At 60.1% G+C, this 138445-nt stretch overlaps 1 protein-coding gene across 1 annotated transcript; it reads right to left on the reverse strand.

Moving 5' to 3' along the window:
• Nucleotides 1-29318: 29318 nt before the first annotated feature.
• On the reverse strand, nucleotides 29319-117485 carry RTN4R (reticulon 4 receptor). Its single transcript, XM_064168634.1, has 2 exons — nucleotides 117042-117485; nucleotides 29319-31389 (listed from the first exon to the last, which is right to left on the reverse strand). Exons 1-2 carry the CDS (start codon nucleotides 117061-117063, stop codon nucleotides 29960-29962), a joined length of 1452 nt encoding a protein of 483 aa, XP_064024704.1. The 5' UTR covers nucleotides 117064-117485; the 3' UTR covers nucleotides 29319-29959.
• Between the last annotated feature and the right edge of the window lie 20960 nt (nucleotides 117486-138445).

The raw sequence follows: 138445 nt of genomic DNA on the forward strand, positions 1-138445 counted from the left end.
GAGAGAGTCCAAGGAGTTGTATGGGACCTTTGGAGATCATGGAGTCTAAGGCCTCTGCCAGAGCAGGGTCACCTGGGGTAGCTCAGACAGGAACACATCCAGGTTAGGAAGCAAACATAGCAGAAGCTTGGCACAGCAGAAGGAAACCACTTCCCAGAGCTGTTAGCTGCAGGTTCACAACTGCCTCTTTCCATCAAAGCTCTGAGCAAGAGGGTTCAGGGTGAAGGTTTGCTGGAAAGAAGCAGCAGCGAAGCTGCAGCTAAGAGCTGGGGGTCCCCAGCTGCAGGTAGCACAGAGGATGCATCATGTGTGGCCAAACCACCTGCCAGACACTGATGGGTGTGGAGGTGCCAGGCAGGAAGCCTGGGCAGTGCCTTTTCTTGCTCACTGCTCATCCTTGGGATGCCTTCTGTGGGGGCTTCCCCCAGGACCCTTCTCTTTGTTGCAGTTTCCTTCCCCATGGGAAGGGTCTGTCTGTGGAAGCAAATGGCCCCCGGGGACGATGGGGCTGACAGCAGCACTCCTGAGCCTCTCTTGCTCCTGGTTTCTCTCTCCAGGCTGAGGAACCAGTTCCGCACGGCTTGGGAGCTGCTGTAGAGCAGGGAAGATGTAGGACTCACACACAGACCTCCCACACGGCCTGGCCTTGCTATTTCTGCCTCAAATGTGAACTCTCAGCTTGGCATTTCCTCCTGCTTGCAGCATCCATCGAGGCAACACCCCAGGAAATGTGGGTGTTGGACATACCTCTGGGTGTGATGTAGCACAGGAGCATGCAGCATGAATTTCACTCCTAAAATGCTATCTCAGGCTGCTGCCCAAAAAATCTGCAGCCACAGGGCTCTGGATATAGAGAATCCCAGAATCCCAGCCTGGTGGAGTTGGGAAGGGCCCTCTGGGATCATCCAGTCCAATCCCCTTGCTTCAGCAGGCACACACAGAACAGTGCCCAGGATGGAATCCGGGTGGGTTTGGAATCTGATGATTGGACTTGATGATCTTGAGGGTATTTTCCAACCTGACTGATTCTGTGATCCCTCCAGAGGAGACCTCACAACCTCTCTGGGCAGCCTGCTCCAGGTCTCCAGCACCTTCAAGGGAAAAAAGAGCATCTCTGGAACCACAGAATGAGTTAGACTGGAAGGGACCCCCCAGAGCTCACCAAGCCCAAGCCCTGCACTCAGCAGGGACATCCTCCACCAGAGCAGCCTGCCCACAGCCCTACCCAGCCTCACCTGCAGCATCTCCAATGCTGGGCCTCAGCCACCTCCCTGCAATCTGCTGCAGTGCTCCAGCAGCCTCCTGCTGCAGAACTTGTTCCCCACAGCCAATCTCCATCTGCTCTGCTCTCATTCCAAGCCATTGCTCTCAGCCTGTCCCTGCAGCCTTTGGGCACAGTCCCTCTACAGCCTTCCTGTAGTCTCTTCAGGTACTGGCAGGATGCTCTAAGGTCTGCCTGGAGCCTTCTCTTCTCCAGGCTGAACACCCTCAACTCTGCCAGGCTGTCCCCAGAGCAGAGCTTCTCCAGCCCTCTGAGCATCTTGGTGGCCTCCTCTGAACCTGCCCCATCAGGTCCAAGTCCTTCTTGTGCAGAGGGCTCCGGAGTTGGAGGCAGCACTGCAGGTGAGTTCTGGCTCCCAAAGCACTCAGCTCCAATGAGCCTGGTTTTTAGGGGTCCAGACAAGAAGCTCAGCCCCTGCTGAGCAGGCAGGGCATGGAGCACTGCAGCCTGTGCCTCGCTGGGGGATGCAGCCTCTCCTGCCTGCAATTTCCTTCCTCTGCTCCATCCTTATCTGCAGAGTTAGACACTGCTTTGCTATCAGCGATCTGCACCCTGCGGGGGGGGGGGGTTGTGCCATGGCCATTGTTCAGAAGGCTCACTTTAATCAGCTGGAAGATGGAGCTGCTGCTTTGTCACACTCAGACAGGTTTGCCAAGCCCAGACTCATCCCCGCTGGCCTTTGTCTGCCTTTTCCGGCCGAGTGAGGCTCTGACAATGAGCTCTCAGCTCTGGAGCAGCTTATCTGGCTCCACTCACACCCTGGGCAGGGATCAAACCTCCTCCTCTGCCTGCCTGTCACTGCCCTGGCAGGGAGGCTGTGCCTCCTGTTCACCAAGGGTGGTAGGACTCTGGAAGAGGTTGCCCAGGGAAGGAAGCCTCCTTCCTGGGTGTGTTCAAGGCCAGGCTGCTTTGAGCAGCTGAGTCTAGCTGAGAGGTGTCCCTGCTCAGGGCAGGGAGGTTGGAGAGATAAGCTCTGAGGTCCTTTCCAACCTAAGCCATTCTAGGGCCTGAAGCATCTCTTCTGAGGAAAATCTGCCACCTGCACAAAGGCAACAACCCCGGAGCAAGGCTTCTGCAGAAGCTGCTGCTCTGGGGAAGGAAAAGCAGCCAGCCGCAGCAGCAGGGCAACAGCAAGAGGGCAGCAGCAGAGCAGCAGCAAAAGGGCAACAGCAGCAGGGCAACAGCAGTATGGCAGCAGCAGGGTGGCAGCAATACAGAAGTAGAGCAGCAGCAGGGCAGCGGCAGGGCAGTAGCAGGACAGTGGCAGGGCAGCAGTAGGGCAGCAGCAGCAGGGCAGCGGCAGCAGGGCAGCAGCAGTAGGGCAGCAGCAGCAGGGCAGCGGCAGCAGGGCAGCAGCAGTAGGGTAGCGGCAGTAGGGCAGCAGCAGCAGGGCAGCGGCAGCAGGGCAGCAGCAGTAGGGCAGCAGCAGCAGGGCAGCAGCAGCAGGGCAGTGGCAGCAGGGCAGCAGCAGCAGGGCAGTGGCAGCAGGGCAGCAGCAGTAGGGCAGCAGCAGCAGGGCAGCAGCAGTAGGGTAGCGGCAGCAGGGCAGCGGCAGCAAGGCAGTGGCAGCAGCAAGGCAGCAGTGGCAGCAGGGCAGCGGCAGCAGGGCAGCAGCAACCCTTCTGCTGGTTGGGATCATAGAGCCAGGGAATGGTGGATGTCAGAAGTGACCTCTGGAGCTCACCCAGCCCAAGCTGGGCACCCACAGTACAATGCCCAGGGCGGGTTGGAAGCTCTTCAGACAAAGATGCTCCACAGCCTCTCTGGGCAGCCTGCTCCAGGCCTCCAGCACCCTCACAACAAACAACTTTCTCCTCCTCTTCCCAGGGAACCTCCTGGGTGCCAGTTTGTGCTCTCTGCCCCTTGTGCTGTCCCTGGGCACCACTGAGCAGAGTCTGGCCCCAGCTTCTTGCCCCCCCCCAGCTCCTTTAGCTGTTGCTGACCATTGCTCAGCTGCCCCTCTGGGGCTGCTCTTGTGCAGGCTCTCAGCTTCAGGGCTCTCAGCCTCTGCTCTTCACAGAGCTGCTCCAGGCCCCTCAGCAGCTCTGCAGCCTGCCCTGGAGTCTCCCCATCAGTTCCCTGTCCCTCTGGAAATGAAGAGCCCAGACCTGAACTCAGGGCTCCAGATGTGGTCTCATGAGAGCAGGGCAGAGGGACCTCGACCTGCTGCTGGCCACACCCCTCTGGATGTACCTCAGGACCCCACTGGCCCTCTTGGCCATGAGGGCACACTGCTGGTTCCTGTCCCCCAGCGCTCCCAGGGCCTTCTCCACAGAACTGTTTTCCAGCAGGTCCTCCCCCACCTGTCCTGCTGCAGGGAGGTTTTCTCTCCCCAGGGGCAGGACTTGCAGGTGGTGCACAGCGGCAGCAGCAGAGCTGAAGCCATCTTCCCCCAGCAGAACCACACAGGGACAGCCTTTGGATCGAGGTTCAGTCACACTGAGAAGAGATTGCAGGGGGAAAGCGAAGCTGAGTGGCTTGCAGATGACACCACAGCAAGGCCAGGAACCCAGGAGATGCCTCTGATGGGTCAAGCAGCAGTTGCATGCACAAGCCCAGCAGCTGGTTAGCATATGGGCCCCTCCTGCCTGGCATCTGCCAGAGGAGGCACTGAGTGCAGCAGTGGCACTTCCTGTTACAAATCCCAAAGCAGAGGGCACTGCCACCCTGCTCTGCTGTCCTGCTGATCACAGAGCCACACCCAGCCCAGCCCTGTCCCTGCCTAAAGCAGAACAGCTGCTCCAGAAGGATGCCAAAGCTTCACCTGGGCACTGCCTGCACAGCATCGTGCACTTGCAGAGGCTGTGGGGTCAGCACTGCTAGGGCAGAGCTTCTCCATGCTACGCTTTGCTGCTTTGAGGGTCCCTCTTGTGCCTCCTGGGAGCCCCACGGAGCTCCACCAGTGCTGACAGTGCAGCTCTGCAAAGGGTTCAGAGGAGTCAAAGGAAGGTGCCCAGCAGCTTGGGCTTGGTGCTGCAACACATCACAGCTTCACAGAGTGCTTTGGGCTGGAAGGGACCCTCCAGGGGCATCCTGCCCACCCCTGCAGGCAGCAGGGACAGCTCCAGCCAGGGCAGGCTGCACAGGGACACAGCAAGGCTCAGCTTGGATGGCTGCAGGGATGGGGCCTCAAGCACAGCCCTGGGCAGTCTCTGCCAGGCTCTCCACACCCTCCCTGGACACAACTCCCTCCTGGTGCCCAACCTACCTCTGCCCTGCTCCACTGCCAAACCATTGCCCTGGGCCTGTGCCCACAGCCCCTTCTGAGCAGTCCCTCCCCAGCCTGCCTGCAGCTCCCCTGCAGCTCCTGCAGTGCAGCTCTGAGCTCTGCCTGCAGCCTTCTCTGCAGGCTGCACAGCCCCAGCTCTGCCAGCTTGTGCCCACAGCAGAGCTGCTCCAGCCTCTGAGAGCCTTCCCAAGATCCCCTGGGTGTGTTCCTTTGTGCCCTGCCCTCAGTGTCCCTGCTCTGGCAGAGGTCTGGTCCGGATGCTCTCTGGAGGTCCCTTCCATGCCTTACCAGGCTGTGATTGTGTGAGCACCGTGGAGGCTCTCTGCTGCCTGTCCCTCCACACAGCCACCCTGAGCCTCCTTCAGCGTGCCTAAGGCCCATGAATAATTTATGCAAAGTAATCTGTTCTGGTAGCAATGAAGAGAATAAATACAGCTCCCGGAGCCCACATTACCGACTGGAATGCTCCTCCACGCAGATACGGAGCTGTTATGGGCAAGTGAGGGGAGAAACAATCCCCATCCATAACAGCTGCTTACTGCTGGGCTGTGCTCTTGGCAGGCTGCAGAGCTGTGCCCAGCCTGGGGCCCAGGGCAGGCTGGGGAGGCCATTCCTGCAGGATCTCCTCTCGCCAGCAGACAGTGCCGGAGCCCTGCCGCCCTGCCTGGCCTCCTTGCAGCTCTTCTAGCCACAGGCACAGCAGCCTCGAAGCATCTTTTGCCCTGTGGATACACAGACACTGCCTTCTTTGAGAAGCAAATACTGCCACTCTTGATTCCAGGCTGGCACCCCCTGCAGAAGGCATAAAGTGCCAGTGCTGGACACCAGCAGCAGGCCTGGCCTCAGGAGTTGGAGCTCTCTGAGCACTCTCCAGGTCACTGCAGCTTTCATCTCCTTTGGGCAGATTTGCTTTTCCCACTCAGGCCCACACCACTTTTTTCCCATTATTTCCCAGCTTCTCCATTTTATCATTCATGCACTACAGGATTAGAGAGCTCAGCAGAGCCATTCTGAGCACCATCCACTGCTCCCTGCTCTGCTGTGCCCAGCCCTGACACCTCCCCTGCCACACAGCAACACTTTCCTTCAGGGGCATGGGGAAAGGAAACCCTTTGCTGGGTAGCTATTTGCTAAGGGTCAGGGCTGGGCTGGGCACCTGCCCAAAGGGAAGAGGAAGGGAAGAAGGGAGAGAGACTGATGGGGTGGGAAAGAAACTAAGCCAGCTGGGCTGGAGAGAAGAACAATGGCATGGGACAGAGACACAGAGACACAAAGCAGTGTGGAACCCCACCCCTGGTGGCACCATTGGCACCACTGCTGCTGGGGGCAGGCACTGGGCAAGTCCCAGACTGGGCTCAGCAGCAGATGGGAGCCAGATTCAGGAGCTGGATTCTGGAAGGGGATGCAGGAGCAGAGGGATGGGGCTGGAAGGCAGCAGGGACAGAGTCCTGCTGGGACATTGGCCAGGGAAGAAGAGGCTTGGCCCTGGGGATCCCTCAGCTTGCTCCTGAAGAGGCCCTCTCTGGGCTGCAATGCCTTGGTGGGCAGCTGAGGCTCCCCTGTGCTGTCTACTCCTCCCTGCAGCTGTCCCCTCTGCCTTCCTGCCCCCAGGGTGAGTCAGTAGCTGTGGCAGTGCCCTTGGTGTGCCCAGGAGCAAGTGTCAGGCAGAGGCTTTGTGCAGCCCAGCCCTTGGCAGGAGCTGTGCCCATCAGCTTCCCCTGCCAGCAGCAGCCCCTGGCTGTGCCAAGCTGCCCTGAGCTGCAGAAGTGCCTCAGTGAGCAGAGGCTGAGCTGGGCAGGGAGAGCAGTGAGCAGGACCAGCTCTGCCCTGGCTCCCAGCAGGACCCAGCTGCTTTTCACCATTGCTTGCCTGTTTTCTAGAGTGCTCAGCACCTCTGCAGAGCACAGCAATCTCCTGCAGCCCATGAACCTCCAGGCTAGGCAGGAGCCTGGCACTGTCGGTCACCAGGTAAAAGCTTCACACCTCTCAGGCTCCTCTGGCCAGCCGGCAGGGAGGACAACCCTCGGCAGCACTGCCTGGGCAGCAGCAATTCGCTCCCTCGGTGGGGATCTCTCCTGCTCCGCCCGGCGGGCAGCAGGAGCCGCCGCTGGGCACGCACCGACCGCGGCAGCTCTGGCCGCGGCTGTTCGCTGTGGCGCTGCCAGCCAGCGGCGGCTGGAGGTGAGGAAGAGAGGGTGGAAAAGAGAACAAAGGCAGCAGCCAGGTGCAAAGCCTGAGTGCTGCAGGGGGGCAAAGCCACGGGCGTGGGCAGCCCAGGGACACAGCAGGCCCCTGGCACACAGGCCAGCCCCAGCAGAATCTGGAAACCCAGCAGCTGGTGTGTGGAGGAGTGGAGACAGGGCAGAGTCTGCTGCAGAGGAGCTTCAGAGCCACAGAAGCACAGGGGCTGGAGGGAGCTCAGAGAGCAGCCCAGGCCCTGCCAGGGCAGGGCACCCAGGGCAGGGCACACACAGCACAGCCAGGGGGGCTTGGCAAGGCTCCAGAGCAGGAGACTCCACAGCCTCTCTGGGCAGCCTGCTCCAGGCTCCAGCACCCTCCCAGGGACAAAGCTTCCCCTCCTCTTGCCCTGGCACCTCCTCTGCTCCAGCTGCCACCCAGTGCCCCTTCTGCTGCCCTTGGCCACCCCTGGGCACAGCCTGCCTGCAGCCTGCCCACACTGCCCTGCACATCTGTGGCACAGCACTGAGGGCAGCCCTCAGGCTGCTCTGCTGCCAGCTGCCAGCCTCAGCTGCCTCAGCCTGGCCCCACAGGAGCTGTTCAGTGCCTGCAGTAGCTTGGGGGCTCTGGGCTGGGCTCTCTGCAGCACCTCCTGAGCTCCTTCTGCAGCTGAGGGGCCCAGAGCTGGGCACCAGATTGCAGCTGTGGCCTGAGCAGGGCTCCCCACAGCCCTTCTGCTCCAGCCCAGGATGCCCTTGGCCTTTCTGGCTGCCAGAGCACATCTGCAAGGCTGTGCTCCTTGGTGGCCCGGGTGCATCCATGCTTTTCTCTCTTCTCACACCCTCAAGCTGCCATCCAGCTCTGGGATCAGTTGCACACAATGGTGTGGTGGGGAGGTGAGGAAGGAGCAGTTTGTGGTCTAGCCCAGCTGGCTGCAGACCTGGGAGGAATAGGCCAGGGTGTGCACAGAGCTGCAGCTGCTGTTGCCCAGGTGCAGGTGGGATCTGCTGCATGGCTTCATGGAATCTCAGACTGCTTTGCCTTGGAAGAGACCTGTAAAGCTCTTACAGTCCACCCCCCCTGCACTCAGCAGGGACATCTGCAACTAGAGCCCCAAACAACCTGACCTGAAGTGGTGCCTGCCATGGGGCAGCTGCCACCTCTGTGGGCAGTCTGGGCCAGGCTCTCACTTCAGTGTCAAACATTTCTCCCTTCACTCCACTCTGAATCTCCCTCTTTTAGTTCCAAACCATCATCCCTTGTCCTGCCACATCAGGCCCTGCTCACACCTCTGTCCCCAGTTTTCTGATCCATGCCTTTGAGCACAGAAAAGGGTCCAGAGAGGCCATGAAAATGATTCAGGGAGTTGCAGGAGCTCTGCTCTGGGACAGGCTGAGGGAGCTGGTGGTGTTCAGCCTGGAGAAGAGAAGGCTCCAGGCAGACCTTAGAGCATTCTGTCAGTACCCGAAGGGACTACAGGAAGGCTGCAGAGGGACTGTGCCCACAGGCTGCAGGGACAGCAACAGGGCAGTGGTTTGGAATGAGAGCAGAGCAGATGGAGATTGGCTGTGAGGAAGAAGCTCTGCAGCAGGAGGCTGCTGGAGCACTGCAGCAGGTTGCAGGGAGGTGGCTGAGGCCCAGCCCTGGAGATGCTGCAGATGAGGCTGGGCAGGGCTGTGGGCAGCCTGCTCTGGTGGAGGATGTCCCTGCTGAGTGCAGGCTTGGGCTGGGTGAGCTCTGGAGGTCTCTTCCAGTCCAGGCTGTCCCTGGAGCCTTCTCTTCTCCAGGCTGAACAGTTGCAAACCAAAGCCTTGAGTGAGTCTCATTCTTCCACTCTTCCAAGGGGTTAATGCCTGGGGAGAGAAATTGTTGTCAAGCTGAAGGGTGCCAGGGCAGGCTCAGTGAGCAAAAGGATGCCATGGCAATTATCTCAGATGCCTATCAGGCACCTCCTGCTCTTTGCCTGCTGGTGCAGGGGTTGGCAAAAATCGAACTTGGTTTGTCTGCCTCTGAGCAAACTCCTCCACAATAGCTCAGAGAAATAACAGCTCAAACTGGTCAGAAAGGGAAGGAGCTCCTGGGTTGCTGTTTCAGTTGCTGTGTTTTCAGGGAGGAAAGAAACCTCTTCACAATTCCTTTCACACAAAGATGCAGTCTTCACAGAACCAGACAACTGTCAGGGCTGGAAGGGGCCCCAAGGAGCATCCAGCTCCAACCATGCCCAGGGACACCTCACATTGGATCAGGTTGCCCACAGCCACATCCAGCCTGGCCTTAAACACCTCCAGGGATGAGGCTTCCACCACCTCCATGGGCAGCCCCTGCCAGGCTCTCACCACTCTCATGCTCAACAACTTCTTTCTAACCTCCAATCTCAATCTCACCTCCTCTCTCTTGGGTCCATTCCCCCCAGACCCAGCTCTACCTGACACCCTAAAAAGTCCATCCCCAGCTTTCTTGTAGCCCACTTCAGACACTGGAAGGCCACAAGGAGGTCTCCCTGGAGCCTTCTCCTCACCAGACTGCACAGCCCCAACTCCCCTAGCCTGTGCCCACGGCAGAGCTGCTGCAGCCTTCTGCTCACCCTTGTGGCCCCTTAGCCTGTGGAGTTCCTTCTCCCTTGATCTTTGCCCAGCTTAAATCCATGAGCAAGGGGAGGAGGCCTTCTCGTTTTCAAAAGGCAGAGCTTTGGCTTTAGCTATTCCTGCCCTCCAGAGGGAGTTATCCTGGGAAGAGCTCTGATGCAATCAGGTGGCAGGAGCTGGGAAGGTAATTCCCACCTGGGAGAGGCTCAGAGGTTTCCCTGTGGCTAGCAAGAAGAAGAAGAGAGCTCCGAATGCTCCACTAAATGCACTCCCAAACTGCAGAGGTTTTGTTTCTCAAACATTTTTGCTTAAAAATAGAAGCAGGGAATGAAAAATGTAATTTAAAATTAGTGTCAGTCCTTCAGAAGCAATTTCCTCCAGAGAAAGGCTGCTTCCTGCCTGAGAGGAGGAGAAAAGGGCTTATTCTGGGAAGTTCCTCCTGCTGCTCCAATTAACAAAGACAGACAGACAGACAGACAGACAGACACTCTGCTCCTGACTGCGGGGCAAGCCCTGCCAGAGCCACCCAGACTGCTGTGGTCACCTTCCTGGGGCACTGGACATGGACCTGCTCTGGCCTCCAGCAGCTCTGCTGTCACTGTTTAGAGATCCCAAAGGTGACTGTCCCAGGGGGGATGGATCCTGACCCAGCGCAGCACAGGAGGTGCAGTCAGACTCACAGCTGCACAGCTGGCACTGGGCTGGCAGGGACCCTCCAGGGGCATCCTGTCCACCCCTGCAGGCAGCAGGGACAGCTGCAGCCAGGGCAGGCTGCACAGGGACACAGCAAGGCTGAGCTTGGATGGCTGCAGGGATGGGGCCTCAAGCACAGCCCTGGGCAGCCTGGGCCAGGCTCTCCACACCCTCCCTGGACACAACTGCCTCCTGGTGCCCAACCTACCTCTGCCCTGCTCCACTGCCAAACCATTGCCCTGGGCCTGTGCCCACAGCCCCTTCTGAGCAGTCCCTCCCCAGCCTGCCTGCAGCTCCCCTGCAGCTCCTGCAGTGCAGCTCTGAGCTCTGCCTGCAGCCTTCTCCTGTGCAGGCTGCACAGCCCCAACTCTGCCAGCCTGTGCCCACAGCAGAGCTGCTTCAGCCTCTGAGCATCTCTGTGGCCTCCTCTGGAGCCTCTCCAGCAGGTTCAGGTCTCTCCTGTGTTGGGCTCCCACAGCTGCCCCCAGCCCTGCAGCTGAGCTCTCCCCAGAGCAGAGCAGAGGGGCAGGAGCTCCTCTCTGCAGCTCTGCCCACACTGCTCTGGGTGCAGCCCAGGTTGCCCTTGGCCTGCTGTGCTGCCAGTGCCCACTGCTGGCTCCTGCCCAGCTTCTCCCCCACCAGCACCCCCAAGTCCTTCTCCTCAGGGCTGCTTTCCACCTCCTCAGCCCCAGCCTGTGTTCTTAGACATCTGTTCTTTTTCATGGCATGCTCAGGAGGAATACAGCTGACAGCTCCTGCTACAAACCATCCCCTATGCACCTGATATTTCCTCACCACACCACACTGAGGACCTTTATCTACCCAGTGGCTTTACCTTTCGACCCCAGAAGCACAGGTGGAGAAATCACAGAATCAGGGAACATTCCACAGCTTCCCAGGCTGCCCAGGGGGGATGTGGCTGCCCCTTCCTGGAGGTGTTCAGGGCCAGGCTGGATGAGGGCCTGAGCAGCCTCTGCTGGTGGGAGGTGTCCCTGCCCATGGCACGGGGGTTGGAGCTGGATGAGCTTTGAGGTCTCTTCCAACCCAGCCCTTTCCATGAGTCTCTGATGGAATCATGGAATCAGGCTGGGCCAGAGCTGTGAGATCAGAGCCCAACCATCAACCCTCTGCTAAGCATGGCCCTCAGAGGCACAGGAGCTCTACACCCTGCCAGGGATGGAGACTGCATCTCTGCCCTGGGCTGTCTGCTCCAGGCCTGGACAACCGTTTCAGGGAAGAAATTGTTCCTCATGGTCCTTACAACACCAGATGATATCTGCAGTCTGACCTTGGGTTCCTCCGTCCCCAGCTTGGCTTCTGGACATTTCCATCTGAAGCAGGTCCCTGTGAGTTGGCATCTGGGCACCCCTGGTGCTCTGCTTCCCCTGCAAGGAGCAGCTCAGGGCTGGGCAGCTCCCCTTGGCTGCAGCTCTGGGAGGCTCTCAGTGCTCCACTGCCCACATGGATCTGTCTAGAGGGCAGGACGTGAAGAGGGGCTGGGCACTGGCCCTGGGCATGCCCACATCAGACCCAGTGTGAACAGCAGCAGGCAGCCCCTCCTGGGAGCTGGTTTGTGCCAGAATTCAAAGCAGCTTCTCTTGCTCCACGAAGGCATGATCAAAGCCTCCTCCCCTGGGCTGATCCCAGCCATTTCTCATCAAAAAGCAGGGGGGGGGGAATTCATCTGCCTGTGGTTCTCTTCTAAACAAATCCCCTGTCCCAGAAGGCTTGGGGCTGCTCTCACTCCCAGCTGCTCCAGTGCTGCTGGTGAGGTTCTTGTCTCTTCAGCACCCTCAGAGCAAATCCCAGCACTGCAGGAGTGGGAGCTGCTCCCTCTGCTTCTCCTCCTCCCCTCAGGACCCAGCTGACATTTCTGCTCCCTCTCTGGCTGCATAGAATCACAGAACGGGCTGGGTTGGGACCTCCAGAGCTCAGCCAGCCCAGGGACAGCACTCAGCAGGGACATCCTCCACTGGAGCAGGCTGCCCACAGCCCTGTCCAGCCTCACCTGCAGTATCTCCAGGGATGGGCCTCAGCCATCTCCCAGGGCAGCCTGTGGCAGTGCTCCAGCAGCCTCCTGCTGCAGAGCTCTGCACAGATCACTGACAAGAGCCTTCTGGCAGAGCTTTGGCTCCAGAGCCAGCCCAGCAGTGGTGACCAGGGAGGAGATTTAGACCTTCCCTTTCTCTGGCCTCAGCTGCCTTTGCTCACCCTGGTAGCTTACCCTTGCAGAACACCTCACATATGTCAGTGGCTGCAGCCAGAGCCTGTTCCCTGTGGTCTGTGTGGACACTTCCTGGAAAAGAAGAGGTTCTCACCCAGGTTTCTCTTCTGGAAGCACCTGCACTATTTTCTGTCCACTCAGCCACCCAGCACCTGCCTGTGATGAAGACCTACATACCTGGCTGTGACTGGCAGCTTCTTCCATTCATGTGGGCATCAGGTACAGTGGAGACACAGCTCCAACTTCAAACCAAGCAAGCTGTGCCTGATGGCACCTGAACCCCCTCAGGGGACACTTCTAACCTCCCCTGGGGCAGCAGCAGGTTTAAAACACACCTGTGGAGCTGCAGGGGACCTGAGTGCCCTGGACACAGCTTCAGGCAGCTGCTCATAGAGGCACAGAATCAGTCAGCGCTGGAAGGGACCTCAAGGATCATCCAGTTCCAACCTCCCTGTCATGAGCAGGGACACCCTACCCTAGATCAGGCTGGCCAGAGACTCATCCACCCTGACCTTAAACACCTCCAGGGATGAGGCTTCCACCTCCTCCCTGGGCAACCTGTGCCAGGCTGTCACCACCCTCTTGCTGAAGAACTTCTTCCTAACATCCAGTCTGACTCTACCCACCTCCAGCTTTGCCCCATTCCCCCCAGTCCTATCACTACCTGACAGCCTAAAAAGTCCCTCCCCAGCTTTCTTGTGGCCCCTTCAAGATACTGAAAGGTCACAATAAGGTCACCTCATAGTCTCCTCTCCAGACTGAACAGTCCCTGCTCAGGGCTGTGAACCTCCTTCTTGGCTGTGAACCTTGGCTGTGAAGCAAACAGGACATGTGAGAGCCTCCTGCCTTGGAGGCTCTTCTCTAGCTGCTGGGACCCAAGCTCTGACTCCTGTGACTGTTGTAATCTTTGACCCCAGTCCAAAGCAAGCAAACAGGAGCTGGCTTGTGCTGACTGCTGCCCTCCTGAGTCAGCATCTTGGCACTCCCCACCCCAGCAAACAGACAGCCAGAGACCTGCAGACAAAGTCAAAGCTTCATTGTCCCCTCCCAGGCTGTCTCCTTGTGTACCTGCAAGACCACACCATGGGGCCTGATCCTTCTGTTCACTCAGCCTGTTTAGCATTGGGTCAGGCAAGGTGGGTGGGGGAGAACTGCAGGGCAGGCGCTGACATTGCAGCTCACCAGGATCCTTGGTGGCACATGAAGGACACTCCCAGAGCTGTCTGCACCTCTACCATCCTGCTGGACCATTCCCAGCTCCTGCTTGTCCTCTGTGCCTCCGTGCTGATGTCCTACCCTCACACACATGGCTTGGAGGATCCCTGCAGTGCATCTGGGAAGCTTGTGTGAGTTGCACTTGTGGCTCTCCAGCAGGGGCCTGCAGCAGGGGCCCAGAGTCAGGACCACTGCTTGAGCTCGGTGTCCAGGAGACCCTGTCCTGCTGCATCCAGGACTGCTGGAAGGACTCCACAGGCATCCAGTGTAAGGCAGGTCCATGTGGGGTGCCCTGGGCACTGCCTCCTGCCTTGTTCCACTGCCTGTAGCCAAGCCAAACCTTCTCTAAAGCCATCAGACAAAACAATTGGGGGTGGAAGTCACCCTGAGACTTACTCCTGTGCAGAGCAGGTGGCTATGCCCCACCTTGGGGGGCAGGAAGGCAAAGGGAACAGCTGCAGGGAGGAGCAGACAGCACAGGGGAGCCTCAGCTGCCCACCAAGGCATTGCAGCCCAGAGAGGGCCTCTTCAGGAGCAAGCTGAGGGATCCCCAGGGCCAAGCCTCTTCTTCCCTGGCCAATGTCCCAGCAGGACTCTGTCCCTGCTGCCTTCCAGCCCCATCCCTCTGCTCCTGCATCCCCTTCCAGAATCCAGCTCCTGAATCTGGCTCCCATCTGCTGCTGAGCCCAGTCTGGGACTTGCCCAGTGCCTGCCCCCAGCAGCAGTGGTGCCAGTGGTGCCACCAGGGGTTGGGTTCCACACTGCTTTGTGTCTCTGTGTCTCTGTCCCATGCCATTGTTCTTCTCTCCAGCCCAGCTGGCTTAGTTTCTTTCCCACCCCATCAGTCCCTCTCCCTTCTTCCCTTCCTCTTCCCTTTGGGCAGCAGAGAGGCTCCTGGGGAGCCTCTGGCACCTGCCTGGTGCCCAGCCCAGCCCTGACCCTTAGCAAATAGCTACCCAGCAAAGGGTTTCCTTTCCCCATGCCCCTGAAGGAAAGTGTTGCTGTGTGGCAGGGGAGGTGTCAGGGCTGGGCACAGCCACAGGAGCAGCTCTTGCCTGCCCCATAGCAGAGCAGCCCTCAGCTGCCCCCACACAGACACCTGCCCGGGGCCCTGCTCGCTGTGGTGTGGCTGTGCCCTTCTGCCACCCTCGCTCTGATCCTCAGGTCTGCTTTTAGGTAAGTGAGAGCAGCAGAATGGCCTCAGCGCTCCCCCAGAGCCGCCAGCAGGGTCCCCATTGGCTGACAGCTTTGTGTTGCTCCCCTGTGTTTGGGAGCCTGTTGTCACTTCCCACCCCATTTAGCATGGCTTAGGTAATGCTCTCTACTAATGCTTAAAAACAGAAGCTGATGTCAGAGCCCCTGCAAAAGCCTTTTATGGGTTAGATCTGTCAGCTCCATGCTGAGGGAGCCTTCAGTGCCATGCAGCTCAGCTCTTCTATCAACCTGCTCCAGTCACACCATGCACAGTGGTCCTCAGCATCATGATGGAACCTGCAACCTCTCCTGACCTTCTCTGGAGAGCTTCCAACCCTTCCTGGCCATTGTGATCCTGGGCAAGCTGCTGTGGCTGCCCTGCTTTAGCAGGAGGGTTGGGTTGGGCTGGATGAGGCTGCTGGAACACTGCAACAAGTTGCTCAGGTAGGTGGTTGAGATCCCATCCTTGGAGATATTCAAGGTCAGACATTACAAGGCTCTGAGCAACCTGCTCTAGCTCCTGCTGACTGCATAGGGGTTGGACTGGATGACCTTTGGAGATCTCTTCCAAACCATTCCATGATTCTATCATTCCAGAGATCTTTTTTTCCTCTGAAGGTGCTGGAGGCCTGGAGCAGGCTGCCCAGAGAGGTTGTGAGGTCTCCTCTGGAGAGATTCCAAACCCATCTGGGCTCCATCCTAGGCCAACTGTTCCGGGTTCCCCTGCTTCAGCAGTGGGGTTGGACTGGATGAGCTCCAGAGGTCCTTTCCCATCCCCACCATGTTGGGATTCTGGGATGTTGTGATCCTGGCCCCAGTGGTGCCGCAACGCCAAGCGGTGCTGGCGCATCCCTGCCTGCCCCCTCTGGCAGCCCTGCCTGGGCCCCTGCAATTGCCCCTGGCAGGCTGAGCTCTGGCAGCTCTGCAGGAGCACCTCCTGTGCCAGGGTGCAGGAGGCTCTTGCAGTGGGGATTTGGGTTTGGTTTTCCTTTTTTATCATCGAGCTCAGCCACAAACAAGCCTTTAATTCCTCCACCACGTTCTGCTGAGCTCATGGCCTGCAGCTCCCCTGGGAGGCCAATTAACCTGACCCCCTGCCCCCATGCTCCCCCCTCAGGACTGTCAGCTTTCACTTGTGGCATCTCGGTGCTGCTCCCGGGCCGAAGAAGCTGCTCCTGCTCAGCCGCCGCCGCTCGGTCCCAGCGCACAGCCCCTGGGGCTGCTCTGCCTGCCTGAGCTGCAGCTGCTCGGGGAGGGACTCCCTGCAGACTCCCTCGCACCACTCAGGAACTGCACTTTGCCACTTCTCAAAAACCTTTCCTTCTGCTCTTGGGATTTTGTCTTTCTTTCCTCCCAGGAAAGCTGCCTGGGGAAGAGTGGAGCTGCTCCTGTGTCAGTGCCTGGTGGTAGGGGTGGATGGAACAGAAACCAAACTGGCTGGAGAGGGGGGGCCCAGCCAGCCTCGGGAGGTCCAGAAAGGCCAAGTGCAGTGTTCCCCTCCCTGGGTAACCTGTAGCAGAGTTCCAGCACTGTCATGGTGCAGAACTTGTTCCTAACATAAAGTTCCTAACCTCATGGAGCCCAATCAGGACAGGGGCAAGGTCCTGCAGCTGGGGCAGGGCAATCCTCAGCACAGCTCCAGGCTGGCTGAGCAGTGGCTGAGAGCAGCCTGCAGGAGAAGGCTGGGTGGAAGAGACCTTTAGAAGCCATCCAGCCCAACCCCCCTGCAGGCAGCAGGGACATCTGCAGCTGCAGCAGGTTGCTCAGTGCCATGGTCAATCTGACCATGCTTCCAGGTATGGGACTTCTATCACCTCCTGGGCAGCCTGGGCCAGGCTCTCACCACCTTCAGTGCCAAACATTTCTCCCTTATCTCCAGCCTGAATCACAGGAAACATCCAGTTGGAAGAGCTCTCCCAGCTCATCCAGTAAACCTTCAACCCAGTTTAGAGTCAATCCTAAACCCTGCCCCTCAGCACCAGGGCCACAGCTGCTGCATCCCCTCCAGGGCTGGGCACTGCAGCACTGCCCTGGGCAGCCTGGGCCAAGCTTTGAGAGCCCTTCCAGGCCACAGAGAGCTCCTGAGCTGCAGCCTGAGCCTGCCCTGGGGCACCTTGCAACCATTGCCTCTGCTGCTGTGCCTTGGCACCAAGGAGCAGAGGCTACCCCCTGCTCCCTGCCCCCTCCCTGCAGGCAGCTGCAGAGAGCAAGGAGCTCTGCCCTCAGCCTCCTCTGCTGCAGGCTGCACACCCCCAGCTCCCTCAGCCCCTCCTCAGCCCCAGCTGCTCCAGGCCCTTCTCCAGCCTCGGCCCTGCTCCAGCCCCTCCATATCCTCCTCCCTCTTTGAATCCAAACCAGGCCCTGCAGGCCCTGCTCAAAACTCTGTCCCCACCTTTCCTCTCTTTCCCTTTCAGTACTGAAATGCCACCAAGTCCCCTGGAGCCTTTTCTTCTCCAAGCTGAACAACCCCAACCCACAAAACAGTGCCTGTGGGAGGAGAGCAGAGCAGCCACTGCAGCCTGAGTGCTCTCCAGCCTGAGGGAGGTGAGGCCATGTGGCAAAGCTGAGACCATGCAGCATCACCTGGAGCACTTTTGCAAGGAGCCTGCAGCAATCCTGCCTGGAGAGGCAGCTTTGGCCATAGCAGCTGGTTGAGCACTGTCCTGCTACAGGGCTGCTCTTAGAGCCAGGTTTCCACCTTGTGTGGGGGAAATGAGCCTTTCCCAGGAAGAGCCAGGCCAAAGCTGCAGTGCTAGGGAAAGGGGAGACTAAGTTCAAGGAAGAAACCATGCCCAAGTGGGCTTCAGCACTCAGCCTTGCCCAGGGAAGAACAGCTCAGGGGTCAAACCCTTCACCTGGTACTTAACTGCATGAAAACTCAGCAGTTTGCCTCCAGATGCCACTGCTGCTGCCAGCTGCAAGGCTACCTGGGGCATTCTGTCTGCACAGAGCCTCCACTGCTCCCATGAAGGGTGACAAGATTAAGACTGAGCCCTTCCTGGACACACTGAGGGATGGAAGAGGAGCACTAAGGCCAGGCCCTGCACTGGGATCATGACAACCCTGTGGACACTCCAGACTAGCCAGAGTGTGCCCAGAGGGACAAGAAGGGCACCAACAGCCTGGCCTGGATCAGCAGTGGTGTGGGCAGCAGGAGCAGGGCAGGGATTGTGCCTCTGCACTCAGCTCTGGTGAGGCCACACCTCAAATGCTGAATTCAGTTTTTTGCCTCTGACTCCAATGAGGACATTGAGTGGCTGGAGGAGGTCCAAGGGCACCAAAGCTGGGGAAAGGGAGCCTTCAGCCCCCCAGCAATGGGAGATGGATCAGCTGACGCTGGCACCCAGCTCTCAAGTGGGCTAAGACAAGACCAAACAGACCTGGAGGAGTGAAGAGGAGGAGGAGAGCCTTAAAATAAAGTTGTTGGGGAAAGTATAAAAAGAAACCAGCCCCAGCAGGCAGCTCTCAGAGTGGCTGCTTTGGAGATGGAGGAGCCCTGAGGCTACCCAGCTTACCAAAGAGATCCCTTGGGGGGAGCTGGAGAGGGGTCCCCAGGTGGGCAAGCAGGCCAATGCACGCTGGGTGGTGTTAGCAACAGGGTGGGCAGCAGGGACAGGAGGTGCCCATCGCCTTGTGCCCAGCACTGCTGAGGCCACCCCTGGAGTGCTGTGCTCAGCTCTGGGCCCCTGACTGCAGGAAGGACACTGAGGGGCTGCAGCCTGTGCAGAGCAGGGCAGCCAGGCTGGAGAAGGGCCTGGAGCAGCTGGGGCTGAGGAGGGGCTGAGGGAGCTGGGGGTGTGCAGCCTGCAGCAGAGGAGGCTGAGGGCAGAGCTCCTTGCTCTCTGCAGCTGCCTGCAGGGAGGGGGCAGGGAGCAGGGGGCAGCCTCTGCTCCTTGGTGCCAAGGCACAGCAGCAGAGGCAATGGTTGCAAGGTGCCCCAGGGCAGGCTCAGGCTGCAGCTCAGGAGCTCTCTGTGGCCTGGAAGGGCTCTCAAAGCTTGGCCCAGGCTGCCCAGGGCAGTGCTGCAGTGCCCATCCCTGGAGGGGTTGCAGCAGCTGTGGCCCTGGTGCTGAGGGGCAGGGTTGAGTGGTGCCCAGGGGGCAGAGCTGGGCTGGTTGAGCTGGCAGGGCCCTGATGTGTTCTGTTGCACTGAAATGAGCAAGCCCCAGAGCAGAGCTGGGCTGGGCTGAGCGGGGCTGGAGAAGGCTGCCAGGTATCCCAGCACAGCTCTGTGCTGTGTCCTCCTCCTCCTGTTGCTAGAGCCATTAAAAGCTGCCTCTAAATAGCTGGGGCTGGTGCTGTGCTAATTGAGTTAAGTTGGCTGCAGCAGCTGCAGAGCTGCAGGCTGTGGTCTGTGATTAGATCAGGGCACTGCCCCTCTCCCGAGGAACAGCACATTAAGAGGTTTTTCTAGGTCAGGCTAGGACTGCTCAGTGCCTTGCCAAGCCGGTGGCCCCCACCCTGGCAGTCACCACAGCTGATGCAGGTCTCTGCCTGCCTGCCCCAGTGAGCCATGGAGCCTGAGAATAAACCAGGAGCATCCTCAAGCTGGAACCAGTCTCCTGAAAGCCCAGGGAAGAGCAGCTCAGGCTTCCAGGTGCTTCCAGAGGTCAGTGGGTATTGGGTCCCTGTGCTCCCAGCAGAGGTTCTTAGGTGTCCCCAGGAGGTGACCCCCTGCCTGCAGGGCTCATTGCGGTGCCACAGGGACCTGGTGGCCTTCCAGGCTGGAAGAGTCCTGGCCCTACCCTCTGCTTTTCTTGCTGCTTCTCCCCGAGTTCTGCCAGGATCTTGCTGTCCCTGGGTCTGCTTCCTGCTCACTGGCACACACCTTAGATGTGTGTCCCAGATGGTTGAGAGGGACCCACAGCAGGGAGGACCTGGCAGCTCCTGGGCCGCCCACAGGAGAGCTGTCAGAGCTGATGCCTGTGGTGTTAGGAGGGCTGGCTCTGGAGATGAGGCTGGGACCCACAGCGGCAGTGGTGAGCAGTGAGCTCAGCATCGTTGAGCCTCGCTTGGCAGCAGGACACGAGGCTGCCTGGGGCTCGAGCACAGCAGCACAGCCCAAGAGCAGGCTGTGTGGGGCTGAGGTGCCACAAACCTCAGGGGATGCTCCACGTGGTGGAAAGCAGAGAGTAGTGTGCAGGGATGCTCTCAGACCTTTGTGTGCTGCAGCTGCCGCCGACAGAGAGCTTGAGGCCAGTCTTGCACTGCTAACACCACAGAACTCAGCACAAAGGGACTCTGCTCCCCTCCACAGCACTGAGCCTCAGCCCTGTGCCTGCAGCACCCAAAGCAGGGACCGAGGGCACCAGGCACGAGGGAAAGCGAAGGAGGAAGAGGGCTGGGGACAAAGTAAGAGGGCTGCAGGCAGGCTCTTGGAGCCATCATTCCAGCAGGGTGTGCTCAGCTGTGCAGGTGCATTCAAGACGACCTCCCACGTGTGAGCAATTCATATGCCACACCTGCCTGTGTCTGCACTGCCCCAGAGTACTGCTGGTGGCTGAATCTGCCCAGCTGAAGGCAGGGAGGAGAGCTGCAGCACACCAGGGAATCAGTGCCACAGACAACAGCCAGTGGGCAGAGCCCTGCCAGCTCAGCCAGCCCAGCCCTGCCCCAGCATTGCAGGGGCACCTCTGACCCCTGCCCCTCAGCACCAGGGCCACAGCTGCTGCAACCCCTCCAGGGCTGGGCACTGCAGCACTGCCCTGGGCAGCCTGGGCCAAGCTTTGAGAGCCCTTCCAGGCCACAGAGAGCTCCTGAGCTGCAGCCTGAGCCTGCCCTGGGGCACCTTGCAACCATTGCCTCTGCTGCTGTGCCTTGGCACCAAGGAGCAGAGGCTACCCCCTGCTCCCTGCCCCCTCCCTGCAGGCAGCTGCAGAGAGCAAGGAGCTCTGCCCTCAGCCTCCTCTGCTGCAGGCTGCACACCCCCAGCTCCCTCAGCCCCTCCTCAGCCCCAGCTGCTCCAGGCCCTTCTCCAGCCTGGCTGCCCTGCTCTGCACAGGCTGCAGCCCCTCAGTGTCCTTCCTGCAGTCAGGGGCCCAGAGCTGAGCACAGCACTCCAGGGGTGGCCTCAGCAGTGCTGGGCACAAGGCGATGGGCACCTCCTGTCCCTGCTGCCCACCCTGTTGCTAACACCACCAGCCAGGCTGCCATTGGCCTGTTTGCCCACCTGGGCACTGCCACCCAACACCTCCAGGTCCCTCTCCAGGCTGCAACTTCCCAACCAGACATCCTCAAGGGTCCCTGTGCAGCCCTAGCCATCAAACTCAGGCTCCTATGTAGTAAGAGCCTCGATGCTTCCAAGGAGTGAAACCACCTCGGGTTGAGGCTGGTTCCCCCTGCCAGAAGAGAGCTTCCCTTGGCAGTCAGATGAGCACCTGTCAGGGCTGGGCTGGAGTCATTAGCGAGATCAGAGCCCTGCCGGAGCAGCAGGAGGCTGGATGAGGTGACCTAATTTGTGTCCCTCCCAGCTCCCCACAGCCTGTGATGTATTTTTAATGAAGCACACACAATAAACTGCTCACACAATATCAGAGGCTCACTTCAAAGCTCCAACAGGCAGGCAAATCAAGCTGAAAGTCTGGGGATTCATCATTACTGCTTCTCACTCATCTTCTCTCTGACAACCTCATGGCACAATGGTCCTGGGGATGGTTTGGACCTCACTGCTGCAAACTAGAAAGGACCTGCACAGTACAGACAGCCCTGGCACAGGCACACCTTGTTCCAGCCCCACAAAGGCCTTTGCCAGCAACAAAATTCAGGGGCTGGAGAAGGCTGAGGTCATACTTTAGACAAGCTCCTGGCCACCTTGGGATGCTTTGTGTTCTGCTGGCCCCTTCTCATCACCTGGATGGTGGATATGAGCCAGGATTTCATGTCAGGGAGCAGCAAGAGCAGGGCTCAGCCCTCAGGGCAGCAAGCCAGGAGCTGAGCAGGATGCTATGACTGGAACAAGCCCCAGCAGCCACAGCCTGTCCCACAGGATGCAGCTGAGGATGTAAGACCAAGAGATGGTGGCCAAGGCCAGAGAAAAGGACACACCATAAGGCAGTGTCACAGCAATGAGGCCACCAAGCCCATGCACAGGTCAGGAACAGTCCCAGTGATCACCAGGCAGGTCCACAGTGAGGTGACAAGTCCAAGTTGGAGCCCACAGCTTGGGTTCAGAGCAGCAGGGCTCCATAGCCTGGCAGGGGCAAGGCTGTGGCCCAGCTGTAGATGAGTGCTCAACCAACATGGCTGCAGCAGGGACTGAGGGCAGCAGGCTGGGCATAAAGAGAGTTCTTGTGCCCATGTGTTGGGTGGAAGCCCCACAGATGGCTGATCAGGGCCACTAGGACTTGCTGTTTAATTCGAGGGCCTGGGCAGGCTGCGTGAGCCACAAGGGAACTGTCCATTGGTCACAGTTTCCTCCTTCCAGAGCTCTTTCAGACCACTCTGGCAGAAGAAAACAGAGGATTTCCACCCCCCCCAACCACCTATTCCTTCTGGGATGGCCTCTGCTTCACCTGGGCCTTGCTGGTGGTTTAAAGGGCACAGCTCTGGGGGGAGTAAGTAGTGGAGACAAACTGGAAGCCAAATGCTCCTCTGACTACACCTGAATACTCCTGACCCCTCCAGGCCATGAAAGTTGGCCAGGAACAAACTAGTCAAGGACCAAAGCACCTCCTGGGCCAACCAGAGCAACAATGCCACAAGAACTTGCTCATGTGGGCTCTGGAGGACCTTGGTATTGAACTCTTCCAGTGAGCTGCTGTCGTTGGAGGCACTGCTCAAAGTGACAGATGGCCTCAAAACAGCCACTGGAAGGCTAAATCTCCTGTGGTGCTCCCCACCCCCACCCCAGTCCACAGAAATGGGCTGTGTCTGTTAGCTCGTGGAGTGGGGTGGGTTGGAAGGGACCTTTGAGATCATCCAGTTCCAACCCCTGTTGCCATGGGCAGGGACACCTCCCACCAGCATAGGGCGGCCACGGTCTCATCCAGCCTGGCCTGGAACACACCCAGGAAGGTTGTGGAGCACTTCTGTGCAACCTGTGCCAGTGCCTCCCCACCCTCCCTCTCAAGAATTTCCTCCTCATCTCCACTCAGTGGCTTCCCAGACCTCCTCATCTGGGAGACCTCACCCTGCTGTCCTCCAACACCCTTGGTCCCCATGCCCACAGTCAAGGTCAGCCTGGCAGGGGCAGTGAAGGGCAGAAAAAAAAGCCTTTAGTAAACACGGAGTGGAACAGGCTGGCTGGGAAGCCTCATTCCAATTCCAGCTCTGACTGCCCCCATGTCAACAGGAGCACTCAGCTCCCACGTCTGAAGGCAGCTGGGAAGGCACATCGCTGCCTGCCACGGTGGGCAAGGAGCCTGCTGCCCCCCAGCCCTGCTCCTGCTGCAGCTCCCTGCCTGATTGCCATGCAGGAAGGGGCAGAGCCTTGCAGGTGACCTGGAGCTCACTTTGCTGGGTGGAGCATAGCTAATGAAGGAGCAGCAGGGGTTGGTTCCCCTCTCGGTGTCAGGATGTGGTTGGTGCTTGTGGAGAAGCAAGGAGATGTCCTCAGGGTCTACAGGGCCTTGTGGCTGCTGCATAAAGCACTTGGACTGGGGACCACATCAGGCACCTTCCTGAGATGTCCCAGCCCAACCACAGGCCCTGCCTGACATTTCTGCAAGCATCTTATGAGTATTCCATGGAGCAGCTGCTGCTGCTGCATCCTGAGTGGAAACACTGAGGAGGAAAGAGCAGCTCTGCCCTCCTGCAGCCAGCCTGAGCCAACCTGCAGCTTCCTGGGGCCACTCAGCTTGCAGGTCCCTGGGGCCACTCAGCCTGCTGGTCCCTGGGGCCATTCAGCCTGCAGCTCCCTGGGGCAGCTCAGCCTGCAGCTCCCTGGGGCAGCTCAGCCTGAGGCAGCTCAGTCTGCAGCTCCCTGGGGCACCTTAGCCTGCAGCTCCCTGGGGCACCTTAGCCTGCAGCTCCTTGGGGCCGCTCAGCCTGCAGCTCCCTGAGGCAGCTCAGCCTGGGGCCGCTCAGCTGGCAGGTCCCTGGGGCAGTTCAGCCTGGGGCAGCTCAGCCTGCAGCTCCGCAGGGCTGCTCCCCAGCTAATGCAGGGCTGTGCTCCACTGAGGACACAGAGCAGCCAAGCACTCTGCCCTTCTGCTGCTCAGGAAGCCTGGGTGCCCATGGAGACCCAACACAGTCCCCTACATCAGCCCCTCCACACCCAGGTGGGCACTGGGAAGGAGGTTAAACAGCTCAGCAGAGGTCTCATCCTGTGCCTGTGACCCTGCTGGGAACTGCTGCTCCCCACAGCTGTCTCCATTGCTTTACCACAAGGCTCAGAGGCTGATTGGAGCTGCTCAAGCAGGGTGTCTGGGGGCCTAGGGGAGGCAGTTCTGTGTGTTTGGGGACTGTCTGTGGGAGCTGCTGTGGCACTCCTCTCAGGCATGGACACATCCTCCTCACGGCAGCACGGAGGGTCCCCAGCATGCTGGAGGGATGGGAAGGAGCAGGCAGCAGACCTGATGGGAGATGCTGCTGTACTCCTGGCAGCCTGCACCAGGGAGAGCCAGAACCATGCCAGCTGCCCATGCCAGGAAGCTGCTGGCTCACCTCTAGAGGTGCTGGCTCACACTGCCCTAGGAGGCTGGAACAGAAAACAGAGCAGGATCTTAGAGCTCCAGCAGCAGCAGCCACACATGCAGGGGGTTGCAGCAGTGCTGCTTTAAACCCCACTGAGCAGGAGCAGCCAGGGGGTGCAGCTTCACTGTTAGGAGATGTCGGTGACCCACGCCCATGGGAAGTCCAGCAGCCCTCTCACTCCGCACTGGGCAGCTGCTCCCTTTCTGCTCTGAATCCAAGGGATCAAACCAGGCACACAAGAGTGGGGGCCAGCCACAGCCACAGCCACAAAGGATCTGAGCTGCGAGCAGACCAAGAGACCTGACCCACAAACACAGCCCTGCAGGTGGCCTCTGCTAGGAGCAAAGCCCTGCAGATGGAGCTGCCCACCTCCCGAACGCCCAGCCCGTGACTCATCCCAGGCTCTGCCGGTGCCATGCAGCGTGTGGCAGCCTCTCAAAAGGTATGATTTCATCCCAAAAGATGTTACTGTTTTTATGCTTGATGACAACTGGGCCTTTTTGGTACCTGCTGGCCTAGAAGAAGGCTCTCAGAGCTGTGCTGAAGGTGGGTCACTTGCAGCTCTGAAGTGCCTTGGTGTTCTGTGAGTGGGCAGCTCCTGCCTCTATTTCCGTCATGCCAAGTCTCCATGCTCCTATTTATAGCTGCCCTGGGAAGCAAGTCCATTAAGTCTCACCTGCCTCAGCATTTCCCCACGTGGTGACCTAGTTCTGGCACAAATCAGGGGGTCTCTAATTAGTGTTCCTGTCCTGAGCCTGATTTGGCTGTTTGGGCTCAGCTTTACAGGGCAGGGCTCTACATAATCACACAGGCTCCTTGCCCTCACCGTGCCTGTCCCCAGAGTTTGTGCTGTCTCTGGAGCACATCAGCAGCCCTGACACTGTGGGCCAGTCAGCCTTGAGAAACCTTTGCCTCTCTTGCCTGCTGTCTGTTCTCCAGCTCACCTCCATCTTCCGGTGGTTGTGGGGTTCTTTTCCCCTCTCCTGAGTCTGAGGAGGCTCTGCTCTGTCACTGCCTGCTGCCAGCAACTAATCCAGGAACACCTCCTGCACTTGGAAACCCTCCCAGCCTTCATTGCTTCTGCTCAGCACAGAAGCACAGCATGGTTTGGGTTGGATGACCTCTAAAGGTTATCTTGTCCAACCCCCATCATGTTTGTGTAGACCAAAATTCAGCAACTCAGACGACCTCTGTGCCAGAGCGGAGATGCTCGTGGGGCCTGGGAGCAGACATCTCAGCCCTGTGGAGTCACCAGCAGCTGGGCATCTGCCTCATGATCTCCTAAGAGCTACTGGGGAAGGATGAGGCAGAGGTGGCATCTGCCTGTAGTTCAGAGCCAGGGTTCCAGGCAGGTTCTTGTCCTGACAGACATCTGAGGCACTGCTGCCAGAAGCAGGTTGCATTTCCCAGCTCTGAGATCTGGTACTTCTCTGATGGTTCCTCAGCCCAGAGGAGGTGTGGGGAGACTGCAGCCTCAGGTGAGAAAAGCTTGGAAACGAGCATGCAGCTGAGCAGCACCCAGGTGAGCACCACCAAGAAGCCCCAGGTGCTGGAGCTGGCTTCAGCTTGAGCACCTGCGTGGTTCAGCAGCTACAGAGTCACTGTGCTGCTACTGCTGCCAGGAGTCCTCTGCCTGAGAGCAAGGCCAGGACAGGCAAGGCAGCTCCCATGTCCTCTTGTATCCAGTGAGAGGCAGGAAGGGGAGGAAAGCAGCTGCCACAAACACACTTGGGACTGCTGCAGACTCCTAAAGTCCAAAACCAAGAACAACCAGGAGCTCTGCCTGAGCCTGTGTCCCTCAGGGTGTTGCAGCTCTCCTAGATCTCAGTGTGCTGTGGGCAGAGAATAAAGCTGCCAAGGCCCAGTGCCTGGCCATGGGCAGCTCTGGCTGGGTTTGTCCTGCTCCCAACATCTCCTGCTGGTGTGATGATGTCTTTCCAGCAAGGCTGATTCAATAGCTCCAGGGAGGTTCAGACCCAGCCCTGTAAGGGAGTTGAAATGCACAGACTCAGAGAAGTTAATCTTCTGAGGGCTTGGAGGGGCTCCAGACAGGGAAAACAAGGAATCCTCAGGAGCCCCCAGCTTGTGCTAGCACTGCTTGATCTCCTGTGTCAGAACACCTCTGCTCTTCCCAGTCACCAGGCAGGGTCCCTGCTGAAGCAGAGCCCTGTGGGGGCGTCTGTCACACTGCATTGCCCCTCTCTTCTTCCATGGCTTCTGAGCAGGAAGACCTCACCCATGGGAACCGAGGCAAAGGCACAGTGAAGGTTTGATCTGCACCAACCACAGTGACCCCTTGGAAGGGCAAAGCTCTGGGAGCCAGCTTCATCCAGCCACCTCTGCAGGAAGTGGCAGCACCTCGTGGCATCATGGCAGAGCTCTGGGGTGAGGCTCCCCATGCCTGTGTCAGACACCTCACTGAGGATGGCACAAACCACCCTCTGGCGACACAGGCTTCTGGGCTCCACTTTTCCAGCCCTAGGCAGAGGCAGACTCTGATGATAGAATCACAGAATCACCAAGATCCAACCATTAACCCAGCATGGCCAGGCACAGGCCTACCTCCCTGCCCTCTGCATCAGCATGGCAAGACAGAGGCAGTGGGCAGAGGAAAAAACTACTTCACTTTCCCACAAGGTGTGGGCACAAACATCTCCTTGGCTCCCTTGGAGCTTGGCAGTGTGTCAGATGGACCTGAAAACCTGGCAGAAATGTTTCTTTCCTGCTTTTTGCAAGGACAAGTGAGGAGCTGGCACAAAGGCTAAGTGTGGGGATAAGCAATGCCAGTGAAGCCAGGAGGGACACAGGTCCCTCCCTGTTTTAGCTGCATCCCCACTGTCAAGGGTCTGTTAGTTGACAATGCAGAGAGGACAGCAAGAGCTGGGTGCTGTGGAGCTCACTGCCCCCAGACAGCCTGGGTTGCAGCCCTCACCCACCCACAGCTTCTCTGACTCCTCCCTGTTGACTTTGTTCTTTTGATTTTACTCCTGGCACCAAGGACTCGAGTGCAAAATTAACTGTGCCTTGCACAGCGAGAAAGGAGAGTGGAAGTGCCATGGGATGGGGAATAGTCAGCAAGGTCCTGTGCCCTGCTGGGTAAGGCCCACTCAACTCAGTGACATTTGGGTGCAAAACAGGGCTAGGAGTGTCTGCAAGATGTGTGGCAACCGGAGCAGAGCGCAGGAGGAAAGCTGCCATGCTTTGAAGTGCTGAAAGCCTCACCAGGACCAAAGCTCACCCTTTGCCTCTTCCAGCCTCCTGCAGCAGCTTCTGCCCCCCGCTGCATCCCCTTTGTCAACAATCCATCACTCAAACAGCCTCCTAATGCCTGGAAACACAGGAATTGGCAGCTGGACAGCAGGCAATCGAGGAAATGAGCACAGGGGACTCCTCTGGGCTCCTGGCCAATTTTGCACTCCTAGGAGCCACTGAAGGCACAGCAGAGGCAAGCTCTAGAAAGCAGGATGAGTGTCACTGGGTTGACACAAAGCTACTTCTGGTCCCTTCAGAGTAAGTGGCAGTAATGCACCAGTCTGGGTGTCTTAACCAGAGTGAGTATCAAAACCATGCTCCCTGGGGCACAAATCTGAGCCCAGATAAGCCCAGACCTCAGCTCTGTGCAGGGCATATCCAGTTGCTGTGGAGACACCCCACAACATGCAGCTCTGCTCTTCATCCTGGCCTTTGCTGCCCTGCCTAGGTGGCATGGGGCCAAGCATTTTGACCACAGGACTCACTAACTACTGTACAAGGGAGACACAGGCTGCACCCTGGCACTGTGATTTGACAGGGTTTGCCCAACAGCCCATCACAACCCAGCAGCTCTGCTGGCTTGGCCATGGGCTCTGGAGCAGCGCTGACCCCACGGCTCTCTGCTGCTCGCTCCAGCTGCAGGTGTAGCACTGAATCCCTCAGGAGTCTGAGTGGCACTTTTGGATGAGCAGGAGAAGTCAGGGCTTGCTTTGAGCACGAGGAACCTCCAGCACTGACATGGAGGAGACCAATGGCAGCCAGTCGGGCAGAGAGCAGCTGGTGCTGCACTGCTCCCTCACCTCTGTACCAGGTACCCATGCACTCAGCTGGACAGGCATGCAGGCAGCAGCACTGCCAGGGCCATGCCTGCTTTACCAAGGCACAGGACACTGAATTCTTGCTTCACCCATGAGCGGGACAATGCTCCTGCATCTCAGCATGCTGCCCCTCTGCAGAGACAGCCCAACTGGTGTTGCCTCTTTCTGTCCTGCAAACCCAGCCTGAGGGCAGAAGAGAGGGCATGATGCCACGTGAATGGGTGGGACGGATGGACAGGGAAGGGGAGCAGCAGCAGAGCACATTTTGTGTGAGGAAACCCTTTGGTGGCACCAGCTGGGACCTACACACAGCCCCCACTGCACATCTGCTCCGTTGGTATTGTGTTAGAGAATGCAGTGCAGGTGGCACAGGAACACATCCAGGCAGGGCTGGGAAGGCTCCAGAGAAGGAGACTCCACAACCTCTCTGGGCAGCCTGTGCCAGGCCTCTGGGAGCCTTCCAGCCCAGAAGCTCTTCCTCACCTTGAGCTGCAGCTTCCTGGGCTGCACTTTGCACCCAGTGCCCTTGTCCTGTGCCAGGGCACAAGTGAGCAGAGGCTGTCCCTGTGCCTGCCTCCCTGCCCCCAGCCCTCAGCTAGTGCCACACATTGCTCAGGTCCCCTCTCAGCCTTCTCCTCTGCAGGCTAAGCAGCCCCAGGGCTCTCAGCTCTGCTCCTCAGGCAGTGCTTAGGCCCTGCAGTATCCTTGCAGCCCTGCCCTGGCCTCTCTCCAGCAGATCCCTGTCCCTCCTGGCCTGGGGAGCCCAGCCCTGGCTGCACCATTGCAGCTGTGTGCTGAGCAGGGCAGAGCAGAGGGGCAGGAGAAGCTGCCTGCATCTGCTGCCCACCCTCTCCTGAGTGCCCCCCAGGAGCCCATTGGGCTTCCTGGCCAGCAGGGCACATTGGTGCCCATGCAGCACTTGTTGTGCCCCAGGGCCTGCTTTCCAGGACTGCTCTGCAGAGCTTTTCACCCCTTGCAGAGGACAACCACTTAGGAACAGTAAAAAAAAAAAAAAACCAAAACAAAAAAGAACTCTTTATTGTCTCTGTTCTGTTGGTTGTACACCAGGAAAATAAAATGCATCTCTCTGGGCACTGCTGGGGGAGGGCTGCATTCTTCAACAAATGCTGCCCAGGAACATGGCGCTGGGGTGTGGGTGGGGACAGGGACAGAGAAACTGCCAGAGTCAGAAACGGGGGAGGGGGAGGTTAAAACAGCATCAAACTGATCACCCCTGCAGAGGGGAAGCACCTGCAGCAGTGCCGGGCGGGGTGGCCGGGGACAGAGAGGCTTTGGCCGTGCCTGGCAGAGGGTCTCTGTCTGTAAACCAACCGCAGTGCCCCCCCAGCTGCTGGGCCAAAGCTGCTCCGTGGGCCAAGTGCAGTTCTGAAGACCAAAAGGGATAATCCACAGGGCTCAAGACAAATAAATTCTGTACATCTCGGGGCAGGGGGGGAGGAGTTGTCTCTTTTTGTTGGTTTTGTGTTGTTGTGTTTGTTTTGCTTATATCTGTATAAAGGCAACCAGTTAGGGTTTGTGTAACAAAGCTTCCCAGGCCTGCTTGCGGTGGTGACGTGTCTGGAGGTCAGCAAAAGTCCTGTACCAAAGTGTCCCCAACCCAGGAAAACAACAGAAAGAAAACCAAGAGAGTTAATTTCAGCAGAACAAGAGCAAGCTCCACACCAAGGGGGGGATCAAAAGGCTGAGGCTGAGCTGTGGCGTGGAGCTGTGCCCGGGCTGGGTGAGGCGGCACTGGGCCTTGGACCTGTTCTTTTTGGAGCAGCCCTGCCGCTTCCTGCTGGGCACTGTGGAGGGTTCAATGGGCTCTAGGAACTCTGGTCTCAGCTTGGTCAGTGGAGGGTCCACAATGCTGGGGAAGGTCCCAAAGGGGGAGTCGTTTATCTGCTTGTTGCTGCCGTTTTTGAAGGGGTCTGTCTCAACGTGCTTGGGCCTGGACATGTTCTCCTTGTCCTTCAGAGCATTGTTGGAGGAGGGCCGGTGGCTGTGAGAGGAAGGCCCTGACTTGCCCTTGGCTTCATAAATAAAGGACTTGTCCATCTCTGGCTGGCAGCACTTGGAGGAGCCATCGCGGGAGCCCAGCGGGGGCATCCCCGTGGCCAGTTTGCCAGACCGAGTCTTGGTGCTGAAGACGCTGGTGCGGATCTGGTTGAAGGACTCCACGCAGCCCTCCAGGTCAGTGCTCTGCAGCTTCTTGAGGTCTCTCCCTGCCAGGTGGGGGGGCAGGTGGCACTCCAGCTCTGACGAGGATCCCTTGAACTGCTTGAACCAGTTCCAGAGGGAGCGAGCCTGGCAGTCACAGATCCACTGGTTGCCGTTCAGGCGCAGGTACTGGAGGGACACCAGGGGGGCCATGGTCTCCCCGGTGAGCACAGTCAGGTTGTTGTTGAACAGGTACAAGGTCATCACTTTGCCAAGGTCATGGAAGGCCCTGCGGTGCACCAGGCTGACTCTGTTCTGGTGCAGCAGCAGGCGGTCGAGGTTGATCAGCCCACGGAAGACATTCTCTGACAAGCTCTTGATTTTGTTACCATGCAAAAACAGGTAGGTGAGGTTGGCAAGATCTATGAAGGTGTCATCCAGGAGCACCTGGAGGTTATTATCCTGAAGGTAGAGATACTGCAAGGAGAACAACCCTCGGAAAAGCCCTGTGGAGAGCTCCAGGAGCCCGCAGCGATCCAGGTGTAAGGTGTGGAGGTGAACAAGCCCCCGGAAGGTGACAGGGTTGATGGATTTCAGGTTGGTGTTGTCACTGAGATCCAGCTCCTCCAGCTTGCTGAGCCCATAGAAGGCTCCGGGCTCGATGAGGCTGATGTTGTTGGAGTGGATCCAGAGGATGGTCATGTTGTGGCAGGAGGTGAAGCTGGTGGCCCTGACCAGGGTGATCCTGTTGTTGTGAAGGAAGATTCGCTGGCTCTGGATGGGGATCTCCGTGGGGATTGCTGTCAGGCCCTGCTGCTGACAGCTTATGGTGATCTTGGGTTCACTGTAGCATACGCACGCCCCGGGGCAAGACTCCACTTCCGGCTGGATGTTCAAGCAAAGCACCAAAATCAGCAGTTTGCTTCCTGAGGATAACAAAAACAGAATGGAAATTAGGCAGGGGACGGCAGAGAGCTTTCCTCTGCAGCTCAGAGAGGAGCCTGAGCACCACCCTCCGCTGCAACTGCCACCAGCCACAAACAACAGACACCCGGGGAGGACAACGACGAGAGCTCAGCATCCCAATTGCTGCACCACCTACCCTGCAGCTACAGCACCCAGAGCACAGCCAGTGGGCAGAGCCCTGCCAGCTCAGCCAACCCAGCCCTCCCCCAGCACTGCAGGAGCACCACTCAACCCTGCCTCTCAGCACCAGGGCCACAGCTGCTGCAACCCCTCCAGGGATGGGCACTGCAGCACTGCCCTGGGCAGTCTGGGCCAAGCTTTGAGAACCCTTCCAGGCCACAGAGAGTTCCTGAGCTGCAGCCTGAGCCTGCCCTGGGGCACCTTGCAACCATTGCCTCTGCTGCTGTGCCTTGGCACCAAGGAGCAGAGGCTGCCCCCTGCTCCCTGCCCCCTCCCTGCAGGCAGCTGCAGAGAGCAAGGAGCTCTGCCCTCAGCCTCCTCTGCTGCAGCCTGCACACCCCCAGCTCCCTCAGCCCCTCCTCAGCCCCAGCTGCTCCAGGCCCCTGCTCTGCACAGGCTGCAGCCCCTCAATGTCCTTCCTGCAGTCAGGGGCCCAGCGCTGAGCACAGCACTTGAGGGGTGGCCTCAGCAGTGCTGGGCACAGGGGGATGGGCACCTCCTGTACCTGCTGTCCACTCTGTTGCTAGCACCAGCCAGGATGCCACTGGCCTGCTTGCCCACTTGGGCACTGCTGCCTCAGTTGTCAGCTTCCCCTGCTAGGAGCATATCCTGAGTCCTCCCTCATACATGCAGGAGGCCTCCGGCTTTGGTGGCAGAGAGTGACCATCCTCACTGATTTGCACACTGGCTCCTGAAGAAACACCTAAGTCCTGTTCCAAAGAATTTAGCTCTGAGCAAAGGGACTGTGTCTGGAGGGGACATTGGTCTCTGCTGCAGGCACCTCAGCACAGCTCAGAATCATGGCTGATGCCTGCTGGTGCCTAGGCAGCTCTGTGTGCCAAGACAGCAGAGCCACCAGCTCTCTGCTCTTAGGGATTATTCAGAAGTCCAAAACTCTTTGTACAGCCTGGAGCAGACGGAGAAGACACCTTCTCATCCCTGATCAATATCTGATGGACTGGGGGCAAGAGGGTGTGGTGACTTGTCAGTGGTGCCCAGAGACAGGACAAGGGGCAAGGGCACAAACTGGCACCCAGGAGGTTCCATCTGAAGAGAACAAGACACTTGCTTGGTGTGAGGATGCTGGCGGCCTGGAGCAGGCTGCCCAGAGAGGTTGTGGAGTCTCCTTGTGTGGAGTATCCAACCCGCCATGGGCACTGTGCTGCTGGGCAAGCTGCTGTGGGTGCCCTGCTGGAGCAGGGCTTGGGCTGGGTGAGCTCCAATAGGTCCCTCTCAACCCCACCCTGCTGGGATCCTGGAACTGTGTGCAGCAGCATGGCTGGGGTGGCAGAGGGCAGGGTGATGGTCAGATGCGTGGCTTGGTCTGTGCCTGCTGCTCCAGGTTGTCCCTCTCATCCCTTGTGAAAGATCTTTTGCTGCACTTCCCTTCCATGGCTGAAACTGGCATGGGAGCCTCATCCTTATGATTCCTCTCCCATGGGAATGGCTCTTTGCATTCTCCCATATTTATGAGGTGTGTGGGATGCACTGAGGCTGTGGTTGGAGTCCCCTGAGAGGTTTGCATCCCCTGTGGGGTTGCCAAGGCAGGGAGGAGCAGCTGGGCAGTGCTGGGATCTGCCCTGGGCTCTGCCATCTGGGTACCACTCTGATGGAGCCAGGGAATGTTGCATCACGAGGTCAATGCCATTGCTCCAGTGCCACCCCATCCCCCAGCATCTAAATTGTGACACCGAAGGAAGAAGCTCCATGGAGTCCTGTTTCTCCAGCTAGAGCTTTTCATTCGCAGCTGGGGAGGAGCTGTGCTGGCCGCGGAGGTGCCAGCATTGCTTTGATTGCCCAGGAGGCCCCTCCTGGTGTGCCACGACCGCGGTGGGGCACCACAACCGTCTCCTGTCGCTGTGCTCCATACAAGGGCACGTGAGGTGTGAAAGCAGGACGGGGCAGCCAGGATGTGACAGCACTGCGCTGCCTGCTGGGGACGCTCGGCTGCCATTACCCCTGCATGCTGAGCCGTGAGCCCTGCTCCCAGGAGCTCTGTGCTGCAGAGCAGCCTCCTGCCTGTCCTGCGCTCATCAGCTGCCCAGGGGAGTTCTGACTAGGCTGAACCTCAGGCCCTGGCTCCCAGCCTGCTGCTGCCCCAAAGCACCTCCCTGCCATAGCTTCTCTGGTGCCTTTGTCACTGCTTCAGCCCGCCCTGGACTCTGCTCCTGCAGCTGGTTCTGCAGCTGGCTCTGCAGCTGGCTGCACAATGAGCTGCTGCTGATCAGCAAGGGGAACTCCTCAGGCTTTGCTGCACATTGCAGCCACTGCCTCCAGCCCTCGGCCCCACGGGAGCAGGGTGCTGCACCCCTGGCTGGATGCAGCCAGGCTCTCTCCAGTGCCCCCCAGTTTACCCCATTCCACAGTGTTCAGAGATCATAGGACATTAGGGGTTGGAAGGGACCCCTGGAGATCTTCATGTCCAAGCACCCTGCCAGAGCTGGACCAATGTTGCCCTTCTCTGCTCTTGTGCCTGCAGGTGTAAGGAGGCATCAATGTGCCTGTATGAATTCTCAGTCTTCCAAGGAAGAAAGACCCTCCCTCAGCAGCAACAAGGAAAAGCTGGGCTGGAGGTCCCAGCGGTGGGTAGGAACCTGTCCCCTAGCCAGAGGTGCTGTGAGAAGCTAGGAAGGAGACACATGTCCTGCCCACGTGTGCCCTGCCCACATGTGGCATCTCCCACTGCTATGGTTGCTGCACATTCCGTCTAGCTCCTGTATGTGCTTCAGAGGAAGCAAGCTAATTAATTGCTGCTAATTGCTGCTAGGGCCCTGCCGAAGCTGCCTCTCCTCCACCCTCCCCCAGCATGGGCAGGACACAGCAGGGCTGTCTGCGGGTGTCTCAGCTGGATGTTCATGCTGAGCCTCCTTCCCAGGTCCCCTTTCAGAAGGCGATGCAGGCTGCACAGCCTCTGCCCATCCTGCAGGCCCTTCCCTGGGGCTGGTGAATTGGGTGGCTCAGAGTGGCCGCTTGTGACGCCTTTGTAGCCCAGCTGCTGGGGATGTGGGAGGCCATCACCACGAAGAAACTGTTCCTCTCAGCAGCTCTTCAAGCCCTCTGGGCTGCCTGCACACTTGGGACACACAAAACCTGCTTCTGCATTTCAAGCTTTGAGGAAACTCCAAATCAACAGCCCTCAGTGATGGGTTCTCCTCTTCCTCAGGGGAGGGGAAAAGTGGAGGAAGGGAAGCCACAACATGTGGCACTAAGGTTTGACCATGGGAAGGGAAGGGTGCTCTTGGCCTCAGGACTTCTGGAGGCAGGGATGATCTGTGAGCTATTCTGGGAACCCCTCAGAGTCATTGCTCACAGGGAAACCAGATCAGTCTGGAAGCATTCATGAAGACTCAGAGAAGCTCCATCCTTGACATTCTGAGAGCACTTTGGGGATGTTTGGTGTCTTCACAGAATGGCAGAGGTTAGAAGGGACCTCTGGAGCTCACCCAGCTCCAGCAGGGCACCCAGCAGCACAGTGCCCGGGGGCGCTGGAAGCTCTCCACACAAGGACATTCCACAGCCTCTCTGGGCAGGCTGCTCCAGGCCTCCAGCACCCTCACACCAAACAGCTTTCTCCTCCTCTTCACATGGAACCTCCTGGGTGCCAGTTCATATCCTCTGCCCCCTTGTCCTGTCCCTGGGCACCACTGAGCAGAGTCTGTTCCCAGCCTCTTGCACCCCACAGCTCTTTTAACTGTTGCTGAGCACTGCCCAGCTGCCCTCTGGGGCTGCTCTTGTGCAAGCTCTCAGCCTTTGCTCCTCACAGAGCTGCTCCAGGCAGCTCCACACCCTCTGGATCACCAGATCTGCAGATCACCAGATCCCCTGAGCATGCACCACCTGCCCCTTTCCTGCTGGAGCTGGAGGTATGTTCCAGCTTTGGCCCAGCACAGAGGAGCAGAAGGGAAGGAACAAATCCTGCTCCATTCTGCTCCACAGCTTCTCTCCTTCCGCTGCCTTTGCCCCGCGGCTGCCAGGAGCTGTGAGCGGCTGACACAGGGAAATTAATTACAGGCAGGGCTCTCCTCCTGCTTTAATTAGGGACCTGGTGGTGGTGAGCTGCCGGATTAGCTCCTTCCACCAGAGACAGCTGCTGTCAATCATCCCCCACAGCTTTTCTCCACTTAGCTTCCTGCCATGCAACTCAACCCTGTCCTGCCTGAGCCAGCACCCAGCAGCTGTCAGAAGGTACTCAGCCAGCACAGGGCCTGAAGCAAGTGCAGGAGTGGCTGCAGTCCACAGACAGCTCTGGGAAGCCAAGGGAGCCCTTTTGAGCTAGAACAAAACCAGTGCTCCACCTCCTGCTCTCCTTTCCACTTCCTCTTCTTCCCCCTTACTGGTGACCTCCTTTGCAGCCTGCTCCCCCCTTTCACAACCACCATGTCCCAGGGCTTGTCCAGTTGGGCACCCAGACAGCACCCAGGCAAACCAGCCCATGCTCAGAGGCTGAGACAGTGCCCAGAGCCAGTGCCCTGTCCTGCCCATCACGCTGCATCTTCCCCCGGCACAAATCAGAAGGATGAAGACCTTCAGAAGGTGGCCAGGCAAAGCTCACACAGACCCAGGGGCAGTGTGAGTGTCCTGGAGATCCACAATGCTGAGGGGTGCCACGGGGTGCTGCCCTGAGCAGAAAGCTCGAAGCCCTGGCTGAGAGCAGAAGAGAACCACTCATAAGAGCTGGGCAGAATGAGCAAAGCCTCCTGGCACAGGCAAGTACCACTGCTGGTTGTTCTCAGCTCTGGCTATGGGCTTCCTGCTTTCCCTGGCCTAGGCTCAGCAGTAGAGGTGACACTCACTGGTGTCCTGGGCAGGTGGCAAGCCAGCAGGTCCACAGTGTGCCCACTCCCAGAAATGGATGTCAAGCCCAGCTGCCCACAAGGCACCCCAGAGTCCTTCCCTTGACCTGCCAGATCAGTGCCTCTGGAGCTCTGTAGGCACAGTGTGCGCCACCACTGCTGCTAACCCCCACACACCTGATGGACTCTTCCACCACCTTCTGAACTCTTCCACCTGCAAGACTCAGCCTCAGTGCCCATCCCTGAGAAAAAGGGTCCTGGCATGCCATGCAGTCCCTTGCCTCCTCGATGAGAAGCCATTCCTACCCCTTCCAGAACATGATTAAAGCTGAACTGGACAGATGTCCCTGGAGATGTTCAAGACAAGCCTGGATGGGGTACTTAATGCCACCATCTGGTTGATTGGACAGGGCTGGGAGATAGGTTGAACTGAATGAGCTTGGAGGTCTCTTCCAACTTGCTTGATTCTATGAAAGAAAATCTAGCACCTGGCCCCTTCAGCCCTCCAGAGCTTTGGCTTTCAGCAGAGTGTTTGTTCCTCCGGAGCTCTCCTGAAAGCCAGAAGCCTCCTTCAGTCAAACTGCTGCTCTCCCTCCGGCACCTCCGAGGTGCTGTGACTCATGGAGCTGGGAAGCAATTACAGCAGCTCCATTAGCTCCTTCCCTGGCCGTCCCTGGTGCCACCCTGTTGTCAAACGTGGCAATTAGAAGGAAGGGGCTCCGGGGAGCTCTAATTGATGCTTTGCAAACTTTGTAAGAGGCCAAAGCAAAAGGCAATTGCCTGCATCCGCAGAGCTGTGGCCTGTCTCCAGTGCCCTGCGCTGGTCTCGATTGATCTGGAGCTGTTCTAATGTGGCCTCCCTGCAGGGCAGGGTCAATAACCATTTGAGTCCTCCCTTGGCTGGACAGAAAGGGAGCACTTCACAACACAAAGCCTTCTGCTGAGGCTCACAGCATTCTACCTTTGTTTATAGACACACCACAGCTGCCCAGTTGCCTGATCTGAACCTACACAGGCTGCAGGAGTGAGCTAGCAAGAACTTTATGAGGTCCAACAAGGACAAGAGCAGGGTCTTGCAGCTGGGAATACAGAACCCAGGAGTGCAGCTCAGGCTGGGATCCACCTGGCTGGAGAGCAGCCCTGTGGAGAGGGACTGGGAGTCTTGTGGACAACAAACTCAGCTTGAGCCAGCAGTGAGCTGCAGGGGCAAAGAAAGCCTACAGGGTGCTGGGTGGCATCATCAGGGGGCATCACCAGCAAAGATAAAGGATTCATTGTCCCACTCTGCTCAGCACTGCTCAGCCCATACCTGGAGCTCTGCCTGCAGCTTTGGTCCCTGCAGTACAAAACAGCTGTGGCCAGGCTGGGAAGTGCCTAGAGAAGGGCCAGGAGAATGAGCAGGAGCCTGGCAGCTCTGCCATCAGAGGAGAGGCTGAGAGCTGGGCTTGGTACATGGGAATCATCTCCCAAGGCAGGCAGTGGGGTGCCCTGCACTGGGCAGATTGGCACTCAGCTTGCCAGGCTGCTGGGGCAGCTCAGTTCAGCTCCACCGGCTCCTGGCAGGGTTGGAACAGATGAGCCTTGAGGTCCCTTCCAAGCTGCCATTCTGGGGTCCTGTGACCCTGTGAAGTTCAGCAAACTGCTTTGAAAGACACTGCAAAGCAGCTCTAGAGGTGCCATCAGCTCTGTCCCATCGCCAGAGGTGGCTCTGGGTGTGCAGGTGTGAGCCTGCCACAAGGGAGAGGGCAGCACCTCTCTGCATTCCAAGGCGGAGGGAGAGGAGCTCTGCCATCACACAAGCGGCTGAGAGAAGCCAGCAGCATGGCAGCTCTGGGGAGCTGAGGAGCTGGAGCAAGTGTGAACAGGACAGGTCCCCAGTGCTGTGCAAGCATCCTCATCAGCCCCTGGCAGCCAGCTGCAGCAGGAATTTGGGGGCTGCTGCAGGCCCTGTGGCATATGTGCAGCTCCAGAGGGATGTTGGGGTGACAGGCACCCCTCTCCAGGGGAACAGCCAATGGGGAGGTCACTGGAGCAAGTGACTGCAGCTCCACCTCTGCCCCGGGGCACTGTGTTCTCTCCAGGCTCAGCTGCCTGAGCCAGCTCCATCTACATGGGCCAGTGCTGGAGGGCAGAGTCCCTCCCAGGTGACACCAAAGCACCAATGTCTTGGTGCTGCATCCCAGGATGCCTAAAAACTAGGCAGCTAAATCCCTGTTAGGCAGCCTTGTGGGCCTGGGGCACCAAGCAGGATGCTGGCAGAGCTGCCCCAGGGGGCCTCCAGCTGCTGGGGCTGGGGCTGCTGTGGGTGGCAGCAAGCAGCAATGTTTGGTCACCTGCACCTCACCCCTGAGTCCTGCAGGCACAGCCTCTAATCCCACGTGCCCTGGGACTGCATCCAGCCCCATTACCCTTTGGGCTGTGGTGCTCTGCATTCCCGCGGCAGCACAGCCCCAGCCCAGCCTTTACCAGACAGGATCTGAGCAGCAAAAATGCCATTTGCAGTCAGAGCTGAAAGGTCATCTCTGTAATGCACCCAGGCAGGCACGGAGGCAGTGCAGCAGCCATTTACCAACTTGGAGGTGTTCATCTTTTCCACCTAAATCATACTCCCTTAATGTGACTTGGGGAGTTAATACTGCAGGGATATTTTGGAGGGAAGGAGGTAAAAGTGAGTTAAATCAGCAGCAATTCTCAGAATCCATCCTCACAAATCTCCAGAGGGTTTGGATGCTGATTCCTCAGCGGAGCTCAGGGCTGAGCTTACGTGAGCTGAGTGCAGCACAAATCTTACTCAGGGCAGCTCCATCCAGCCCTAGGCACGAGCCAGGGCAGCTCCTGGTGCCCCCCACCACTGCCAGGGGCTCTCCAGAGCTCCCAGCACTTCGGCAGCATCCCCAGCCCCCTGTCGGTGGCTTGCCAGCACGTCCCCCGGCAGCAGCAGGGAGAGGAGAGGGCTCACAGTTTGTGTCCCAGCAAATGCGAATGCAAATTCTCCAGCCAGAGGGGCTCCAGGCTGCTGAACTTCAAAGGCTTGCTGCGAGCCATGGAGGTGTGAAAGAGCCTCACAGAAAAGGACAGGAGAAGCCTTCCTAAGGGAAAATCCCAAGGGATCTAAGGGCAGGAGTCATTAGGTGCCTGTGCCACACCAGCACAGCTCCTGCAACCCAGCCATGAGGGAAAGCCCTCAGGATGATCCAAGAGCATGAGAAGAGCTGCACGGAGCCAGTCCAGGACCCACCTGTGCTGGTCAGACGCAGTGGTCAGGAGCAGGTGTGGGTGGCAAGGTCATACTGAATGGGACCAGCGTGGCCCTGACACCTTCTCCAAGCTCTGGGCAGAGTGGCCCAGAGGCTGCCTAAGGCAGAATTTCTGTCTCCTTAACAGACCTCAAACCATTCCTTCCTCTCTCAGCTTTTCTCCAAGCCCTGGGTCATGAATGTGGCTGCAGGCAGTTCTGCTGTGCTCTGCTCTGTCCCCTCTGCTGCAGGCATGGGAGGAGGCCATGGAAGCTGCCTGAGATGCAGCTGCAGCAGGGACTGACAGAAGCACAGATTCACATAGGCTGCAAAAGACCTTTAAGGTTATTGAGCCCAAACTCTCACCCAATGCTGCCAGGTCACTGTGGAAGTGCATCCCTCAGCACCGCAGCTCTGAGAGCCCTCCAGGCATGATGAGTCTGCCCTGGGCAGCCTCCCCTGCTGGGACTCCACCTCCACCACCTCTCCTGCTGGCATTCCACCCCTACCATCTCCCTTGCTGGGATTCCACCCCTACCATCTCTCCTGGTAGGACTCCACCTCTGCCACCTCCCCTGGCAGGACTCAGTCTCTGCCAGTTCAAGAGCAGAGGCAGATATTCATCTCTTCTCCTGTCAGACGTAACCAATCTGCCTGTTTGCATGCCCCATCTGCAGCTTCTCTGGAAGGGAAAAGCTGATGACCTGAAGGTGAAAACATGGAGGGATCCTGGAGAAATGTGCTCTTGGGTGGGTTTGCACCACTCAGTCGCAGGCCTGGCTCCCTGCTTGTTCAGCTCTGCTCCCTTCCATGCAGACAGTGCAGGTCCTAGATGCCACTGCCCACTCAGCTTCTCCCAGTATGCCCTTTCCCTTCCTCAGAGGTGAGCTGGTTTCCAAGCGGCTGTGTCCCCTCCCCAGGGGTGACCTCAGCATTGGTGTGGCCATGGCCATGCTCAGCTCTCCTAAAGACATTAAGCCAAGTCTGGGCATTGCTTTGCTCCTGGCCCTCTCTAGTGCCCCCTCCATCAGAGCGGCACCACGAAGGTCCCTGCACCATCAGCTTTCCCCAGGCCAATCTCAGCATCAGGCTCTGCAGTCAGGAGAGCACAGGAGGCTTGCAGGGGCCTGGCCACGACACCACTCTGGGCACCAAACACCAGGGCAGGAGCTGGAGCAGACACAAACACCTCATGCAGATGCCCAGTGCTGGGCACAGGCTGTGACAGAGGCATAGCCCGAGGCAAATTTCCAATGTGGAAGCCAGATGAGAGGCAAGAGGTGTGGGCAGAAAGTGCCCAGCACCCAGTGCCCAGTGCCCAGCAGGGAGGCGAAAGCCAAAGGCCTGGAAGGAGCTGCAAAAATGGGCATAAGGGATGAGAATGGGCACAGGGCTGTGGTGAGGCACTGGCACAGGCTGCCCAGAGAAGCTGTGAAGGCTCCAACCCTGGGAATCAGTGCCAGGTTGGATGAAGCCTTGAGCACCCTGGGCTGGTGGGAGGTGCCCATGGCAGGGGATTGGAGCTGGAGGAGCTTTCAGGTCCCTTCCAACCCAACCCATTCCAGGGGTCTGTGATCCTAAAGGAGCCAGCAGGATGAGGGTAGACAGACACCCATGAAATCCTTCTAGGATGAGTCCAACTCTCTGAACCTCCCTGCCAGGATCTCATCCTGAAGGACCTCTCTCAGTAACTTGTGATCCTCCCCCGCCCTGAGCCACAGCAGTGCCCTCGCTCCGGAGCAGAGCAGGGAGCCAAAGGGCAGGAGAGGTCTCTGCTCAGCTGCAGGCAAAGGTCACATCTGCATTGTTTTCCCAACGGCTATGGGACTGTCACAGCTCTCCTTGTCTCACTGCCCCTGGCAAAGTGTCAGATGATTAAAATCCATAGCCAGCCCAATCCATCGCAGCAGCTGCCAGCCCAGAGTGAAGGGCACTGTGACCGCTGCCTAGCGCAGAGCAGGAGGGCATCACAAGTGGTCACAATCCCCTCTGCCAGTTTACAGAATCAGTCACAGGATGGGTTGGGTTGGCAAAGCCTCCAAGCTCATCCAGATCAGCCATTAATCCAACCCCACCAGGGGCGCCAAACCGTGGCCCCAGGTGCCATGGCCACATGGTTCTGGAATGTCTCCAGGCATGGGGACTCCACCACCTGCCTGGGCAGCCTGTGCCAGTCCCTGACCACTCTTGCAACAAAGAAGGTTTTCCTCATCTCCAATCTAACCCTGCCCTGGCACAATTTCAGGACACTTCCTATCCTTCTATCTCCTGAGACTAGGGAACAGAGCCCAACCTCCACCTGCCTCCAGCCTCCTCTCAGGGAGCTGCAGAGAGCAAGGAGGTCTCCCTCAGCCTACTTTCCTGCAGGCTGCACACCCCCAGCTCCCTCAGCTGCTCCTCCCCAGCCCTGTTCTTCAGACCCTTCCCCACCTTTGCTGCCCTTCTCTGGACCTGTTCCAGCTCCTCAATGTCCTCCTTGGAGTGAATGGCACAGAACTGAACCCAGCAATTGTGATCTCCCCAGTGCCCAGTCTAAGGGCACCATCCCTGCCCTGCTCCTGCTGCCCACAGCATTGCTGACCCAAGCCAGGCTGCTGGTGCCCTTCTTGCCCACCTGGGCACTGCTGGCTCATCTCCAGCATCTACAGGCCCTTTTCTGTTGGACAGTTTCAGCCACTCTGCCCCCAGCCTGGAACCTCCCTGGGGTTGTTGAGCCCCAAAGGCAGGGCCCAGCTCTTGGCTTTGTTAAACTTCACACAGCTGACCTCATCCCATGGATCCAGCCTGGCCAGAGCCCTCTGCAGAGCCTCCTACCTCCAGCAGACCAACCCTGCTACCCAATGTAGTGCCATCTGCAGAGTGACTGATTACTCTCATCCAGCTGGGGTGCACCCAGCACATCCCATGCCCAGGACCATCTATGATCTTGCCACCATACTGTCAGGAACCAAGTAACAGAATCTGCTGTGAACCAGAGGCAGCTCCTGCAGAATCTGGTTTGGTCTGTGCCACATTTCTAAATCATGGTGGGCAAACAGGTGCCCAGAGGAAGCAAACTCTGCTTCCTGAGACGGCTGAGATTGCCCACGGAGCCCACGGCACCTCCGGAGTGCTTCAAAACACCCCTGCCAAGCAGCAGAGCTGCCTGCACAGCCAACCTGGCAGCGCCGAGCGCGCCGTGTGCCAGTGACTCACGGCGAGGGAAAGCAGCGCTCCAGATGGAATCCACACCTGCTCTCCCCCGGCCATCTGGGACTGCACCCCACCTGGCAGCTGCACCCCACGCCTCCAGCCCTGGCACTGTCCCGCTGCGCCAGGCAGAGCTCTGCTCGGCTCTCCTCTCACTAACACTTAGCTCAGCTTTTGCTTGCAGGCCCAGCCGCTGCGGCTGATGTGCAGTGGAGGAGTGAAGCTTACACAGGAGCCTGGAAGGGAAAGGAGCTGCAGAAATTTTCCATGCCCTGAGTTTGGCTGCCTGCAAGGACACAGAGAAGGTCTGCAGCCGAAGCACCCATGGGGAGCTGATGCCCTGCCCTGGGCAGCACACGCAGGGTGGGCACAGGGGAGGCTTTGCAATGTCAGTGTTAGCGCAGGCAGGTGTTAGACGCAGGAACAGCTCCAAACGAAGGCAGGGGAGCAGGCAGGTGCCTGAGGGTCCTGTTCCTCTGCCCTGCTCACAACCTGATGCTCTCCTGCCTAAGGCAACCAGAGCTGCCCACCCTGCCCCATCAGCTGCCACCCTGAGCGGTGCAGTGAAATGTGAAGTCTGTGCCATGGCACTGCCTTCCAGCAGCTCTGCGGTGCACAGGCAGTGCACATCTCAGCATCCTGCTGGCCACCTGCCCCTCCACCTGCCACGGGAGCCCAGGCCACCATGCTCCTGCACTGCCTCCCTTCCTGTGTCCATCCTGGCACCCCTGCCAGCTCCCTGGCACACAGCCCTGCCACATGCCCAGGCCTCACTCCTTCCTTCCCAGGCCAAAGCTGGGGCTGTTTCCTCAGCAGCATGCAAGCAGAGGTACTGCTGCCAGTACCTCTGTGGGCACCATGTATGCCTTATGCAGGCCTCATCTTGGCCCCATGTGGACCTCACGTTGGCCTCATGTGGGCCTCATGTAGGTCTTGTATGGGCCTTATCCCCACAGTGACTCCAGTACTGGCTGTCTTTGCTGCCCACCTGCCCTGCAGCCAAGGAAGAGCTGTGGCACCCACAACCCCAGCAACACACTCCTATGGCATGGGCAGACTCTGCCAAGCTAGAGAAGAACACAAGGGGACACCAACAATGCAATGAGGTCTCCCTCAGCCTCCTCTTCCCCAGGCTGCACACCCCCAGCTCCCTCAGTTGCCCCTCCCCAGCCCTGTTCTCCAGACCCTTTGTTGTCCTTCTCTGGACCTGCTCTGGCTTCTCAGTGTCCTTCGTGGAGTGAGTGGCACAGAACTGACCCCAGCACTCCAGCTGTGGCCTCACCAATGTGCAATGCATCGTCCAATCCCTGCCCTGCTCCTGCTGCCCACAGCATTGCTGATCCAGGCCTGGCTGCTGATGCCCTTCTTGCCCACCTGGACATGCTCTGACTCACATTCAGCTACTGTCACCCAGCACCCCCAGGGCCTTTTTCTTCTGTGCAGTTTCCAGCCTCCCTGCTCCAAGCCTGAAGTGTTCGTGGGGTTGTTGTGCCCCAGGTGCAGGACCCAGACCTTGGCCTTGTTGAACCTCATCCCACTGACCACAGCCCATGGACCCAGCCTGCAATCTGCTCTAGATTTCCAAAAGCTCTATGTCCAAATGCCAGCCTTTGGGGCCCATTACAGCTGTGGCAGATCACTGAACCTTCCTGCTTTAGAATCAAGGTGGAGAAATCTCCTTGTTCAGCTTCCAGGTTCTGTTCTGGAGACCACATCCATCCATTTCACCTCTGCAGAACACGAAAGCTCCCTGATCTCCTCTTCCCCAGCACAGCCCCTGCATGGTTGCAGTGAGCAGGCAAACAGCTGCAGGCAGCCTCAAGCTGCTTTACCCTGCCCAGCCACTGAGCATCTGCAGCTACTCAGAGACTGCTCCTCAGCAGCACTTATCTTGGCAAAGCTGGAGGCAGCGGCAAACTTTACAGGCAACTATGTCCATGCTATGTCCAGCTGTGGGACCCCAACACAAGAGAGACCTGGAGCTGCTGGAGAGGGGCCAGAGGAAGTCTCCAAGATGCTCAGAGGCTGGAGCAGCTCTGCTGTGGGCACAGGCTGGCAGAGTTGGGGCTGTGCAGCCTGCAGAGGAGAAGGCTGCAGGCAGAGCTCAGAGCTGCACTGCAGGAGCTGCAGGGGAGCTGCAGGCAGGCTGGGGAGGGACTGCTCAGAAGGGGCTGTGGGCACAGGCCCAGGGCAGTGGTTTGGCAGTGGAGCAGGGCAGAGGTAGGTTGGGCACCAGGAGGCAGTTGTGTCCAGGGAGGGTGTGGAGAGCCTGACCCAGGCTGCCCAGGGCTGTGCTTGAGGCCCCATCCCTGCAGCCATCCAAGCTCAGCCTTGCTGTGTCCCTGTGCAGCCTGCCCTGGCTGCAGCTGTCCCTGCTGCCTGCAGGGGTGGGCAGGATGCCCCTGGAGGGTCCCTTGCAGCCTCAAGCACTCTGTGAAGCTGTGCACTCATTTCTGTGCACTTGCCAGGCCGTTCATGACCAGGGCAACTCAGCAGGGTGAGAGCTGAACCCTGCAAAGCCACCATTGCAAGCAGCTTTCTCAGCAGTGATCTTCCAACAACAATCACATTTGAGAGCTTTCAGCTGCCTGCTCCCTAATCCCTTTAATAAGTGTCCATGGATTCCATGGAGAGAGGATTTTCGACCCAGGAGCTCAAGTGCCTGCGTTACGCCAATCCTGCTGCACCAGCAGGGACTGGCCTGGGCTTTTGTCTGCCTCTCCTGCAGCAGGACACTAGTCCACGCCTGGGGCTCCCTGGCATGGTGCCAATAGGATCAGTGAATAACAGTAGCAGCAATGTGCTCAAAACCAACAGCAGCACAGTGGGCAGCTGGGATGGCCAGGAGCACTGGCTGGGAGATCTACCAGCTGAAAGGAATGGAGCTCTGACACCTTTCATCTTCAGCTGTGTTAAGGTTGCCACTTTCTCCCGCAGCACTCAGGTGGAGCCAGCCAGCTGCTGCCCACCCTCTGGCCTTCCCACCTGCTGCTCCCAGTCACTTCCCTGCCTCCAAATCTCACCTGGGTTTCTGACAGGTATGAGGAATGGTGCCAGTGAAGTGAGGCTTAAGTGAGTGGGTGGCAGGGTGGGAGTGAGCGCTGGGGATGGTGAACAGTGGCACAGAGCCTGCTTGGAGGCCTGCAGCTCCCAGTGCTCCCCAGGGCCCAGGCTGTGCTCAGCATCTTCATCAGCAACCTGCATGGAGCAACAGAGCAGACCCTCAGCAAGTCTGCTGGTGACAGCATGGGGGGAGGGGTGGCTGAGAGCCCTCAGGCTGTGCTGCATCCCGAGAGCTGGGCAGGCTGCAGGGCTGGGTGGAAAGGAACCTCGGGAAGTACAAGGACAAGGGCAGGTCCTGCCCCTGGTGAGGAACAACCTCCCACAGCAGCACAGCTGAGGGGGACCTGATGGCAAGCATCTCTGTGAAGAAGGCCCTGGGGGTGCTGGGAGACAACAAGTTCTGTGTGAGCCAGCAGTGTGCCCTCATGGCCAAGGAGACCAACGGTGTGCTGGGGGGCACCAAGAGGAGTGTGGCCAGTGGGGCAAGGGAGGTTGTCCACCGACTCTAGACTGCCTCAATGAGGCCATATCTGGGATGCTGTGTCCAGTTCTGGGCTATCCTGTTCAAGAAAGGCCACAGAAGGACTACAAAGCTGCTGAGGGGACCTGGAGCAGCTCTGGGAGGAGCTAAAGCTGAGAGGCCTGGGCCTGAGAGCCTGCACAAGAGCAGCCCCAGAGGGGAGTGAGCAATGCTCAGCAACAGCTAAAGCAGCTGTGGGCGGCAAGAGGATTAGGACAGACTCTGCTCAGAGGTGCCCAGGGACAGCACAAGGGGGCAGAGGGCACAAACTGGCACCCAGGAGGTTCCCTGGGAAGAGGAGGAGAAAGTTGTTTGATGTGAGGGTGCTGGAGGCCTTGAGCAGGCTGCCCAGAGAGGCTGTGGAGTGTCCTTGTGTGCAGAGCTTCCAACCTGCCCCAGACATTGTGCTGCTGGGCAAGCTGCTGTGGGTGCCCTGCTGGAGCAGGGCTTGGGCTGGGTGAGCTCCAGAGCTCCCTCCCAACCCCACCCTGCTGTGACTCTGTCACTGTGATCTGCAGTGCTCCCATGCACACTGCTCAGCAAGAGCCCTGCACACCCATGGCAGGGTCACGGTGGCTCTCTGTAAGCCACACCTCATGGGCAGTGCTCAGCTCAGCTCCCCTCTATGGCCAGGTCACTCCACAGCCTTAACAAGAGAGGTGCTTAAGCACTTGAGAGCACTTCAGAGAACAGAGAAGTGTCCTTCACCCTGGCTGCAGGACCAGGCCTCATGTCTCCCTTCCCAGCCCTCTCAAATCAGCAGCCCCTCCTTGCTCCTGCTCACTGGGCAGGCATTTTCTGAGCCAGGGCTGTTGGAGCAGCACATTTTGCACTTTACTTAAAGTATTAAGTGGGCTCCTGGGGGGCACTCAGGAGAGGGTGGGCAGCAGATGCAGGCAGCTTCTCCTGCCCCTCTGCTCTGCCCTGCTCAGCACACAGCTGCAATGGTGCCCCCAGGGCTGGGCTGCCCAGGCCAGGAGGGACAGGGATCTGCTGGGGAGAGGCCAGGGCAGGGCTGCAAGGATGCTGCAGGGCCTGAGCCTGCCTGAGGAGCAGAGCTGAGAGCCCTGGGGCTGCTTAGCCTGCAGAGGAGAAGGCTGAGACCTGAGCAATGTCTGGCACTAGCTGAGGGCTGGGGGCAGGGAGGCAGGCACAGGGACAGCCTCTGCTCACTTGTGCCCTGGCACAGGACAAGGGCACTGGGTGCAAAGTGCAGCCCAGGAAGCTGCAGCTCAAGGTGAGGAAGAGCTTCTGGGCTGGAAGGCTCCCAGAGGCCTGGCACAGGCTGCCCAGAGAGGTTGTGGAGTCTCCTGCTCTGGAGCCTTCCCAGCCCTGCCTGGATGTGTTCCTGTGCCACCTGTGCTGGGTTCTCTGCTCCTGCTCTGGCAGGGGGCACTGGAAGCTCTTTGGAGGACCCTTCTCACCTCTAAGGCCCTCTGACCCTGTAGAAGAGCCCAAGCAGGCAGCTCTTGAAGGCCACCTTCATGCCACAGGCAGCAGCCACAGCCCTCAGCCCCTGCACACCGCAGCGTCCAAGCAGCGAGGCTCAGTCCCTGCCGTGCTAAGTGGTTATTCATATTTGATGCCTCTCAGGCAGCTTCTCTTTTTCCATCTCATTTGCCATTTGTGTTTAATTCACCTCCTTCAGTACTAAAAAGGGAGCCAAGGACCAACTGCTGATTTGGGGGAAATCTCACTCTTGCCATCAAAAGAATTAACTCAAGTGAAGAAGAGGAAGCAATTGGTTAACTGATGAATGGAAACGACATCCGAATCCCAAACTGCACCAGCCAAGCTCAGCCCTGAAGCAGAAGAGCAATAGCAGCAGCTAGGAAGGGTCTGCAGTAAGCAGCAGGAGATCCCAGCTGGGACAGCCTGGCCAGAGCCCAGCACAGCACAGCCACGCTGCTGCCCTGGGACTTCTCACAGGTGACACAAGCCAAGGGACAACAAATCTGCTGGACTTGGGGATAGAAAGAAATGAGTCTCTGTGTTCCCCTGCTCTCCTTTCTCTGGGAAAATGGCTTCTGGGACTTCTGAAGGTAGCAGGGAGCTGGAATTCAAGGCTGCCAGTTCAGGTGGGCACTCCCCAGACAACCTTTTCAACAAGAGTGCTTTCTGCCAGCCTGGGCAAACCTCTCCAGCAGTCTCCCAAACACAAAGCTCCCCCAAACCTGGCCAGCAAACTGTCCTAGCCCAGCAAAGCCCTTCCAGCCTCGTGTGGGATGGGGGACAGGGAAAACACAAGGCCTGGTTCAGAGCAGAGCCAGGGAGCTCAGGCTGTGCCTGTATGGAATCAGAGGATGGCTCAGGGTGGAAGTGACCTCAGATATCTTCTGCTCCAACAGCCCTGCCATACCCAAGGATACCTCTCAAGTAGACCTGTGTGTTCCAGGCCTCACCCAGCCTGGCCCTGAGCACCCCCAGGCAGGAGGCAGCCACAGCCTCCCTGGGCAGCCCAGGCCAGAGGCTCAGCAGCCTCACACTGCACAGCTTCTGCCTCAGCTCCACTCTTCCCCTGCTCTGCCTCAGCTCCAAACCATTGCCCTGGGCCTGCCTCACACCCCCTCAGCACAAGTCCCTCTGCAGCCTTCCTGCAGGAGCCCTTCAGCTCTTGGCAGCAGCTCTGAGCTGCCCCTGGAGCCTTCTGCCCTGCAGGCTGCACCCCCCCAGCTCCCTCAGCCTGTGCTCCCAGCATGGACAGCAGTGAGCAGAACCAGCTCTGCTCTGGCTCACAGCTCTGCAGGGCCCAGGCTGTGCTGTCTGCAGTGCAGGAGGATCAACTCTTCACACCACTTTTGTCTTGGTCTCTGCTGATGCATGCCCACAGCATCCCCTGTCTGCACCACCACAGGACAGCCTTTCTTCTTCACACTGCCACAGACCTGAGTCCTCCTCTGCCCTGAGCAAGGCCTTGCACTGCCCTTTCTTTCCCACTTTGTACTTCTGCAGGCTTTGGCTGGTGGAGAGGCTTTGTCCTCCCCGGAGCCACTCACACCCTCTTGTGTCTGCAGCCACTGCTGGCTTCAGAGGATGACTTCACACAGGTCTGGCACTGACAGGAAACCTGCACCACAGACCCACAGAAGGTTAGGGGCTGGAAGAGACCTCCAGGATCATCCAGCCCAAGCCCTGCCAGGGCAGGGGCACCCAGGGCAGGGCACACACAGCACAGCCAGGGGGGCTTGGCAAGGCTCCAGAGCAGGAGACTCCACAGCCTCTCTGGGCAGCCTGCTCCAGGCTCCAGCACCCTCCCAGAGACAAAGCTTCCCCTCCTCTTGCCCTGGCACCTCCTCTGCTCCAGCTGCCACCCAGTGCCCCTTCTGCTGCCCTTGGCCACCCCTGGGCACAGCCTGCCTGCAGCCTGCCCACGCTGCCCTGCACATCTGTGGCACAGCACTGAGGGCAGCCCTCAGGCTGCTCTGCTGCCAGCTGCCAGCCCCAGCTGCCTCAGCCTGGCCCCACAGGAGCTGTTCAGTGCCTGCAGCAGCTTGGGGGCTCTGGGCTGGGCTCTCTGCAGCACTTCCTGAGCTCCTTCTGCAGCTGAGGGGCCCAGAGCTGGGCACCAGATTGCAGCTGTGGCCTGAGCAGGGCAGAGCAGATCCTTACACCCTTTGCTGAAGCCACTCTGTGCCCCTCATCCTGCAGACAATGTTTTCTGAACCCCTTCGACTACTGAACTGTTCCAGCCCTTTCCCTAGAAGCCCAGAGGTGACCTTAGGTGCTACCCACTGCCAGAGGCAGGCTCTGACATCTGCTGATGTTGAGCCCAGCAGCTATTTCTTGCTCCTCTCTGACGTCTTCGAACCCTGCTGGAGGTGACACAGCCTCAACCCTCCTCTGGCTGCTGCTGCCCAGAGGCTATTAGCAGGGACCTGCTAATCCTAGATTGGGAAGGTCCCTCAGGGCTTCCTAGTGAGGGGCACGGGTGGGGGCTGAGGCTGGGCCTGCTCCAAATCACGTCTTGAGCAGCAACCACAGGAGCCCCATGCCCTGTCCATTTTCCCTGGCACTCTGCCCAGCCCCCACAGCACCGATGCCCGAGGAGCTGCAAGAGGAGCAGCAAGAGTTCCAGGTGGCTGGGACAGGGGCAGCTCCTGCAGAGCCAAACCTCCCCAGCAGCTGCCAGCACCTCAAATGCAGCTGCTGCTGCAGCAGTCCTCAGCCTCCTCTGTGCTGCCTGTGAGCCGATGGCACACCAGTGCCCTCGCCACCTGTCAGTGTCAGGAGTCACATCTCCAGGTGGTGCTGGGCCTCAGCCTGGGGTTTGCCTGCTGAACTGAGCATGAAGAAGCTCACAGGGCTGCCTGTTGGTGCCCAGCAGAAAAGGACCTGGGGGTGCTGGGTGACAGCAGCTGAAGATGATGCCCAGGTGACCAAGAAGGGCACCAGAATCCTGATCTGGATCAGCAGTGGTGTGGGCAGCAGGAGCAAGGGAGGTATTGTCCCCTGTGAGGCCACACATCAAATCCTGGGGTCAGTTCTGTGCCCCTCACTCTAAGAAGGACATTGAGGAGCTGAAGCAGGTCCAGAGAAGGTCCCATCTGGGGAAGGGTCTGGAGAACAGGGCTGGGGAGGGGCAGCTGAGGGAGCTGGGGGTGTGCAGCCTGCAGGAGAGAAGGCTGAGGCAGAGCTCAGTGCTCTCTGCAGCTCCCCGAGAGGAGGCTGCAGCCAGCTGGGGTTGGGCTCTGTGACAGGATGAGAGGAAGTGTCCTGAAATGGTGCCAGGGGAGGTGTAGGTTGGGCATGAGGAGCAGTTTCTCCCCAACAAAGGAGTTGTCAAGGCCTGGCCCAGGCTGCCCAGGGCAGCAGGGGAGTCCCCCCCGGAGGAGTTTGAAATCTGTGTGGAAGTGGTGCTGAGGGCTGTGGCTTAGCAGTGCATTCAGCAGTGCTGGGTTACCATCTGGACTTGATGGTTTTAAAGGTCTCCAGCCTAAAGCCTCCCCTGACTCTGCAGCCATTCCACCTGCAAGCCCAGACCTTCTCGGTGCCCCCTGCAAGGCCTGACTTGAGGCAAGGACCTGGCCTTGCCCTGCAGCTGGAGGCCGTGGGCAGCAGCCACTGCAGCATCAGCCAGGGAGCAGCAGCTGCAGAGCTGCCTTGCTGGCTGGAGCTTCACCTTAACTGGATGATAGATGGAGAGCAGGATGTGCTGTGTGAGGCCACTGGGACCACCATCACAGCCACACTCATTAGGCACTCTCATTAATGAGCTAGATGAGACTGGGAGAACAGCAGGTTAATTAAACCTGCCCCTGCTGAGCTGGAGAAGCCTTCAGCACCAGTGGGGACAGAGATGTGACAGGGAGGGCTGTGGAAGAACCAAGCATGGCAGATGGAGAGAGCCAGAGAAGCAGAGCTGCTTCTGGGGGCCCAGCCAGCCCTGACCATGGCAGGCAGAGGCAGGGCTGCAGGGGACAGAGGCAGCTGAGGAGATGTCAGGGAGCTGGGAGAGGCTGAATAGGAGCCGAGGGAGGAGGCTTCACCAGGGAGACAGTTTTTGCTCTGTGCTTGCAGTGCCAAATGTTAGCTCTTGCCTGGAGCTCCTGGGGGCTACCAGAAAGAGCACAGCTGCTGTTACCCATCAGCCTCACAGCAGCTGGCAGCTGCTGCTGGCTCTGCTTAACCAAAACACCAAGAAGCTGATGTTCAGTTTGGGGCTCCCCAGCTTCAGAGGGACAGGGATCTGCTGGATAGGGTCCAGTGGAGGGCAGTGAGGATGAGGAGGGGACTGGAGCAGTGCCTGGTGAGGAGAGGCTGAGGGCCCTGGGGTTGAGAGTCTGGAGAGGAGAAGGCTGAGAGGGGATTGGATCAATGTCTGTAACTCTCTGGGGCTGGGGGTCAGGAGGGGGGCACAGGCTCTGCTCACTGCTGCCTGGCACAGGACAAGCAGCAGTGGATGGAAGCTGCAGCACAGGAGGTTGCAGCTCAGCACAAGGGCAACTTCTTGCCTGGAAGGGTCCCAGAGCCTGGCACAGGCTGCCCAGAGAGGCTGTGGAGTGTCCTGTGGAGCCTTCCCAGGCCTGTCTGGATGTGTCCCTGTGTGCCCTGAGCTGGTCCTGCTCTGGCAGGGGTTGGACTTGGTGAGCTCTATGGGTCTCTTCCAGCTCCTCACATCCTGGGAGTTGTGATCCTGTGAACTGGGGAGAGAAGGAGCAGTACCCAGGGGTGAGCTGGGAGAAGCACAGCTGAAATGTCTTAACTGTGTGTCCTGAGGGCTGCAGGGTCCTGGCAAAACACAGGAGCAGCACAGGAAACCCACGGAGCTGAGGAGCAACTGCCCTGGCAGGTACCACAGCAAGGCTCAGCAGCAAGGAGAGAGCGGAGGAGCAGAGACCAAACCATGCTTGCTGCCCTCCCTGCTTCGGGTGTGATCTGCACACACGAGCTGTGCAGTGCTGCCAGGCACCCACGCTGAGAGCCACACCAGGCCTGCCCTGGGCGGGCGCTTTGCAAACGGCCACAAGGAAACAAAGGCAGAAAGGTTTGCACCCAGCTCAGTTTCTGCATCAGGTTGGACCAGAGAGCATCAGGGGGTGTAAAAGCATCACTCAGCCCAGCGCAGCAGCACAGGTCACAGTCAGGTGTCCTCCTTTCTGTCACCCTGAGCAAAGGTGAGGGCCTTTGGTGCTCCATACAAAGAACTGTGTTTGGAGAAAAAAGAACATCAAAGCATCACCTTGTGGGGGTGTGAATGCACCCAGGCCATGCAGGTGGCAAGAACCTCCCCCCAGATCTGCAGAGGGAAACCAGAACCCCACCAAAATCTGCCAGCTGAAGCCAGCTGCAGCCCGAGCAGCCTCTGAAGTGACAGCAAGGAAAGGCAGGTTCCTGGGGAGAAGCAAGTGTGAGACAAACCTCTTGGAGAAGGAGGGGGCTGAGTGTGCTGAGAACTGTTCCTAAAGGGAGTCACTTCAGAAAGGAGGAAGAGGAGAGCGAAGGCAGATGTGGAAGAGCTGAAGTGGCTGCTGCAGAGCAGAGCCCAGGCGGCCGCTGGCAGGGAACGGTCAGGCCTGGCAGCAGCACTGCTGCACGAACCCAGAGGGGCTGCTTACTGCTGGCAGATTAACTGCTGCATGGGGGAGAAGCTGCAGACGCCCAGGGGGCCTCACACCGGCAGCCAGTCCTGAGAGCCACATCAGTGGGAGGGCTGAGGAGGAAACTCTGAAGGGGAACCAAAGAACTGCAGAGCACTTGGGCAAGGGCCACAGAAGGTCTCTGCTAAGATGCTTGTAAGCCTTGGTGCAGCTGAGACGTGGCCACCTTGCAGAAAGGAGTCCTGACTGAAGCACCAAGCTTGGGGCTGGAGACACAGTGGTGCCTGAACTTGGAGCTGGAGATGAGTGGCTGCCTGAGCACACACAGCACCACCACTGAGCAAGCACAGGCAGGCAAAGGCAGAGCAGGAGAGCAGGCAAAGCATGGAATGGTAGGGGTTGGAAGGAACCTCCAGAGATCACTGAGTCCAAGCTCCCTGCCAGAGCAGGGCACCCAGGGCAGGGCAGACAGCAACACATCCAGGCAGGCTTTGAATGTGTCCAGAGATGGAGACTCCACAACTTTTCTGGGCAGTCTGCTCCAGGCCTCCAGCACCCTCACACCAAATAAATGTTCCAAGTGTGTAGTCAGCACTTTTAACTCATCACATGGTCATAGACTACCTCACCCAGGAGAAAACACCCTCAGGACAACAGGGATAGACCCAAAGGCTTCTGCTTCAGTGGATATGGAAGATACAGAGAAGAAGCTGAGAGCTGGCTGAAGGTGAACCTCATGAAGGTCACTAAGGACCTCCACAGAGTCCTGCATCTGGAGGAGGACAACTCCAGGCAGCAGTACAGACCAGGAGTGGTCCTGCTGGAAAGGAGTTCCATGGGAAAGACCTTGGAGTGATGGTGGGCAGCAAGTGCTGCTTGGCACAGCAGTGTGCCCCTGGGGCCAAGAGAGACAGTGGGGTCCGGGAGGGGCAGCAAGAGCAGTGTGGGCTCTGGTGCAGGCTGTGTGCTGCTAACAACCAGGAGCATCCCTCCCCAGCTCACCTGCTGAGCTCTCACTCTGGTGCCACCAGGTGATGCTTTTCACACAGCCTGCTCTGCAGGCTCTGACGCCTGGCTCGGCACAGCGCTGGCCCCGCACTGCTCCCTCTGGGCTGGGCCCAGGCACAGCTCTCCGGAGAGCAGAGCTGTCAGGGACCACGAGCAGGAGGGAGCCCAACACTTTCTAGGGAAGACACCAGTGGTGTCAATCCACAATGATGATGATGATGATGTAGGAGCACCACAGCACAAGGAGAGGCTCCTTCACAGGCTCGGTGGACCGTGGCCACTCTACAATGTCAGAAGCTCAAAGCTGCACTTGTGCCTCACTCAGCAGCCTGAGCAGGGCTGCTGGGAGACTCCAGAGGAAGGGAAGCAGCTTCAGGCAGATCATCAGCACATCCGAGTGGATTTGGGAGGAGGCTAAGCACACTGTGGGGCTGGACAGCAGCCGCAGGTGCAGCACAGCAGCTTGCAGGGACGAGCCTGGGAGTAGGGCAGAGCAGAAGGGAAAAGCTCTCTCTCAGTGCCTGCTCAGAAGGCTGCTCCTGCGTTTGACAGGACACGCCTGGGGAATTAGCAATCAGAGATGCTCCACTGAGCAGGGATGAGGAGAAAGGGCTCCCTGTCTGCTGTGTGCTCCAGCAATGAGCTCATGCTGTCCTCTGCCTCTCCCTCAGCAGCCCTGCACCGCTGCCTGCACCAGGGAGCACCAAGGCTGGGGAGGGGATGGAGGACAGCCCTGGGAGAAGAGGCTGAGGGAGCTGAGGGGGTGCAGCCTGCAGCAGAGGAGGCTCAGGGCAGAGCTCATTGCTGCCTGCAGGGAGGCTGTGGCCAGGTGGGGTTGAGCTCTGCTGCCAGGCAACCAGGGACAGAAGAAGGGGACACAGTCTCAAGCTGTGCCAGGGCAAGGCCAGGCTGGATGTTATTAGGAAGTTGTTGTCAGAGAGAGTGATTGGCATTGGAATGGGCTGCCCAGGGAGGTGGTGCAGTGCCCATGGCTGGAGGTGTTTAAGAGGAGGCTGCAGGAGGCACTCGGTGCCAGGGGTTGGTCAGTTAGAAGGTGTTGGGTGATAGGTTGATGATCTCAGAGGCCTTTTCCAACCTGGTTCATTCTGTGATTCTGTGAGGCTCAGAAGCAGAGCCACAACTCCCTGCCCCACCAGCAAGAGTCAGCACCTTGAGGTGGCCACTGGAAGCAGGGAGCACAGCCTGGGCTCCTAAACCTTTCATCTCGGTGGCAGAAGCAGGGGCAGGCTTCCCCCTCATGCCATGGATTATTTAGGATTCACTCCATGCTTCCCAGCCCCACAGCTGCAGGGTGCCACGGAGCTGACAGAGGTGCTGAAGCTCATTGATGCCTGCTCAGGGATGCCCCAAGCACCCAGCAGCAGCCTGGGTGCTGCAGACCTGCATGTCTCTGTGCTGGAACACAGCACACCCCACGCAGGGCAGAGGGTGACACTGACTGGCTTCAGGACACGGCCACTGAGCATCTAAGAAGCTGTAAGACTGCAGCAGGTGGATGCCACATCCCTTAACCACTGAGGAGAGCTGCTCTGCCCTGCTGTACAGGGGCCCCATATGGCTCACAGAACCCCTGCACGGTGGGAGTGGAAGGGACCCCTAGAGACCATCCAGCCCAACGCCCTGATAAAGCACAGGGAGCAGCTTGCCCAAGGTCACAGTGGCCAGGGGGGTTGCACTGTGAGGAGGGCAAAGATGACTTCAGGTTTGGTCAAACGATGCCCCTGGACAAGGATCTGATCTGGCTCAGCTGAACTGACAGCTCCTGCAAGGGCCTTCAGTGACAGCTGGTGTGGGCTTTGCTCACAGTGGCTTTTGCCCTGCTGGATTCAGATTGCACTGGGCTGCAAGGGACCCTCCAGGGGCATCCTGCCCACCCCTGCAGGCAGCAGGGACAGCTCCATCCAGGGCAGGCTGCACAGGGACACAGCAAGGCTGAGCTTGGATGGCTGCAGGGATGGGGCCTCAAGCACAGCCCTGGGCAGCCTGGGCCAGGCTCTCCACACCCTCCCTGGACACAACTGCCTCCTGGAGCCCAACCTACCTCTGCCCTGCTCCACTGCCAAACCACTGCCCTGGGCCTGTGCCCACAGCCCCTTCTGAGCAGTCCCTCCCCAGCCTGCCTGCAGCTCCCCTGCAGCTCCTGCAGTGCAGCTCTGAGCTCTGCCTGCAGCCTTCTCCTCTGCAGGCTGCACAGCCCCAACTCTGCCAGCCTGTGCCCACAGCAGAGCTGCTCCAGCCCTCTGAGCATCTTGGAGACTTCCTCTGGCCTCTCTCCAGCAGCTCCAGGTCTCTCTTGTGTTGGGGTCCCAGAGCTGGACACAGCCCTGCAGGTAAGAATCTCCTGTGATGCTGCCTGGCTCTGCTGAGCTCTGGACTGCCTTGGGTGCAGGGGCAGGGGCTCTGTACTGCATGTAGGCGAACCCCCTCTGCGCCTGACACCTTCACACTATCCCTGATGAGCATCACACCTCTGACAGAGATGCCTGAGAATGAGAGGCAGGTGTCCAGATCTGTCCTGCTCTATGTTCTCACCTACAGCCCACTGTGGAGCAGCCCTGCCCAGGAGCCAGCTGGCAGGTCCCTGTCTGATAACAAGAAACAGGAAAGCAGGAACAAGCCAACAGAGTGCAAACTTCTACCCACAGCTCTCTTCTCTCTACGTGCTGCCTCCTCACAACCCTCTGCCTTATGTTTCTCTATGTTTCTGTCTGGAAGGACTGAAAAAGAAGCTGAGGAGAAGCCAGGAATAGCAGGGAAGCAGAGGCTGAGTTTAGAAGCGAGCAGAACGTGGAAGCTCTCTGCTGTGCTCCAGAGTCCCCCTCTCCTGCTGCCCCTCCGAAGCCACAGCAAGGCCACCCGGCTGGAGCTGCTCCCAGCCTGCCCAGCACGGGGCAGAAGAGGATGGGTGCCTCTCTCCTGCCCATTGTTCCCAACCCAGCAGCCCTGCCTGGGTGAGGGCTGAGAGCTGTCAGCACCGGGCCTGGTTTCCATAGCAAACCTGCGCTTTCAGATGGAGAGGCTCAGCCCTGCCTTCAGCAGCGCTGGAAGCCAAAGCATTTATCCCCCAGAAGGACGAGGGACAGGGACAAGTCTGCTGTCACGTGTGGCTTCAATTTCAGCAGCTCCTTCAAAGCAGAGGCAGCCTGCCAGAGAGTGCCTGCTGGCAGCTCTGCCCTGCCTGCCTCAGCACACGAGCTGAAGCCTCTGATTCAGAGCTGAGCCTTGCTCCCCGTTAGCCGTTCGCTGGCTTCGCGCAGCCCCTGGGGGCAGCGGGGGGGCACAGAGGGGACACCTGCTCTGGGCCCACCTGCCTGGCTCAGGAGCACAAACAGAAACCAGCACGAGGGCAAAGATGAGTTGGGAAGCTTCATAACCTCAACAGCGAGCACGGGAGGATGAGACAGAGGCAGGCAGAGCACGCTGGGAGACAGGAGCATAGAATCAGTCAGGGCAGGAAGGGACCACAAGGACCATGCAGTGCCAGCCCCCTGCCATGGGCAGGGACACCTCACACTGGATCAGGCTGGCCAGAGCCTCATCCAGCCTGGCCTTAAACATCTCCAGGGATGAGACTTTCACCACCTCCCTGGGCAGCCTGTGCCAGGCTCTCACCACCTCCATGCTGAAGAACTTCTTCCTCACCTCCAGCCTGACTCTCCCCATCTCCAGCTTTGATCCATTCCCCCCAGTCCTGTCACTCCCTGACAGCCTAAAAAGTCCCTCCCCAGCTTTCTTGTAGGCCCCTTCAGACACTGAAAGTCCACAATTAGGTCATCCAAGATGACCAAGAGTGCTGCATCCAGTGGCCAGCAAGGGCCAGAGACACAGGGGATTAAGAGCCAGATTCTGGAGAGCCCCTGGGGAGGAGTTGGGCACTGCCAAGGTCCATGGCAGAGGAGTGGAGCAGCCTCATCATCAGAGTAATGCTCAGCTGCGTTCTGCAGCCCCCTGCCTGATGGCAGCCAAGATCCCAGGGGTGCTGAGCCTGGGCTCCACTTTCCTGTGCCAACCATGGAGGCGATCCAGGGGCCCACAGGCATCCTCCAGCATCTCTGCTTCCCACACCAAGCTGCTTGCACAAAGCCCTGCCCATGGCTGGATTCTGGCAGGAGGCAGATGGTGAGGAGGGCACCTTCCACAGGCAGCTCCCCGTGCACAGCTGCAGGAGCACTGGCACCAGGCGCAGCCATCCCTGCAGCTGGGTCTGTCAGCCCTGGCACTGCTCTGGGAGCCCTCGGGCAGCTGTTTCATCCTCAGTCACAGCCATCAGGACCAGCAGCTGCTTCAACAGCTAAGTCCTGTGCCCAGCAGCTGGGCTGCTCCACAACAGGCTGCAGGCACTGAAGGCCAAGAGGGAGAGTCAGAGAGATGAGGCCAGAAAGGGCAACAGAAAGCAGAAGTCATAGAATCACAGAATCAGCCAGGCTGGCAGAGAGCTCCAGGCTCAGCCAGCCCAACCTAGCACCCAGCCCTGCCCAACCAACCACACCATGGCACTAAGTGCCCCAGCCAGGCTTGGCTTCAACACCTCCAGGCACAGCCACTCCACCACCTCCCTGGGCAGCCCATTCCAGTGCCAATCACTCTCTCTGCCAGGAACTTCCTCCTCACATCCAGCCTGAACCTGCCCTGGCACAGCTTGAGGCTGTGTCCCCTTCTTCTGTCCCTGGCTGCCTGGCAGCAGAGCCCAACCCCACCTGGCTACAGCCTCCCTTCAGGTGGCTGCAGACAGCAATGAGCTCTGCCCAGAACTGGACACAGCACTCCAGGGGGGGCCTGAGCAGTGCTGAGCTCAGGGGCACAAGAACCTCCCTTGTCCTGCTGCCCACACTGCTCCTCAGCCAGCCCAGGATGCCATTGGCTCTGCTGCCCACCTGGGCACTGCTGCCTCCTCTGCAGCTCCTCTCTCCCACCACCCCCAGCTCCCTCTCTGCCTGGCTGCTCTCAGCCACTCTGGCCTCAGCCTGTAGTGCTGCTTGGGGTTGTTGTGGCCAAAGTGCAGAACCTGCCCTTGGCCTTGTTCAGTCTCATCCCCTTGGCCTCTGCCCACCCATGCAGCCCGGCCAGGTCCCTCTGCAGGGCTCTGCTACCCTCCAACAGCTCCACAGCTGCTCCTAGCTTGGTGTCAGCTGCACACTCACTGCTGCTGCACTCAATCCCCTGGGCCAGATCATCAATAAAGGCTAAACAGGCTCAGGCCCAGCACTGATCCCTGGGGGATCCAAATGATTCCTCTCCTCCTCTGTCACTAGGGACCCACAGCTGCCTCCACACAGGCTGTGTGCACCTCAGTCCCTGTGTGGCCATCTGCAAGGCTCTGGGGACTGGAGAGGGCTGGAGGGTGAGGGGAGCCTCTTGGCCTGCACAGAGGCCAGGCCCTGCTCAGGGGCAGACAGCAATCAGTCCTCGGGGAGCAGCCCAGCAGGAGAGGGAGCACACATCCACCCCGGGGCTCAGGCCTGCCCCAGGGCGCTTCAGCTGGCCAGCTGGAGGTGCTGCACAGACTGGAGTGTCCCTGGCCTCTGCAATGAGTCATGCCCAGGCATGGCAGGCAGGGCAGGTAGTGCAGGTACTGCAGGCAGGGCAGGCAGGGCTGGCAGGGCTGGCATTGCAGGCAGGGCTCAGCACCTGCAGGCAGAAGGAACTGCTTTGTTTCCCAGCTTGGTACTGGCAGCTCCCAGCCCCCAGCCCCATTTGGCTCTGTCCCAGGACGTTCCCTTCCCCCTGGGGGTGAGGTTGCCTGTCCTGCAGCCCCGTGCCCGTGACTGCCAGCAGACCCCCAGCCCTGGCACAGGAAGGGACTCGGAGGCTCATTTACCAATGCCTGCTGGTTCAGGGAAGGTGCCAGAGGAGGGGAGATGCTCTTTAATGTATTAATCGAGTGTCAGCTCGTTTGCTCTGGAGCTACACGCGGAGCACATGCAGAGTGCCTGCCCTAATTAGAGAGCAAATGACCCCTGACTCCCCTCGGCACGCCCCAGCCTTGGCATCCCTTTGCTGCAGCTCTGAGAAGCTCCAGATCCCATTCCAGACCAGAGCAAGAGACCACAGGATCACTGCTCACAGAATCAGAGAAGGTTAAGGGCTGGGAGGGAGCTCAGAGAGCAGCTAGCCCCAGCCCTGCCAGAGCAGGGGCACCCAGGGCAGGACTCACACAGCACAGTGCTGTCTGCAGTGCAGGAGGATCAACTCTTCACACCACTTTTGTCTTGGTCTCTGCTGATGCATGCCCACAGCATCCCCTGTCTGCACCACCACAGGACAGCCTTTCTTCCTCACACTGCCACAGACCTGAGTCCTCCTCTGCCCTGAGCAAGGCCTTGCACTGCCCTTTCTTTCCCACTTTGTACTTCTGCAGGCTTTGGCTGGTGGAGAGGCTTTGTCCTCCCCGGAGCCACTCACACCCTCTTGTGTCTGCAGCCACTGCTGGCTTCAGAGGATGACTTCACACAGGTCTGGCACTGACAGGAAACCTGCACCACAGACCCACAGAAGGTTAGGGGCTGGAAGAGACCTCCAGGATCATCCAGTCCCAAGCCCTGCCAGGGCAGGGGCACCCAGGGCAGGGCACACACAGCACAGCCAGGGGGGCTTGGCAAGGCTCCAGAGCAGGAGACTCCACAGCCTCTCTGGGCAGCCTGCTCCAGGCTCCAGCACCCTCACAACAAACAACTTTCTCCTCAGCCTCACCTCCAACTTCCTGGCTGCCACCTTAGCCCTCTTGGGCCTTGTGCTGGCCCTGGGCACCCCCAGGCAGAGCCTGGCACCTTCATCCTGCCCCCAGCCCTCAGCTAGTGACAGACATTGCTCAGGTCCCCTCTCAGCCTTCTCCTCTGCAGGCTAAGCAGCCCCAGGGCTCTCAGCCTTCCTCCCTGCCAGAGCTGCTCCAGGCCCTTCAGCATCCCCACAGCCTCTGATGGACTGTCCCCAGCAGGTCTCTGTCTCTGGAACTGGGCAGCCCAGAGCTGGGCACAGCACTGCAGGAGTGCTCTCAGCAGGGCAGAGCAGAGGAGCAGCAGAACCTCCCTGTCCCTGCTGCCAGTGGCACTGGGGAGCTCTTTGCCCCAGGGCAGTCATCAGGAGCTGCTGTCTGCAGCACCCCTGGCACCTCGCCCACGGGATTTTGGGCCCAGGGTCTGGTTGCTGCAACTGAGGGCTGCCAGCCTGCTGCCCAGGGCAGCTCAGCAGGCCAGCAGCCAGGGGCAGCCTTCACTCTGCTGCAGCTCCTCCCGAGGCAGAGCCCAGCAGCTTCTGCATTCTTAATTGACAGAATTAGGAAGCTCGTTTGAAGAACACTTCAGTCCTCAGAGTCTAATTTCCTGCTGTATAAATAATACATCAGCACAGCCAGCTCCAGGAACAAACAGAGGAAGGCAGAAATAAATAACCCCCCCGAAGCCCAGATGCAGATCCCAGCTTCCAGCACACCCTCAGAAGCCTTTGCAGAGGTTTCTCACCACAGCCCCCAGCTGCACTGTAGCATTTTTCACCTCGCCTGCTTGAGGAGCTGAGAACTGCAGGTGAGATCACACCTCCTGATGGGCACAGCCAGAGGCCAGCCTCCAGCACACAGCCCCCAGCACACAGCCCCCAGCACTCAGCCTCCAGCACTCAGCCTGCAGCACACAGCCTTCAGCACCAAGTCTTCATCATCCAGACTCCAGCACACAACCTTCAGCACGCAGCCCCCAGCATGCAGCCCCCAGCACCCTATCTCCAGCACCCAGCACCGAGTCTCCAGCACCCAGGCTCCCAGCCTCCAGCCTCCCAGCACCACACCCACTGGAGCCCACCAGCATCACCAGGAGTCCTCCAGGCCCACAAGAGGAAAGTGTCCCCAGCCTTCCACCCAATGGCAAGCCTCAGGGCTGGCACAGCTGCAAGAGATCAGACCTTGAGTGCTTTTGGGTGCCACCCTCCTGCACCCCCACACTGCTGGATGGGCAGAGGCTGACAAGGGCACTTGCAGCTCTAGTCTGGACAGATGGCAACTTCTCGAGGATGGATTTCAGCTGCAAATCCCCTGCCTAGGCCCAGGGCAAGCATGGCACAGGGCAAGCATGGCACAGCAGCCTGCAGAGTGCCACTCTGGGCTCGCTGCACCACTCCCTCCTTGCCTCAGCTGCATCCCTCACGTGCATGCTCTGTGCCCAGGTCCCTTTGCCCCACGGTGCAGCAAAGCTGTAGGCAGCAGCTGGCAGCTGGACTTTACACTGCTGAGCACTGGGACCTGTTGGAGCTGATTTCAGCCTTGCTCTGCTCTGCAGGGAACACAGCTGCCCCTTGCCCACCCTTAGCTCTGCGTGCTGTGGGTGCTGCCAGCAGGGAGCTGCCACAGCCAGGGGCCAGGAAGGAGCTGCAGCACGCAGGGGTTGGGGTTCAGCTGCCAGAGCCACACTGCCTGCAGGGCCCCGGGGAGCCAGCAGCACGCAGGCAGTGAGAAGTGGAGCTGCAGGACTTCATCAGAAGTGTTTCCTCAGCACAAATATTTGTGCTGCTCTCAGGTGGCACTCCCCAGCACATGCTGGCCTGGCAGGGAGAGCCACCGTGAGTGAGGGCTCTCTGTGCCCACCACACCCCCCTGCCTGCTCTGCCCCTCTGGCTGCCTCTCCTGCCTCCTCTGGGTGTGTGGTGTGCCTGAACCAGGGAGCTGTGGAAGTTGGCAAGGAGGCAGTGAGTGGGGGCTGTCACCAGAGCACGAGGAGGACAGGGAGCAGAGAGCAGAAGCTGGGGTGCTGCTGGCAGCCTGCCCCTTTGCTGCCCCACAGCGCAGGGGCTGCGGATGGGACCATGCCCCAACACAGCCCTGGTGCCCGGTGGGCAGGCATAGCGGTCAAGCAGGCAGAAACAGAGGTGCCAGCTGCTCCCAGCACTGCTGCTGAGGCATCAGAAGCATGAAGGCCTGGGCAGGTGACAGCCCCAGCTGCTGGCAGCTGCACAGCCAGCTCCTAGCCTTGGGCAGCCCCACAGTGCCCAGAGCATCCTCTGCTTCCACCTGATGGGCAGAGCCAGAGGAAGGCCTGCAGCAAAGGCAGCTGCTCCTTTCCCCCGGCTCGGGGGACCCTGTGGTCCGAACCCTGTGGCCCTCTGAGCCAGGGGAGCGGAGCAGCTCCGTGTCCTCCGGCTTGGCGAGCGGGAAGCTGGAGCAGCAGAGCAGACAAAGGCCCCGTTTGAAGTGGCACTGCCATGAATAATTCACGGGCAGAAGTGCTGAGTCCCCGGGGAGCCAGCGCAGGGATCTGGGAATCCGCAGGAGCTTGCAGGGCTTTAATTATGCAAATTGACAAATGTCTCTACAGCGAGAAATTCTGCTGGCCCCGGGAAGAGCCGCAGCTGGCACCGTGAGCACTGCCCGGCCGCCTGCGCAGCCAGCTGCCAGCCCAGCGGGCAAGGGGCACCGCGCCCAGCCCCCTGCCAGGGCAGCCAGCAGGACCCCTGCCAGGGCAGCCAGCAGGACCCCTCCCGCAGCACACGCAGCCCTGGGAGCTTCACCTCACCACACAGCTGGATCAGAGAGCCCTGAGAGCTTCACTGCACCCACACAGCTGGAGCAGACACAGCCCTGGGAGCCTCACTGCACCCACACAGCTGGAGCAGACACAGCCCTGGGAGCTTCACTGCACCCACACAGCTGGAGCAGACACAGCCCTGGGAGCCTCACTGCACCCACACAGCTGGAGCAGACACAGCCCTGGGAGCTTCACTGCACCCACACAGCTGGAGCAGACACAGCCCTGGGAGCCTCACTGCACCCACACAGCTGGAGCAGACAGAGAGCCCTGAGAGCTTCACCTCACTCACTCAGCTGGAGCAGACACAGCTCTGGGAGCCTCACTGCACCCACACAGCTGGAGCAAAAACAGAACCCTGCAAGCTTCACCACACACACAGCTGGATCAGAGAGCCCTGAGAGCTTCACTGCACTCACACAGCTGGATCAGAGAGCCCCGAGAGCTTCACCGCACTCACACAGCTGGATCAGACAGAGAGCCCTGAGAGCTTCACCTCACTCACTCAGCTGGAGCAGACACAGCCCTGAGAGCTTCAACACACCCCTGCCATCCTCATCCCCATCACAGCAGCCCTCTTTGCTGCCAGGAAGAGGCAGCCCCAGGAGTGGGAGTGAGCAGCCAGTACAGGGCTCCTTGCAAAGCACCCCAGGGAAGGTCTGCCCTGCACATCAGCCACCAAAGCTGGGGAGGGACTTTTTAGGCTGTCAGGTAGTGCTGGAACAAAGCTGGACATGTGTAGAGTCAGCCTGGAGGTTAGGAAGAAGTTCTTCAGCATGAGGGTGGTGAGAGCTGCCACAGGCTGCCCAGGGAAGCCACATCCCTAGAGGTGTTTGATGCCAGGCTGGATGAGGCTCTGGCCAGCCTGATCTAGGGTAGGGTGTCCTGCCTGTCCCATGGCAGGGGGGGTGGCACTGGAGGTCCCTTCTATGCCTGACTGATTCTATGGCTCTATAGTTCAGCAAGGCCACCTGGGAGTCTCCCAAAGGCTTCTCCCACTCCTCAGCTCAGCAGAGGCTTGTGGAGGGGCAGACGGTCTCTGCCCCCCAACTCCTGGCCAGGAGTGTGGAACATTCCCTTCTGCACTGCCCAGGAGCTGCTGCTTGGTTTGCTGTGGCTGTTGTGAGGCACAGCCCAGCTGCTGGGCTCCTCTTGGATGGCCCTGAGCCAGCACCCAAAGGATGCAGGACCTGCAGCCATCTGCCCGGGCCCAAGTACCAGGGGCATCATGACACAAAGCCTTTGCCACTGTGAGAGACTTTTGCCACAGGGAGCTCCTGGCAAGCCAGGCCTTCCTCAGCCTGGCATTGGGCCAGAAAGAGGGTAGAAGGAAGCCAAGTCTAGAGCACCAGGTGCTGGAAATGTCCCCAGCAGCAGCCGCTCCACACAGAGTGTGTGGAAAGAAGCTCCATGCCAGAGCAGGTGTCCCCCTGAGACCCCAGACACTGCCTCCTTGTCCCTGTGCCCAGTGTGTTGCTTGGCACCGGAGCACACTGATTTGGTGCCCAATCAGCCTTGCTGGGGTGGCTGAGCACTGCCTGCTGAGAGCAGGAGCATGGGCACAGTGAGTGCCCACTGCTGAAGGGCATCTTGGGCTCCTCAGCCTGCAGGAGGGACCCAAGAACACTTTCACTGTTGTCTCCACACCCTCATGGCTCTACATGGCCAGGAGCTGGGTGCCACTCAGCATTCTTGTCCTGTACCACAGGCTGCCAGCTGCAAACTACTCACAGAGTCACAGGAGAGCTTTGCTGGCAGAGCCCTGCCAACTCAGCCAGCCCAGCCCTGCCCCAGCACTGCAGGGGCACCTCTGAACCCTGCCCCTCAGCACAGCCAACAGCTGCTGGAAGCCCTCCAGGGCTGGGCACTGCAGCACTGCCCTGGGCAGCCTGGGCCAAGCTTTAAGAGCCCTTCCAGGCCAGAAAGAGCTCCTGAGCTGCAGGCTGGGCATTTCCTCTGCCCCTGTTCCTCAGCACCAAGGTGCAGAGGCTGCCCTCTCCCTCCTCACCTCTGGCTGCCCCTTGCCCCCCACTGGCTGCTCCTCTGCAAAGTGTCTTTTTCCCTGAGCGTTGGTGCAGAAGTGCCTGGTTTTGTCTAAAGCTCTGCAGGCCTCTGCTAGCCAAAGCCAGAGCCACTCCACAGCCACTCACTGCTGCTGTGCTACTTCTGTGCTCTCTGGCGGAGGCGAGGAGGGGAACTGGGAGACAAGAGAGAGCTGTCAAGGCAGAGACTTGTGTGCAGCAGCCCTGCTGCAGCATCTCCCTCGACAGGGAAATGCTTCAGGAAAGCTGTGCCAGAGCCAAATCAACCAGGGGCAGCCTGCAGCACGGGGGCCACCCTGTGCCTCTGGTGCTGCAAACAGCAGCTGGTGGCAGCTGCCTTGACCTGGCAGGAGCAGAGGGAAGTGGTTGGACATCCCAACACAACACAAAGCAGGCAGCAAGGAGGCTCTGGGCTCTGCTTAGGTTCTCTTGACAGCCAAGAGCATCACCTTGCTGGCTGCACTGTGGCCTTCCACAGCAAAGCATCTCTCAGAGTTCTGGCAGCCTGATCACAGAACCAGAGGATGGCTCAGGGTGGAAGGGACCTCAGATATCTTCTGCTCCAACAGCCCTGCCATGGCAGGGACACCTCTCAAGTAGACCTGGGTGCTCCAGGCCTCACCCAGCCTGGCCTTGAGCCCCCCCCAGGCAGGAGGCAGCCACAGCCTCCCTGGGCAGCCCATGCCAGAGGCTCAGCAGCCTCACACTGAGCAACTTCTCCCTCAGATCCACTCTCCCCCTGCTCTGCCTCAGCTCCAAACCATTGCCCTTGGCCTGCTCAGGCCCCCTCAGCACAAGTCCCTCTGCAGCCTCCCTGCAGGAGCCCTTCAGCTCTTGGCAGCAGCTCCAAGGTGCCCCTGGAGCAGCTTCTGGGTGCCAGTTTGTATCCTCTGCCCCCTTGTGCTGTCCCTGGGCACCACTGAGCAGAGTCTGGCCCCAGCCTCCTGCCCCCCACAGCTCCTTTAGCTGTTGCTGAGCATTGCTCAGCTGCCCTCTGGGGCTGCTCTTGTGCAGGCTCTCAGCCCCAGGGCTCTCAGCCTTTGCTCCTCCCAGAGCCCACCTGGGCACTGCTGGCTCATCTCCAGCTGCTGCCACCCAGCACCCCCAGGCCCTTCTCTGCTGGGCAGTTTCAGCCACTGCCCCCAGCCTGCAGCCTCCATGGGGTTGCTGTGCCCTAAGGATAGGACTCAGCACTTGGCCTTGTTGAATCTCATCCCTTTGGCCTCATCCCACGGATCCAGCCTGACCAGCTTGGTGCCATATGCAGAGTGACTGAGGGTGCCAGGGTGCCCTCAACCAGATCATTGCTGAAGATGTTAACAAGGACTGGCCCCAACACAGCCCTGGGGGACACCACTGGTGCCAGCCACCAGCTGGAGCTCCCTCTGTTGCCCAGGCAGTCGTGGAGCCAGCAGAGTGTCCCTGTGTAGCCTGTGGGCAGCCTGACCCAGAGGGGAACGTGCCCAAGGCTTCACTAAAGTGCACGGACCCAGAACCTGCCCCTCCCCCACTCACAGGGAACTTGGCCATGGAAGGAGATGAGGTTGTCAAGCAGGACCCATGGTGACTGGGCCTGATCTGGCTGTGCCCCATGTTGGCCTCTAGATGCCCTGCTTTGTGACCTGCCCTGGCACCAAGGCCACCCTGATGTTCCTGGGTGCTCCTCACAGCCTTGCTGGCCACTGGGCACCAACCTACAGCCAAGGGCAGCTGTCTCACTCAGCCAGGACTGCGGACTGCAGACAGGGGCTGGGAAGGGGCTTGGAGATCACCTCCCCTGCATGCAGAGAGAACAAAGAGCACAGAGGGGGCAGAAGCACTACCAGGGCACATCCAGACCTAGGCCAGCTGGGAGAAGAGAGGAGCTCAGAATGGTCCTGCTGTGGAGCACTTCTCACACACAGCAACTCTTTTGCCCTGAAAGCAGGCAGGGATGAGCACACAGCTCCTGCCTGGCTCCATGGACCGCAGAGGCGGCTGAGGACAACGTCAGGAGGTGCAACAGGGCTAAATGCAAGGTTCTGCCCCTGGGTCAGGGCAGTCCTCAGTGCCAGTGCAGGCTGGGGGTGAGGAGATGGAGAGCAGCCCTGAGGAGAGGGACTTGGGGGTGCTGGTGGGGGAGAAGCTGGGCAGGAGCCTGCAGTGGGCACTGGCAGCACAGCAGGCCAAGGGCAGCCTGGGCTGCACCCAGAGCAGTGTGGGCAGAGCTGCAGAGAGGAGCTCCTACCCCTCTGCTCTGCTCTGCTCTGCTCTGGGGAGAGCTCAGCTGCAGGGCTGGGGGCAGCTGTGGGAGCCCAACACAGGAGAGACCTGAACCTGCTGCAGAGGCTCCAGAGGAGGCCACAGAGATGCTCAGAGGCTGGAGCAGCACTGCTGTGGGCACAGGCTGGCAGGGTTGGGGCTGTGCAGCCTGCAAAGGAGAAGGCTGCAGGCAGAGCTCAGAGCTGCACTGCAGGAGCTGCAGGGGAGCTGCAGGCAGGCTGGGGAGGGACTGCTCAGAAGGGGCTGTGGGCACAGGCCCAGGGCAGTGGTTTGGCAGTGGAGCAGGGCAGAGGTAGGTTGGGCACCAGGAGGGAGTTGTGGCCAGGGAGGGTGTGGAGAGCCTGGCCCAGGCTGCCCAGGGCTGTGCTTGAGGCCCCATCCCTGCAGCCATTCCAGCTCAGCCTTGCTGTGTCCCTGTGCAGCCTGCCCTGGCTGCAGCTGTCCCTGCTGCCTGCAGGGGTGGGCAGGATGCCCTGGAGGGTCCCTGCCAGCACCAAGCACTTTTTGAAGCTATGATGTGTTGCAGCACCAAGCCCAAGCTGCTGGGCACCTTCCTTTGGCTCCTCTGAACCCTTTGCAGAGCTGCACTGCAGGCTGTGGCTCTCCTGCAGCACACACCGAGGCCATTCCCCTCCTTCTCCTCGCTGGGGAAGAGGCTGCAATGACCTCGGTGAGCACAGGCTCACTGTGCAGTGCCCTGCTGGGGCAGCTCAGGCAGCTGCAGGGGGAAACTGCACCCAGCCTCCAGCGGGGCTCAGGTCTGGGTGAGCTCACTCAGCCTGGCATGGCCCAGAGAGGAGCAGGTCCTGTTCTTGCCTGCCTCGGCACTGCAGGCAGACAGCAGGATCCTCTCATCAATCATTTATGGCTTTATGCAGCTCACTTAGGAACCTGATTTCTCTTTCCTCTCGATTTGCTGCCTGGGAAGCGCTGGGGAGCGGCCGGGGGCTGGGGCAGGGGCTCTGTGCAAGCTCCATTTGGGCCATTTGAAGCATCAATGTTTAGTTGCAGAGGCCTTTTTGTGCTAAATCGGTTTTTAGCTCTTGTCTTCCTTCTTCTGGGCTGTACTTTCAGCGCTGGGGAGCGAAGGGGGGCAGGAGCAGGGCAGCTGGCTGGGGCTGGCACGGCAGGCACCGGGGCCCGCTCGGCGCTGGGCGCACTGCGGCAGAGGGCAGGATGCAGGCAGAGATCCCTGCCCTGCCCCCAGCCCCCGCGCCCCAGGACGCCCTGAAGCTCTGCCTTGCTGTCTCTGCCATCAGCACTTGATGCTTTGGGGTTTTTCCCCTTCAAGACCGTTCTGAATCCTTAAGCTCCCCTCCAAGGCCAGCTTTGGTCTGGGAAAACCGCCTGGGAGCGCAGCGTGGGAAAGCCTCGGGCGCAGCTCGTTTGGAGGTGACCTTGTTCCAGGGCCACCACGTCCCAGCAGCCTGCTCGGGTGGGTGCTGGGTGATGCTTTATTTAAACACCGAGGTGTGAGATGCCAGCTCCTTTCAGCCCGAAAACCAGAGCATGCACCAAGTGGGGAGGCGGCTGCAGGCACCGTGCCCTGCCTGCTGCTGCAGGGGCAGCTCGGCGAGGCTGCAGGGCGCCAGTGCCACCCGGGGTGCTGGGGGGCAGCACACTGAGCACCCACGGCAGAGCTCACACAGGGTCTGCTCCTGCCCAGAGTCACAGACTCAGAGAACGTTAGGGGCTGGAAAGGAGCTCCAGGGAGCTGCCAGCCCAAGTCCTGCCAGGGCAGGGCACACACAGCACAGCCAGGGGGGCTTGGCAAGGCTCCAGAGCAGGAGACTCCACAGCCTCTCTGGGCAGCCTGCTCCAGGCTCCAGCACCCTCCCAGGGACAAAGCTTCCCCTCCTCTTGCCCTGGCACCTCCTCTGCTCCAGCTGCCACCCAGTGCCCCTTCTGCTGCCCTTGGCCACCCCTGGGCACAGCCTGCCTGCAGTCTGCCCACACTGCCCTGCACATCTGTGGCACAGCACTGAGGGCAGCCCTCAGGCTGCTCTGCTGCCAGTTGCCAGCCCCAGCTGCCTCAGCCTGGCCCCACAGGAGCTGTTCAGCGCCTGCAGCAGCTTGGGGGCTCTGGGCTGGGCTCTCTCAAGCAGTGGTGTTAGTCTCCCAGCAGTGGTGCCAAGCCCATGCCTGCTGCTGCCCAGTCACACCCATGGGCACAGTTCAGTGCTAGCAGGATGGCTTCTGCAGCTTGCAGGAGGTGGGGAAAGTGCCTTCTGCAGCTCCTGCCCCCTTTCCCCTGCTGCAGGGGCCTGAGCCACCGTCCCTGGAGGTGTTCCAGGCCAGGTTGGACAAGGCCCTGAGCAGCCTGTGCTGGTGGGTGGTGTCCCTGCCCACGGCAGGGGCTTGGAGAAGGATGAGGTCTAAGGTCCCTCCCAACCCAACCCAACCCATTCCATGAATCTGAATCCTGGGATCCACACAGTCAGGCTGGTGCTAGGGCTGCATGGGAAGGACTCCGAAGGGTCTAGAGCAGAGCTCTTGTGAGGAGCAGCTGAGGGACCTGGGGCTGCTCAGCCTGGAGGAAAGGAGGCTCAAGGAGACTCCAAAAACCACAGTGGCTATTCCAAGCACAGTTATGCACATGCCAGCAGGGCCAGGGCTGGCATTTCCCCCCTGGACTGGGCACAGGCAAGGTTGCACCTTGAATCTTGGGCTCAGGTTTGTGCTCCTCCTTCCAAAAAGGGGCTGGAAGAGGTCCAAGAAGAGCAACAAACTGGTGGGGGTCTGGAGAATAGGGCTGGTGAGGAGCACCTGAGGGAGCTGGGGGTGTCTAGTCTGGAGAAAGGGAGGCTGAGGGAGATGGCATTGCTCCCTGCAGCCCCCTAAAGGGAGGATGCAGACAGCTGGGGGTTGGTTTCCTCTCCCATGGAACAGTTTCTTCCCCAAAAGGGTTGTCCAGGCAGCGGGGGAGGGACTGAAAAGCCATGGAGGTGTGGTGCTTAGTGGGGGCCTGCTGGGCTGGACCTGATGTTCTGGACAGCTCCAGCACAGGGCCGGGTGGGGCTGGCTCCTGGCGAGATGCTGCCGGGGACCCTGCAGGGACAGCAGGGCAGCAGCTCTGGGCACACCAGGGGCACTGCAGGGACAGCAGGGCAGCAGCTCTGGGCACACCAGGGGCACTGCAGGGACAGCAGGGCAGCAGCTCTGGGCACACCAGGGACACTGCAGGGACAGCAGGGCAGCAGCTCTGGGCACACCAGGGGCACTGCAGGGACAGCAGGGCAGCAGCTTTGGGCACACCAGGGGCACTGCAGGGACAGCAGGGCAGCAGCTCTGGGCACACCAGGGGCACTGCAGGGACAGGAGGTGGGGGGAGTGAGGCTGGAGGTGAGGAGGAAGTTGTTGAGCAGGAGAGTGGTGAGAGCCTGGCAGGGGTTGCCCAGGGAGGTGGTTGAGGCCCCATGGCTGGAGAGGTTCTAGGTCAGGCTGGATGAGGCCCTGAGCACCCTGTGCTGGCAGGAGGTGTCCCTGCCCATGGCAGGAGGTTGGCACTGGCTGAGCTTTGAGCTCCTTTACAACCCACTCTGCAAATCATGAACTTAAAGACCCAAAACTTACCTCAGCAGCAGGTCACATCCAGCCCCCCCCATGCTGTCCCCCTCTCCCAGGGCAGCAGCAGTGCAGGCACAGCACACCTGGCACCTGTTGGCTCTGGGCTCTCCCTCCTCTCAGAGGCCACAGTCCTTGTCACCAGCCCCATCCACCACATGAGGTGTGCCTCAGGTCCCCGTGATCCCACCACAAGCAGCAGCTGCTGGTGCCAGGCCAAGTCCCTCAGCAGGCAGCTGGAGCCTGCTGTGTGCCAGGTGGAGCAGCAGCTCCCAGCCACTTGCCAGCCCCAGCCTCAGGCTCAGGAGCTGCAGAGCAGGAAGGAAAAGGTCAAACACTGAGAGGCCTTGAGGTAATTCCTTGCAAAAGCACTCTGCAGCCTCCAAGCACTCAGCTGCTGTTTAAGGAGAGAGCTCTGCCAGGAGACAGGCAAGGAGCAGGGCAGGAGGGGGCTGGGAGCCTGCCCAGGCCATGCCCAGCACAGCACCCGAAGGCCATGGCAGTGCTTGCAGTGGGTGCTGCAGAGAGCCAGGCCAGGCAGGGGGGGGAGCAGAACCATCAGTGCCTGCCTGGAGCCCAGCCAGGAGCTGCTCCTGGCTAAGGAGCCCGGACCACGCCAGGAGCTTGCTGAACCACCACACTGGGGAGGTGCAAGAGCTGCAGAAATAAGGGAGCAGATCACTCTAACTCTGCCAGGGCTCTTCCAGCCCAAATGGTTGCCTGCCAGCTGAGCCCCCTCCAGCCCAGCTCAGGTTCTTCCCTGCCTTCTCCTCCAGCCATGGCATTGCTGGGGCCTCTGCCCAGGCAGCTCTGCCTGCTGATGGCCACAGCAGGGAGAGGTCAGCAGGAAGGAGACCATCCCCAGAGCACCTGGCCAGCAGGGCCAGTGAAGCTGAGGCACCACAGCCCTTAGGCAGGAGACAGACCCCAAGAAGCTGAGCACAGGAGGGTGGCAGGAGTGAGCTCTGGGCACGGCGGTGTGGGCACTGCCCTGGCTGGGCAGAGGCTTTGCAGGATGTGAGTCCACTGTCTGAAAGCAACCACTCTGCCCAGGGCAGGGGCACCCACCCAGCACCTCAATCTTCAGCAGGTGTCCTGGGCCAGGGGAGGTGCTGACCTCTGTCAGCAGGCTTCTGGTCCACCTCAGCCCTGCTTCCCTGCTCCTCTCTCCTGCAGGGCTGGGAGCCTGCTGACTCAGGGAGCACTCTGCAGTGCTGCTGCGCTGAGTGCGGCCCTGGGAGGAGCAGGGCAGCAGCCAGGGGACTTCCAGCAGCCAGCCCTGCAGGGCAGGGTAAGCAGGAGGGCCAGGCTCTGCCTCACACCACACCTGCCTCCCCTGCACACCCCCCAGCACCTGCTCTGTCCCTGCAACCACAGAGTCACAGCTTGGAAGAGGCCACTAAGGCAGGGGCCCCTAGAGAGGAGCACACAGGAATGTGGCCAGGCAGGCTTGGAAAGCCTCCAGAGGAGACTCCACCACCTCTCTGGGCAGCCTGCTCCAGGCCTCCTGCACCCTTAACCTAAAGAAGCTCCTCCTCATGTTCAGATGAACTTCTGATGCTCCAGATCACAGATCCCAGGATGTGAGGGGATGGAAGGGACCCAAAGAGCTCATCCAGTCCAACCCCTGCCAGAGCAGGACCACACAACCCAGCTCAGGGCACACAGGGACACATCCAGACAGGCCTGCAAAGGCTCCAGAGGACACTCCACAGCCTCTCTGGGCAGCCTGTGCCAGGCTCTGGGACCCTTCCAGGCAAGAAGTTGCCCTTGTGCTGAGCTGCAACCTCCTGTGCTGCAGCTTCCATCCACTGCTGCTTGTCCTGTGCCAGGCAGCAGTGAGCAGAGCCTGTGCCCCCCTCCTGACCCCCAGCCCCAGAGAGTTACAGACATTGATCCAATCCCCTCTCAGTCTTCTCCTCTCCAGACTCTTGGCCCCAGGGTTCTCAGCCTCTCCTCACCAGGCACTGCTCCAGTACCCTCATCATCCTCACAGCCCTCCCTTGGACTCTCTCCAGCAGTTCCTGTCCCTCTGCAGCTGGGGAGCCCCAAACTGAAGGCAGTGCTCAAGAGGAGGTCTCAGCAGGGCAGAGCAGAGGGCAGGAGAACCTCCCTGGATCTGCTGGGCACACTCTGCTGAGTGCCCCCCAGGACCCCATTGGCCTCTTGGCCCCCAGGGCACATTGCTGCCCATGGATGCTCTCCCCCAGCACTGCCAGGGCCCTGTCCCCAGGGCTGCTCTCCAGCAGTCACCTCCCAGCCTGTCCTGCTGCAGTTTATTCTTCCTCCCCAGGTGCAGGACTCTGCACTTGGCCTTGTGGAGCCTCATTTGGCTCCTCTGTGCCCAGCTCTGTGCCCAGGGCTCTCTGGGTGGCAGCACAGCCTGCAGCTGTCTCAGCCAAGCCTCCCAGCTTGGTGTCAGCAGCAAACTTGCTGAGCAGACTCTGTCTGTCTGTGCCCTCAGCAGTGGCACTGATGAAGGTGTTGAACAGGACTGGACCCAGCACTGATCCCTGGGGGGCTCCACTGCTTACAGTTTGTGCCCATTACCCCCTGTGCTGTCACTGGGCACCACTGAACACAGCCTAGTCCCATTCCCCTCCCAACCCAGACCCCTTCTGCTTTCCCTCAGCCCTAAACCCAGCAGTTTAAACTGATTGTGATGGATCTGTCTCAGCATCCCAAGATAACCAGACCCAGGAGGCCCCTGTGAGCTTCTCCTGCACCGCCCACAGCTCCCCGGGGCACATCACAGAAGAGGGAACCTGACTCTGGCGGCAGCCCAGGTGGAGGGAAAGCTCTGAGCAGAACTGAGAGGGAGCAGCAGGTGGCTGAGTGTGCACAGACACAGTTCATGGCCTGGGCCCCTTGGAGGGGTCAGGAGCCAGTCCTCAGTGCATTGAACTGGGATTAACGTCCCAGGTGCAGCCTCTCCCACCCTGACCCAGGCATTTAAAGGGCACTGCAATGGTGTGGGAGAAAATCCCTCACATGCCCAGAGCCACTCTGGTGACATGCACAGGCCAGACCCTCCTGGCTGCCAGTGGGCACAGCTCTGCACCTGTCTGCAAGCACTCACTCAGCAGCAAGGGGCACCAAAGCAGAGCAAGGGGCACCAAATCAACATCATTGGGCACCAAATCTGCAGCAAGGGGCACCCAGTCAGCAGCAATGGGCACCAAAGCAGCAGCAAGGGGCACCCAGTCAGCAGCAAGGGGCACCAAAGCAGCAGCAAGGGGCACCCAGTCAAGAAGAACAATCCTTGAGCCCAAGCTGTGCACTCTGCAGCCTCGATGCTGGAAGGGCAGGGGCCCGTAGGAGAAAGCCACCTCAGTGCTCACCACCTGACCCATCTCTGTTTAATTCCTGGGCCCAGTCATTGGCCACAGCTCGAGCTGTCAGGTGAGGCAGTGGAGCCTCCTCTGCCTCCTTCCAGAGTGGGAGAAAACAAAGTGAAATTCCCTCCTTGGGCATCCCTGTCCCTGTGCCAAGCACTGGCATTGACTGTCAGATGAATGAGAGGAAGGACAAACAGAGGCTGCTGCTCTACAGGCAGAGGAGAGAAGAGATTTGCTGGCACAAGGCCAGCTGGCTTCAGACAGAGCAATAAAGTAACCCAAAACTCCACTGCCCGTGGCCAAACACAGGAGATCCACCTCCTCCTGCCCCCCTGTGCTGGCAGTCTGCCAGGGCACAGCACCCACTCATCACACCCAGCACCCACCCAGGGTCACACCTCAGGGCACTGTGCTGGGGTCAGACACCATGGGCACATGCCAGTGGCCTTAGAGTCACAGGACCATAGCATGGGTTAGGCTGGAAAGGAGCTCAAAGCTCAGCCAGCTCCAACCCTGCCACAGGCAGGGACAGCTCCCACTAGAACAGGGCACCCAGGGCCTCACCCAGCCTGGTACTGAGCACCTGCAGGGAGGTTGTGGAGCACAGAAGCACCCAATGTGATCTTTGATCACATTGGGTGCTTCTGTGCTCCACAACCTCCCTGGGCAACCTGTGCCAGTGTCTCACCACACTCACCCTCTGCCACTTCAAACTCATTCCTCCTCCTCCTCCTCCTCCTCCTCCTCCTCCTCCTCCTCCTCCTCCTCCTCCTCCTCCTCCTGCTGTCATCACCAGATCTTGTCCATAGTCCCTCCCCAGTCCTCCTGGAGCCCCTTTCAGATCCTGGAAGGCCACTCCAAGGTCTCCTCCAAGCCTTCTCTTCTCCAGGCTGCAGAGCCCCAACTCCTTCAGCCTGTGCTCAGAGCAGAGCTGCCTTCTCCCAGCCTCTCCTCCTGGTCACAGGCAGCCTCCTGGATTCCAGTCTGGGTCTCATCTCCCTTGTCTTGCCACTGAGCCCCACCCCTGAGACACCAATAAATGCTGGTAAGATCCTGATAATTGGGGCTGAAGACACAGGAGCTGCCTCTGCCCTGAGGAGAAGCCAGCAGAGGGGTCCTGGTAACAGCATCTAAGCACCTGCAGGGAAGGCAACTAGAGAGGGCTGAGAGGCTCCTCACTGCAGCAGATGGCAAAGCAGGGCCCAGGGGCTTGGGGCTACACCCAGAGAATTCAGATCAGAAACCCCAGAAGATTAGGGGCTGGGAGGGAGCTCAGGGAGCTGCCAGCCCCAGCCCTGCCAGGGCAGGGCACCCAGGGCAGAGCACACACAGCACAGCCAGGGGGGCTTGGCAAGGCTCCAGAGCAGGACACTCCACAGCCTCTCTGGGCAGCCTGCTCCAGGCTCCAGCACCCTCCCAGGGACAAAGCTTCCCCTCCTCTTGCCCTGGCACCTCCTCTGCTCCAGCTGCCACCCAGTGCCCCTTCTGCTGCCCTTGGCCACCCCTGGGCACAGCCTGCCTGCAGCCTCCTGACACTCAGCTTCCAGCACTGCTCAGCTCTCCTGCCCTCTTGGGCAGCTCTTGCTGCTGCACTCAAGAGGCAGTGCTGGGCACCTGCCTTTGCCAGCCATGTCTTCTTTTCCCATGCCAAGTCTGGAGCACTGCAGTGCTGCCCCAGACACCATCTCTCTTCCCCCAAACCCCTCAGGAGAAGCCTGGCCTGATTGACCTGAGGGCACCCAGTCCCTGAGCATGGCAGGCCCAGGCTGCTGCTGCAGCTCCTTCCAGACAGGTCCCAGCTCTGGGCCCTCAGGATGATCCTACAGCCCTGTTTGTAGCCAGCCAGTGCCAAAGGCAGCTCTGTCGAGGTGAGACTGCGACAGCCACGGCCCCCTCGACAGAGACAGCAGCACACAGCTGCCCCTGCCGGGGCTCCTCCTGCCCTCCCTGCTCCCAGCCCTCCCGGGCTGTGCTGAGCCTGTGCAGCCAGCAAGCAGAGGGACACAGTGCACAGAGTGGCAGTGCACACTGAGAATGCAGTCACAGTGCATAGAGTGGCAGTGCACAGAGTGGCACTGCACAGAGTAACAGTGCAGAGTGACAGTGCACACTGACAGTGCACACAGTGACAGTGCACACAGTGACAGTGCACACTGACAGTGCACACAGTGACAGTGCAGAGTGACAGTGCACACAGTGACAGTGCACACAGTGACAGTGCACACTGACAGTGCACATGCCACTGGAGCAGCTCTGGGAGCAGCAGAGGCTGAGAGCCCTGGGGCTGAAAGCCTGCACAAGAGCAGCCCCAGAGGGCAGCTGAGCAATGCTCAGCAACAGCTAAAGCAGCTGTGGGCAGCAAGAGGCTGGGGCCAGGCTCTGCTCAGTGGTGCAGGGGTTAGGCTGTGCCTGGCTGTGCAGGGGGCAGGCTGGGGTCCATTGCCATGGAGCTGGGTTTGCTCCTCCCGGGGAGATGAGGGGTGGCAGCAGAGTTGATAAGGTGGCACCTCCCCCACAATACCAATGCTGAGCCTCCAGCCTCCTGGACATTCATCCAGGCTTCTTAGCAGCACTAATTCCTCCTAACCCCAGGGCAGCCTGCCCTTGATTCAGCTCCTCCCTCTGCCCCTGCTGCCGCGCCTGGCAGTGCCTGAGCAGCACTGCTAGGGGCTGCCCTTGCAGCAGGACTGGCTCCCAGCTTCCCAGGGGTCCCCTCCAGCTCTTCCAGACTGTCCTGGTCTGAGAGCTGACTTTACAGGGAAAGGGCTCCTCAGCAGTCGGGAGGTGAAGGCTCAGCACCTGCAAAGGTTTGCTGAGATCCAGGTGCTGTGTGCCCAGTGCCACTCAGCTGTAGGCAACACAGTTCCCTCCTGGGGAGAGCTCCTGCAGAGAGCTGAACCCATCCCCCCCCTTCAGAAGGACATGAACCTAGTGGGGCTAAGGGACAAAGCTGCCCTGAGTGGACACCAGCCCAAGGCTCTGTTTCACACAAACTGCTTCACAGAGTGCTTGGGGCTGGAAGGGACCCTCCAGGGGCATCCTGCCCACCCCTGCAGGCAGCAGGGACAGCTGCAGCCAGGGCAGGCTGCACAGGGACACAGCAAGGCTCAGCTTGGATGGCTGCAGGGATGGGGCCTCAAGCACAGCCCTGGGCAGCCTGGGCCAGGCTCTCCACACCCTCCCTGGCCACAACTGCCTCCTGGTGCCCAACCTACCTCTGACCTGCTCCACTGCCAAACCACTGCCCTGGGCCTGTGCCCACAGCCCCTTCTGAGCAGTCCCTCCCCAGCCTGCCTGCAGCTCCCCTGCAGCTCCTGCAGTGCAGCTCTGAGCTCTGCCTGCAGCCTTCTCCTCTGCAGGCTGCACAGCCCCAACTCTGCCAGCCTGTGCCCACAGCAGAGCTGCTCCAGCCCTCTGAGCATCTCTGTGGCCTCCTCTGGAGCCTCTCCAGCAGGTTCAGGTCTCTCCTGTGTTGGGCTCCCACAGCTGGCCCCAGCCCTGCAGCTGAGCTCTCCCCAGAGCAGAGCAGAGCAGAGGGGCAGGAGCTCCTCTCTGCAGCTCTGCCCACACTGCTCTGGGTGCAGCCCAGGCTGCCCTTGGCCTGCTGTGCTGCCAGTGCCCACTACTGGCTCCTGCCCAGCTTCTCCCCCACCAGCACCCCCAAGTCCCTCTCCTCAGGGTTGCTCTCCATCTCCTCAGCCCAGCCTGCACTGGCACTGAGGACTGCCCTGACCCAGGGGCAGGACCTTGCACTTGACCTGGCTGAACCTCCTGAGGTTCACTCTGGCCCAGTTCCAACCTGCCCAGCTCCCTCTGGCTGCCCTCCTGTCCCTCTGGCACAGTGACCACAGCACTCAGCTGGGTGATCTGCAGACCTGCTGAGGGTGCCTCAGTCTTGCTGTCTGCACGAGGACACTGAGCAGCACTGTCCCAGTGTCCCTTGAGGGACACCTCCTCCCCCCAGCACCCCCATCTCTTCTCTGCAGGGCTTTCCTTCCCAGGCACAGGTCTCTCTTGCAGCAGGGAACTGCTTAGGGAGTCTGGGCCCCTGTCTCAGTAGTGGCTTCCCCAGAGGAGGCCACAGGAGCTCAGAGCTGGACTGGAGCTGTCCTCCGAGGCCTCACAGCCCCAGGGCTGCCATGGAGCCCTGCAGAGGCTCAGCAGCAGCTCTGCACTCAGAAGCAGACAGGACACAGCTGCTTTGCCACAGCACACCCAATATCTGCCCTCATTCTCTGCTTCAGCAGGGGTGAAAGTTGGCACCAAGGCACCTACTGCTGCCATGTTCAGCATCAACTCCTTCCTGTCCTGCATAGAGGGCACCTCTCTATCAGACAGTACCCCACCCTCACCTGAAGGCAGCAGAGGTACAAGGCTGGAGCTGGAGGATGAACCCTGGCTGCATGTAAAGGGAAGGTAAAGGTCCCACAGCCACCCCCACGGCCCGGGGAGCTTGGGCTCTGATTGCCAGGGCAGGGACTGCCCCCCTGGGCTGGGCACTGCCCCGCTGGGCTGGGCACTGCTGAGACCACACCACAAATCTGGTGGTCGGTTCTGGGCCACTCACTCCAAGAAGGACACTGAGGAGCTGGAGCAGGGCCAGAGAAGGGCAACAGAGATGGGGAAGGGACTGGAAAGCAAGGCAGGGGAGGGGCAGCTGAGAGAGCTGGGGGGTGCAGCCTGGAGCAGAGGAGGCTGAGGGAGACCTCATTGCTCTGCAGCTTCCTGGGCTCAGGTGAGAGGAGAGGAAATGTTCTGGAACTGTGCCAGGGCAGGGTTAGGTTGAGAGGAGGAAAAATTCCTTTGCTGCAGGAGTGGTCAGGGACTGGCACAGGCTGTCCAGGCCTGGAGGTGCTCAGGAACCTGTGGCCATGGCACTTGGGTCACGGTTTGGTGGCCATGGTGGGGCTGGGCTGGTGTTGGAGTGGGTGAGCCTGGAGGCTTTTCCAGCCCAAGCCACCCTGTGATTCTCTGATGGTGCAGCACCGGACACGGAGGTGGTCCAGGACTGGCCTCGGTGAGAGCTCCAGGAGAGGATCTCCCAGCCTGGAGAGGGAAGGGGAATTCACAGCTCAGCAGAAGAAGCATCCAGCTGCCTGGAGCACATCTTCTGCTCGTCACAATCGAGTGTAGGTGCTTAATTATTAATCAGCTGCTATGCAAAGCAGGTATCAGGGCAGGGTGGGGGAGGGGGAGCATTGTTCCTGCAGGATAAATATTTAACAGGATACAGAGCAGCAATGAATTTTTAAAGAGCAGGTTCTGCAGCTGCTGGAGCTCCTGAACTGCCAAAGAGGCAGAGCATCTCTGGCTGCACTGCCAGCTTCAGGAGTGGGTAGCAGCCCTCTGCACACAGGGACTGCAGAGAAGGAAGAGGAGGAAGGACAGTAGAGCCTGGGCTGCAGCTTTGCAACCATCCTCCTATACCCCCAGCACAGCTGCTCTGAAAGCACAGCTCCAGTTGGTGGGGTCAGCCGAGCTGCAAAGGGCTCAGCTTGCCCTGCTGTGCCCATGAAGGAGAGCCCAGGGATGGTCTCAGGAGTGTGAGCAGGGAGAGGGCAGGCTCAGGGAGCTGCCACACTCCAGCCCTTTGTGCCTGCTGGCACCTGTGAGCAAGCCTCATGCTCTCCATCCTGCGTGGGGCTGGTGGTGCTGACACATGCAGCACCCAGTGCCTGCCACCCTGCTTAGGCCCACCCAAGCTCTGCCCCTGCCCTTTCCCTGCTCCTTCCCGAGCCTCAGCACCCATCAGCTGCCTCAGGCCCTGCAGCAGCCGCAGGGATGAGTCAGGGAATTGCCTGCTCCAGCCCAGCTCAGTCCACAGAGCCCTGCCAGGCACTGACCCCAGAGGAGCCTTCCTCACCCTGAAGCTGCACAGGACTCGTCCAGCATCACTCTGGGATGCTTCTGCTGCAGCCAGCAGCTGCTGTGCCACACAGCTCCTGGCCAAACCTCCAGCCAGGGGCAGCAGAGGGGAGGTAGATGTGGCTGACACCCAGGCCTCTGTTCCCACTGGGTAAGGCAAACCCAGCTGGAGCCATCCCACCCAGCACCAGTGCAGCTCCCTGCTGCTAAGCCATCTCCTGGGGCAGCTCAGTGGGGCCCTGCACCACAGCACAGAGTAGCAGAGATCAGCCCCCACAGCCCAGGGGCTCACTGGCTGTTGAGAATAACTGTGGGGAGTGCAGTGGGAGCTCATCTGCCCCTTCAGTGCCCTGCCTGGCAAACCAAGGCACACTGAAACCACTGTCACAGGTGTGAGCACCAGGAAAGGATGCTGCCTGAAGGGGCACCTTGGGCATGTCTCCAGTGCTGGACCAAAGGGCAGAGAGAGCCCAGCAGCATCAGTAGCAGCTCTGGGTATGGATGCAGGGAGGGACAGGAAGGCCAAATGTGACCATGGCATGGGGCATGAGGATGGAGACAGGGAGCAGATGGGGCAGAGCATCTGCAGGAAGGTCTCTCAGGCAGGGCAAGGAGCCTGGTGAGAATCTGTGAGACCTCCACACTGGGTGAGCTTTGGGAACCCTCTGCTCTCTGCTCCTTAAGCTTCCCATCCACTGCCAGGAGCCAAGGAGCTTTGGGTATCACCTCCTGCTTCCTCCCAGAGAAGACTCCATATCTGCCTGCAAGCAGTGCCTGGAGCAAGCTGCACCACAGGGAGACACTGGCAGGATGGATTCTCCCTTGCTCCTGGACTGAAGGAGTTAAAGCAGCTACACCCTGAGGGATCCTGCAGCTGCCTCTGCTGCCAGGGCTTCAGGAAGAGCTCTCTGCTGCTGGGCCAGGCCACAGTCATTTCGCTCTGCCTGCTGCACACCTCCCAGCAGTGCAGGGCCAGCAGTGCAGGTAACCTCCTGTTGAAGGGCTGCTGAGCTCTGCAAAGGCAGCACAGAGGCAGCACAGGGGCAGGGAGATCCTCACCGGAGACAGACACCATCCTCACTGTCCCCACACTGTCCCCACTGCCCTGGGCAAGGAGCAGACAGCCCAGATGTGCCCACTGCTGTGCCTGCTCAGGGCACCCAATCACGCCTGTAGCACCATGTGGATTCTGTGCCCCACAGCCTCCCTGGGCAGCCTGTGCCAGGCTCCCCTCTGCCACTTCAAAACCATTCCTCCACCTCCTCCTCCTCCTCCTCCTCCTCCTCCTCCTCCTCCTCCTCCTCCTCCTCCTCCTCCTCCTCCTCCTCCTCCTCCTCCTCCTCCTCTTCCTCCTCTTCCTTCTCCTCCTCCTCCTGTCTTACCAGACCTTGTCAATAGTTCTTCCCCAGCCCTCCTGGAGCCCCCTTCAGATCCTGCAAGGCCACTCCAAGCTCTCCCCCAAGCCTTCTCCAGGCTGCACAGCCCAAACTCTCTCAGCCTGTGCTCAGAGCAGAGCTGCTGCAGCCCTCTCAGCATCTTGGTGGCCTCTTCTGCACTGACTCAAACACTTCCATGTCCTGCTTGTGCTGGGGGCTGCAGAACTGCACCCAGGACTGCAGGTGGGGTCTGAGGAGAGCAGAGCCAAGGGGCAGAATCCCCTCCCTTGCCCTGTGCCCACACTGCTCTGGCTGCAGCCCAGCACAGGGTTGTGTCTGGGCTGCACTCCCACTGCAGGCTCCTGTTGAGCTTTTCACCAGCCCAGACCCGCAGGTCCTGTTCCTCAGGGCTGCTCTCAGCCATTCCCCACCCAGCCTGGAGCTGTGCTTGGAATTGCACCCACCCAGGTGCAGGACCTTACACTTGACCTTGTTGAATTTGATGAGGTTGGCCTGGGCACACCTCTGCAGCCTGCCCAGGCCCCTCTGGATGGATCTGGTGCTTACAGCACACAAGCACAAGAGAGCAGATTCCCATCATTTATAGTAGCCATGGTATAAATCCAGAGGGTGTCAAGGCAAGTCTGCCCAAATCCATATGGGACTGGCACCTTCTCTTTCCCCAGCTATGGACAGGTGGCATCAGGGACCTGGGCAGGCTGCAGAGCTGTGCCCAAGCCAATCTCATGGAGCCCAAGTAGGCCAAGGGCAAGGTCCTACAGCTGGGGCAGGGCAATCCCAAGCACAGCTCCAGGCTGGGTGAGCAGTGGCTGAGAGCAGCCTGCAGGAGAAGGCCCTGGGGGTGTCAGTTGGTGCCAGAGTGCCCAGGGGCCAGCACTGGTGGCTGCAGCCCAGAGCCAGCTGTGTGCTGGCTGCAGCCAGAGCAGGGAGAGCAGCAGCACAGGGAGGGGATTCTGCCCCTCCCATCTGCTCTGCTCAGCCCTCCCCTGCAGCACTGCCTCCAGCTCTGGGAGCACAGCACAAGGACCTGGAGCTGCTGCAGAGGGGCCAGAGGAGGCCTCCAGATGCTCATCTGCTGCTGGCTGAGGAAGCTAACAAAGCCATGGAGGTGAGTGAGGGTTGGGCACCATCACTCTGCCCCAATTTGGCTGTCAGCCCCTTGTAAAACATGACACAAGGCTCTGAGGGCTCCTCTCGGGCACCAGACAGGATTTATTTTGCTGTAAAAAAAAAGAAATGTGCAGAAAGAGGAGGGGCAGAGTGGCCCAGGGAGCTCCGGAGCACTGCAAACACCCAGCCCTGAGCTCAGCAGACAATTGATTTGAGTCCCCTGCGCTGCCACCCGTCCCCACTGCAGGCACTGCCCGAGCCGGCTGCCAGCAGCAGCTGAGCTGTAAAGGTCAGCCCTTAATGCTGTTCGGAGCCATCCTCCTGCCCAGACAAAGCACCCAGCGACTGGTAACAGCCCTGCCCGCAGCCTGCTGGGGGAGAGCTTGCGGGGGGGAAGCTGCCTCCCTTCTGTGCTTCAGTGTCCTTACAGCCTTGTCTGCAATCCAGCTCGTAACTCAGGTGGGGACAGGGGCAGGCTGGACCTGAGGCATCAGCGTGGGCAGGCTGCAGGCAGGGAGCCAGCAGGAGCGGGACGGAGATCAGCCTGGCTCGCTCCAGCATCGAACTGCCATCAGGTCCCTGCGGAACCTACCGCACAGGCGCCGCTGGAGAGGCAGAGCAGCCAGAGCAGCCCTGCACAGCTGAGCCCACCCAGCTCACCTGCACACCTGATCCCACCCAGCTCACCCTCACACTTGATCCCACCCAGCTCACCTGCACACCTGATCCCACCCAGCTCACTCTCACACCTGATCCCACCCAGCTCACCCTCACACCTGATCCCACCCAGCTCACCCTCACACCTGATCCCATCCAAATCACCTGCACACCTGATCCCACCCAGCTCACCAGCATACCTGATCCCACTCATCCCACCTGCACACCTGATCCCATCTAGATCACCTGCACACCAGATCCTACCCAGATCACCTGCACACCAGATCCTACCCAGATCACCTGCACACCTGATCCCACCCAGCTCACCAGCATACCTGATCCCACTCATCCCACCTGCACACCTGATCCCATCCAAATCACCTGCACACCAGATCCTACCCAGATCACCTGCACACCTGATCCCACCCAGCTCACCCTCACACCTGATCCCACCCAGATCACCCTCACACCTGATCCCACCCAGATCACCTGCACACCTGATCCCACCCAGCTCACCTGCACACCTGATCCCACCCAGATCACCCTCACACCTGATCCCATCCAGCTTATCTGCACACCTGATCCCATCCAAATCACCTGCACACCGGATCCCACCCAGCTCACCAGCATACCTGATCCCACCCCCTCAACCTGCACACCTGACCCCATCTCCCTCATCCTGCACACCTGATCCCATCCAGATCACCTGCACACACTGATCCCATCCCCCTCACCCTGCACTCCTGATCCCATCCCCCTCACCCTGCACACCTGATCCCATCCCCCTCACGCTGCACACACTGCACACACTGATCCCATCCCCCTCACCCTGTACACCTGATCCCATCCCCCTCACGCTGCACACACTGCACACACTGATCCCATCCCCCTCACCCTGTACACCTGATCCCATCCCCCTCACGCTGCACACACTGATCCCATCCCCCTCACCCTGCACACCTGATCCCATCCCCCTCACGCTGCACACACTGCACACACTGATCCCATCCCCCTCACCCTGTACACCTGATCCCATCCCCCTCACGCTGCACACACTGATCCCATCCCCCTCACCCTGTACACCTGATCCCATCCCCCTCACGCTGCACACACTGCACACACTGATCCCATCCCCCTCACCCTGTACACCTGATCCCATCCCCCTCACCCTGCACACACTGATCCCATCCCCCTCACCCTGTACACCTGATCCCATCCCCCTCACCCTGCACACCTGATCCCATCCCCCTCGCAACTCTCTCTGCCCTCTCAGAAGGCAGCTCAGAGGTGCTGCTGCTGAGCTCTGCTGCTGCCTCAAGCTCAGTAAACGCCAAGAGTTGGAGCACCAACGCCCAGGGAGGCTGAGCAGGCACAGGGACAGAGTCACTCACACCTGCTGCTGAGTGTCACAGCCCAGGCAGCTTCTGTCACCCAACAGTGAGCTGCAGCCAGCGCAGGGAGAGCAGCAGCACAGGGAGGGGATTCTGCCCCTCTACTCAGCCCTCACCTGCACCACTGCCTCCAGCTCTGGGGAGCACAGCACAAGAAGGACCTGGAGCTGCTGCAGAGGGGCCAGAGGAGGCCTCCAAGATGCTCAGAGACTGGAGAAGCTCTGCTGTGGGCACAGGCTGGCAGAGTTGGGGCTGTTCAGGCTGGAGAGAAGGCTGCAGGGAGACACTTATCCAGCAGCAGCACATCCCGGCCTGGGCATCACCTATCCAGCAACAGCAGCACATCCCAGCCTGGGCATCACCTATCCAGCAGCAGCACATCCCAGCCTGGGCATCACCTATCCAGCAACAGCAGCACATCCCAGCCTGGGCATCGCCTATCCAGCAGCAGCACATCCCAGCCTGGGCATCACCTATCCAGCAACAGCACATCCCAGCCTGGGCATCACCTATCCAGCAACAGCAGCAGCACATCCCAGCCTGGGCATCACCTATCCAGCAACAGCAGCAGCACATCCCAGCCTGGGCATCACCTATCCAGCAACAGCAGCACATCCCGGCCTGGGCATCACCTATCCAGCAACAGCAGCACATCCCAGCCTGGGCATCACCTATCCAGCAGCAGCACATCCCAGCCTGGGCATCACCTATCCAGCAGCAGCACATCCCAGCCTGGGCATCGCCTATCCAGCAACAGCAGCAGCACATCCCAGCCTGGGCATCACCTATCCAGCAACAGCAGCAGCACATCCCAGCCTGGGCATCACCTATCCAGCAACAGCACATCCCAGCCTGGGCATCGCCTATCCAGCAACAGCAGCAGCACATCCCAGCCTGGGCATCACCTATCCAGCAGCAGCACATCCCAGCCTGGGCATCGCCTATCCAGCAACAGCACATCCCAGCCTGGGCATCGCCTATCCAGCAGCAGCACATCCCAGAGTCTCCCAGAAGCCCTCCACCGAATGCCGGGGGGGTGGGCAGCAGGGGTGGTTTATTTGTGTGTTAATTGCCCAGCCAAAGCGGGCAGGGGCAGCTCGGAACCTGCAAAGCCTCTCGGAGGTGCTCAGCCTTTGCCAGCTCCCCAGGGAGAGCTGCCGGCAGCTTTGCTCCCCTCCCTGCTCCCTTTGTTCTGCAAAGGAGCTTCCTCCAACTCTGTTTGCAAAACAAAACCGAGGCCAAGCTGCCTGCCCTGCCCCCAGCAGCAGCCGGCTCCAAGCCTCCTGCCTTCCTCCAGCAGCAATGCAGAGCAAATTAACATCCCAGCCCTGCCTTGGCTCCCAAACGACCACCTGCCAGCTGCTGCCCTGCTCCTAATCTAGGGCAGGAGCTCAGAGCAGGCCGGAGCCTGGCTTGTGCCCACAGGCAAACAAAACCAGGGCGGTTTTGGCCTCCCCTTTTCCCTCCAGCTGGAGTTCAGACGAGCTCCCAGAGCTGGAGGTTGAGGCTGAAGCAAGCTGGAAGCACCCCGAGCCCACAGGGTGGGCACCCTGGGTGCAGGGTATGAGGCACCTCCTGGACCTGCCCCCTCATCCATCCTTATCTCCTTAGAGCCTACAGAAGCACCTCAGCCACAGGGCTGCAGCCAGACCTCCAAGGCATGAACTGGGGAGACCAGAGCTGGCCCCAGGTGTGGTCTCCTCAGGGCAGAGTAGAAGAGGCCCTGCCCTGGCACTGAGCAGCAGGAAGGTGGCTGCTGCCCACCTGCCCTGGGAAAGCAGCTCGGGGGCAAACCCTGGGTGAGAGCAGCAGCCAAGGGGCCAGCACCCAGAGGAGATGCCTCATGCCAGCAGACTGCAGGCTCCTGCATATCCTGGAGCCAAGCTCAGGAGTATCTGTTTGGAGAACTGAGGGAGATACTTTTGTGATGGGGGAAGGGAAAAATCTCCCCTTTAGCTCCCTGACCCAAGGGAGAAACCTGCAGCAGCACAAACACACCCAAACTGTCCCGAGGGAGCCGCACAATCCCAGCAGGGTGAGGGATGGAAGGGACCTCTGGAGATCCCCGAGCCCTCTGCACTGGCGCAGGGCAGAGGCAGGTTGGGCATCAGGAGGAAGTTGTGCCCAGGGAGGGCTGTGCTTGAGGCCCCATCCCTGCAACCATCCAAGCTCAGCCTTGCTGTGTCCCTGTGCAGCCTGCCCTGGCTGGAGCTGTCCCTGCTGCCTGCAGGGGGTGGGCAGGATGCCCTTTTAGGGTCCCTCCCAGCCCAGCACTCTGTGAGCAGTTCACAGAGCAGGAGCTGGAGGAGAAGGTGGAGGAGCTGTTTAGCAGCAAGGCTCCAGCTCTGAAGCAGTGTGGATAGAGGAGCAACTGAGGAGAGCAATGTGACAGAGCAGTGGTCCAGGGCTGAAACAGGAGGTGAGGAGCTGCAGGAGTGCCTGCACAGCAGCAGCTGTGCCTGTGCCCAGTCTGGCTCCCCTCCTGTGTGAAATTCAATTGCCTGCAAACCCACACAGCTCCTGGCCCAGAGCCTCTTGCTCCTGCAGCCTCTGCTCAGCCTGGTGAGGAGGCTTGCAGTGGGAGCTCTCCTGGCCAAGAGGTGGCTAAGTGCTGCTGCTGGGCTGAAGCACAGGACAGGACCAAAGAGCTGCTGCAGGTTCTGCGTGGCCTGGGCTGTCTCTGTGCCGGAGGTCGGGGGGAGGGCAGAGCTGGCAGCACCTCTGGGCTGGGTACTCCACTCCAAGCCTGCTACTGGATTCAGCACATCAAGATGCACAAGGCCGGGGATGAGCCAAGCCCTTGCATCTGCCTGCAGGGAGGCTGTAGCCAGCTGGGGTTGGGCTCTGCTGCCAGGCCCCCAGGGACAGAAGAAGGGGACACAGCCTCAAGCTGTGTCAGGGCAGGTTCAGGCTGGATGTGAGGAGGAAGCTGTTGGCAGAGAGAGTGATTGGCATTGGAATGGGCTGCCCAGGGAGGTGGTGGGGTCGCCGTGGCTGGAGGTGTTGAAGCCAAGCCTGGCTGGGGCACTTAGTGCCATGGTCTGGGTGATTGGGCAGGGCCGGGTGCTAGGTTGGGCTGGGTGAGCTTGGAGCTCTCTTCCAGCCTGCTTGATTCTATGATTCTGTGCCAGGGTTTCACACAACCACAGGCTACAGCTGCTTGGCAGAGTCCTGCCAGCACAGACAGCCCAGCCCTGCCTCCAGCACTGCAGGGGCACCACTGAACCCTGCCCCTCAGCACCAGGGCCACAGCTGCTGGATCCCCTCCAGGGCTGCCCCTCCAGGGCACTGCAGCACTGCCCTGGGCAGCCTGGGCCAAGCTTTGAGAACCCTTCCAGGGCAGTCTGGGTTGGACTGGGTGGTTCCTTCCAGCCCCTAACTTGCTGTGATTCTGTGATTCTCTCTCAGAGCCTCCTGTCTGCCAGGACCCACCTTGTGTGGGTGTTCTCCAGGACACGGTGGGCTCCCAGAGCCAAGGGCAAGCACACAGCTCCTGCAGCATCCCAGAGAGCAATGAAGCAGCAGCACTGGCAGGGGGCAGGGGGAGCCCAGGAGAAGCAGAGCGGCTCTGCCAGCTTGACCCACCCACGGTCCATGCAAGCATGGGCTGGAGTGTGGCCCAAGCAGCCGCTGAGAGGCAAGGCTTGAGCTGCACTGCCTGGGGAGTGTCCATGCAGAAGGCCCCCAGAGCCCTGTGAGAGCTGCCAGGCAGAGCTGTGCTGGCAGCGGAGCCACAGCAGCCAGCAGCCTGCTCAGCCTTGCCCAGCAACCGGCACAGAGATCTCCAGGGCTGCCACTGAGCACTTAAAGGGTTTATATTTACAGCTTAATGGCTTTTCAGCACCGCTGCTTGCAGCCCAGCACAAAGACTTGTGCTGCACTGCCTGGTCCAGAGTGCCAGCTGCACCCTAGTACACAGTGCAGGGCAGCGGAACTGGAAGCTCCCTGGCACGGGGCCGGCGCTGCCTCTGCGCGGCGCAGCCCTGGGGAAGCTCCTGCCCCCCCCCCGGCTCCGCAGCCCTCCGCAGCCCTCCACCCGGCCACGCTGCCCCTGCTCTGCCCCTCCTCCCCGAGCAGGGGCTCCTCTGTGGGCTGGAGCCCCCCTGCCCCAGCTGCTCCTCACAGCTCCTCTTCCTCCCCACCCGCAGCCCCTTCACACCCAAGCCCTGGGTGTGATATCTGCAGGGGGCACACGGTGCTCGCAGAGACCCCAGGGCCTCCTCCCCCTCCTTGCTGCGTCCAGCAGGTCCTGGGCACAGAGCAGCTGTTTATCAATACGTGCAGGGGAGTGCCAGGAGGCTGGAGCCAGGCTCTTATCAATGATGCCCAGTGCCAGGCCCAGGGGCAATGGGTGGAAGTTGAGGTTCCACCTCCATAGGAGGTCCCACCTGAACCTGAGGGAGCATTTTTCCCCTGTGAGGCTGGCAGAGCCCTGGCACAGGCTGCCCAGGGGGGCTGTGGAGTCTCCCACTCTGGAGGTACTCAAGACCTGCCTGTATGCCTTCCTGTGTGACCCACTCTGGGTGATGCTGCTCTGCCAGGGGGCTGCACCAGATGAGCTTTGCAGGTCCCTTCCAGCCCCTGACACTCTGGGATTGTGTGATCTGCCCGGGCACAGCCAGGACACCACAGGCTTTGAGCTGAGGCCAGAAAGCAAAGCTGCAGCTCTGTCTTTGCTCAAGCCTGGGGGAGGCCAGAAGAGGAGCAGGAGAGAGAGGGATGCTGTGGGATTTGGTGGAACAACCTCTCATGAAGCTGAGGTTCATCTCTGATCTGCCTCCTCCTGACCACAGCACCTTTACCAGCACCAGCTCACCACACCAGGGAGAGCCACAGCCAGGTGGGCTGCTGCCCATGCAGTGCACGGGCAGAGCTGCTCCTCATCGTGGGGGAGAACAGGCTGTCAGGGTACCCTCACAACCCTCTGCCCAGGACTCTCCCACAGGCACTGCTGCACAAGGTCTGGTCGCCCCCAGGAAGGTCCCAGGGTGCAGTTGGCAGGGGCACTGGCCCAGTCTGGCTGCACTGCAGGGCTGTGGGCATGGGCACAAGAAGGTGTCCCCCTCTGCCACAGCACAGCCCTCAGAGAGGCTCAGCATGCACGGCCCCACCTGCAAGGCTGAAGCTGCTGAGAACACCCAGCCCAGGCACCTGGAGTGGACACAGTGCAGAAGGATGGACCCACTCTGGGCAGCTGCTCCTGCTTCAGGCAGGGCCTCAGCTAAGGGTCTGTGCCCACAGGGCACTGCCCAGCAGTGTCCCTCCCGGCCAGGCTGCCAGCTGCTCAGGTGAGCACCCTGCCGCGCACACAGCTGCTATGGCCTGGCAGAGGCAAGGAAAGCCAACTGCAGCCTGAGGCCCCTCCAGGCTCAGGGGACACCTCTGAGGCAGGGGAACACCTGGAGCCAGCATAGAGAAGCAAGACCTGCTCGGGCAGGGGCCGTGGCCAAGGCCTCAGCACCAGGGCTGCTCTCCAGGGCTGCTGTGCCAAGCCACAGCACCGATGGCCTTTAGCCACGCAATGCCTGCATCAAGAGGTCCCCAGGCTGAGGGGGCTGGAGCACCACTTCACATGGAACCTCCTGGGTGCCAGTCTGTGTCCTCTGCCCCTTGTCCTGTCCCTGGGCACCAACAAGAGTCTGGCTGTAACCTCCTGCCCCACATAGCTCCTTTGGCTGTTGCTGAGCATTGCTCACTCCCCTCTGGGGCTGCTCTTGTGCAGGCTCTCAGCCCCAGGGCTCTCAGCCTTTGCTGCTCACAGAGCTGCTCCAGGCCCCTCAGCAGCTCTGCAGCCTGCCCTGGACTCTCTTCCAGCAGCTCTCTGTTCCTCTGGAACTGGGGAGCCCAGAGCTGGACCTCCCTTGGCCGCTCTTCCTCGTGCACCCATTGGCCTTCTTTGTCACCAGGGCACAGTGCTGGCTCATGGGAAAGTTGTCCCCCAGCACTCCCAGGGCCTCCTCCTTGGAGCTGCTCCTCAGCAGGTTCCCCCTCACCAGTCCTGCTGCAGGGGATTGTTCCTCTTCAGAAGCAGGACCCTGCACTTGCCCCAGCTGAACTTCATGGGGTTCCCCTCCTCTCCTTGCCATGAAACACAAATTCCTGCCAACCTGAGCTGTCCACACCAGCCACAGCAGCCTGCTCACATGCAAAACTCTTCCCTGAACCCATCCTTTGGGGTCCCTGCCGGCAGGGGAAGCAGCTGAAGCAGGCAGAGGTACCACTTCCACGGGGACCGTGTCACCTCCGAGGCACCTCGTAGCTGCAGGGTGTGGCAGAGCCCTCTGGCAGCCCAGCAGGCACAGCACCCAGGGCAGGGCACACACAGCACAGCCAGGGGAGCTTGGCAAGGCTCCAGAGCAGGAGACCCCACAGCCTCTCTGGGCAGCCTGCTCCAGGCTCCAGCACCCTCACAACAAACAAGTTTCTGCCCATGCTGAGGTGGCTTCCAGCTTGTGCCCTGTGCCATTATCAGGTGCCACCAAGCAGAGCCTGGCTCCTTCCTCTTGACCCCCATCCCTCAGACCTGAATAGACATTGATCAGGTTCCCATGCAGCCTTCTCCAGACTAAGCAGCCCCTCAGGGCTCTCAGCCTTTCTTCCCCTGCAGCCCCTTTGCTCTGCAGGCCACTGCTCTCCAGCTGCCCTTCTATCCTGCCTTGTAGATGAAGCTCTAAGAGCTCAGCTGAAGGGGAACCAAACCTCGACTTGTGCAGGCAGAGCTAAAACCCTTCACAAACCAGTGCTGCCTTCTGCTGTGCTCCAGGTCAGCTCCCTCAGAAAGGGGAAAAGAGAAAGAAAAGCAGAAAAAGGAAGAAAAAAACAGAAGAAAGGGGCCTGAACTTTGGATGCTTTCCATTCCCCTCCAACATGCAGCAAATTGTGGTTCCTTTTCATTAGGAGGGGAGATTGACATTCATTAGGGTGTGCATTAAACTCCTCATTCTTCTCCTACCCTCAGAATTAGTCTACAGAGGGTAGTAAGCAGCAATTTCCAGATTGAATTCCTAGTGACTGCAGAGGGCTTTTCCTCCAAGGCAGTTAGAAGCAGCCACACTGCTCCTGGGCTCTCACACAGGCAGAGCCAGCTGAGGTACCTGCTGCTCCCCCCCTCCCTGGTGTGCAGGGGCAGCTCCCATGCTGGCATCTGCAGCCCAGGGCACAGCCCCCACCCAGCACCCTCCGCTCGGCATGCAGGCAGCCATCAGCCAGAGCAGGGATGGAGCCAGCTCCAGAGCCCTCAGCACAGGGAGCACTTGGACCTGATGGAGAGGGTCCAGAGGAGGCCACCAAGATGCTCAGAGGGCTGGAGCAGCTCTGCTGTGGGCACAGGCTGAGGGAGCTGGGGGTGTTGAGGCTGGAGAGGAGAAGGCTGCAGGCAGTATTTAGGAGCAGCCTGGCAGTGCCTGCAGGGGCTGCAAGCAGGCTGCAGAGGGACTGTGCCCACAGGCTGCAGGGACAGCAGCAGGGCAGTGGTTTGGAATGAGAGCAGAGCAGATGAAGATTGGCTGTGAGGAAGAAGCTCTGCAGCAGGAGGCTGCTGGAGCACTGCAGCAGGTTGCAGGGAGGTGGCTAAGGCCCAGCCCTGGAGATGCTGCAGGTGAGGCTGGGCAAGGCTGTGGGCAGCCTGCTCTGGTGGAGGATGTCCCTGCTGAGTGCAGGCTTGGGCTGGGTAAGCTTTGGAGGTCACTTCCAGCCCAGCCCATTCCATGATTCTCTGATGTGCCTCTGCACAGATGAGGCAGGAGTTGGCTCCCATCACTGCCTCCTCCTCAGGTGAGTGCCAGCAGAACTGATCCATGCCTTTGCTACTCCTCCACTGCTGGCCAAGCACCACCAACTCAGGAGTTGGCACCACTCTCCTCCTGCCACCAGCTGTGCCCCTCCTAGTTCTGCCTTGGTGTCCTAGAGACAGTGGAGCCCAGCAGAGCCCAGGCTGGCTGGCAGAAGAGGGCAGAGGAGCAGTGTGTCTTGCTCTGATGCTTCTCTCCAAGGCATGGCGTCAACAGGCTGTGCCCCCAGATGCAGCATGGCACAGAAGGGCTGACACCAGCACAACACCCAGGGCCAAGAGAGGAAATGCTTCCTGAAGTCCTCCATGGGCTACTGCAAAGAGATTTGGAGCCAAAGGAGAGGAACCTGCTCCATGCCACGCAGAAAGCCTGGGCAGCTCCCTTGCCAAGAAGCCCTCACTGCCAGGGCCTGAGCTCCTGGAGACAGCAGCCCTCAGGACTGCCTCCAGCTGCTCCCCCTGCAGCAGGGCAGCTCCCACCACAGCCCAGGCACTGAGCTGCCCAGCCAGGAACCAACCTCCTTCTGCAGCTCAGGGCTCAGCATCCTTTCTCTCTGGGCCAAATCAGGACTCCCCTTCCAAGAGGCAACTTCCCAGCAGATGCTGTGAGCACAGGGGAAGCTCCCAGGACCAGTGGAATCCTGCAATGATGGAAGGCACTGGGATGGATGGAGCTGTAAAGGGCATCTTGCCCAGCCCCTCTGCAGGTATCAGGGACACCTGTGACCAGAGAAGGTTGCTCGGAGTCACATCAAGCCTGCTCTTGGATGTGTCCAAGGATGAGGCATTCACCACCTCTCTGGGCAACCTCTTCCACCCTCACTGTCAAGAACTTCCTCCTGATGCCCAATCTAAATCCATTCTGCTCTACTTCCAAGCCCTTGTCCCTCGTCCTGACACTCCCAGCCCTTGACAGAAGTCCCTTACCAGCTCTCCTGGAGCCCCTGCAGCTCCTGCAGTGCAGCTCTGAGCTCTGCCTGCAGCCTGCTCCTCTGCAGGCTGCACAGCCACAACTCTGCCAGCCTGTGCCCACAGCAGAGCTGCTCCTGCCCTCTGAGCATCTCTGTGGCCTCCTCTGGAGCCTCTCCAGCAGGTTCAGGTCTCTCCTGTGTTGGGCTCCCACAGCTGGCCCCAGCCCTGCAGCTGAGCTCTCCCCAGAGCAGAGCAGAGCAGAGGGGCAGGAGCTCCTCTCTGCAGCTCTGCCCACACTGCTCTGGGTGCAGCCCAGGCTGCCCTTGGCCTGCTGTGCTGCCAGTGCCCACTGCTGGCTCCTGCCCAGCTTCTCCCCCACCAGCACCCCCAAGTCCCTCTCCTCAGGGCTGCTCTCCATCTCCTCAGCCCAGCCTGCACTGGCACTGAGGACTGCCCTGACCCAGGGGCAGGACCTTGCACTTGACCTGATTGAACCTCCTGAGGTTCACTCTGGCCCAGTTCCAACCTGCCCAGCTCCCTCTGGCTGCCCTCCTGTCCCTCTGGCACAGTGACCACAGCACTCAGCTGGGTGATCTGCAGACCTGCTGAGGGTGCCTCAGTCTTGCTGTCTGCACGAGGACACTGAGCAGCACTGTCCCAGTGTCCCTGAGGGAGGGACACCACTTGTCACCCGTTTCCATCTGGACCTGGACCCAATGAGCACCAATGAGCTCTGCTGAGCACCAGTGGAGCTCTGGATGTGCCTATCCAGCCAGTTCCTTACCCACTGCACAGCCCACCCAGCAAACCCACATCTCCCCAGCTCAGAGGAGGATGCTGTGGGGGCCTGGGTCAAAGGTCTTGCAGAGGCCCAGCTAGGTGACATCCCTGCCCCTTCCCTTGCTCCCTGCTGCACTCACTCAGCTGCTGGCCAGGCAGGACCTTGTCCTTGTCACTGATCATGCCCTGCTGGTTGTCTCCAATCCCCTCCCTGTCTTCTAGGTGCCTTAGCAGAGCATCTAGGAGGATCTGTTCCACACTCTTCCTAGGCACAGAGGTGAGGCTGATATGTTGGGAGCTCCCAGGGTGTCCTTTTTACCCTACTACACTCTGGGAGGGATCTTTCCCTTCTCCCAGTCCCCAGGGACTTCATCTGACTGCCAGGACCTTCCAAACATCATGGGGAGGGCCTTGGCAGCTCCACCAGCCCATTCCCTCAGGACTCTGGGATGCATCAGGAACTCTTTCTGCCCTGGAAGGGCTCTCAAAGCTTGGCCCAGGCTGCCCAGGGCAGTGCTGCAGTGCCCAGCCCTGGAGGGCTTCCAGGAGCTGTGGCCCTGGTGCTGAGGGGCAGGGTGCCCCTGCAGTGCTGGAGCAGGACTGGGCTGGCTGAGCTGGGAGGGCTCTGCCCACTGGAAGTGCTCTGTGAGCCTCTATTTCGTCAGGTCCCCCAGTCTCGTGCATGCTGAGGCTCCCCAGGCAGCCATGGGCACTGTCTGCACCCACAGTGGGAGAGACTTTTCTCTTTGGTCCCCATTCACAGCAGCACAGCACCATGCAGCCTGGCACACCCCTCAGGGGCACCAAGCCCAACGCAGAGCCCTGCTCTGCAGCAGTCACCTTAAACCAGAGCCTCAAGCACCACAGCCCAACCACCCTGAAGCACAGCCAGGCTGGGGACTGCACCACCCCCCTGGGCAGGTCTCCCCAGCCCCTGACCACTCTGACCCTGACAAACCTTTGCCTCATGTCCAACCTGAGCCTGCCCAGGCTCAGCCTGAGGCCATTCCCCCTTGGGCTGTCTGCAGCTCCCTGGCAGCAGAGCCCACAGCAGCCTCTGCACAGTGTCGTAGAATAGAATCACAGAATCCAGCAGGCTGGCAGAGAGCCCCAAGCTCACCCAGCCCAACCTAGCACCCAGCCCTGCCCAACCACCCAGACCATGGCACTAAGTGCCCCAGCCAGGCTTGGCTTCAACACCTCCAGCCACAGCCACTCCACCACCTCCCTGGGCAGCCCATTCCAATGCCAATCACTCTCTCTGCCAACAACTTCCTCCTCACATCCAGCCTAGACCTGCCCTGGCACAACTTGAGGCTGTGTCCCCTTCTTCTGGCCCTGGCTGCCTGGCAGCAGAGCCCAACCCCACCTGGCTACAGCCTCCCTGCAGGCAGCTGCAGGCAGCAATGAGCTCTGCCCTGAGCCTCCTCTGCTGCAGGCTGCACCCCCCCAGCTCCCTCAGCCTCTCCTCACAGGGCTGTGCTCCAGGCCCCTCCCCAGCCTTACTGCCCTGCTCTGGGCACTTTCCAGCACCTCAACATCTCTCTTGAATGCAGGAGCCCAGAACTGGACACAGCGCTCAAGGTGTGGCCTGAGCAGTGCTGAGCACAGGGGCACAAGAACCTCCCTTGTGCTGCTGCCCACACTGCTCCTCAGCCAGCCCAGGATGCCATTGGCTCTGCTGCCCACCTGGGCACTGCTGCCTCCTCTGCAGCTCCTCTCTCCCACCACCCCCAGCTCCCTCTCTGCCTGGCTGCTCTCAGCCACTCTGGCCCCAGCCTGCAGTGCTGCTTGGGGTTGTTGTGGCCAAAGTGCAGAACCTGCCCTTGGCCTTGTTCAGTCTCATCCCCTTGGCCTCTGCCCACCCATGCAGCCTGGCCAGGTCCCTCTGCAGGGCTCTGCTACCCTCCAACAGATGTCCCTTCAGGTAGCTGCAGACAGCAATGAGCTCTGCCCTCAGCCTCCTCTGTTTCACACCAACCATTCCCAGCTCCCTCAGTCACTCCTCACAGGATTTCTTCTCCAGCCCTCACAGCTCCATTGCCCTCCTCCTCATCTGCTGGATTCGTGATCCTTCAGCTCAGGAGGTGTAAGGAGAGAGGCTGCTGGTGAGAGTGAGGTGAGGGAGTCTCTGGGCCAGCAAGGAGCATGCAAAGCAGCCAAAGTGCCCAAGGCAGCGCTGCAGGCTCTGGGCCAGCTCAGATGCCAGGTGGCTGCTGGGGTCAGGCGGATGCTGACTGCAGGCTGTGAGGTGGCAGCACTCTAATGCCCATCTCCATCTGCAGCCCTTCTCCTTGCTGAGGCTGCCCAGCACCTCGTAGCATGGAAGGCCTGGACAGCCTTGGCATGGGCTCTCCTCTGGCCACCTCTGGTGCAGGGCACTCTTCTGCCACCAGCCTGTCCCCTGGGTGACAGCCACCCCTGGCCAGCCACTCCTGCACACTCCCCTTTCCATCCACACGGCTGAGGCAAGAGATGGGCTTTGGATGCCCGAGCAGCCCCAGGGACACATCTGGCAGGGGCAAAGGACCCGGCAGGAGCTTGACCATCCCAGCAGCAGCTGAGAGCAGCAGCTTCACAGAGTCACAGCACTGCCAGGACTTCAGGCAGCTCCAACTCCCCTGCCATGAGCAGGGACACCTCTCGCTAATTCAAGTGCCCACTGCTGGCTCATGTTAAGCTTCTCATCCACCAGCACACTCAAGTCCCTCTGCCCAGGGCTGCTCTCCAGCCTGGCCCTGCCCAGCCTGTATCAGTGCTTGGCATTGCCCCAGCCCAGCTGCAGGAACTTGCAGTTGGTCTTGCTGAACCTCATGAGGTTGGCTTGTGCCCAGCTCTGCAGCCTGTGCAGGTCCCTCTGGATGGATCCTGCCCTGCAGCTCTCAGCCACAGCACACAGCTTGGTGCTGAGGCTGCACCAATGCCTCTGCCCATGGCACCAATGAAGATGTTAAACAAAACAGGTCACAGGACTGATCCTTGAGGGACTCCACTTGGCACTGCCTGCACTTGCACATGGACTCACTGACATTCCCCCTGGGGAGCCTGCCATGGCTGCCCCTGCTCCCTGCCTTGCTCCTGGCAGCAAGGACTCAGCGGGCAGCATCCTGCCCACCACGAGGGCAGGATGCTCTGCTCCACGTCTCAGTGTCCATCCCGATGCCACCTGCCCCTGCCCTGCTCACAGCCCTCCTCCTGGAGACTCCTGTCTGCATTGTTTATTAGTTGAGGAGGCCTTCACACACCTCGTGGTGGGTTTGTAATGGCTCTTATCTGGATTTACTGAGAGCTGCAGAGCACAGGGCAGGGCTTCAATCTTCCTTTAACGAGCATCCAAGCAAATAAGAGCACCTCGAAGCTGGAGACCTTTGGGGCCTCACTGTCCCCTGCCCAGAGCCACTGGAGCTGTGAGTGCAATTTCAGGAGGTCGGGCTGCTGGGCAGGGCACCTCTAGGGCATTTGTCATCACTTTCAAACCCCTTATTTCCTCTCTGCTGCTTCCAACAAGCCCTCTGGCAGCTGGGAAGTGAATCCCTCCTCCTGCTGCAGCCCAGCAGAGGACAGTTTCAGGGGGGCTGGGGAAGGCAACCTGCTCTCTGCTCTGCCAGTTCGGGCTGCTGCCCACAGAGGGGCCTGAAGGAGCCCAGCTGCACACCTTGGCTGCTGCTCTGGGAGCTCCTGCCCGGCTGACCCCTGAACAAAGTGGGGCTGTGACAGCTCTGCCCCCAGGCCACCCAATCGGTGCAGTCCCAGTGCCCCTGGAGGGCATCCTGCCTGCTCAGAGCCAGCCCCAAGCAGGCACAGCTCACACAGCCACGGTGGCAGTGCTGCAGCCAGGCAGAGCCGTGCTGGCAGGAGAGCATCCAGGCAACAGAGCTGATGCAGCAGGAAAGGCTTTGGGCCATCCACGAGGGAGAGCCCTTCAGGGCTGCTGGCACAGCCCTTGGTCGTGTGCCTGTGCTCAGATCCATCCTGGTGCCACATCCAGCTGGCAGCTGGCACTGGTGCTGTGCCCTAGGGATCAGTGCTGGGCACAGTCCTGTTTAATATCTTCATTGATGATCTGGAGGAGGAGATTGAGTCCTCCAGCAGTGACTTTGCAGGTGACCCCAAGTTATGAGCAAGTGTGGAGCTGCTAGAGGGCAGGAGGTCTCTGCAGAGGGACCTGAACAGATGGGCATAGTCCAGTGCCAGGAGTTTGACCAAGGTCAAATGCCAGGTTCTGCGCTTTGGCCACAACAACCCCATGCAGTGCCACAGGCTGGGGTCAGAATGGCTGAGAGCAGTCAGGCAGAGAGGGAGCTGAGGATGCTGGATGGCAGCTGAACATGAGCCAGCATTGTGCCCAGGTGGGCAAGAAGGCCAATGGCATCCTGACCTGGCACAGGAGCAGTGTGGGCAGCAGCACCAGGGCAGTCCTTCTGCCCTGTGCTCAGCACTGCTCAGGCTACACCTTGAGTGCTGTGTCCAATTCTGGGCTCCTCAGGGTAAGAAAGATGTTGAGGTGCCCCGAGCAGGGCAGCAAGGCTGGGGAGGGGCCTGGAGCACAGCCCTGTGAGGAGAGGCTGAGGGAGCTGGGGGGGGTGCAGCCTGCAGCAGAGGAGGCTCAGGGCAGAGCTCATTGCTGTCTGCAGCTGCCTGCAGGGAGGCTGTGGCCAGGTGGGGTTGGGCTCTGCCTGGAGGTGTTTAAGAGGAGTCTGCATGAGGCACTCAGTGCCAGGGGGCAGTGAATCAGAAGGTGTTGGGAGATGTATTTGGCTCGATGGTCTCAGAGGTCTTTCCCAAGCTGGCTGATCCTGTGCTGCTCACACAGCCCCTCCAGCCCACACAGACTCACAGCCTGGCTTTGCTCCTTAGCTACCTGCCAGGGCAGGATGTGAGCTCAGCCTGAGCCTCTGGGCTGAGCTGGCACAGTCCCATCGAGTCCCTGCTGTCAGGGCAGGATCCCCTCCAGCTGCACGATCCACTGACCAAGGAGCTTCTTCCTTCCACAGCAGCATGGCCTGGCACTGCCCCTGCCAGTGGTCCTCTCCCTGCAGTGCTCCAGGGATGTGTCCAGGGAGGCAACGAAGTCTCCACGCAAAGCTCCAAAGGCCACGGGCTTGGCACAGAGCTGCAGAGCAAACAGCCAGGGACAGGGACAGGGACAGGGACAGGGACAGGGACAGCCACCAGGGCAGGGCTGGCTTCAGAGAGGCAGCAGCAGAGCAGCAGCTGGGGAGAGTCTGACAAAGAGAGGGCACAGGGAGAAACCCTTCAGCAGTACCCAGGGTGGGAGAAGCAGAGGAGCTGCCCTGAACCCTGGGCACAAGAGCATTCTGCAGCACCCATCTTCCCAGGACAGCAGTGCCAGGTCACTTGCCACCAGTGCCCCAGTGCATGCCCACCCAGTGCTGAACCTGCATTCCACAGTCATGGAATCACAGCATGGGTTGGGTTGGAAGGGACCTTAAAGCACAGCCGGTGCCAAACCCCTGCCATGGGCAGGGACAGCTCCCACCAGCACAGGCTGCTCAGGGCCTCATCCAGCCTGGCCTTGAGCACCTCCAAGGAGGTTGTGAAGCACAGAACATGATCAAAGACCAAAGATCCCATTCTGTGCTTCTGTGCTCCACAACCTCCCTGGGTGACCTGTGCCAGTGTCTCACCACTCTTGCTCTGCAGAATCTCTTCCTCATCTCCACTCTCAATCTGCCCTCCTTCAGCTCCAATCCATTCTCCCTCATCCTGCCACTCCCACACCTTGTCAGAAGTCCCTCCCCAGCTCTCTCCTGGAGTCCCTTCAGGCACTGGAAGGCTGCTCTGAGCTCTGCCTGCAGCCTTCTCTTCCCCAGGCTGCACAGCCCCAACTCTGCCAGCCTGTGCCCACAGCAGAGCTGCTCCAGCCCTCTGAGCATCTCTGTGGCCTCCTCTGGCCCCTCTGCAGCAGCTCCAGGTCCTTGTGCTGTGCTCCCAGAGCTGGAGGCAGTGCTGCAGGGGAGGGCTGAGCAGAGCAGATGGGAGGGGCAGAATCCCCTCCCTGTGCTGCTGCTGCTCTCCCTGCTCTGGCTGCAGCCAGCACACAGCTGGCTCTGGGCTGCAGCCACCAGTGCTGGCCCTGGGCACTCTGGCACCAACTGCCACCCCCAGGGCCTTCTCCTGCAGGCTGCTCTCAGCCACTCCTTGCCCAGCCTGGAGTTGTGCTTGGGATTGCTCTGACCCTTGCCTCTTGCCCCTGGCCTACTTGGGCTTCATGACCTTGGCTTGGGCACACCTCTGCAGCCTGTCCTGGTCCCTCTGGACCCTTCATCCTCACCTACCACCTGTTGTTTCCCAGGCCTTGTGTCTGTCCCTCCAGGCATCTGTGCTGTGCTCTGAAGACCAATCCACTCCTCAGCCCCTTAGCAAGCTCCTCTGGAACTGGAAGTCAAGGTGGCAATGCCTGAGAGGGAGCAGGTCACAGCAGTGCCCCTGCACCCAGAACTGCTGGCTGAGAAGAGGCTCCAAAGAGGGGCAGTGGCACCAGCTGCTGGTTTCCTAGAGGAGGATGCCCTGGTGGGCACTGGTGATTTCCCCTCTGCTGAAGCCTGCAGCTTGGCGCTGCTGGATGCTTCCCTGAGAACAGAAATCCGTGGCCGCTGCTGCTCCTCCCTGGGCTGCCAGCAGGACCCGGTGGGAGGCAGCTCTGGAGAAGTCTCCTGCTGGTGGAACGCTCTCCTCCTACGCCTCTCAGCCTGCTGCCATCTGGCTGCTGGAGCAGCAGCGGCCGCCGAGCCCTGCTCCCTCTGTCATTTGTCACCAGGTTCCTGCTCTGCCCAGGCCCATCCTTCCCAGCTCTGACACCCAGCAGCTCCTGCCCCTCTCCTCCCCGCAGCCTCCCCGCGTGTCCTCAGTCGCTGCGGTCCCAGAGAGAAGGGAGTGGCAGGAAGCAGGATTGTCCGAGGGAGGAGGCACCACTGCTTCACAACCAGACCTTCCCTGTGCCCCTCGCCCTCTGCACTGCCCCCCACTCTGGCTGCCAGAGCCCCACACCCACTGCCCTGCAGCCCAGGGGAGGACGAGGAGCACTGCTGTGCTCTTCCCCGTGCTGAGCCTCTTGCCTCAGCAGCCCCAAGAGCAGCACCAGAGCAGTGCTGAGCACTGCCCAGACCCTTGGTGGAGCCTTCTGGTCCATTCTTGCTGTTGTGCAGCTCTGATTCTCCTGTCTCCTTAGGGTGAGAAACGAGCTGCAGCTCCTGCCCCGTGCTTCTCATTCCCCTCCCTGTCCCAGAAGAGAGCAAAGGCTGCCCCTGGTGCTGCACTCTCCATGCCCTGCTCTTTGCCCAGGCACTCCTATGGGCCAGGGCAGCCCTGCACATCTGCAGATGGCATCACACTGCCAGGCACGTCCCCCTCTGCCACGGGCGTTTGGGTCTCACGACCAGCCCTGCCGCCTGAGGCTGCGGAAAGGTCTGGAGGGCTCTGCAGGGCTGCATGGGTGTGCCCTTGGCCTGGACAGCTCTGCCCTGCACCTTGTCCTTGCCAGGCCTGGGAGGGCTGGGGGCAGCAGAGCAAGGAGCTCTGCAGCAGCTCTGGCAGCTGACCCCAGCCTGAGCCAAAGGTGGCCCCAGGCTCCTTCCCAGGAGCTGTTTGGGCTCATTTGCAAACTCCCTGCACCTCCTGCTCCTCTCTGTACCTCCTGTTCCTCTCTGTGACTTTGACACTCACAAGGTGCAATTTTCCTCACTGCATCATTTAGCTCCATCACAGGCAGAGATTCCAAGGCCATTACAGCCCTGTCTCCATTATCACTTCCACCTCTCCCGGTGCCAAGTGCCAGGCTTGCTGCTTTCATTCTCAGGGTCTCTCTTTGGAGAGAGCAGCTGATGCCGACCCTGTCCAGCCCAGGGACAGCTCAGGGGCAGGGCCACAGACCCAGCAGCAGAAGCATTCCTGGCCACCAGGCTGTCCACCTCTTCTCCTGGGGCCCTTCAGTCTGTGTTCAGCCTCTTCTGAGCACAGGACTGTGGGGACAGGCTGGGGGAAGCAAACTGTCACCATCCCCTCCAGCAGCAGGCAAGGACAGGGTGGTGAGGAGAGCAGGTCAGCAGCAGAGCTGGGCCTCTACCCCAGCCAGGCTGTGCCCCACTCGCCAGCCTGGGCACTCTGCATTGCAGCAGATGCCTCAGCTCAGCTACACCCAGCTCCTGCTGACACCTGGCAAGCAGTGCCAACCCCAGCCTCCAGCAGTGCCAACCCCAGCCCATAGCAGTGCCAACCCCAGTCCATAGCAGTGCCAACCCCAGCCTCCAGCAGTGCCAACTCCAGCCCATAGCAGTGCCAACCCCAGCCCATAGCAGTGCCAACCCCAGTCCATAGCAGTGCCAACCCCAGCCTCCAGCAGTGCCAACCCCAGTCCATAGCAGTGCCAACTCCACCTCCAGCAGTGCCAACCCCAGCCTCCAGCACAGCCAACCCCAACCTCCCTCCAAGCTAACCCCAACCTCTAGAAGAAACAACCCCAACATCCCTCCAAGCCAACCTCACCCTCCAGCACAGCCAACCCTAACCTCCAGCACAGCCAACCCCAACCTCCCTCCAAGCCAACCTCACCCTCCAGCACAGCCAACCCTAACCTCCAGAACAGCTAACCCCAACCTCCAGCACAGCCAACCCCTATCTGAGGCTTTCAGGCACTCAGCAGTACCCCCCTGAGCCCATGACTTCCAGGGTGGCTTTGTGAGCTGGCACTGGGACACAAACCTGTGTGAGAAGGGAGCTCTGCTCAGATCAGCAGCAGTGAAGCTCTCATTCGAGGCAGGGAGCAGGACAGAAAGGCTCCAAAAGGCAGCCAAGCCCAAGACAGCTCCAATACTTCCAGAGGGTCCATCTCAGGTGCAGCAAGACTCCTCCAGCAGGAAGGAGGCTGCAGGCAGGGAGTTGAGTCCAAAGTGTGCAGAGAGCTGCCTTGGCTGGCAGCCGCTCGCTGCTTGCCAAGCGCACAAGCTCCAGGGGCAGCACTGAGCACGCCGAGGGCTGGGACCCCCCTCCAGCACCAGAGGCAGAGTCCAAGTGGCACAGAGAGTCCCGGGAGCACAGCATGGCACTGCCCAGCCCTTGCCTGCCCTGCAGCCCCCTGCCAGCTCCCATCACACTGCACAGGGGCAAGGCTGGGGCAGGCAAAGTCTGAGGAGGCAAAGTCCTGGGGGGGTCCTCGGTGGCCCTGCTCTGACACCAGCTTGCCAGCTCCACACGCAGGCAGCCTGGTCCCTTCCCCACAGGCCGGCTGGCACCAGCAGCATGCTGCCTCTCACCTCTCCCAAAGGACAGCAACTTCCCTTCCATCTGATGGGAGAGTGCCAAGAGGCTTCTCCATGCCTTCCCCACGCAGGCTGCAGCTGCGGTGCCCTGCTCCATCCAAAGCACAGCCCAGATGGAGCCAGGCCAAGCTCTCAGCAGCTCCCAGTAAATCCGAGGGCCTCAGGAAATGACCAAGCAAGTGCTCTGAAGAAGACTTTGTCCTCACAGCCCAGCTGGCAGCCAGAGCTGAGGATTAGTTGCAAGCCTAGCAAAACAGTGGGAAAGCCAAAAATAAACCCAGCAAAAGCAAAGCACTCCCCGAGGACAGCCACGGCCCAGCAGGGCTGGGCTCTGCCCGGCGGCTCCCAGGAGCCAGCCCAGAGCCACTGCACTGCCACCCATGGGAGCTGCTCCCCTGGTGCTGCCCTGCAGCCTGGCGCTGGGGCCAGCGTTCAGACACAGCCACGCTGGTGGAGCAGGGAACCTGCAATCAGGGACGTTAGGGGCTGGAAGGGAGCTCCAGAGAGCAGCCAGCGCTGCCAGAGCAGGGCACCCAGGGCAGAGCACACAGCAACACAGCCAGGGGGGCTTGGCAAGGCTCCAGAGCAGCCTCTCTGGGCAGCCTGCTCCAGGCTCCAGCACCCTCACAGGGACAAAGTTTCCCCTTCTGTTCCCCTGGTACCTCCTCTGCTCCAGCTGGCACCCAGTGCCCCTTGGACATCCCTGAGCATCTTTAGCACATCAGTGAGGGCAGCCCTCAGGCTCCTCTGCTCCAGGCTCCAAGCCCTAGCTCCCTCAGCCTGGCCTCACTGCCTGCAGCAGCTTGGGGGCTCTGGGCTGGACTCTCTCCAGCAGTTCTCTGAGGTCCTTCTTGAGCTGAGACTCTCTCCCTGGATGTGAAGCCCAGGCAGAAGCAGCACTGGAGCAGCCCCAGCCCCACACAGAACCTCCTGCCAGGGCTCAGCACCACCATCTGCTGTGACCTCAGGGAAACAGGAATGGTGCCCCTGGCCTTGGGGACACCACTGAAATGGTCACACCTGCTTTCCAGACACCACAGCTCCCTGGCAGCACAGGCAGTGCCCCAGCAGCCAAAGCAGCATCGTGACAGATGCAGCCCTTGCTATGCAGAGCAGGAGAGGAGGCTCTGCCTGGAGAGGAACAGCAAACACAAACATGTTGCTTCTTCCAGGCTTTGGGTCAAGCCACAGGCCCTTGGTCAGGCTCTGCCTCTGACCCCAGCTGAAGTCTCAGCTCCCCACAGCACGTCAGAGGCTTAGAGACATGTGCGAGGCTGCAGGAGCTGACAGCCCCGGGCGGGCTGGGCTGGCACAATCGATCCTGTGCTGTCCCCCAGAGCGTCTCAAACTCATTCTGTGGGCTGAATTGGAAGCAGCCAAGCAAGGCATGCAGCAGCTGCTGGCTCCACACTGCAGGGCAGGGGAAACCCCACAGCACGGGCAGGGAGAGCCAGCACCAGCACACTGCCTGCTGCCAGGGCTGCTTCCTCAGGGCTGCTCCCAGCCCCCTCTGCACCCAGCCTGGATTCGTGCCTGGGCTTGGCCCAATCCAGCTGCAGGACCTTGCCCTGTGACTTGCTGAACCTCCTGCAGCTGGCACTGGCCACTTCTCGAGCCTGTCAAAATCCTTCTGGGCGCCATCCCCCACCTGCAGCCCAGCTGGCTGAAGCTGACCCTTGCTAGCAAAGGCTGAGGGCCTTGGCTACTCTGTGAGCACCACTTGTGCCCACAGCCAGCCCAACCTGGCTGCACAGGCAGCAGGAGCAGGAACAAGTGCCCTGAGTGCAGCTGGCACAATGCATCTGCAAGTCAGTGAGGGGCTTGTGTTTGCAGCTGCATCTCTCCAGGCCTCCCACTGTGCTGAGAAAAGGTCTCACTTCATACCAGGTTTAAGTGGAGGCAAATCTCAGCCAGTTTCACCTTCATCCGAGTTAAAGCCACTCCAGAGCAAAAAGGAGCATGGACAGCACTGAACAAAGCTGGGATACAGCTGCCTGCACGGGCCTGGGCATCTGGGGTGGCCAAGGGCACTGCAGAGGTGGCAGCCCTGCTGGCAGCAGAACCAGAGGAAGCTGCCCCACTGAGCTTATGGAAGGAAAGCTGCACAGCCTCCCTCAGGGCACTGCAGACCCCCCCAGGGCAGCCATTCCCAAAGCAGCTCCTGCCTGGGGGCACCCTGCAGCTTGAAGAGCCTGGTGAGCAGCTGCTCATGGTGCAGGAGGGGCCCTTGGTGCAAGAGGGGCTCAGTGCAGGAGGGGCTCAGTGCAGGAAGGGCTCTTGGTGAAGGAGGGGCTCTTGGTGCAGGAGGGGCTCAGTGCAGGAAGGGCTCTTGGTGCAGGAGGGGCTCAGTGCAGGAAGGGCTCTTGGTGCAGGAAGGGCTCTTGGTGAAGGAGGGGCTCTTGGTGCAGGAAGGGCTCTTGGTGAAGGAGGGGCTCTTGGTGCAGGAAGGGCTCTTGGTGAAGGAGGGGCTCTTGGTGAAGGAGGGGCTCTTGGTGCAGGAAGGGCTCTTGGTGAAGGAGGGGCTCTTGGTGCAGGAGGGGCTCTTGGTGAAGGAGGGGCTCTTGGTGAAGGAGGGGCTCTTGGTGCAGGAAGGGCTCTTGGTGAAGGAGGGGCTTTTGGTGCAGGAAGGGCTCTTGGTGAAGGAGGGGCTCTTGGTGAAGGAGGGGCTCTTGGTGCAGGAGGGGCTCTTGGTGCAGGAAGGGCTCTTGGTGAAGGAGGGGCTCTTGGTGCAGGAAGGGCTCTTGGTGAAGGAGGGGCTCTTGGTGCAGGAAGGGCTCTTGGTGAAGGAGGGGCTCTTGGTGCAGGAAGGGCTCTTGGTGCAGGAAGGGCTCTTGGTGAAGGAGGGGCTCTTGGTGCAGGAAGGGCTCTTGGTGAAGGAGGGGCTTTTGGTGCAGGAGGGGCTCTTGGTGCAGGAAGGGCTCTTGGTGAAGGAGGGGCTCTTGGTGAAGGAGGGGCTCTTGGTGCAGGAAGGGCTCTTGGTGCAGGAGGGGCTCTTGGTGCAGGAGGGGCTCAGTGCAGGAGGGGCTCTTGGTGCAGGAGGGGCTCTTGGTGCAGGAAGGGCTCTTGGTGAAGGAGGGGCTCTTGGTGCAGGAAGGGCTCTTGGTGAAGGAGGGGCTCTTGGTGCAGGAAGGGCTCTTGGTGCAGGAGGGGCTCTTGGTGCAGGAGGGGCTCAGTGCAGGAGGGTCTCTTGGTGCAGGAGGGGCTCTTGGTGCAGGAAGGGCTCTTGGTGCAGGAGGGGCTCTTGGTGCAGGAGGGGCTCAGTGCAGGAGGGTCTCTTGGTGCAGAAGGGGCTCTTGGTGCAGCTCCTGCCAGCAGAAGACACCACCCTCCTGCAGCCCCAGAGCCAGCTGCTGCTCCAGCACTGGTTGCTGCTACTCCTGATGGCCAAAGGGGCCTGAGCGAGCAGGAGGCTACTGCTGGGGTGCATCCTGCAGGCTCTTGCAGAGGCTGCTGACCTGTGCAGGAGGACACAGAGGCCTCACTTGACCCAAGACAAGCAGCTCCAGGGCAGCTGCAGCCCAGACCAGGGCTGCTCTTTTGGCACCAAGCCCAGCACCGAGCAATAAACCCGAGCCTGCATGGCACCAACCATGGGCCAGCCTGGGCAGCTGCCCACGGCATGGGCACCCCGGAGGACAGCAGGCTCCTGGTGCAGGCTGAGCCTGTCCTCTGAAGGGAAAGGACAGACAGCCCTCTAGTGTAAAGCCAATGCCAGCCACATCTGCATGGGCATGGCAGCCTTCACCATAGCCTGGCCCCTGCGCTTGGCACAGCCCCTGTGCCCACCAGGCACTTGCACTGCAGCTCCCCACCACCCCCAAACCATGGGATGGGCAAGTCCTGACGGTCCTGCTGATCCCTTGTCACCACAGAGACAAACACACCAGTAGCTAACTCAGGCTATGCTCCTGGGGTTTCAAAAGATGCCCTTTGTCAGAGGGTGAGCAGCCCTCAGAGGCTGGCACCGGCTCCCGCAGGGGGCTCCTGAAGGCCTGACGTGCCTGGCAGCTGATGGCAGGTCTCTGACACAGCCCCCACGGTGCCTGCAGGCAAGCAAAGCTAAATTTGGGGCCTCCAAAGATTTTTTTACTTTCCTCTCCCTCCTCTCTCCTGCTTAAGAGTCAGAGCCAGCTGCCAGCCCTCGCCCACGCACCACCGCAGCGCCCACGCAGGGCACCGCGTGCGGCTCCCACCATCGCCCACGGCCCCGGGGGCAGTGCACCACTGAAATCCTCCCGGCCCCGAGGAAGGCTCCCAATTAAACCCAGTGCTTAAAGGCATCAAAGAAGCAGAGACAGACCTCAGCAGCCGCACAGCTCACTCTGACAGGCCGCCGGGGAGCCCACAGCCCTCAGAGCGCAGTGAAAAGGCACCAGGCTGAAACACTTCCCCAGGGGCAGCGCGCCAGAGCCGGCACTTTGATGGGAGCGGCCCCAGCCTCACACCAGTCACTCACTTTTACTTTCTCTTTAGTAGCTCAAGACACAAAGGAACTCCCAGCAAACCGCACAGCTCCAGGAGAGGAACCCAGAGCCAGAGGGCTCCTGCACAGGACTTGTTCTCAGGTGCAACAGGAAAGAGAAAGTTAACTCAGTGAGCAGCATACAGGAGGTGATGACCTGAGGTGGTGAACCCCAATTCAGAGAGGGCTGGAGAGAGCCCAGGGCAGGCTGCAGAGCTGCTGAGGGGCCTGGAGCAGCTCTGGGAGGAGCAAAGGCTGAGAGCCCTGGGGCTGAGAGTCTGCACAAAAGCAGCCCCAGAGGGCAGCTGAGCAATGCTCAGCAACAGCTAAAGCAGCTGTGGGGGGCAAGAGGCTGGGGAAAGACTCTGCTCAGTGGTGCCCAGGGGCAGGACAAGGGGCAGAGGGCACAAACTGGCACCCAGGAGGTTGGATGTGAAGAAGAGGAGAAAGTTGTTTGGGGTGAGGCTGCTGGTATGCTGGAGCTCAGGGATGGCCAAGGGCAGCACAAGGGGCACTGGTGCCAGCTGGAGCAGAGGAGGTGCCACGGGAACAGAAGGAATAACTCTGTCCCTGTGAGGGTGCTGGAGGCCTGGAGCAGGCTGTGGCATCTCCTTCTGGGGAGAGATTCCAGCCCCACCTGGATGTGCTCGGGTGTGCCCTGCCCTAGGAGCACCTGCTGCAGCAGGGGGTTGGACTGGATGATCTCCAGAGGTCCCTTCCGACTCCTGCCGTTTACAACACTGTGATCCGACCCACGACGCACCTCAGAGCATCACATCCCCCGTGGCTTCATCGCGCGAAGGGTAACTGCCGCTAAGCACCGAGCAGTCCGCAGGGGCCGTGCCAGGCGCTCTGCCCGTGCCACGCACTCCGCTGCCCTGGTGGGAGGCAGCAGGCAGCGCAGGTGCGGAGCTGTCCGGAGCGCGGCTCAAGCAGCACCATGGAGAGCAGCCAAGCGCTCCGCAGGCAGCTCCGCAGGAGCCGGGGCCGTGCCGGGAGCCCCCAGGCCTCTTGCAGCGCTCCTGAGCCGCTGCTGGCTAACATTCCAGGACAGGAACCCCTGGCACGCCCAAGCTTCTGGAATGGCTGAAACAGGAACAGCGCCAAGCACTCACTTGGCAGGAGAAGGGCACAAAGGACACCAAGCTGTGTGCTGCTGACAGCCACAGGGAAGGATCCATCCAGAGGGATCTGCACAGGCTGCAGAGCTGGGCCCAAGCCAACCTCATGAGGTTCAACAAGATCAAGTGCAAGGTCCTGCAGATGAGTCGAGGCAATTGCAAGCACCAGTATAGGCTGGGCAGTGCCAGGCTGGAGAGCAGCCCAGAGGAGAGGGACTTGGGGGTGCTGCTGGATGAGAAGCTCAGCCTGAGCCAGCAGTGTGCTCTGGCAGCCCAGAGAGCAGCCCCAGCCTGGGCTGCAGCAGGAGCAGTGTGGGCAGAGGGCCAGAGAGGGGATTCTGCCCTTCTGCACCCCCTGCTGAGACCCCACCTGGAGCAGTGCCCAGTTCTGAACCCCCTGGGGCAGGAAGGACCTGGAGGTGCTGGAAGGTGCCCAGAGCAGGGCCAGGAGGATGAGCAGAGGGTTGGAGCACTGGAGAAGGGGAGGACATCCACCCTTGGCAGGGCAAGGCCCTGAGCAGCCTGATGTGGCTGTGAAATTGGCTGTGCTCTCAGCAGCAGGGTTGGTTAGGTACCTCCAGATGCCACTTTCAAACTGCCCCTTGACTTACAGCAGTATCTGCTCTGTAACCCCTGCCTTGCCTGTCCCTGCCCTGCTGGTATCTGAGGCAGGAGGGTTGCATTGTGCTGCTTGCCAGACTGATGCCTCAGGCCACTGAGCCACCAAGGGTCAGACCAGAATCCCAGCACTGGAGCACCTCTTGTTTCCAGCTTCCTCAACGTTCTTCTGCACATGCCTGTGTCACTCTTCAGCCTTTCTTGACAGCCAGGAAGGCTGCAAACTCGAACTCAAGCATTTCTGTAACCCCTCGATTGCAGGAGCAGGCACTTGAGAAGGACAATAGCTGCTGTAACATCTGCTGCTGCTGCCAAGGAGCTCCAGGCTCCAGTGCAAAGGCTGTGAGCAGGGCAGGCCAGGCCAGGCAGACCTGCAACAGTAGCCTTAGGGAGAGCCTCCTGGGTCTTGTCACCTGGCACTCTGTGCTAGTTTGAAGCCAGCTGGAATGTTTTGGTAACAGAACTAGATAACAGGCAGTGAAATGAAAACAATTGATGTCAACTTCTCTCACAGTCTCGCTGAGAGCTCTGGGAAGAAGAAAGACTTTTTCTCCATTTTGTTTCTCACTTCTTGCTTTTGCCTTAGACCTGGTCACATCTCAGTAACCTTGCTCCTACTAACCCTGCTCCCTAACCTCTTGGCTGCACCTCTCTTCTTCCTGAGAACTGGGGTAAGGTTGAGAGGGCCGGGGGGAGGTGTTGGGGTGGTTTGAGAGCCCCTCCTGGGGACTCAGGTTTCTGGGAGGGGAGTTGTGCTTTTGTATTGTTTATCCTTTGTATATTTCTGTATATGATTGTATATAACTGTATATATTGTAAATAGCTGCTTGTAAATTCTGCTAGCTGTAAATAAATTGCTTCATCTATATTCCCAGGGTCCGTCTGAGTTAGCTGGGGCAAATACAAAAGTGTGGGGGGGGCGGGGTAACCCCCAAACCATCACACACTCTGTCACTGCTAAGGAAGGGACATGCACAGAGCTCCACACTCCAGCTCTGGAGCGAACTTTCAGCACACTCTGGGTCCCCCAGGAGGTAACTCAGCATTGCTCTCCAGGGCTTCAGCTGGAAGGGCTAAAGCCAAACTGCAGCAGGGCTGATGGTCCTGGTCAAGGACACAAAGCAGTCAGGCCTGAGCCCAGACTCCAGGAACTCTGCTTTGCAGGGCCTCTCTAAGAGCACAGCAGATATGGAGAGCCTGTGTAAGACCACACACAGCTGTCTGCTGCCCACACACCACAGCAGACACCGTGGCCCTTCCAGGCCACCCTGCTCCGAGGCTCCATCTTATCCCTCGGCACCACCATAGTGCATCATCAGCCTCCAGAACTCCTGCTGCTCCCTGTCCCAGGAGCCACAGCAAGGCACCAGCACGGGCTGAGGTGAGCCTGCACAGCTGAGCCAAGCCTGCACCGCTGGCTGCAGCACCTCTGTGCAGGTGGGGGAGGATCCACCCTTTGCACCTTTCAGCTGCCTCTGGAAACCACCAGGAGCTGCAACCCAAGCACGGAAGAGGAGGAGAGGCTGGACTGTGTAGATCCCAAGCCTCCCTCCTACCTCACAGAATCACAGCATTGTCAGGGCTGGAAGGGACCTCTAGGATCATCCAGCTCCAACCTCCCTGCCTTGGGCAGGGACACCTCACACTAGATCAGGTTGCTCAGAAACACATCCCGCCTGGCCGTAAAAACTTCCACACCTCTGTTCCTGTCTGTGATGGAGAAGCCCTGAAAACTCAGCCATCCCAGGCAGATCCATCTGGCCCTAGGGCACAGCACAAAGCTTCCCACATGGACAGCAGGAAGATGCCCCAGTGCAATTCCCAGCCCTTGTGGGTATCGTGCACTGGTGCTGCCTCTTACCACACCTCCTTGCTGTGGTAGAGAACATTCCTGTTCCACCCTGTGCATGCCTCCTGCTTGGCATTCAGAGAGATGTCTTAATGAAGGTGACAGCAGCAGAAAGCAAATCCAAGGGGAAGGGAATCTGCTCCTAATTAGGCTGACTCCTTTCTGCTCCCTTCACTGCCACCTCCAGATGGATGTACAGGCTGAATCCTGCACTGGGATGCAGCTCTAGCCCCTCCACCAGGATGCAGCTCCAGCACTTCCACCAGGATGCAGCTCCAGCCTCTCCACAAGGATATAATTCCAGCCCCTCCACCAAGATGCAGCTCCAGCCTCTCCACAAGGATATAATTCCAGCCCTTTCACCGGGATGCAGCTCTAGTCCCTCCACCAGGATGCAGCTCCAGCCTTTCCACCAGGATGTAGCTCTAGTCCCTCCACCAGGATGCAGCTCCAGCCTCCCCACCAGGATGCAGCTCCAGCCTCTCCAGCAGGATGCAGCTCCAGCCTCTCCAGCGGGATGCAGCTCCAGCCCTTCCACCAGGATACAGCTCTAGTCCCTCTACCAGGATGCAGCTCCAGCCTCCCCACCAGAAGCACCTGGCACAGCAGCCATCTGCAGGCTGGCTCAGAGAAGCGATCAGGGCTCAGCCCTTTGCCATTTCCCTTGTCCTGCTTTGTTCTGAGGCTCTGGCCCAGCTCTGTCCTCCTCTCCTTTGAGGCTCAGGAGGATGGGAAGGGAAGGAAAACGTTGAGCTTCCCAGGGCAGGCAGCAGCTCTCCACAGCCAGCATCACAGGGCATGCAGGGTGCATAGCAGCATGCCTGAGAGCTGCCTCCAGAGCATCCTTCCCCTTCCCTGCCCCCAGCTCGTATCAACGTGGCTGCTTCCAAGCCAGAGAAGGTGGAAAATTCCCAGAGGTGCTGCTAGACTTTGCAGAGTTTGCAGATTTTGCTCGCTCCTTTGAAAGGCTTTAATGGCCAAAGTCCCTGCTGGTGTCAGAAGATGGCACAGGCACAAGGTCTTCATTAAGCTCAACAAAGACATGGATACCTTGTAAGGACAGGCTGGAGAAGAGGATGCTCCAGGGAGATGTTATTGCAGCCTTCCACTACTTCAAGAGGCCCTACAGGAAAGCTGGGGAGGGATTTTACCAGAGGACAAGGGGCAGTGGTTTTGAACTGAAAGAGGAGAGATTTGGGTTAGATGTGAAGAAGGTTCTTCACTGTGAGGGTGGTGAGACACTGGAACAAGCAGTCCAGGGAAGCTGTGGCTGTCCCCTCCCTGGAGGTGTTCAAGGCCAGGCTGGATGGGGCCTTGAGCAGCCTGTGCTGGTGGAGGTGTCCCTGCCCATGGCAGGGGGTTGGAACTGGGTGAGCTGGGAGGTCCCTCCCAGCCCACCCATTCTGTGGTTGCCAGCACAGCAGCTGCCGCAGAGCCAGCCAGACATCTGTGGGGACGTCACTTGTGAAATCACAAGCCAGCTGTGAAGTCGCCAGCCAGCTTCCAGTGGTGACTCTCCAGGCCAAGGGTATGGACAGCCATTCCCCTGCCCCCTCCTTCCAAGCCTGCTGAGCAGAGCAGGCGGCAGATGAAAGCAGCGAGAGTCGTCTGAGTTGCGTCCCTCTCCTCCCCTTCCCCTGCCCGCTTGCCAGCAGCACAGGCTCCCAGGAGGGTTTTACTCAGGGCAAAGCCCAGAGCCTCTGAACCCGGGCTGGAGGTAATTAAGGCAGGCTCGTTAAGACAGGGCTGCCAGGCTCCCTGTGCTGGCTGCCCACAAGCCCCAGCAGCACAGCAGTGAGCAGCTTTCTCGCCGCTGCTAATTAACTCATTTTCTGTAGCAGTCCTCTCTGGGGCTTCAGTGGGGAGAAGCCCACGGGAGCAGCAGGGACACGGCGACATCTGCACTGACACTGCCTGGGCAGCCACCTCTGCCTCTTCAGCACACCTCTGCCAGCACACCTCTGGGGGGTCCCACAGAGGAGGGGTCTGAGGTGTGTGCTGCCTGGTGGGAAGGGGGACCCAAGCCCAGGAGATGCTGGAGCCCCTCAACACAACACTGAGTTGACCCAAAACTGAGCAAAACAGCAACCTGGGCTACTGGGAGGTGTCCCTGCACATGGCAGGAGGGTAGAAAATAGATGGTCTTTAAGGTCCCTTCCACCCAAACCATTCTGTGACCCCATGGCTCAGGGAAGGTGACTACTACCCAGCAAGGAGACCTGAACCACTGCCCAGCTGAATGCTGCTTTCTGTCAGGGAAAGGAAGGCACAGCCCTGACGCCAGTGGAGAGGCAGCCCCTGAGCTGAGTGCCAGGGCTCATATTACAGGGGGTGTGTTGGGGAGGGGTGTTACATAGAATTTATAGAATAATAAGCGTGGCAAGCCCTGTCTCGATGGAAGTAAGCTGTGTTAATAAGCAGTGAATGCTGAGAACGCCAGGAGAAGGCTCTGCCTGTCGAGCTGCCTCTGGTGGCTATTTCTGGCTTACAAGGCACTCAAAGCGTCCTGGCAACCCACGGTGGGAAATGTAGTCCAGCTACAGGAGGCTGAGCACTCATCTGAAGGCAGCCTCCCCGGGTTCAGGAGCACTTTACAGTCACACCTACCAGCCACCAAGCCTCTCCCAGGAGCAATTCCTAAACCGCAGCACAAAACCCACCCGAAGCCCTCCAAGCCCTGTGCTATAAATACAGCCATGGTGGCACAGTTCTTGGATTTCACTACCTTCCACGGTGCCTTACATTATGCTGGCAGCAGCCAGGAATGTCACAGCGTGGAGAAAGTGCTGTGCTGCAGCAGCAGGGTGAAGGGAACGGGGGGGAGGTTGTTCTGGGTGCCTGCACCACACCCAGCATCACCTGGATGCTGTCCTACAGGAGGCCAGCAGCTACACCAGCAGCAGCCTGTGCACAAGCACACAACCACAGGGCTCAAATCCACTGGTAACCCACCTCTGCACCAGGCTACGGTGCAGCAGGCAGCAAACGGATGCTGAAACATTAATATCCCCTTGGGTGGGGGGGCCCACCAGAGAAGCTGTCTCTGCAACCTGCTCCCAAGGTGCTTCCCCAGAGAGGAATAATTTGGCCATTTCAGATGGCAAACGGAAGCCAGCTCCCTAAAGGAGGCGGTGAGCAGCCTGGATCAGAGCTTGGGTGCTTCCTTTGATCATCACAAATTAATCAGCCACAGTGCCCTCCGAAACAGAACGGCAGGGAAATAAATAAATTACAGTCGTGTCACCGCTGGGAGCAGGAAGCCTGCTGGAGATTCTGGAACACGCACGGCGAGAGGCTCCGTGCGGCACAGCGCTCTGCATGCCAAGCACTCCCCCAGCAGCAGCCTGGACAGCGGCGGAGCTCCTGCAACGGCTTGCTCCTGCAACGGCTTGCTCCTACAAGGCGTAGCAAGGCTCGCAGCCCGTGGGCTGGATCTCCGCAGGCACACCTGGGGGCACATGCTTCTGCGAGCGGTCTGGCCCTGCCGCCCGGGAGCGTGCTCCTCCGGATGCAGGTCGTGATCCCGGCTCGCAGAACGGCCGAGCCACCACCGTACAACGGAGAAGCTCCAGCAGCGCTCGCAGCCCCCGGGCAGCACAGACTGGCACGGAGCATCTCCAGGCAGCCCAAGCCGCTGAGAAAGGGCTGTTCCCAGCCGGAGGAGCCGGCGCCAGGCCGCCTCTCCGCACGCTGTGTGCCTCTGCGCGGCGCGGCCAGCGGAGCTGCGCTCCCGCTGCGCTCCCGCTGCGCTCCCGCTTCTCCCCATCCTCTGCCTAAAGGATACCGGGTGGAGACGGGGCAGGGCAGACCCCGGGAGAGGGGCGCTGCTGGGAGCACCCCCCCGGCAAGGGCACCACAGTATTTGCCATCCCTCCCAGAGCCCGGAGGGCAGCAAACTTCACCGTCCTGAGGCACCTGCAGGCGGTTGGAGCCGGGAGGAGCCAGGAGGAGCCAGACTGGGAGTGATCGGGGAGCAGGGCTGCGAGCAGGGGGGAGCCCGATCGTGCCCATCCCCTCTCCCTGGCGTTGCGATCCTCGTCCCGGCCCCTTCCGCCGGAGCAGGCGCTCCGTGCGCCCTCGGGATTCGGGCTTGAGACCGCGGGATGCGGCGATGCTTTGCCTGCTCCAACTTCAGGGGGAAACCCGGACACCCCGGGGCCGAGCCCAGGCTGGGTGTAGCCGATCAGCCCGCCCCGATGGCGGGGCTGGGGGTGCTCAGCCCGCTGCACTCCTTCCACCTTCTCTGCCGTGCTCCGCGGCTGGAGCCGAGCCGGAGCGCAACCTGATGTTCGCTCCCCACACACACGCCTCGGCCTCGCCTGTGCTCCGCTCCCGCAGACACGGAGCTGCCGCTCCCCCCGCGCCCTGCCCGCCGCTTCTCCCGCGCACAGCTCCCCGCTCCCGCCGTGCCCCGTTCGGCCCGGCCCCGGCGTCCGGCCCCTCTCCCCCGCGGCGGGTCCCGGGCGCTGTCGCCGGCTCCGCGGGAGACAAATTCCACCCACAAAGTTGCAGCGAGGGAAGTTCCCGGCGCGGGGCGAAGTTGGGGACGCGGCCGCCTCTCCCTGCCCCGCCGCCCTCCGAGGAGCCGCGGGGCTAGGGACACACGCGGGGATGCGCCTACCTTCGGCTATCGCCCTCTTCATCTTAGGGGTCGGGGAAGGCACGTCCGGAGGCGCAAAGCGGAGCGGCAGCAGTACAATCCCTGGCCAGCGGCGCGGCTCCTCCAGTCAAACTTCAGCCCAGCGCGGGGAGGGGGCTCGCCCGGCGCCGGGGCCCTCGCTCGTCGGGGGAGTGAGCAGCCCCCGGGCTGGAGTCAGCATCCAGGCGCGGCTCCCCCTCCCTGCCTCCTCCCTCCGTCCGTCGTTCCGTCCGTCCTCCTTTCCTCCCTCCCTCCCTTCCCTGCCTCCCTGCCGCCCGCCGCCCGCACGGGGCCGGGGCTGCGGCGGATCCCGCGGCGGGAGCGCGGAGCCTGCTGCTCTGTGCCCCGGCAGCGAGCGAGCGGGGCTGGAGCGGCGATGAATGTTTTATGGGATCATGTGGTTTGACGTGAGAGGAGCCAGCCCCGATCGGATTTACTGGCGGAGCGGCGGCGGCGGCCGGGGCAGCCGGCGCGGGATGAGGGAGGGGCCGCGCCGGGGGCAGATCGAGCGCAGGAGCCGCTCCGAGGCGGCGGCTCCGCGGCCGAGCCCCCGCGGTGCGGGCCCGGGCGAGGGCCGGCGGCTGTGGGCGGCTCATTGCTGGAGGAGCGATGCCACCTAAAGGAAGCGGCGGAGAGGGACGCGCGGCCGGCTGCGGGCACCGCGCTCGGCCCGCTCCCCTACGGCCCCGGCGCGGCACCCCCGGCGGGCAGCGCAGCGGAGGCTGCCGCGGCCTCGGGGGAGGCTTTTCGCCTCCGTGGTCCTCCGGAGCCCGGCCGCTCTCCGGGAAAGCGGCGAGAGAGCCCCGAGCCGCAGAGGATGCTCTGGAGGAGGCCGGGTCTGGCCGCCGCGTCCCGGGAGGCCCCTGGAGAAGCCCCCAGGCTCCGGTCCGGAGGGCACAGCTCTGCCTGCCCCCAGCGCCGCTGACCCCACAGCCCAGCCGCGCCGGGTCACCCTCGGGCACAGGGGGACAGGGCTCACCTGGGCTCACCCCGGAGGCAGCAGCTGCACACCGGCGGCAGGCTGAAGGCGCTTCCCCCTCCTCGGCCCTTCCGGAGCGGTGCCCCAGCGCGGCCGGGCTGCGGAGCCGGCAAGGCTCGGTTAAGGGAGCTCATCTGCTCGGCCGGGAAGGAGGAGGGGAGGAGGGCGCCGGAGGGAGCCGGGCATCATCCACACGGTGCTGCGGCGCTGCTAGGGAGGCTGCAGGCTGCTGCCTGCTCCAGCTGTGTGTGTGCTCTGGAGCAGCCGTCCCGGGGCCGCGGAGCAGCCATCCCTCCGGCAGCTCGGCAGCCTGGGGCTGACCACCGCTGTGCACCCAGGCCTTGTGCCACCACCACCTCTCCTGAGGGCCGACCCAGGCTGCACCTTTCTGTGTTGCATTGTGCCAGGGTGAGTCACAGAACGGCTCCTGTTGGAAGGGACCTCGGAGATCATCTCCTCCGACTCCCCTGCCACGGGCAGGGACACCTCTCCACTGGATGCTCAAGGGATCACCCAAACTGGCCTTGAAGAGCCCCAGGGAGGGGACGTGGGACATCCACAGCCTCCCTGGGCTACCCATGGCAGAGTCTCTCCACTCTTCTCCTGAAGAGCTTCTCCCTCAGCTCCACTCTTCCCCTGCTCTGCCTCAGCTCCAAACCATCCCCCCTTGGCCTGCCTCAGATCCCCTCAGCACCGGTCCCTCTGGAGCCTTCCTGCAGGATCCTTTCAGCTCTTGGCAGCAGCTCTGAGGCTCCCCTGAGCCAGGCTGAGCCAGGAAGCTGTTTCTGCTGTCCACAGTGACCCATCTCACCTCACCCAAACGCCCCTGGGGCGCTTCCTGCCGGCACCACAGTCCCCCGTGGGAAGAGGACATGCAGCAGAAGGGAGGTGGGACTGGGCTTGTCAACCAGACAGAGCTGCTTTGCCGAGTGGGGGCTTTAATTACACAAACAGCCTCAGCTGGCCAGGTGTCTTCCAGATGTCTGTTTGATGACATGTCATTGGTCGTTTGCTCCCCAGAGCAGGAAAAAGGCTGCTCTTAGGTCAGCAGAAGCAGCGTGTGCTGGAGCAGGGCTGCCTAGCAGAGCTTCCAGGACCAGACCAGATGGGCTGCAGCTGGTAGAGTTCTGGAATGGCCCCAGGATGGCATCTGGGGGCCAGAGCAGGACCTACCTCTCTGTAGATCTTTCAGGATCTTCAGCAGAAGGACCACCAGCAGAAGAAAGGCCAGTCTGGGGATTCTCAGCTCAGGGCAGCCTGCCCAGTGCAGCCTCGTTGCCAGGCAGTGCCCCTCGTGCTCAGAGGCCTGCCGTGGGGGCTTGCTGAGCACACCTGGGTGAAGGCAGTGCCACCAGGAACGCCCATGAGCAGTGCTGGGGCCAGGGTGTGCAGCGAGCCTAGGGGCAGCTACCTCCAGAGCTTGGCTCAGAGGCAGTGTGGGGTGACCTCAAGGTCCAGGCTGGTGAGGAGGTGTGAAGAAGGCTTTCTGAGGGTGTGGGTAATGGCCTTCTGCTGGCCAAGCTCTGAGGTTTCAGTCACAGAAGCAGGCACAGAGAAGGTACTCCAGACATGCAGCACCTGCCCTGCAGACCCTGCCGGCCGGGGTCAGGCAGTGCAGCTTGCCTGGCAGCAGCTCACTGCCCATTTCCCTCTCTCCTGCTTGAGTTATGCACAGGATCACAGCTCCCAGATGTCAGGGGTTGGAAGGGACCCAAAGGCCTCACCAAGTCCAACCCCTGCCAGAGCAGGACCACACAACCCAGCTCAGGGCACACAGGGACACATCCAGACAGGCCTGGAAAGGCTCCACAGGACACTCCACAGACTCTCTGGGCAGCCTGTGCCAGGCTCTGGGACCCTTCCAGCCAAGAAGTTGCCCTTGTGCTGAGCTGCAACCTCCTGTGCTGCAGCTTCCATCCACTGCTGCTTGTCCTGTGCCAGGCAGCAGTGAGCAGAGCCTGTCTCCCCTCCTGACTCCCAGCCCCAGAGAGTTACAGACATTGATCCAATCCCCTCTCAGCCTTCTCCTCTCCAGATTCTCAGCCCCAGGGCCCTCAGCCTCTCCTCACCAGGCAGTGCTCCAGTCCCCTCCTCATCCTCACAGCCCTCCCTTGGACTCTCTCCAGCAGTTCCTGTCCCTCTGCAACTGGGGAGCCCCAAACTGAAGGCAGTGCTCAAGAGGAGGTCTCAGCAGGGCAGAGCAGAGGGCAGGAGAACCTCCCTGGATCTGCTGGACACACTCTGCTGAGTGCCCCCCAGGACCCCATTGGCCTCTTGGCCCCCAGGGCACATTGCTGCCCATGGATGCTCTCCCCCAGCACTGCCAGGGCCCTGTCCCCAGGGCTGCTCTCCAGCAGTCACCTCCCAGCCTGTCCTGCTGCAGTTTGCTCTTCCTCCCCAGGTGCAAGACTCTGCACTTGGCCTTGTGGAGCCTCATTTGGCTCCTCTGTGCCCAACTCTGTGCCCAGGGCTCCCTGGGTGGCAGCACAGCCTGCAGCTGTCTCAGCCAAGCCTCCCAGTTTGGTGTCAGCAGCAAACTTGCTGAGCAGCCTCTGTCTGTCTGTGCCCTCAGCAGTGGCACTGATGAAGGTGTTGAACAGGACTGGACCCAGCACTGGTCCCTGGGAGGCTCCATTGCTTGCAGCTCTGTAGCTGGCTCTGGCACCATTGGTCACCACTCTTTGAACTCTGTCTTGTGACCAGCTCCTAATCCACCCTTGAAATTCCACCTAAACATGACCCAGGAGAACTGTAGCAGCTCAGCCAGCCTCTAAAATGGCCCAAATGTGGAGGTGTAGTCTAATGCCTTGAGCCTCTCCATGCCCCTGGAGATGGCAGCTGAGGGGAACCTGGCCCTGTGAGCAGTGTCCTTCTGCCCCTGCAGCAGGATGGCTCCCTGCCTCTCCTGGCAGCATCCCAGCTCAGGACTGCTCTGACCTTTCCTGACTCCTTTTGCCACGTTCCTTCCACACCGGAGCCATCTCCATCTCTGCCACCACCCATCCTGTGCCCATGCCTGCACCCTGTTCTGGGCACCTGCCTGGCCCTTCAGATCCTGCAGCCACCTCTGTGAGTGCACAGCGCAGCAGAGCAGCTCATGGACAAGTGCACAGCGCAGCAGAGCAGCTCATGGACTGAGCTCGGTGTCTGCCGCCCTGGGGTGGGGCTGTGCCCTTCAGCACGGCTGCCTCCTTCGGCTGCTTGGGCCAGGCTGTGGCAGAGCTGCTCCGAGGGGCCAGAGGCAAGGGAAAGCTGAGCTCCAGCAAAAGGCAGGGAGCATTCCCACACAGTCTGTTGGCAGCACATCTGCAGGGTTCGTGGGCACCTGGGCAGGGAGGGTGACCCCCTCTCGCCCTGCTCTTCCTGCAGTGACAGTCTGGGTGCCACAGGCCAGCCAATGCTGCTCCTCACTGCCACACACCTCCAGGAGCTGCGTTTGAATAATGCCCTCTGGCTTCACCATCCCAAGCAGCACATCAGGAGAGAGAGGTCACCTATGTGCCAAGCATCAGGATCTCTGCAGAGAAAAGGACCCTGGAGCTGGAATTGTGTGGGAAAGGGCTGGAAGGTGAACTGGAGCAAGGAAGGAGTTAAGTGAAGCTGTAGTTGCAGGGCCCAGAAGTGCAGGTTCTGGCAGGGAGGCAGTGGCTGCCTGTGGCTGCTGGCTGACATTTCTGAAAGGTTAATGCTGAGCTGCAGACAGCACAGCTGGGGGGGACTGCCCCCAGCCCTCCTGGCACCTCCTGCACCCCTTCGGGGCTGCTCCAAGACCCAGCACTGTGTTACACACAGGTCACCAGGAGGCACCATGGTGGCTGTGACCTTGGCAAGCCAAGTGATGCTCCACAGGGTGAGGGTGTGCCAGTGCCAGCTTGCTGCCCGGAGTTCTGTGACAAGGGCCAGGAGAATGCTTCACCTCCTGCTGCTCTCCATTTCCCAACAGGTCCAACCCTTGTCTAGCAAGCACAGAGTGGAGAGCTGGGCAGAGGGGAACCTGATGAGGTTCAACAGGGACAGGAGCAGAGTCCTGCAGCTGGGCAGGGAGAAGAAGCTGCAGCAGTGCAGCTCAGGAGGTGACTGCTGCAGAGCAGCCCTGGGGACAAGGCCCTGGCAGGGCTGGGGCACAACAAGTGCTGCATGGGCACCAATGTGCCCTGCTGGCCAGGAAGCCCAATGGGCTCCTGGGGGGCACTCAGGAGAGGGTGGGCAGCAGATGCAGGCAGCTTCTCCTGCCCCTCTGCTCTGCCCTGCTCAGCACACAGCTGCAATGGTGCCCCCAGGGCTGGGCTGCCCAGGCCAGGAGGGACAGGGATCTGCTGGGGAGAGGCCAGGGCAGGGCTGCAAGGATGCTGCAGGGCCTGAGCCTGCCTGAGGAGCAGAGCTGAGAGCCCTGGGGCTGCTTAGCCTGCAGAGGAGAAGGCTCAGAGGGGACCTGAGCAATGTCTGGCACTAGCTGAGGGCTGGGGGCAGGGAGGCAGGCACAGGGACAGCCTCTGCTCACTTGTGCCCTGGCACAGGACAAGGGCACTGGGTGCAAAGTGCAGCCCAGGAAGCTGCAGCTCAAGGTGAGGAAGAGCTTCTGGGCTGGAAGGCTCCCAGAGGCCTGGCACAGGCTGCCCAGAGAGGTTGTGGAGTCTCCTTCTCTGGAGCCTTCCCAGCCCTGCCTGGATGTGTTCCTGTGCCACCTGTGCTGGGTTCTCTGCTGCTGCTCTGGCAGGGGGCACTGGGAGCTCTCCAGAAGTCCTTTCCCACCCCTGACGTCCTCTGAGCCTGTGATGCAGTAACTGGGTGAAGGAGCAGGAGTCTCCCAGGGAGGAGATCTCCTGGGGGCCTGAGGTGGTTTGCAATGTGAGCACAGTGACTGCATGCAGCTGGCTGCAGGCTGGCGAGGAGCGGCACTGGGGCAGGGAAGCCTCATGCTGTGCCTGGTCTTTAGCTCTCAGTCACACTGGGATCAGTTCTCTGCCTTCACACCCGGAGCCTTGTTTGCAGAGTGCCGACCCTGCACTTGCCCTCCTTCACCCTCCCCGGGGCCAGGAGCAGCTGCAGCCTGCCTGGAGGCGCAGCCTGCGGTCTGCAGGTGCCACCGAGGTGGCGGAGAGGCAACCGTGGGGATAGAGAGAGGGCACAGAGAGTGGGCAGCCCTTGCCCTGTGCCCTGCCCACACTCACCTCCCTCTGGGAGCAGCACCCAGCAGAGGTGATGCTCAGAATGCAGAAGTGCAGCTCTTACCCTGAGTTCATCCAGCAAAGGCCTCTTCTGCTCAGGCACTGGCACAGGCTGCCCAGGCAGGTGGTGGAGTCCCTGGCCCTGGAGGCATTCCAGGAGGAGGTGGCCATGGCACCTGGGGACATGGTTTAGTGGCCATGGTGGTGCTAGGTTGAAGGTTGGCCTGGATGATCCTGGAGGCCTTTTCCTACCCAAATAATGCTGTGACTCTCTGATTCTTGCCTTTCTCCTCCACTGCACCGTGGCCACAGTTGTCCTGCTGCTGATGTGGAAGGCAGCATCTGGAAGCATTTCATGGAGGATCAAAGAGGCTGCAAAAGGGCACTGGAAGCTGAGTTTGTTTGCTGCTGTGCCCACAGCAAGGTCAGGGACTGCCTATGCAGGAGACCCAAGCAGACAGGAGTAGGCAGCAGGGCAGTGACTGTTACTTTCTCTACTAGGTAAGGATCCCTCTGGACTCCCTCCAGGAGTCATCCTTCTGAATATCCAAGAGGCCAGGCCCGGGCAGGCAATGGCTCAGACTCTACAGTTCAGCTGAGAAAGGGCTCCCCAGACCCCCCCACTGGAGCTGTGATGTTCATGGATCCATCCACCAAGGGTCTCAAGGGCAGGCAGAGCAGGGCTGCCTCTTCTGCAGGGAGCTGCAGGGCAGCAAGGCTCCCTGGCCAGGTGTGTGCAGATGAGGAGGACCTCAGCAAGACACCTAGCACAGTTACTGCCCCACTTCTGAGACCTGAGCTGAGACACAAGAGTGAGCAGAGAAGCTGAGTGCTGGCAGAGGGACTTGTCCAGCAGGCCACAGTGAGTGCCATCAGCACAGTGTTGGAGGCTTCTACCTGCACACCAAATGTAGCCTCACAGCTTCACAGAGTGCACTGGGCTGCAAGGGACCCTCCAGGGGCATCCTGCCCACCCCTGCAGGCAGCAGGGACAGCTCCAGCCAGGGCAGGCTGCACAGGGACACAGCAAGGCTCAGCTTGGATGGCTGCAGGGATGGGGCCTCAAGCACAGCCCTGGGCAGCCTGGGCCAGGCTCTCCACACCCTCCCTGGACACAACTGCCTCCTGGTGCCCAACCTACCTCTGCCCTGCTCCACTGCCAAACCACTGCCCTGGGCCTGTGCCCACAGCCCCTTCTGAGCAGTCCCTCCCCAGCCTGCCTGCAGCTCCCCTGCAGCTCCTGCAGTGCAGCTCTGAGCTCTGCCTGCAGCCTTCTCCTCTGCAGGCTGCACAGCCCCAACTCTGCCAGCCTGTGCCCACAGCAGAGCTGCTCCAGCCTCTGAGCATCTCTGTGGCCTCCTCTGGAGCCTCTGCAGCAGGTTCAGGTCTCTCCTGTGTTGGGCTCCCACAGCTGCCCCAGCCCTGCAGCTGAGCTCTCCCCAGAGCAGAGCACACCTGTGCCGTGCATGCACCCATGTTAGTGACCCCAGGGTGCAGGTCAGCTCTGATTCCTTCCCTGCAGCAGGATTCCCACTGGGTACCAGAACACCTCAGATGGCTGCAGGAGCAGACAGCAGGCTGCAGGGAGAGCCCAGCAGCCAGAGTCTGGGAGTGCACAGCTGGGCACTCCCAGACCCTTTTGCAATGAGAGATGTCAAGTCAGAGATTGAGTCCTGACTCCTGATGTGAGCTTTGCTTGCCTTGGGCCATCCACAGCCCCGTGTGGCAGGACTCTGTCTCCATCAGCTGTCTCAGCTCACTACCACCCCACCTTAGCTGAGGCAAAAGCCCCAAGGGTGCCTGCTGCTTCACTCCTTCTGCCACGGACAGGGTGGAGAGGGTCCAGAGGAGGCCATGCAAATGCTCAGGGGATTGGAGCAGCTCTGCTCTGGGGGCAGGCTGAGGGAGCTGGGAGTGTTCTCTGGGGAAGCCTCAGAGCTGCCTGCCAGTGCCTGCAGGGGCTGCAAGCAGGCTGCAGAGGGACTGTGCCCAAAGTCCTGCAGGGGCAGGACGAGGGCAGTGGTTCAGAATGAGAGCAGAGCAGATGGAGATTGGCTGTGAGGAAGAAGCTCTGCAGCAGGAGGCTGCTGGAGCACTGCAGCAGGTTGCAGGGAGGTGGCTGAGGCCCAGCCCTGGAGATGCTGCAGGTGAGGCTGGGCAGGGCTGTGGGCAGCCTGCTCTGGTGGAGGATGTCCCTGCTGAGTGCAGGCTTGGGCTGGGTGAGCTCTGGAGCTGCCTTCCAGCCCAGCCCACTCTGTTTCCATGATTCTATGCACAGCTGTGCAGAGCCTGGACAGGCAGGGCAGAGTGAGAGCCTTCCCCTCCCTCAGCTCACCCACCCCCTGCACTGCACCACCCCCGTGGGTGCCTCTTCTCCCAGGCAGGTGAGGGATGAGCCTCAGCTCCTGCTGCCCGATCTGAGCCCAGACTCTTCTGCCTGCTCACTGGGGCTGGCTCGGGCCACTTGTGCCTGTAAATCATCTCAGCACTCCCCAGGCTGACACAGCAATCCTTGCTCAGCACATGGCTAGCACTGCCCACCTGGGCCTGGCACTGCTGCTGAGCTTGAGATGCACCAAGAATCCTCAGAGCATCATGCAGGAAGGGTCACACATTGGTCCAGGCAGCTCCTGCAGGCAGCTGCTTGGCTCCAAGCTGAGGGGGACTTAGCTGGAGGAGAGCCTGGAGCTGCCCTGAGCTTGCTCCATGGCACAGCAATGTGCCCTGGGGGCCAAGAGGCCAATGGGGTCCTGGGGGGCACTCAGCAGAGTGTGCCCAGCAGATCCAGGGAGGTTCTCCTGCCCTCTGCTCTGCCCTGCTGAGACCTCCTCTCGAGCACTGCCTTCAGTTTGGGGCTCCCCAGTTGAAGAGGGACAGGAACTGCTGCAGAGAGTCCAATGGAGGGCTGTGAGGATGAGGAGGGGACTGGAGCAGTGCCTGGTGAGGAGAGGCTGAGGGCCCTGGGGCTGAGAGTCTGGAGAGGAGAAGGCTGAGAGGGGATTGGATCAATGTCTGTAACTCTCTGGGGCTGGGGGTCAGGAGGGGGGCACAGGCTCTGCTCACTGCTGCCTGGCACAGGACAAGCAGCAGTGGATGGAAGCTGCAGCACAGGAGGTTGCAGCTCAGCACAAGGGCAACTTCTTGGCTGGAAGGGTCCCAGAGCCTGGCACAGGCTGCCCGGAGAGGCTGTGGAGTGTCCTGTGGAGCCTTTCCAGGCCTGTGTGGATGTGTTGCTGTGTGCCCTGGGCTGGATTGTGTGGTCCTGCTCTGGCAGGGGTTGGACTCTGTGTGTCCTTTCCAGCCCCTGTGACATCCTGGGATCTGTGATCCTGTGCTCTGCACTGGCTGTGAACTGGCAACAGTCAAAGGTTGAATGGACTTTGAACAAGGAGAAAGGGAAAGCCTCAAGAGGGTTCTTCAGTGAGTTCCTGGGCCAGATTCTTTGTGCTAGGGAGGTTTCAGGACAGGATTTTGTGGCCATGGTGGCTGCAGGTTGGAGTCGATGTTCTCCGAGGGCTTTTCCAGCCACAGTCATCCCATGGCTCTGTGCTGGGTCTGGATGTGTGTAGGCTGTGCTGAAGGGCTGCAGATCCCAGGGGCTGTCCCTGGCTGTAGGGGTAGCTTGGTCCCCTGGAGCTGTGTGTGGGTGGGGGAGTGACAGGATCATGGCTGCATGAACCATGGTGGTTGAGTCTTCTCCTCAGCATGTGCAGAGGGAGCTAAAGGGAGTGCAGAAGAGGGCAGCAAGGGGCCAAACACAGACCAAGAGTGAAACCTGCTGGCCCAGGGGACCCCTGTGCACTCCATGTGTGTTGAGGGCAGTGGCTCTGAGGGCTGGGCTGACCTGGCATGGCTGTGGGTCTCACAGGCCCACCCCTGAGCTTTGGCATCTCCATTTCTGTCTGGCTGCTCTCTGGTGGCTCTCATCCACAGCTGTGCCAATGCCAACCCCCCAGAAGGACAGAGCAGCCAAAACAAGCAACCCCTGCAGTGAGACCTCCTGGCCACAGCCTGCTTGTGGCTGTGCCTGGGGCTCTGGACACAGTGCCCAAGCGGTGGGAAGAGTCCCAAGAGCAGCAGGTGAAGACTGCTCCACCACAGCCACCCCTGTGTGCTGCAGCTGGGGCAACCTCCAGGTGCTGCAAGTGCTCACAGCAGCTCTGCTCTGCCCAGGTGCAGCACACTGATGGTGTGTGGGCTGCAGCTCAGATGGGCAGAGACTCAGAGAATGCTTTGGAGTGGAAGGGACCTTGAAGATCATCCAGTTCCAGCCTCCCTGCCATGGGCTCTCTACAGCTACCTTGGAGCAAGGAGGGGACAGCCTCTTCTTGATGACAACCAACGGTGCCAGAAGCAGTGGTTGCAAGGTGCCCCAGGGCAGGCTCAGGCTGCAGCTCAGGAGCTCTCTGTGGCCTGGAAGGGCTCTCAAAGCTTGGCCCAGGCTGCCCAGGGCAGTGTTGCAGTGCCCAGCCCTGGAGGGGTTGCAGCAGCTGTGGCCCTGGTGCTGAGGGGCAGGGGTCAGTGGTGCCCCTGCAGGGCTGGGGGAGGGCTGGGCTGGCTGAGCTGGCAGGGCTCTGCCCACTGGCTGTGCTCTGTGACTCTGTGACACCTCCCACCAGCCCAGGTTGCTCAAGGCCCCATCCAGCCTGACCTTGAACACCTCCAGGGAGGGAGCATCCACGACCCCCCCAGGCAGCCTGTTCCCCTGAGGGGTCAGCTCTTTGTCTGCCTCCAAGCTGACAGTGTCTGTGCTGGGGCCAGTCCCGCAGGGGCACTGCTGTGCCTCGGCTGTGGCTGTGAGCTGCTTCTCCGGCTTGGCTTGTTTGACCTCCAGCTGAAGGTGAGAGGGGTCACTCATGATGCTTTTTAAGGCTGGCTCCCACACTGTCCGTGTTGGTGGCTGCCCTGGCCAGGGCAGCTGTGGGGCTGTGCAGAAGGGCTCCTGGAGAGGACTGGCAGCAAGTGAACATCGATTGGTGACTGGGAGCCTCTGCCCCTGCAGCCTGGCTCTGAGCGTCAGCAGCGCTTCATGGGGGAAGCAGAGCATGGCAGTCCCACCTGACCCACCACAACAGCTCTGATTGCAGCTCTGCAGTGCTCCCAACAGAGTTAGCAAATGAGTTGCAGACCAGGAACTATCTCCAAATAGTTTCCAATAATGAATTGAGGTGCGAAAGCTGCAATCTGCTCCCAGACAATCTGTAAACAGAGGGAGGCAAAATTCACCACAATAAATTATTCATTGCAGATCACTCTCCCAGCTCATGTCTCAACTTGAAACCCTCCAGAGCCTGCAGAGATTGCCAGGGATGCTCCTGTGCCTTCAGCAGAGCTGTGGGGAGGCAGGTGAGGGGGTCCTGTCACCACTCCTCTCTCCCAGCTGATGTAGATTTGCTGCCCAGTGTGAACCAGCTCCAAAGACTGGCCAGAGACAGTGAAGGTAAAGCAATCCCAGTGCCAAAATTGGATCTTCACACCTCCCTGCTGCCATCAGCAGAGACACAGAGCAAAGAGAACCACTCTGGAGCAGGAAACAAAGCAGAGGTGGCATGAGGAGTCACAGGATCCCAGTATGGTAGTGCTTGGGAGGGAGCTCTGGAACTCAGCCAGCCCAAGCCCTTGCTCCAGCAGGGCACCCACAGCAGCTTGCCCAGCAGCACAGTGCCCAGGGGAGTTGGAAGCTCTGCACACAAGGACACTCCACAGCCTCTCTGGGCAGCCTGCTCCAGGCCTCCAGCACCCTCACATCAAACATCTTCTCCTCTTCCCAGGGAGCCTCCTGGGTGCCAGTTTGTTCCCTCTGCCCCTTGTCCTGTCCCTGGGCACCACTGAGCAGAGTCTGTTCCCAGCCTCTTGCCCCCCACAGCTGCTTTAGCTGTTGCTGAGCATTGCTCAGCTGCCCTCTGGGGCTGCTCTTGTGCAGGCTCTCAGCCCCAGGGCTCTCAGCCTTTGCTCCTCCCAGAGCTGCTCCAAGTCCCTCAGCAGCTCTGCAGCCTGCCCTGGACTCTCCCCAGCAGTTCTCTGTCTCTCTGGAACTGGGAAGCTCAGAGCTGGACCCAGGACTCCCAAGGAGGCCTCAGTAGGGCAGAGCAGAGGAGCAGGAGAACCTCCCTGGAGCTGCTGGGAAGGAGAGCACACAACTCTGGGGCAAATTATAACTGCAAGCTGCTACAAGCCCTGTGTGAGATACAGATGTGCCCTGCCCTGGCATGGCATTGCTGTGCTGCTGCTGGGGGCCCACTCGTGTGCTGGCCCAGCAATTGTGCCCAGCCATGCTCTGAGAACCTTCCACAGAGGAGGAAGGAGCTGCCCCTCAGAAAGAGTGAGCCCCCTAAGAGCTGCCCACGGTGAGCTGGGGACACTTCTCACCAGGCAAGCACTGCTGGCTGCCCTCAGCCACACCGGGCAGGCAAGGGGCAGTGAGCAGGCTGTGGGTGATGGGAGAGGGTGCAGTGCCCCCTGCCCCTGCTGGCTTTCTGGTGAGCTTAGGGCTTGGCATGGCTTGGTGCACGAGGAGCTGGCAGGAGAGCTGCACATGGTGAGGAGAAACATATGGAGCTGGAGGAAGGTGCAAGGAGGGAAGCTGGGACGTGCAGGGAGTGTCTGCTCAGTCATCTGCAGGCTGCTCCCTGGGGAGTGGCTGGAGCTGTCTGTGGCTCCTCTTTCTCCAGCACCTTCAGATGGGCCACACCAGGCTCTGTCCCGGTGAGCAGTGCTGCTCTGTGGATCCCCAGGCACCACAGGACCACAGGATCACAAAGGATCACAGATCACAGATGTCAGAGGTCAGAAGGGACCCAAAGAGCTCATCCAGTGCAACCCCTGCCAGAGCAGGACCACACAATGCAGCTCAGGGCACACAGGGACACATCCACACAGGCCTGGAAAGGCTCCACAGGACACTCCACAGCCTCTCTGGGCAGCCTGTGCCAGGCTCTGGGACCCTTCCAGGCAAGAAGTTGTCCTTGTGCTGAGCTGCAACCTCCTGTGCTGCAGCTTCCATCCATTGCTGCTTGTCCTGTGCCAGGCAGCAGTAAGCAGAGCCTGTGCCCCCCTCCTGACCCCCAGCCCCAGAGAGTTACAGACATTGATCCAATCCCCTCTCAGCCTTCTCCTCTCCAGACTCTCAGCCCCAGGGCCCTCAGCCTCTCCTCACCAGGCACTGCTCCAGTCCCCTCCTCATCCTCACAGCCCTCCCTTGGACTCTCTCCAGCAGATCCCTGTCCCTGTCCCTGTCCCTGTCCCTGTCCCTCTGCCTCTGTCTGGCTTTTTTCTTGTCTAGAATGTGCAGTGTGGTCAAGGGCCTTCAAAACTCAGGCTCAGCAGGCTGGGGTGGGGTGCAGGAGGGAGTTTCCCAGCAGATGTGAGCTCTGCTGTCGCTTTCACTGGGTCTCAGCAACTGAACCAGGCTCCAGTGCCTGTTTCCTGACAGCGCCGCGTGGGGGGCGTTGAGCTGACGTCTGGAAACACAAAGTGGAGAGCAGAATTTTCCATCCCTCACCATGCCAAACTGGGTAGAAGATTTGAGGGATAGGTACTGGTGGGGGAGAAGCTGGGCAGGAGCCAGCAGTGGGCACTGGCAGCACAGCAGGCCAAGGGCAGCCTGGGCTGCACCCAGAGCAGTGTGGGCAGAGCTGCAGAGAGGAGCTCCTGCCCCTCTGCTCTGCTCTGCTCTGCTCTGCTCTGCTCTGCTCTGCTCTGGGGAGAGCTCAGCTGCAGGGCTGGGGGCAGCTGTGGGAGCCCAACACAGGAGAGACCTGAACCTGCTGCACAGGCTCCAGAGGAGGCCACAGGGATGCTCAGAGGGCTGGAGCAGCTCTGCTGTGGGCACAGGCTGGCAGAGTTGGGGCTGTGCAGCCTGCAGAGGAGAAGGCTGCAGGCAGAGCTCAGAGCTGCACTGCAGGAGCTGCAGGGGAGCTGCAGGCAGGCTGGGGAGGGACTGCTCAGAAGGGGCTGTGGGCACAGGCCCAGGGCAATGGTTTGGCAGTGGAGCAGGGCAGAGGTAGGTTGGGTATCAGGAGGGAGTTGTGTCCAGGGAGGGTGTGGAGAGCCTGGCCCAGGCTGCCCAGGGTTGTGCTTGAGGCCCCATCCCTGCAGCCATCCAAGCTGAGCCTTGCTGTGTCCCTGTGCAGCCTGCCCTGGCTGCAGCTGTCCCTGCTGCCTGCAGGGGTGGGCAGGATGCCCTCGGAGGGTCCCTCCCAGGCGGGTGCACTCTGTGACCTGCATTGCTCACCACAGGAGGTAAGGATTGAACTCAACTCCAGACATCACCTGGGGAGAATCTGTGACAAGCTGGACTAGTTCAAACCTTCTTTTCTGCCCTGAACCAGCTCTGCATTCCAGAGGGTAGAGTCACACTTGGCTGATGAGCACAAATCTGTCCTCAACCCATTTGGCAGTGCCTGTCCCAGAGTGCTGTGACCCCCCAGGTGCCAGTGCTGCCCCGTGGGAGATGCCCAGCTCTCACTAATTACCATCCCACGGGATTGCTATGCCATTAGAGCTGCTCTGGACCACAGGAGCTCCCCAGCAAGACAGGTGCTGAAGCTAATGAGGCTGTGCAAAGAACAATTCAGCTTTACAGAGGCCAGCTCAGCCCTAGGAAGGTGCTGGCAGCAGTGTTGAGGACACTCAGCCTCTGTCAGGGCAGTGCCTTTGCTCTCCTGACTACAGGCAGGGAACTCACAGGGCTGAGCTGGGACCTGCTGAGAGCAATAACAGAGTGGGCTGGGCTGGAAGGCAGCTCCAGAGCTCACCCAGCCCAAGCCTGCACTCAGCAGGGACATCCTCCACCAGAGCAGGCTGCCCACAGCCCTGCCCAGCCTCACCTGCAGCATCTCCAGGGCTGGGCCTCAGCCACCTCCCTGCAACCTGCTGCAGTGCTCCAGCAGCCTCCTGCTGCAGAGCTTCTTCCTCACAGCCAATCTCCATCTGCTCTGCTCTCATTCCAAACCACTGCCCTGCTGCTGTCCCTGCAGCCTGTGGGCACAGTCCCTCTGCAGCCTGCTTGCAGCCCCTGCAGGCACTGGAAGGTCATTATTAGGTCTGCCTGGAGCCTTCTCCAGACTGAACACCCTCAGCTCCCTCAGGCTGTCCCTGTAGCAGAGCTTCCCCAACGCCCTAAGCATTTTCCTGTCCCTCCTCTGGACCCTCTCCACCAGGTCCAAGTGCTCCCTGTGCTGAGGGCTCTGGAGCTGGAGGCAGCACTGCAGGGGAGGTCTCACCAGAGCATAGCAGAGAGGGAGGTGGTGGTGTTGGCAGTGGGCTCCTGTGTTCTGGCAGCCCCTGGAGCCCACTGCTGTGGCAGCCACTGGGTCATGCCTCCTGTGGTGTTTCGTAAGAGGCAGAGGAGATGACTAAAGCCTGTTCCTGCGTGGAGCATCCCAGGGAGAGCCAAGTGCCCACGTAGCTGCCTAAAGAAAGTGGCTTTCAGGAAAAGACAGAAGGCTGAAGGTAAACACAACACAGCTCTGTGGGCAGTGTCCCATGGAAATCAGCTCCTCCCATTGAAGATTTCACTCCCTGCAGCTGCTCCACTTAGAGATCAGGCAGCAGCAAGAGAGTTCTCTTGGTCCTATCTCCCATCAGCCCAGCCCTGCTGGGGGCCATGCTGGCCAGTGCCTGGGGAAGACATGCAGGGAGCAGGCTGGCTGCTCAGAGAGGGCATCACACGGGGTGAGATCCAGGCACCAGTGCTGGGGCACACTGTGAGAACAAGATGTGCACAGCTCCAGCACAGCCCTGCCACAGGGTTCTGAGCTGGAGAAGAATCTGGGCGGGGAGAGGAAGCTGCAGCAGTGCAGCTCAGGAGGTGACTGCTGCAGAGCAGCCCTGGGGACAAGGCCCTGGCAGGGCTGGGGCACAACAAGTGCTGCATGGGCACCAATGTGCCCTGCTGGCCAGGAAGCCCAATGGGCTCCTGGGGGGCACTCAGGAGAGGGTGGGCAGCAGATGCAGGCAGCTTCTCCTGCCCCTCTGCTCTGCCCTGCTCAGCACACAGCTGCAATGGTGCCCCCAGGGCTGGGCTGCCCAGGCCAGGAGGGACAGGGATCTGCTGGGGAGAGGCCAGGGCAGGGCTGCAAGGATGCTGCAGGGCCTGAGCCTGCCTGAGGAGCAGAGCTGAGAGCCCTGGGGCTGCTTAGCCTGCAGAGGAGAAGGCTGAGAGGGGACCTGAGCAATGTCTGGCACTAGCTGAGGGCTGGGGGCAGGGAGGCAGGCACAGGGACAGCCTCTGCTCACTTGTGCCCTGGCACAGGACAAGGGCACTGGGTGCAAAGTGCAGCCCAGGAAGCTGCAGCTCAAGGTGAGGAAGAGCTTCTGGGCTGGAAGGCTCCCAGAGGCCTGGCACAGGCTGCCCAGAGAGGTTGTGGAGTCTCCTGCTCTGGAGCCTTCCCAGCCCTGCCTGGATGTGTTCCTGTGCCACCTGTGCTGGGTTCTCTGCTGCTGCTCTGGCAGGGGGCACTGGGAGCTCTCCAGAGGTCCCTTCCCACCCCTCACACCCAGGGATCTGTGAGAATCTCCACAGTCACCTCTGTGATGTTGTGCCTTGCTCTGGCTCCTAGGAGCTGAGGTCTGTGCCACCTCTTGCCTAAGGATCTCACAGTGAACAACTCAAAGATGCTGGTTTGGCCTTTCTGAGTTGAGGAGATCTGCAAGCACTTAGAGAGCACCTCACAGCCCCCCACACTGCAGGCAGGGCTCTGGGAGCTCTAGGGAGCTGCTGCAGATGTTGCAGCTTTGCCTTCTGTGAGCTTGTAGCTTCTGGCTTTACTGAGGTGCATGTCCCCCTGCCCTGGCCCTGCAGGTGCTCCCCTGGGCTGTAAGTGTTGGTGCTGGCTGCTGCCTTGCTGAAGAGAAGGTCCTGTTGGGTGGACACCCCTCAAGGGGCAGGGTGCTTGCAAGAGGCTTGCAGGGCCAGCCCAACCTGTTCTGAGCTTGGGTGCTGTGTGGTGCAGGGGTGCTGGGCATTGCTGTGCCATGGCAGCAGGTTTTGCATGGTGGCTGTTTGCAGTTAGCCTCCTGCAGCAGATGAGCAGCCTGTGCCTGCAGGTTTGGCAGAGGTGTGCTTTGGAAAGGAGCCAGGCAGTGTGTCCTGTCCCACCCAGCAGCAGCAGGAGCAAATACCAACACACCACAGGTCCCAGCCACAGCTCCAGCAGCGAGCAGTGCTGGCACAGAGGGGCTTGGGGTGACAGGACAAGGGGCAGTGGCTTTGGGCTGGAAGGGGGAGATTTGGACAGGAGACTGGGAAGGAATTCTTCAGAGGGAGGGTGGTGAGACAGTGGCATAGGCTGCCCAGGCTGGCTGGCCTTGAGCACCCTGCACGAGTGGGAGGTGTCCCTGCTCATGGCAGGGGCTCGGAACTGGATCAGCGTTGGGGGCTCGGAACTGGATCAGCCTTGGGGGGCTCAGAAGTGGATCAGCCTTGGGGGGCTCAGAAGTGGATCAGCTTTGGGGGGCTCAGAAGTGGATCAGCGTTGGGGGCTCAGAACTGCATCAGCCTTGGGGGCTCGGAACTGGATCAGCCTTGGGGGGCTCAGAAGTGGATCAGCCTTGGGGGGCTCGGAACTGGATCAGCCTTGGGGGGCTCAGAAGTGGATCAGCCTTGGGGGGCTCGGAACTGGATCAGCCTTGGGGGCTCTTCCAGCCCAAACCATTCTGTGATGATTCTATGATGAACCAGCAGTGGAGGAAGCACAAAGCTGCTCCCCTGAGGAGCACGGCTGGAGAGAGGGCTCAAGAAGGGAGGAAGGCAGAGCCCAGCCCGGGTGACTCAGCTCTGAGGTGTGCCAGCCAGCGGCACCGCGGCCCCCGCGGCAGGCAGCAAACCCAAGCATCTTCAGGAGGAGAACAGATTTTGGTGGGGAGGTGAGGGAAGTACAGGGCCAAGAATAGCAAGGGAGGGTGGGCGTGAGCTGCCTGCCTGCTGCCTGCACAGCCCAGCACGGGACCAGCCCCAGGGGGACAGTGCCACAGCCCTGGGGCAGCTGGCACAGACCCCAGCCTGCCAGGGCACTGCTGATGCCAACACTCTGCCCCGAGGGGGCAAGAGAGCACAGAGATGAGAGCCAACACTGCTCACCTAAGGCAGGGTGCAGAGAGCTGGGTGCTGCCTGGCTAGGGACTGCAAGGGACAGACACGAGGCAGGGAGTGACCCTGGGTGCCAGTGGTGACATGGATCCGAGGCACAGCACAGAGCTGCTCACTGCCACAACAACACAGTGACACACAGGGGGCTCTGCCCAGCCCTGAGCTTTACCTGGAGCTGTGCCTGGAGCTGACTCTGGAGCTGTGCCTGTAGCTCTGTGTGTGTAGCTGTGTGTGTGTAGCTGTGTCTGTAGCTCTGTGTGTGTAGCTCTGTGTGTGTAGCTGTGTGTGTGTAGCTGTGTCTGTAGCTCTGTGTCTGTAGCTCTGTGTGTAGCTGTGTCTGTAGCTGTGTCTGTAGCTGTGTGTGTAGCTCTGTGTGTGCAGCTGTGTGTGTAGCTCTGTGTCTGTAGCTCTGTGTGTGTAGCTCTGTGTGTGTAGCTGTGTCTGTAGCTCTGTGTGTGTAGCTGTGTGTGTGTAGCTCTGTGTGTGTAGCTCTGTGTGTGTAGCTGTGTCTGTAGCTCTGTGTGTGTAGCTCTGTGTGTAGCTGTGTCTGTAGCTCTGTGTGTGTAGCTGTGTCTGTAGCTCTGTGTGTGTAGCTCTGTGTGTGTAGCTGTCTGTAGCTCTGTGTGTGTAGCTCTGTGTGTGTAGCTCTGTGTCTGTACCTCTGTGTGTGTAGCTCTGTGTGTAGCTGTGTCTGTAGCTCTGTGTGTGTAGCTCTGTGTGTGTAGCTGTGTCTGTAGCTCTGTGTCTGTAGCTCTGTGTGTGTAGCTGTGTCTGCAGCTCTGTGTCTGTAGCTCTGTGTGTAGCTCTGTGTGTAGCTGTGTCTGTAGCTCTGTGTGTGTAGCTCTGTGTGTGTAGCTCTGTGTGTGTAGCTGTGTCTGTAGCTCTGTGTGTAGCTGTGTCTGTAGCTGTGTCTGTAGCTCTGTGTCTGTAGCTCTGTGTCTGTAGCTCTGTGTGTAGCTCTGTGTGTAGCTGTGTCTGTAGCTCTGTGTGTGTAGCTCTGTGTGTGTAGCTCTGTGTGTGTAGCTGTGTCTGTAGCTCTGTGTGTAGCTGTGTCTGTAGCTGTGTCTGTAGCTCTGTGTCTGTAGCTCTGTGTGTAGCTGTGTGTGTAGCTGTGTCTGTAGCTCTGTGTCTGTAGCTCTGTGTGTGTAGCTCTGTGTGTAGCTGTGTCTGTAGCTCTGTGTCTGTAGCTCTGTGTGTGTAGCTCTGTGTGTGTAGCTGTGTCTGTAGCTCTGTGTGTGTAGCTCTGTGTGTAGCTGTGTCTGTAGCTCTGTGTCTGTAGCTCTGTGTCTGTAGCTCTGTGTGTAGCTCTGTGTGTGTAGCTGTGTCTGTAGCTCTGTGTGTGTAGCTCTATGTGTGTAGCTCTGTGTGTAGCTGTGTCTGTAGCTGTGTCTGTAGCTCTGTGTGTGTAGCTCTGTGTGTAGCTCTGTGTGTGTAGCTGTGTCTGTAGCTGTGTCTGTAGCTCTGTGTGTGTAGCTCTGTGTGTGTAGCTCTGTGTGTAGCTGTGTCTGTAGCTGTGTCTGTAGCTCTGTGTGTGTAGCTCTGTGTGTGTAGCTCTGTGTGTAGCTGTGTCTGTAGCTGTGTCTGTAGCTCTGTGTCTGTAGCTCTGTGTGTGTAGCTCTGTGTCTGTAGCTGTGTCTGTAGCTCTGTGTGTGTAGCTCTGTGTGTGTAGCTGTATCTGTAGCTCTGTGTGTGTAGCTCTGTGTGTGTAGCTGTGTCTGTAGCTGTGTCTGTAGCTCTGTGTCTGTAGCTCTGTGTGTGTAGCTCTGTGTGTGTAGCTCTGTGTGTAGCTCTGTGTGTAGCTGTGTCTGTAGCTCTGTGTGTGTAGCTCTGTGTGTAGCTCTGTGTGTAGCTGTGTCTGTAGCTCTGTGTGTGTAGCTCTGTGTGTAGCTCTGTGTGTAGCTGTGTCTGTAGCTCTGTGTGTGTAGCTCTGTGTCTGTAGCTGTGTGTGTAGCTCTGTGTGTAGCTCTGTGTGTAGTTGTGTGTGTGTAGCTGTGTCTGTATCTCTGTGTCTGTAGCTCTGTGTGTGTAGCTGTGTCTGTAGCTGTGTGTGTGTAGCTCTGTGTGTGTAGCTCTGTGTGTGTAGCTCTGTGTATAGCTGTGTGTGTAGCTCTGTGTGTGTAGCTCTGTGTCTGTAGCTCTGTGTGTGTAGCTCTGTGTGTGTAGCTGTGTCTGTAGCTGTGTCTGTAGCTCTGTGTGTGTAGCTCTGTGTGTGTAGCTGTGTCTGTAGCTCTGTGTGTGTAGCTCTGTGTGTTTAGCGCTGTGTGTAGCTGTGTCTGTAGCTGTGTCTGTAGCTCTGTGTCTGTAGCTCTGTGTGTAGCTGTGTCTGTAGCTGTGTCTGTAGCTCTGTGTCTGTAGCTGTGTGTGTTTAGCTCTGTGTGTAGCTCTGTGTGTAGCTGTGTGTGTGTAGCTGTGTCTGTAGCTCTGTGTCTGTAGCTCTGTGTGTGTAGCTGTGTCTGTAGCTGTGTCTGTAGCTCTGTGTCTGTAGCTGTGTGTGTTTAGCTCTGTGTGTAGCTCTGTGTGTAGCTCTGTGTCTGTAGCTGTGTCTGTAGCTCTGTGTCTGTAGCTCTGTGTCTGTAGCTCTGTGTGTAGCTGTGTCTGTAGCTGTGTCTGTAGCTCTGTGTCTGTAGCTGTGTGTGTTTAGCTCTGTGTGTAGCTCTGTGTGTAGCTGTGTGTGTGTAGCTGTGTCTGTAGCTCTGTGTCTGTAGCTCTGTGTGTGTAGCTGTGTCTGTAGCTGTGTCTGTAGCTCTGTGTCTGTAGCTGTGTGTGTTTAGCTCTGTGTGTAGCTCTGTGTGTAGCTCTGTGTGTGTAGCTGTGTCTGTAGCTCTGTGTCTGTAGCTCTGTGTGTGTAGCTGTGTCTGTAGCTGTGTGTGTGTAGCTGTGTGTGTGTAGCTCTGTGTGTGTAGCTCTGTGTGTAGCTCTGTGTCTGTAGCTCTGTGTGTGTAGCTGTGTGTGTAGCTCTGTGTGTGTAGCTCTGTGTGTGTAGCTGTGTCTGTAGCTGTGTCTGTAGCTCTGTGTCTGTAGCTCTGTGTCTGTAGCTCTGTGTGTGTAGCTCTGTGTGTGTAGCTGTGTCTGTAGCTGTGTCTGTAGCTCTGTGTGTGTAGCTCTGTGTGTGTAGCTCTGTGTGTGTAGCTGTGTCTGTAGCTGTGTG

This window comes from Pogoniulus pusillus, chromosome 30, assembly GCF_015220805.1.
Source record: "Pogoniulus pusillus isolate bPogPus1 chromosome 30, bPogPus1.pri, whole genome shotgun sequence".
NCBI lineage: Eukaryota > Metazoa > Chordata > Aves > Piciformes > Lybiidae > Pogoniulus > Pogoniulus pusillus.

Coding starts and splice junctions, on each gene's coding strand:
- RTN4R (XM_064168634.1), bottom strand. CDS start 117,063: ATGAAGAGGGCGATAGCCGAAG. Junction 31,390..117,041: donor GAAGAGGGCGATAGCCGAAG/GTAGGCGCATCC, acceptor TGTTATCCTCAG/GAAGCAAACTGCTGATTTTG.